The sequence below is a fragment of the Mustela nigripes genome, chromosome 2 (genome assembly GCF_022355385.1).
Source record: "Mustela nigripes isolate SB6536 chromosome 2, MUSNIG.SB6536, whole genome shotgun sequence".
Lineage (NCBI taxonomy): Eukaryota > Metazoa > Chordata > Mammalia > Carnivora > Mustelidae > Mustela > Mustela nigripes.
In genome coordinates, this window is record NC_081558.1 from 107,636,190 (window position 1) to 107,780,368 (window position 144,179).

At 38.2% G+C, this 144,179-nt stretch overlaps 1 protein-coding gene across 2 annotated transcripts; it reads left to right on the plus strand.

Moving 5' to 3' along the window:
• The first annotated feature begins 7,172 nt into the window (after positions 1 to 7,172).
• On the plus strand, positions 7,173 to 91,391 carry CLDN1 (claudin 1). 2 transcript variants are annotated; one of them, XM_059391289.1, is made up of 4 exons: positions 7,173 to 7,873; positions 16,465 to 16,629; positions 18,835 to 18,919; positions 91,195 to 91,391. In XM_059391289.1, the coding sequence occupies exons 1-4, from the start codon at positions 7,651 to 7,653 to the stop codon at positions 91,298 to 91,300; spliced, it is 579 nt and encodes a 192-aa protein (XP_059247272.1). In that variant the 5' UTR covers positions 7,173 to 7,650; the 3' UTR covers positions 91,301 to 91,391. The 2 variants fall into 2 exon arrangements, with proteins under 2 accessions (XP_059247272.1, XP_059247271.1); XM_059391288.1 differs by lacking the exon at positions 91,195 to 91,391 and adding an exon at positions 20,818 to 23,475 and having other exon boundaries at positions 7,188 to 7,873.
• Positions 91,392 to 144,179: the final 52,788 nt, after the last annotated feature.

The following is a 144,179-nucleotide window of genomic DNA, read 5'->3' on the forward strand; positions in this document are numbered from 1 at the left end:
CTAGCCTCCAGCTCCCCGCTCCCCTCTTCCCCTGCCAAGTTTTAGTCACATCCTTCTAGCTGGAGTGCACTATTGTACCAATCCACGATCCCTCTCCACAATCCATTCTTCCCTCTTGAGAACAGTATTATTAAAAACTTTATCAAGTAAGCCTTATTAGATCTTGTCTTTACCTAAAAATTTTTCATGCCTCCCTAATGCCCTCAAGAAAAAAATCCAAATTTCCCTAGGTGGAACTCATCCTTTGCATCTACATATTAGTTGGAAATAATCTCTAACAGTCATTCTTCCTCACCAGCCCTCCTTGTCTTGTCTTATTATTCCTCCATACAATAGAGAAGTGTTGCAATTTACAGACCACAATCATGCCTAGTATAATTGACTTTGACGATTTCATAGTAAGCAGCTACATTAAAGACTGATTGTCCTGTGTAAATCCAAAAAGTCCAGCTTCTCCACCATCTTTGAAATGGTCAAAAGTGAGAGAGAGAGAGAGTCCTGTTTTCCATCCAATGTTCTCCTTCAAGGACATACATGTCTGCCCTGTGCTGGTGGAGAAAGCCATCCAGGATTTTCAAAAATTACTATCACTCTTAGCTCAGCATAAATATGTAAAGTCACCTAAAGGTGTACAAGCTTCCTCTCCACCCATCTCTGGCAGGTCCTCTACTTCTCTGCCTCCAATGCTGCTGGCTTTGACATTGTTCAAACCTTTTCACCAACCTGTTCTTACACAATTAAGACAGCCTTTGTATTAACTGATTTCTCTCTTTGTCTCCTACAGCCCAGAAAAATCTAAAACACAAATCTACTCAAGCCCTTGCTTAAAAGTCTGTGATCACTTCTTATTGCCTAGTGCATGATAAAATCCATATTCCATAACATGGCACGCAAGACCTGTCAGTTCAACTATTTACTCCATGAGCTTCCTATGTGTATATTGGCCCCAAAGACTACAAGATCCAGAGAAGTAACATAAAGGAATAGGAAGAGCAGACACTGTGGAGAAATGGGAAACCAGAGAGTCCATTTAGAGCTGCATGACATATCCATCTGTTTTTGGCCAGAGTATCTAGACAGTTTTAGGAGAAATCTTCCAATATTTTCAAAGTTAAAGCTAATTTAGTGTTTGAAAAATTATTGGGAAGTTCAAACAAAATGCATGTTCAGGCCAAATATGAGATGCAGCTCATAAATTTATACCTTTGTTCTACATTACAGTATAAATTCCACCACCCCATAATGACAATAATACTAGTACCCTTAAATGTTCTCTCCCTTAGTTAGCTGGCCGTTGAGTTCAAATATTGAGGTCAATGTGATGAAATCACACCTTGCTTACTTTTGACCATGGAGCACTCACCCAGGTACTTAGAGTACAACTACCACTGATCAAACACTTTCCATGAAGGGCTCAGCACTTCATAAGCTTTACCTCGATCAATTTTGTTTATTTTTCATAACACTGTGTGTTATGTATATGTATTTTATGTTACAGATGGGGAAAAAGAGACCCAGAGAGATAGTCTTGCATAGTATCTTGACTATGACAGGGAGAAAGCAGAACCTTATCCTCAAGTCTGTCTTCTCCCAAAGACCAAAGGACTAAAAATTATGATCTTTATCATATTGCCATTTCTTTTTGTTGGATCTCCCCACCATGACCACCACCACCACCATGAGATCCAGGATATTCTTCAGCATCAAAACTGTTTTTCCTTTCTGCTGTGCTGTGGGCCTCAGATGCCTTGTCATAAAGAGTGGACACTCCATACATCTGTTCACGCACTCATTCACTTAGTTACCGACCCTTACTGAACACTTACTATTCACTCAGGTATGGCTCTGATTTGGGGACTTGTTGAGGGCTCAACTTGTGATTATGACTGCTCTCTCTGGTTGGTTTGGGGAGTCACAAAGAAGGTGGAAGAGAAACATCTGCTTCAGGTTAGTACTTGGGAGCCAGACCTACTGAGTTTGGGTGTCAACTCTGCCCTTTCCCAACTGTATTACTTCAGTAAACTACTTTACTTACCTAAGCCTTGGTCTCCTTATCTATAGTAATCATTACCTAGTTCACTGTCTTTTTGATTACTAAGTGATGTCATAGAAATTAAGCCCTTAGAATGTAAATAATCGGAAGGCGCTAGTTAGTGTGATGATTAACTTTATATGTCTTGACGTGACTAGGTGACTAGGCCATAGTGTCCATTGTTTAGTCAAACGCTATCTAGATGTTTTGTAAAGATATTTTTTAGACACAATTAGCATAAATCACTAGGCTTTGAGTAAAGAAAATTACCCTCCAAAACGTGTGTGGGCCTCATCCAAATAATTGAAGGCCTTAAGAACAAAGATGAAAGTTTCTGGGAAATAAAAGGAATTTTTCCCAAGACTGCAAGATTTCAGATTCAAAACTATGATATCAACTCTTACCTGAATCTCCAGCCTGCTGGTCGACTCTACCAATTTGAGACTAGACAGCTCTTGTATGAGCCAATTCTTTAAAATTGATCTAGCTCTTTATCTCATTCTATAACTCTGTCTCTGTCTCTGTTTAATGTCATGCCAAACAGCTTATCAAATGCAGAGATATATAGGGAGACAGATGAAGAGAGATATACAGAGATAGATAAAGATACGGATATATACATAGCTCCTATTAGTTCTGTTTCTGTGGAGAAGCCTGACTAATAGAGTTGGATTTACATTACAGAGACTATCAGTAAAATATCATTAGTAATTTGACCTTGATTCTTGATGATGAAATTAGTGGAGTGTTTCTAGTGTCTGTAATGATTACAAAGAAACCTTTCCCCAAATAGAATTAAAACAAAGGGATAAAACAGGGGAAGAATCCTTCCCTTTCTTGAAAATAAATTTCTATAATTCAAAGACCAGATTTCGCAAAAATCCCTCCTTTGTTTTTCCCTTTTCTGAAGAGATAGAACTGCCAGGCTGGGGGCTGAGGAGAGGACGTAAGGGGAGCGGTATATCCACATGATAAGGGAGAGACTTAATAAGGATCTTCAACCAAGGATTTTTTCTGCCTGATCATCTGAAGAGCCACACTGATCTGCAAGAGAGTTCTTTGGCACCACATCTCCATCTTCCCCCTCTTGGCCCACCCCTCCACAGAGCCCCTCAGCCTTCAGTCATCACCATGGAAACTACACAGAGGGAAAAGCTGTCCAGGGCAGGGAGAAGGGGCTTGAAAATCTTGTCTAAAGCCCCCATCCCTTTCCTTGCTGCTTTGTCCATTTATGAATACAAAATTGTATCTGTCTGCTGGAAACCCCATATACCATGTCACCATGATTTAACTGTGACATTAAGTAGGATTCTGATAGAATCCAGGCAAGTAAAAGAGACTTCCTGGACACATGTGAGGATCATTTGCAAATGGCAGCGTTAGCAAATTAGAAATATCTGTTCTGCTTAAAATAATAATAAGGAATAACCCCATTTCCTGTGTTTCTTTTTTTTTTTTTTTTAAGATTTTATGTATTTGTTTGATACAGAGAGATCACAAGCAGGGGGAGCAGCAGGCAGAGGGAGAGGGGGAAGCAGGCTCCCTGATGAGCAGAGAGCTCAATGCCAATGTAGGGCTCGATCTCAGAACCCTGGGATCATGACCCGAGCCAAAGGCAGACACTTTAACCCAAGACCCACCCAGGCGCCCCCATTTCATGTGCTTCTTATGTACTAACTACCTTCTAAGTGATCCACACGTATGAACTTGCTTAACAATCATAACATAATGAAGTAGAGTTTTACTCATTTGAAAGAGAAAAAAATCTAAGGCCCAAGTGTATTGTTACTCAATTAGTAAGTGATAAGACTAAGTTCCAAAAGTTTGTCCCTGTACCAGCTTATACCCCAGTACCCTCTCAAAAACTGCAAGGTGAGTCAAAGGACTATTTCAAGCAGCAATGATAGGTGCTCCCCAGCGGTTTTTAGTATTGGTAACCGTCATGTTCGAACACTAAAATTCATGCTAAATTTTCCCATCTGTACTCTGATCTGTCTCTTGAACCCTGAATAATTATGTAACAGACTGTTTAGTTAGAAATATGTCCATCCATTCTGCTTTTACCTGAGAAGCCTGAAAAGTCAGTGTAAACATGCATTGCCACTGAAGGAAAAATTTACCTCCCGATGTCTTTCTTACTCTTATCACTAGTTTCTGAGAGACTGTCACACCGCCCCTTGGGAGTGTGTTTCTTTGCCTCACTCTATGACCCTTCGTCTCACCTCTACGCTCCTCTCTGGGCATATCTCTCAAACTTATTCCTGGTTCTCGGGATGATGGCTGAGGCCAGGCATCAGCCACAAATGGACATGGAGTAAACCAACGGACTCTTTGCTCTTTTCATCCATGCCTCCTTCCCTGGCAGCAACACTTCCTCTGCAGGATCTGGATTCCCCAGGTGTGGATCTTAGTGGGCAACAGAACAGATGGAGAAAGGACAGGAAGGTGCAGGAGAGCAGTCACAGGATGGAGCGCCTCCCTGAGTGGGAACACATGATTAAGGATGCTTAAGCTCTAAAAACTGATGGTTCTCTGTTGATTTGGTTCACACAGAGAACTGCTATAGGACTGTGCTTAATGGCTTGTGCCCCAGGCCAAGGTGTGCAGTTTGGGATCCCAGAGCTGCCATTTAGCAACCATGACCCCGGGTGAGTGATTTGACATCTCTGTATCTCTGTCTCCTTCACGTAGAGGATAGGGCATATAAAAGTCTGAGCTCAATGCCTGGACATAATAGCATGTTACCCACAAGGGTCAGCTATTATTACTTACAGTCATAAAGCTTTACACTTGGGCGACCGTTTAGAAGTTAATTCCTAATTTTGATTGGTAGGAAAATTGAGAGGAGAAAGGAAGTAATTTGTCTAAGGGGACATAGTAGATCTTCCTACTCAACAGGCCAGGACATTTGCCATGCCATCACCCGTCCTTTTAGAAACTTCTTGGTCACAGTGCTTATTTATGCTATATATATATATATATATATGTATATATATACATATATATATATTTTTTATATTTATTTATGCTTCATATATTAGAGGCCAATGTTTGTCGGTTGTTTTTCCCCTTAAGTTGATAGATTTATGCTGAGCCATTATCTCACCTACCCGTGCTGAGAGAAGGACAGAAAACTAGACAGGATTAGGGATGCCAGAGATGAGCATGGAACAGAGGGGAGTAAACAACATCCACCACAGCCTCACAAACAAGGCTGTGGGCAATGAAGTAATCAGTCTCACACAGCCCTGACATAAAACAAAAACAAAAACACGGGACCATACTGACCACAAAATTCATACTTTCAGCTCCCTGCAAACTGTAGGTTGATAGAAACAGGTCCTACTGCCGATTAAAAGGATCTGAGAATGAGTCTATTTGTTGAACACCAATCTTGCCTTCATTATTCCAATCTGAGCAACCAAGAAAAACAAATTTAAAACAGTTTCAATTCTGAATTGACTTTAACAACACCACCGCCAAAATATTATGACTCACATGGTAGTGCTCGAGCCCTATAGCAAATTCTGAGAAATTCTTTTGAGCTAAATATTCCTGAGGAATAGACAAATCAAATGTGAATGATACCCCTCACCCACACCCACAGGTACTCAGAGAACATCCACCGGGACCTAGAAAGAATTACTAACTTCAGGTTCAGACTCTGGGGACTCAACCTGGATTGGATCCTATCCTTCAAAGCTGAATGGGAGAATTTCTGGGGTCAGAATGATGGTTTTAATCTGGCTTACTCTGAATGAAGCCTCTTTATCGGCTCATGTGTTCCCTCGTCATTGCTAGTCCCCAAATTCCCATGCGGAATTTGGACTTAAGCCTTCCAACACTATCTGGAGATAGCCAGGTAGAAATGAGATTGGTAGGGTGTTAGGGTTTTTTGAGGAGGAGGATGGTTACTTTTATATAGATTTTACTTTAAGGGCAGCTTGGGGTTCACAGCAAAGTTGAGCAAAAGGTACAGAGATTCTCATGCACCACCTGCCTTCCCCGCAACACACACACATATGCATAGCCTACCTGGCCTTTCTCCATCCAGCATCTCCTAGGTGTCAATTGCTTTATTTTTATTTATTTATTTATTTTTGTTCCCCTCACTCGTGCTCCAAACTTTTTCTTTTTTTTTTTTTTTCCAGTTTCTTCCTTGTTACAAATGGACAGTTTTCAGAGTAAATATGAGAACATATCTTGTTTTCTCCTGAGCATGATTATTCTGCCTCCAATGGGCTTCTATCTTTACTAAAATCATAGAAGCTTCTCCTCTCACCACACTCAAACCACACACAAAAAACAGCTGGGAAAACATTTCAATTATTCCAAACCACAAGTTCACTTCTGAGTAACAACCAAACAGGAAGCTTTAGAAACCCATGGAGGGAAACTACAGACTCAGTCAGACTAAAACCTGAGGGGGTGGCTCCAGCCAGTGCCTGCAAAACCTGGAACCAGGACGCTGACTTCCTAAATCCTAGCCCAGTTCTCTTTTCTCTGGGGCAAGACTTTTTAGATGCTCTCACATTTGATGAATGGTTGTCTGATAATTTGTTAATAAAACACCCTCTGGACATGGAGTGTGCCCATTGGCCAAATCCCTCTGAGAAGTGTGTGGAGAAGTGTGTGTGTGTGTGTGTAGGGATGGGGAGGTGGGTTGCATTTGTATAAAAGATGTTCATAGAGCAAGGGTATACATTCAGATCAGTTTGAGATGTAGTGGAAAGCAGAGTAGTCTGAGAACCAAGTACAGATGTGCTACTAACTTGCTGTGTGATCTTATGAAAACTCTGTTTCCCTCTCTGAGTCTGTTTCCTGATCTATAAAGTACAAAGATTTCTTCCAAGCAGCGCAGAAATACACGATTCTAGGAGAGACCATGAAAGCAAGAAGGGGACAGAAGGAGGAAAGAGATGAACAAAAGGAAGAGAAGTGTGTGTGTGTGTGTGTGGGGGGGGTTATCTCGGGAATAGATAGAAAATGCCTTTAATAAGAAAGTGAAATAAAGTTGCAAATGAACCCGTGGGTCTCTTGAGGTCTCTAGTTTTCATCCTTCGGAATTTTTAGTGTTTCCACATTCAGTCATTTTAGATAAATGTAGATTTAATGTATGGAAAGCTTGAGAAACCTCACAAGAAGAAAAAAGAGGAAGAAAGGAAATAAGAAGTCCGGGACAGGAGCACTCCGCAGATATGATCCTGCCCAGGGAGTCCCCACACCGCGGGCCGGTGGGATCTTCCTGCCCAAGACCCCTTAGCCATCACCGGCTCCCGCTCCCCGTCGCTTTCCCAGCGAGTCGCTCTGAAACCGCCAGGGGGCGCTGCGCGGCAGCCGGCGGGTCGGGGGCGGAGCTGCTTTAAATCCCGCGCCCAGACGGTTGGCGTCTCAGTCCCAGAGCCTGGGAACCGCGCAGCTTCTCGCGTCCCGACTCCAGCGCGGACCCACACGGGACCTGGACTCAAAGCTTCTCCGGTGCCAGCTCAGGGAGCAGGGCTCTCCGCACTAACTTCTTCCGCGCGGCTCCGTCACTCCGGGCAGTCCCCGGTGCGCACCTGCCAACTCCGCCTTCTGCACCTGCCACCCCTGAGCCAGCGCGGGCACCCAAGCGAGCCATGGCCAACGCGGGGCTGCAGCTCTTAGGCTTCATCCTGGCCTTCCTGGGCTGGATCGGCTCCATTATCAGCACGGCACTGCCCCAGTGGAAGATTTACTCCTATGCGGGGGACAACATCGTGACGGCCCAGGCCATCTACGAGGGGCTGTGGATGTCCTGCGTGTCGCAGAGCACCGGGCAGATTCAGTGCAAAGTCTTCGACTCCTTGCTGAATCTGAACAGTGAGTGCTTTCCCCATCCCCGTGTCCAGTCCAGGAACCTGAAACCCCAGCCCCCAGCGGTTCCGCTTTGGAGTAGTAGCTACCGATTGATTCTGTGGTGTAATTACGTGGTTGTGAAACTTCAGGTGATCAAGTCTTCTGATCACGTGCTTTTATCGTGAGGAAGCGAGAAAACTGTGGTTTGGGAAAAGAGAAGCCCTGGCCTCAGCTCTGTTTTTTCCTCTAACTCGCCAGGTGACACTTTTCCTCTAGGTGTGGTTTCATCTTAAATTCCCATGAGAGTGAGGTCTGGAGATCGAGTGGGTGAAGGCCAACCTCCCACTTGAGGTCTTAGGGGTTTTTTCTGGACATTGTAAAATTCTCTATAAATTGAAGAGTGGTGGGGTTTGGACAAAAAAACAGGTTGCTTTGAAAAGTTTGGACTCTGGTAGTTTTTTCTGGATTCTGTAATTAATAGGTAATCCTAAAGTTTTAGGTAAATTGGGGGAGGGGCTGTTAAATATATCTTTACTCTGAGTTTTATAGTAAAAGTCACATTTCTATGCAGAATATCCCAAGCTAGTGTCTACTACTAACACTTGAGCTTGAATCTTTTGACTTATTTGCTTTTTAAGATCCAGTAAGTATGGGGAGGCTCCTTTGAATCCCCTCCTATGACTCCTTCAAGAAGCTTCTTGAGATTCCCCTGAAGAGTTTAGCTTTCAAGCCAGTAATCCGCTGGGGCGGCAGATAGTGTAGTGTTATTTTGGAAAATGAAGTTGGGTGGCAGGTGGAAAAGGGTGACAAGGAAGAAAAGTTCTAAGTAGGCTCCAGCATAATACGAAGGAGAGTGAAGGCACTGGAGAAAATAAAGCAGGGGAGACTCAGTTGCTGAAGGCAGAGCTCAGCCCTAGAGGAAGGTAGTGAGAGAAATGGTGGGTCTTTCCAAGCTTCCATCTTCCTTAATTTCTATGTAATGGAATATCCGTTCTTCTGTCAAGCTGAAAAGAATTATGTAGACAGGGCTATTTCTAGGGATTATGGGAAGAGGGATGATAGGATGGCCTTTATACTTCTATTTTTTTTTTTTTTTTTAGGTACAAGGTTATAAATGCTTTTTTAGAAACTCACTAAATTCCCACTCACTGAGGTCATAATAATTCATGGCCAGAGTACCTTCCTGGAGATACTATGTTAGTTGTCCTGCACCTTTGTCTGTCATGCCCTCAAACGAACTTGAAGAAAAGCTTCCTTAGTCTTTGGCTGGATAAACAAGACTGTCCACCAGCCCACCTCGTGTGCTGAGGGTGAGCCATGTTGCCATTGCTCAAGCTTCCTTCAGCTGCCCTGTCCACCTCCGGCCTGTGGTTTGGTCAATACCCACCCAGCTTAGAGTTGTTAAATCTGTTCTGAATCTGTTTAAACAGCTTTCACAACTGTGGGATTTGGTTCGTCAATGCGCATGGTGGTTTGAGCGTTGTCACTTCCACTTTTCAAAGCTCCCATATTAGGATCCCTTTATACCAAATATAAGAAGTATATGAAGCACACACCTCTATATCATCATTGAATCTCCCCGTGAAAAGATAAATGTGTGTAAGGAAATGGAGTCAGGCATTTGGAGCGTCATGTCGAGGACTTGGCAGATGGAGGAGGTTTTTAAAGGCAATTCCAGAAACATCTCTGATTCTTCTGACCAAAGCAGCTTATTTTCAATGTGTTTAAATAGGTTTCCTTTTACTTCCTTAGGTGACCAAATAGAATGCATGACCATATTGATCCATGTTGTAAATGCTCCAACAGGCCATTGTGTTAAAATGTTTTATTTTCATTTATTCCTAGTTTATATAGTTGTTACACTTTTTGAAGTATAGTAGAAGAACTAAACAATACCCTGCTTCCCCATACAGATTTTAGAGATTTAGAGATTTCTTCCCACTGATTTTTTTTTTTTTTAACTCCAGATCTGATTCCTCTTTTTGTTTTGGTTAAAACCAGGGTTTATTCAAGGTGGAGCTGAGGCCTTTCTCTCAAAATTGTTTCCCAGAGGAGGGAGCGTTGACTCACAGGTGCTCTCCCAACCTGCCAATGGCTCCCTGGAGGCCTCTGAACAGAGCCCAGGGAACCCGTTTCCTTTTCTCTGCCTGGGATGTGGTCCTCACTCCCCTCTGATGTAGAGACCTGGGGTGGTGATTCATTGGCTGGTTTTGGTGCAGTTTTGTGATGTCTAGAAGAAAACAGGGTTATTCTGGATGTAAGTATCTTTCCTTGTAAAGGGCTGCATTCCAGGAAGTGCTTTTAGCTTCTAGCTTGGCTAGAAGTTTCCTGAAAGTGTATCTTGCTCTCTGCCAGTGGAGCCCACTTGGCATCTTAGGGTGGAGACACAGAAATTTATCAAGGTTTGTAACACTAGATGTGTATAGTTGTCAGCTATAAAAAAACATGATGTTCATAAAATATCTAAAAGGTTATGGGTTATTTAAACCAATATAGGAAATGAGGTATAACAGTGCTCCTTTTAGGTGGTCCTTGCAGAACAGTTTATGAAAATGTAACCGAGAAACTCCTCTGGGAGGCAAAATATTATACCGTGTGTTGTGGTTTTACTGTGGCTGAGACAACTTCAATTCCATCCCAAGTGTGCGATGTTTATTGACACTGAGGACTCCGACAGCTGAGAGCTGGCGCATACGAAGGGTGGTCCAGGTGCAGCGGCAGTAGACTTTTTCTGGATTAAACTACATCTTGCCTTCTGTTGATCCAGTTCTCAAACTTTTGGCAAGCTTGTGCCTATTTTAGGTCCTTAGTTAATTGTTTCTTCTTGCTTGATTTTAATAGCTAAAGCTGTCCGAAGATTGGGCTGTTCTGGGAGGTTGCATTGTGGGAGGTGTGCAAGCAGAGGAGTAAGCATTTTGGAGGAATGCAGTAGGGAAAATCCAAGCACCAGACAAATGGAAGGTTAGGCTAGACTCTCTCTAAGTCTCATCTAACCTTGAGTTTCTGTAATTTGTTTATAAGCTCCTCTAGCCTGTTCAACTTGCTTTGCATGAATCCACATGTGTGTAGGTGTACTTAATGAGTACTGGTTGTCAGTGAGGTTTCCCAGCACTCTCCCCATGATGTCAGGCTCAGTCAAAGAGACAAAATCACTGACTTGGATTTGAAAGTCTTGAAAGTCCTCAAAGCACAGGCAGAGAGGAAGGCACCCACTTACACGTCCCTAGACTGCATAATGCCTGCCACATACTAAGGGCATTCAAGAAGCCATTGGTGTTCGAATGTGAATTAGTTCCGACACTTGGAATGATGGAACTAGAAAAAGAAAAATCCAAGTTCGAGGTCTGAAGTTCTCAATTCTCACCCTGGTTTTGCACTAACTAGCTATGTATATTATGGTAAGCCTCTTGATTTTTCTGGGGTGAAGAGAAATAAAATAGAGCTTATTTTAGAAACCTTGTAAAACAGTGCAGAGTAAGAGGAATGGGGAGATGAACCCACAATTCACTCATCCACTCAATAAATGGAAGCCGGGCCCTATTCTTGCTCCCAGGGATGCAGCTAAGATGATTTATAAGGTGTCAGTATTGATTCCTCCCAGTGTCAACATTCTTTATTACTAATTGCCATGATGGAAGACAAAGAAGCAAGTGGCATAGTTTAAGTTTCCTTCATTGGAGTGATGAGTAAGTGGTAAAAGAGAAACATAAATTCAATCATGAAGCAGCTTCTCTAAGAAACAAGCAGAAAAGATAGCAAAACTACTAGGATATCCTGAAAAGTGGTAAGTCCTACCTCATCCCAGATCCCTTAAGTTACTGACTGGGGTGGTGTATTGAGGTCATACCCATGGGCCAACAGCTTGTGCACCAAGAAAATAGAAATCCTAACAATGAGAACTCCTAAGAAACTTTGAACTTGAGTCCAAGTGAAAAAGTCATGGGAATATGATTGTGTGATGGCCTGTGATGAGCTCACTGAACTGCAGAGAAGAGACTATGTTCTAATCATAGTCAGTTATGATGGTCAGTTAATTTGCCTGTCTAATACTTATTAAGGAACCACTCGTATAGGGGGACTGCATGAGGATGCAGGTTTAATTAAAATCAGTTTTGTTTGATACATACTATACAGGGTAATAATATAACTATATGGCTAGTAAGTAGCATAAACAACATCAGGTATTTATAGCAGATTCTGCTGCTTATATATTTAGGCTTCTACCAACCTTTAGAAAAAAAATTGACATACTTGTCTGTTCTTGTCTTTCCACACTTACGCTGATTAACCCAACTGTAGTAGATCAGTAACTTCTCACTCATTTCTTGTCTTGTAAGTAGAGATCTTTGTAAGTATTTTTTCAAATTATACTTTCAGGTTGAAAGTGGTGAGAACTCCTTAGGGGGTCTTTAATCTCAAGATTATCGGTCTAGCTAAATGTAATTAAAAGACTGCCTCCTCTCTCTACTGCTGAATAATGATGGGAGACAATAGTGGAACTTTTTGAATGCTTGCAAACGATTTTCTCCACAGACAACTTTAGTCAGTGATGATAATTTTGTAGCGGCATCTCTAAATTTACAGGGCCAGGAAAGGAGCATATTTGCTTCTAGAGTTGATCCAATTAGACTAGCTCAGATTTAATAATTCAAGGCTGTCCTGTATCTCTCTGGTCCAAAATGTTATTGTGTGGCTTTCAAATATTTCTCAACTTCTCTACTCTTCTCATCATCATTCCAATAGGAGAAAAACTTCATCTTGGAAGCTCATTCAATGCAGAATTTTAAGATTTTGAAAATTAAAAGAAAATAATCAAGTTAAATTAAAAAGTATGATTTTTTCCTCCTTGTATAAGTTTCTGGCTTTTAATGATTGAAACTAAGTTTGGCTTTATATTGCAAAATTTTATTATCTCCAGGTTCACTAGAGAGGCATTTCTCAGTAGTATATCAAAGATTAAGCTAATCACAGGAGAGTATTTTTCCCTATAGTATTAGTGCAGTTTTGAAAAATTAAAAACATGTGCTAATTTGAAATAATTGAAAACAGTTTGAATAACCCATGTAGCCTGTCAGGTTTTGTTCTTAGTGTTTTGGATTGAAAAATATCTGGTCCAAGACATCAAGGAGCTCACAATTACATATTTTAGATCTTTGACTTAAAAGGCTTCCATAATACCTTAATTTGAAGGATTCATCTGGTTCCAGCTTAAAACTGTGCAATTTAGATTCTATCTCCACATAAAACCCTCATAACTTGTAACACAACACTTGCTTATTGTGACTCTGTAATCCATTGTTACATATTCCTGACTAGTGAGTTTTCATGTTGTTATGATACTTACCCTGTTTTGTTTTGTTTTGTTTTCTTAACATCCTCCCCACCCCTTCATATAACTATAGTTCAGAATTTATCCAACTGTCTCCAGTGGAGCAAGATGAGATTTTTGTGTTTGATGCCCATTCAGTAATATAAAATACAAAGAAATTTTTAAGTCAATGGATGTTAAGATATAGATGAGAAATATTGCTTTGCAAAATAATGCTCTTGCTTGGGGCACCTGGGTGGCTCAGTCAGTGAAGCAGCTGCCTTTGGCTTGAGTCATGATCCCAGCATCCTGGGATCAAGCCCTGCATTGGGCTCCTTGCTCTAGGGGAGCTTCTTTCTCTGCCTGCTACTCTCCCTGCTTGTGTGCTCTTTCTCTCTGACAAATAAACAAAATCTTAAAAAAAAAAATAATGCTCTTGCTTTATCATACTTTTAGAAATGAAGCATGAATGCTTAGATGACTTATATGATTCCTAAGGACTTTTCCCCCCATTTCCTCCATTATTTTTTGTGCATTACACAAATAAGTCATCATTCTATAAAGAAAACATAGGGAGTTTTGTTAGTGAACAAAACAAGATATCTGCCTCATTCCCCCTTAGAGACTTTGTGAACAAGGTGGGAAGAATAAAATTGGTATGGCATGAATCATGTGTGCTTTCCTGGAGAACTCAAAGGGGAAAAAAATCAGAGATGGAAATTTGAATGTTAGATCATTCTAAGGGAGCACAGAATGGAGCCCTGGACTGGTTTATCTGTGTGTGCTCCCTGCCTGGGTGGTTTTGTGCAAGTCTGACTCATGAGACTGAGAGGCCGCTTAGACTCCTCGTGAAGAATACCTTGTGATCCATGTGCTCAGACCTGCTGGGCTGGTGGCCTGCTGTTTTTACATGAAGTGCAGATCAGAATGATTATTATAGGAGCTGGGTCAGGTTGGGGCCCTTACAACTCAAACAAAGTGGAAAACTTGGAGACAGAGATCAGAGATTAACAATAAAGGTGATTAATAAAGGTTGGAAAACAATGTTTATGAGAAAAACAACAGGAGTGGCTGAGAGATGTGGAAGGCTATGTGTATTTGAAGGGTTAGCATAGGAAGAATATTTACTAATGGGTCTCTCTCTGCTGAAGGTAAAAATCTTGCCACCCATTCTTTAAAACCCTACAATGACTTCTGATTACACTTAGAATAAATGCTGAACACCTTACTCTAGCTCTCTAGCTTGCAAAGCCCTGTAGGATCTAAGCTTTCTGAGCACCACGCTAAATGCACCTCATTTTGTCATATTCTGTTACCTTCCAGTAGAGTGACCAGATGTCCCCATTTGTCCAGGATTCAGGTCCTTCTTAGGAGGCAGGACCTGTAGTTTTAAAACCGAGACAGTGCCAGGCAAACAGACAGCAGTTCAGCCTATCCTCCTGGCATGTGGATTATTTTTGTGATTTTTAGTATTTCTCCTTCCAGCATTCTTTAGCCAGAAATGCCTTTCTTCTGAGGGGTATTTAGGACCCAATCTGAGATGTGTGTTGTGTATTAGAACTTCGTTATTTTACTTTCCAATTTCCTGTCACGTAATGATTGTCTTGGCAAAAACTCTTGGTAAATGAGAAGAAAGGGCATGCCATAACGGTGGATTCCTTGGTACTTTCCTCTTCTTGCCACAGGATTGTTTGTGATCCAAGGAAGTTTTACACTAATCTTGTAAGCAGCTTCAGTTCCTGGGAAACCCACAGTGCATGGAACATGTGTTTTGATTCAGCAGTTTTTACACTCCCCAGGAATCTTATGACAAGTGTGTGGGTAGGGTGCATGTGTGCCCCACATGTTTACAAGGAGCTGGGTATGTGAGGGGAGTGTCTCCATTTTGCTGTTTACTTAAATCAAGTAAAAATGTATCTTGGCTTCCAAAATATCTCTCAAATACAGTAAAAAATACTTTTGATCCCTCTTAGAAAGAGGTTATTGTGATTTTAGCAGAGATTGCCTGGTTATGGCAAGGATATAAATATTAACAAATTAAAATAGAATGTCTTAGAAATCTCTAGAGCTAATAATGATTGGTAATGTAAGTTTGCAATCCTGAACATCGTAAGACTGAGTTTAGATATCAATTTAATTGGGAAATACAGAACCTTTCCACCATGTCAGCCTCTTCTGAAGACCATCAGGAAATTGTTCCAACTTCCTGGTTATAGATATCATCATTCACACTTTACATAATAGAAACATGGTCCCAAAGAATAATAAGTAGCTTACCCAAGATAGCATGGTTTGTTACTTGTTACAATGTAAATACCATTTATACATGGAAAAATAATTGCCACCTGTAAACACTGTCAATAGGATAATGATCTTTACCAGAAGGAGGAAATAAATCTAGAATTAATCAAACTCATTTACTAGAGTAGTTTCAGCTCATTTTTTTTTTTAAATCTGTGCCTTTATACCACAATGATAGCATCATGTTTTTATTCTTTGTTAAACATACTGGCATAATCTCCCAAAGCTGACTATATAGTGATTTAGTACACTAATGACAATAACAGGAAAGCAGAAAATTAGTGTAATCTTGAGAAATACTACATTAAATTATTGTCTTCTATTTTACAATAGGACAGTTTAATAGTTTTGAACACTGGTGATATCTCTGAATATGAAACTGCCACGTTCCAAAGTAACATCTCAAAGGTTATTTTGTTTTGTTCTAAGAAAATGGCATTTATATCCCCCACCCCTAGGCCACTCACTGGAAACACAGATGTTACTTATCCAGCCATGACAATCTTTGAGAAATTCATTACTTATCTTCCAAATTCACCTGTTTTGTTTTTATTTTCTGAGGCTTGACGACTGGAGTATAAAGCTGTTGACTATTACCAAAGTATATTGTAAGCCATTTTAATTATAAATGGTTTAACATTAAGGATCATACATACGATTGTTGTTTCAAAATTAAAATACTGTGTTAGTGAGGATTAAAGATGTATTAGTTCTGCTAAACCTATTCAACCAGATCATTAATTATTTTTCCAGAGGATTTGAAGTTCATATTAAAAACATAAAATGTGAGAGCTGGAGGCTTCTCATTCATCAGCCAGCCAGGCATTTGTTTCTCTGGAGTGGAAATTGTGTTGGTTACCTGTGGAAACATCATTGGAGCTGGGGTCTTGTGTCTCCTAGTTCATTTTTATCTTTCCGTACATGATTGAAATAGACATGCCTTCTCTCACTCTTCTCTGGTTGCCCTAGGCACGATTTTTACATGTTCTAAAATGTTTCCCATCAGGTACATTGCAAGCCACCCGCGCTTTGATGGTGATTGGCATCCTGCTGGGACTGATAGCCATCTTTGTGGCCACAATTGGCATGAAGTGTATGAAGTGCTTGGAAGACGACGAGGTGCAGAAGATGCGGATGGCTGTCATTGGGGGCGTGATCTTTCTTATTGCAGGTAAGAGAGGCCCTGCCCCCTTCACCTTACTAATCTGTCTCTGGCATGGGTAAAGTTCTAGGTATGAGTGTCCTTACATTTTGTTGGATGCATCGCCCTTGGATTGATTGATTTTTTTTTTCAGTTCCTTTAAGACCTTGAAGACATAGAAACCTTGTCTAGTTGACTTGCACATTCTCAAATAGGACTAAATGAAAATCAGAGATCTGTGCTCACGGTGGGCAGCTCTGTTCATTGAGGTTCCGGGTGCCAACTCATTCGCTAGAACCAGTCTCCCAGGTGAAGAGGGATATTTTCTATTTAGCAAGCATTAAGGAACGATTCTATAAAATTCAGAAAATTTCTCGAGTGTCTCCATGAACATTATGTGGCAAAGACAGGGAGTTATGACAGAGAACGTGAAGAATGTGTGAATCACACAGGTCTTCGAGGAGTGGATGGATTCAGGATTCTTGGAGAAAAATGAGGACAGCCTTCCAGATAGGCAGATCTGATTCCAGAATAAACAGGGTGTGCTATAGACAAGTGAAGTGACGGCCAGTTGGAGTGAAGGAAGAGGCTGGAATGGTAGGAAGTTAGGTTAGATGAGTTAAGAAAGAGAAAACCTTGATAAAGGAATGAAGTTATATTTTCCATAGAAAATACATATGTGTTTGTTGTTTTATTCAAGTGTTGATTGAGGAGTTGCATATGTGACCTTTGAAAAATGAGTATCAGGAAAAGACATGGGTAGTTCCATTATAAAACCCTATAATAAGGATTATCTTAAATAAGATAGTATTATGTGTGCAGATAAAATGGTATGTGCATGCAAATACATAAAATGAGTTTACATTACATAAGCATATATACAGTATATATTATATACAGTCTATTGTTTTTGAAAATGAGATCAGTGATATAATCGACCATTGGGAAGAGCTAGAATTAGAATTTATTTTCTCATTTTCTCTTTGGAAAAAGACTTTTTAGGAGCCTTTACCCCAGCATCATATGTGGATTTAATCAATGATAAAGGAAGAGTGCCTATGGCTTTGCTAAAGATTTGGTTAAAGGGATCAGTCTTTCCGTTTTTTCAAATTGGCTTTGGCCAGAAAAAGTATGAGTAGCATTTCATTCCCAATGGTTTGATCCCAAAGGCTGTGAATAAACATACTGCATAGCGCCCTTCCTTTGCTTCCCTTCTTATAACTCCCATAAGTGACTACAGCACCCCCACTTCTGTTTCAGGGACTTCCTACAGAGTAAGGGTGGCAAGTTCCAGAATATTCTCATGGTGTATCTAAGCAGCCCAAAGCAGTAGCGTTTTCTGTCAAGTATTAGAGGCAATTAGATTGGACTTTTTTTTGGGGGGGGGCGTGGAGAGGGAGTAGCATGGAAATATTTAATCTATTTATATTGATGGTTTTTGTATAATTACTCTACGATGAAGTTATTTAGTTTCCTTGGATAAGAAATATTGAGATATTTTTATACTTCTTATAAATGATAGAAGTAATTATGTTGACTAAGTAGTTTCCTGGGTATTACTGAAATATGAAATGCATGGGAAATTGAGAGGATACTGTATAAACTGCTCTGATGTGATACCTCAGCAAATCTCCAGGCAGTACCTGACATGTCTGGCCAGCAGGGCAGTAGGGTTTGGGTGGTCTGGTCCATACTGAGACAGCTCGTGCTTCTCCCTGCTATCTAGGTGTTTACTTTCCTTTTGCTTCTGCAGAACTGTAAATTTTGAATTTTGGTCAAGAAAAATGTAGACAGGTTTTCACCCTCCCTTTTGCAAGTGACTCTGTATACTAATAAGGACATTGGTTTTATCAAAAGTAGTTTAGTATACTAGTGTGTAACAATATCTTTGAAAGAGCTGTTAACTGACATCAACCTGTTGAACTGTTTTGAAAAAAGCATTATAATTGTCCATGGCTTTGTACTGTAAGTGAATTAGGTGACATCGAGAGTATAAACTATGCCCAACTTCAGCCTAATATTTTTGTCTGTCTTAACAGAGTATTTGGAATAAATCGTGTCTGAATCTCTAATCTCCCTAAGTGAAAATTATCTAAATCAAAACTGACTAAATTAAAAATGTCAGCACTATTGATGAGTTTTAATTCTTGTAAAATGCTTATTAATTTCATGGGCTGTATATTTATGCTCATTGTTTCATAGTGACTAACAGTATTTTGTTTTTAATTTCTGTAGGTCTGGCTGTTTTAGTTGCCACAGCATGGTATGGCAATAGAATTGTTCAAGAATTTTATGACCCCATGACCCCAGTCAATGCCAGGTAATGCTATTCATGTGTAAAATAGTTTATTCTCTTAGAAAATACCCTGTTTATGTGCTACAAATTCCAATCAGTGCCATAATTTCTCAGATTTGCTTTCTGGAACTTTGTGAAATTTTTGTCAAACTTGAAAATAATCTGAAAGGCCTGTGACTCATGTTAAAATGAGCTTGGTAATTGCTTTAACAGCTTATATCTATGACAAAATGCACTTAGAAGTAGTAAATTTCCAAGCTCTGTACTTTCCAACTGTATACTGGACCTTTTTTCTGGTTCATTTTTTTAAAATATCAATAAAGATGCTAACATATTTAAAATTTCTTTTTTATGGTATGTCCCAATACTTCCAACACTTAATTGATTAAGTGATTTTTTTTAAATAACTTAACACATGGTTTATGATTGTTTGAAAAGATAGCACTATTGTAGAGGTTAATGAATAATACTTCATTCCCAATAGTTTAATTTTATGTAGGAAAACAAAATTTAATTTATTTATGAAAAAATATGTTGAAATGCCATTTTCAAATTTTATGTTCCATCACAGCTATAAAATTGGCTTTGCAAAAGACATTTTTATTTAAATTGTGATTTGTGGAAGTAAAAGAGCTGATTCTGGGCTCTCCTGTAACAACACTCCTTGATCAGGGCCAAGGCTCTTTGTGTCACTGTGTTCACATCATTAAAGCCTAATGACTTCATTAAGAGTCAGAATGTTAAGGCAGCGTTATTATTTGTTGCATGCTGGGATGAATGGATGCAGAATCCCTGTGGTTAGAGGCAGAAGGTGTGCTTCTCTTCATATAATCACCTACACTGGAGAACGTATACTGCAGTGATCGTGATCATGGTGGAGCCTTAGATCTGTAAGGCTTATAGTATAGGAACTGAAACTGCAAGCGGTCAATAGGCTAAATTTTTACCAGTAATGGATGTGAAAGCACTTTATAAATTGCTTGGCACTTGTCCGTGTGTTATTTACATTGTCTCCCATGATCCTAAAAGCAGTCTAGTGAGGCAGAAGGGATTGTCATGCCTTAAGAGAAGCAGAAATTGGGGCGCCTGGGTGGCTCAGTGGGTCAAAGCCTCTGCCTTCGGCTCAGGTCATGATCTCAGGGTCCTGGGATCAGCAGGGAGCCTGCTTCCTCCTTTCTTTCTGCCTGCCTCTCTGCCTACTTGTGATCTCTGTCTGTCAAATAAATAGATAAAATCTTAAAAAAAAAAAAAAAAAAACAGAGAGAGAGAGAGAAAAGCAGAAATGTAAGGTTGGGAGGTGAAGTTACTAGCCAAGAGTGTAGCATGAGAGAGTTTGCCTGCTCTGCCCTATCGTCTTGCCAACATTCACAGAGTCTCTCCACAGGAGGCCAGCTGCATGCACCCACCTGTATCAGCTAAATCCAGAATGGTCTATGGATTGCTTAGAAGTCTCTTTTGTGATTTCTGATCTCAGGGTATAGAGATACCTCGGATCAACTATTGAAAATTTTGTTGGTCTCCATCACTTGCCAGCAATTTCTTCATAGGATATGGTTGCTACTTGGCTATAGCATAATTGTAAAGTTTTCGCCTGGGAATCATGGTCCAAACTCGACTTCTAAAATACATAAACACACTTCACAAGTCTCCTACATGTGGTGAAGTCTTAGGATATATTGGTGTGCTTACCCTGGTGTTACAGACCGTATTGCCTGAGCTACTATTGCAGGGTGCCTACAATGGCAGTGTGAACATTCTGGTGTGTCCATATTCATGAACCTTAGAGTACCTCCCTCAGGGTACTATGGAGGATTTTTTCCCAGTGGGAAAAAGTATAATGACTATGATGTTGATTTCCTTCCTTAATTATATTACAAAATTCCCAATGATTCATTGACTAAAGTAATGTACTATCTTTTCAGGTATGAATTTGGTCAGGCTCTCTTTACTGGCTGGGCTGCTGCCTCTCTCTGCCTTCTGGGAGGTGCCCTACTTTGCTGCTCCTGTCCCCGAAAAACAACATCTTACCCAACACCGCGGCCCTATCCAAAACCTGCACCTTCCAGTGGGAAAGACTATGTGTGACAGAGAAGCAAAAGGAGACAGCAGCTGTTGAAACAAATAGAAAATGGACATTGAAATACTGTCATTGACATTAGGACTTTAGACTTTTGACTATTGTAGTATGAACTACGGTATTGCAAAAAAACAACAAATGCAAAAAAAAAGTTATTTTTTTTAAAATGCACATTGCTAAAAATGGCTTAGTCTTATTTTACCTCCTTTCCTCAATGCAGGAGGGAAGCCTTTTCCATTTTTATTACTGCTTCCCACTGAGTAATCATCTCAAATGTGGGGAAGGGGAGCTCCTTAAATATATATAGATATGTACATATACATGTGTTTCTATTAAAAGTTAGATAGCAAAAATTCTTATTATGTTGGTACCAGAATACTTAAAATATATCTAAAAAAATAAAAAAGATATTTAATTCTATATTGATTTAAAAAGCAGTTTATCTGTTATATTTTTCTTTTTCTATATGGACACATATATAATAGGTGAAATATTATTTTCCCTCTTTCATCAGCTTTTACCATCTTTGACAAAAGACCTAACCTGCTTTACTAAGTATGGATTTTACTTCTTCACATGTGGCTTTTCATGTGCTTCTTTTATATTATTTTTAATTATGATCTTATAGCATGTGCTTTCATCTTCCTTCATGCCTTTTTTTTTTTTTAAGAGGTTGAGCTTAAATCTTGAATCTGATAACACATTTCATAAGCCTACAATTTAATTCCAAGAGTCAGGAAGAATCTCTTATAGCTCAGAACTTTGGGACCATGTCTTTCTGCAAGACCAAGATGATATGTTCCTATTGACCTTCCACACGATTTCTGGACTCTGACCTACAGGGCTCTTGTTTGCTTTGAAAATATTTGTCTGATTCAGTTGCTGTGTGCTGCTTTCCCAAGTGTTGTAACACAATTTTATTGATTGAATTTTAAGCTACTTATTCACAGTTGTGTATGCCCTCAAACTTTTTCTCCCCCACCCACCTCAACTGTATTGTTTTCTCCGATGTACTTATCGTGTAGTTTACCCCCTTCTAGAGAGAAAATGGCTCATCTGTCTGTTTGGTCTGAATGAAGTACTAGACTTCCTGTGGTGATAATCTGATGACAGATATTCTCTCTCTAACTGTAAGCAAGTCACTTAGTCTTTCTCCTCTTTTCCCACCTGTCAAATTGAGATAATGACACTTAGCCAGCTGGTAGAGGCGGTGTGAGTATTAATTAGTTGATATTATGCTCATTCTTTGAACATGAACCATGCTTAAGTAGTGTTTTTATTTGCTCAGTTGGAGGTTAAGTCACGGAATCAAACCTATGAACACACTTTTATATTGGTTGGCACCTTCCTTTCTTCATTGGCCCATCTCCTTTCTATGAACGGTGTCTAGCATGCTTTTGGTTCTCCGCTCCATTTTAACAATTGCTCTTAGTTTTCCTGACTGAGAAATTGTTACTTCACTCGAGCAAGATGATGTAATGGAAAGGTGTTGGCTTTGGTGACTGGAGTCTTGGTGCTATCAATTACTGTTTGGGTTTCAGCAAGGCACTTGGCTGCCCTAGATTCAGTGCCTCATCTGTAAAAAGGAGATTGAAATTCTTGACCTGCCTACCTCACAGGGCTGTTGTGGGGATCCAGTAAGATGGGATACATGTAAGTGTGGTTTTAAAAGGTAAAAAAAAAAAAAAAAAAAAAATGTGTACTGTTCTGGGGAAAGAATTAAGGATTTAAGTGTATTGCTTTAGGATTGCTTTTCAAATCCCTGAAAGGAGAGAAATTCTAAGAAATGGTTTTCTTGCCTTAATCTCTCATATGATGAGACACTGAAGTGAAATTTGGCTTACTAAATGAAAAAGATTCTAAGGAAGTCTTAGTTTCTTCAGTGGGTGTGGCCTGATGCTTTTTAAGGCTAAGCTTTTCTCCTTTCAGTAATGCAGACTTACACTTAGAATGTAGACGTGTGAGCATCAGCAAAGCCAAGGTACAGAAGACTTTTTTGAATTAAAATAATTTGCAAGGGTATACAAGGTGAGTTTCTGTTAAGTGATGCTATCAGAGGTGTTGCTTAGGCTGGCAGGGAGCACTGCTCAAATAGGTAGTTTGGGAATGGTAATTCATAGTGACACCACATCAGGGGAGTTATCCAAAGGACTGCATCATATGAAGGTATGAACCCATAAAGCTTAGTATGTCTTCCAAACCTGAACCTCTGTGTTCTTAGAAGGTATAATTCAAAAGAGTCTTCGCTACATACAAAGATTCTAATCATGTCTGAGTGTAAATGCATGGTGGTTACTGGTTGCTAAACTCTACAGAGAAATTGATAGTCCAAAATGGCCAACAGAATTTGTACACCAGAATTCATCCAATTTTGATATTTTTGTATTCTGCTTCTATGCCTGGAAACAGACAAATAGATATTTTGGAGTTTTGTAATGGAAATTTGTATAAAGCATTACTCTTTTTCAATAAATTGTGTTTTTTAAATAAAAAAAAAACCTTAGATTTTTTTTTCTAATTATTTATTTCAAGATCACCATGCTTGAAAGCTGCTGTGGTTTGGGATAGGATCTGACTCACTTTATGAACCTGGGAATGCACTCTTGTGCTTCTGGGCCATCTGTCAAGTAACTGAGTGACTCTGCCCACTTGAATGTCCTATTTCTCTCAAACGGAGTTTCTTCCTCATCAAGGCTGGTGGTAATAGAAGAGAATGCCAAGAGAAGTTGCTTTATTTTCCTCATCCACAAACAGGGGATATGCTACAAAGGATGACTAAATGGTAAAAGAGCCAACTGGAAACTATTGTCCAAGCTTAAGGAGGGTGTGTTCCTCAGAAGATAGAAGAGTGACAGACGGTAGGCTAGAAATCCATTATCATTTTGGTAAAGATTATTATCAAAACTACCTCCAAGGAAAGCAAGTGATGAAACACATTCATTCATTATCTGAAAATATCATTAATTGATAAACCCTTAATTGTAACCTCTCCCTGGGCAATTTTCATATTAAAGAGATAGGCTTGTCAACAAATGATTATGGCTCTGTGTGGAATTTCAGGCATCAGCAGGTTGGGTGAGAGACAAAGGTCAGTTTGATCTGAACTAATTAAGCAGTTGCGTCAGAATCCCCCACTCTTTCTGCAGAATTTGAATCTCTGGGGGTGGGGTCCAGGCCCATGACATTTGAGAGGAAATAAAATGCCTAGGTACTCCTGACAAGAACTTGTAAGGGAAAAACCTGGATTGTAAATCTTACCAAGTAGGCATACACTTTCGTGTGAGCTCATCCTTATTGGATGCCATTATTCTACAATCCATACTGTTCCCCCTTTCCTCACGTAGGACTTCCTATGTGGGTGTGTGCCCCAGTTCAGGGAAAAGAAAACTCCATGCCATTTTTATATTTCCCATCTTCAAGCTTGTGGCTAATCCTAATAAAATCTGGTAGTGAATTCTTTCCCTTCTTTTTGCATGTCCCACCCCAGACACATTCCATGTGCCCCCAACCTGCCCTAAAATCTCTACAATTAGCTGGTGCCATGGAAACTGTCAGAAGTCCCTACAGATTCTAGGGTGGTGTGGGGACAGCTCGTTGAGTTCAATAATAATAATAATAATAATAATAATAATAATAATAATAAAAACCTCAATGCTCTGAGCCTCTGCAACCTCATCCATTTTGTATACTGGACTTCCATTGGCAGGTTTTTCCAACATGGCCAGCATTGGCAATTGGACATGAGATAGGAATTTATTCATTTAATATTTACTAAACATCTATGATAGGCCCAGTGCTATTAAACGTAGACAAGGCTAAATGATGTAGGAAACGAGTAGGACCCTCTCCTGGGCCTGCGCAGGGTGAATGATGTTGTGTAGGAAGACAACTAACTGGAATCCACACTGATTCCGCTATGGGTGAGCCACAGTGAGCTGTGGAGATCTCCATCCCTTGTTTTTCAATCTGTAAAATGAGGAATTTGGCCCCATGAGGTGGTTCTTAACCATAACAAAATCAGAATCACCTGTGAACTTTTGAAACTTCCCAATTCCAGGGCATTATCCCAGGTCACAGCAATCAGAACCTCTGAGAGGAAGGTCGTAGGTAGTAGCTTCACAAGAGATTCCAGAATGAATGGTCTGGACTATAACCCCCTGGGCTGTGTCATCCTTCAGCATCAGTGATGCCTCAAAATTGTTCTGGCTAAAGAATATACCCAAGTACTCTATAGATTACACTGTTGTCTACACCCTTCCTCTTATGCTGTGGTTTTATTTTCTGGCTTTTTTGTTGTTGTTGTTAGTTTGTTTTAGTGAGAGGAGAGAAGGAGTTAAAGGGACGTGGTTTTCAGGGATTACTGTTGTCTTTTTTAGTAAATAACCTATTTTCTTGTCATTTTCCATAATTTTAAATTACCCCCCCCAAAATGGGCATTAATACAAGGCAAACTCTTTTTTTAAAATTTTTTAATTTTTATTTATTTGTTTGCAAATTCTTTTTTTAAAAGCTTACTTCTATTTAACAAATAATACTGTCTTAAGAGGATAAATGATTATAAAGCAGAGTCTGAGTTATTTTCCTCTGTTATATGAAATTTTCAGGGAAGTCCTTAGCTAAACCATAATCTTAATACATTTATTTTTAACTGATTAGTGATTTTACTTCCTTTATTTCATCATCTCTATGACATAATTGTTTTGATTCTCTTTCCCAGCCACCCCCCCCAAAAAAGTGAACACACACACACACATATACACACACCTCAGTTTGGGAAAGATAAAATCTGAAAACTGGACAAGTATTTCTTAATTAAGTTGAACTGAAATAAAGCACTTTATTCTCCCAAAGGAGCTTTTATTTTTTTTAAATTTAGCACAAAAATTAATTCCACATGGGTTAAGGACTTTAATAGGAAAACAAAAATTCAAAAAATTTCAGAAGGAAAAAAAAATCTGAGAACCAAGTCTTTATTATGAATTACAGAATTTTTTTCTTTCTTTTTTTTTAAAGATTTTATTTATTCATTTGACAGAGATCACAAGTAGGCAGAGAGGCAGGCAGAGAGATGAAGGAAAGCAGGCTCCCGGCTGAGCAGAGAGTCTGATGTGGGGCTCGATCCCAGAACCCCGAGATCATGATCCGAGCTGAAGGCAGAGGCTTTAACCCATTGAGCTACCCAGGCACCCCCAGAATTTTTTTTTAATGTAAAACACAAAAGGAAGCAATTTTCCAAAAAGGATGTATACAACCCTATCTAAATGAAGAACTTCTGTTCACCAAGAACATAATAGGGAAATACAAAGACAGTCCATAATTAGGAGTCAATATCACCACACAGCATATAATAAACAAAAATTTAATACCCAGAATATATAAAGAACATTGATAAATTAATTTAAAATATACAACTCAATAGAAAAATAAGCAAAGGTCATAAAAAAGGCATTTCATAAAAGATGAATGATGTAAGGTCATTAAAATGCAAAAGTATGTCCAACTTCATTAATAGCTATAATAATAAAACCTTATCAATAAAATTAGTGAAATGTAACTTTAGACAATAGGCATAATTCAAGAGGTCTGATAATATAAATGTGGAAGGGAATGTTGATGAATGATAGTGGGTCCCTCAGTTGGTCTAACAAAGTTGGAAATATTGCTGTACCGTAAATTTAAACAACCTGACATAAAATGCACTACTGGAGAAACTCCTACATATATAACAGGACACATGAGCACAAAAGACCACTCTAGTAACTATAGCAACAAGAAAACCGGAATACTTCCAAATGTCCATTGATGAGAGGAGAGAATAATAAATTGTGGTGCATTCATACTATGGAATATCTCGTAGGAGTGAAAATGAATAAAGTAGAGCTATACATAAAATAAATCATTTTATTCATTCAATGACTATGTTATTTAGAAATGTAATTTTGAGTCATTAAAAAAAAAAAAAACAAGTCCCACAGGGACACAATGAACATAATACCATTTTTATAAAACTCAAAACTAAGTAATACTTGTTAAGGTATATAGACATAAGAGACAAAACTATGGAAAAAGAAAAGCATAGGAATGATCAACACAAAACTCAGAACAATGTCACCCATGAAAGAAGACAAGTGGCAGAGGTGAAGAACTCAGAGGCAGGTGGATGTTGTTGGCTGCGTTCTAGTCCTGGGTTAGGTAGAGGGCTCACAGGTATTCATTATATATAATTATTATTCTTTAAAACTTGCATGTGTTATATATCATTTTGTTTGTATCCAATAGTATGTCAGAAAAGACAAAGAAAAAATATGTAATAAAACAAAGAAATGTCAGTAAGCTTTCACTTTTATGTCTCATTGAATAGAATGGTGTTCCCATGGCCACATTCCATAGCAAGTCAGGAAGTTGAGTTGCACAGATGCGCACACTGCTGCCCATCAATATCAGATTTTGCTTGTCTCGTTAGTTATATCACCTCAGCCAACTTACTAATGGGTCTCAGCCTCAGTAATAATTTGTGTGTGACTTAACCCACAGAGTTTTCGCAGAAATCAAATGACATATACATGTGAATGTCCTTTATAAACCAAAAACACTGAACAAATGTAAGGGATTATGGTTCTCAGGAATAATTCTCTTGGTAAAATGAAAGCCATTACCTTGACAATTTCAAGTGCACTGTTGATTGGATAGGGTCTTTTCTCTGATTTCATATTAACTTACCTCCATATGTGCTTTCCAGAATAATACACAGGCTCAGAATTAAGAGACTCATATTACAGAATTAAAATGCCAGGTTACAATTTCAGGCACATTTCCTGATGATATGACTTTAAAAAAGATGATAAAACATGAAATGTACATATATAAAACTGTCTAGAAGCACCCACTTTACTATTTTACTTCTTCATGAGATGTTGGAAGGGAAGCAATTTTGCTGAAATGTTATCAGTGAAACTATCCTCTCCTCAATTTAGTGCTTACTCTGTGCCAAATCCTGATGCAAACAGGAAGTACAGAGATGAGTAAAACACAGTCTTTGCCTCAGGGTCACCTTTTTTGCAAACACCCAGAATGACACTATTCTTAAGGTGATCTATATGAATGATGTTCCCTAGAGATTGTGCCGTGGATAGTCCAGAAGCCCACACCGAGGACCTCAAAAACAAAAATCTGGAGAAAAATAAAAGTCAATGAGGGTACAAATCAGGTTGTGAGAAATAATCAGAAAAAGATAGTTTCCTATTCTTCAGAGCAATAAAAGTCTTAAGACCTAAAACACCAAGTGTTGGCTAGGATATAAAGAAATGGGTTCTCATCCTCATTTACAAATGTAAACTGGTCCATCACTAACTATAAAGAACCAATATCAAATATCAAAATACTAAGAATATTGATTCTTTCACTGTGATACAGCAATGCTAACTTGAGACGGAAATCCTTGAGTAGCAAATGTACATGCACATCAGTGTGGCAAGTGTGGTAGAAGTGAGACTCTTGGTGCTGAGTGCTAAGGAGCCCAGAGGCAGGGAGCAGGTAAGAGCTTTACAGAGTCTGAGAAAGCTGAGAGGGAAACACCTGACCTAGGCATGGTCAGGAACATACCAAATGGACAGAATTAAAAAAGGCAGTCCCAGTGGAGAACAGGGTAGGCAGACACAGGTTTACACAATGCAGTGAATGAAATGCAGGAGCTAGGCTAAGTGACCCAGAACACTTGAAGCAAAAGCGGAAAAGAAAATGTGATAAAGGGACGCCTGGGTGGCTCAGTGGGTTAAGCCCTGCCTTCGGCTCAGGTCATGATCTCAGGGTCCTGGGATCAAGCCCTACATTGGGCTCTCTGCTCAGCAGGGATCCTGCTTCCTCCTCTCTCTCTCTGCCTCTCTGCCAACTTGTGATCTCTGTCTGTAAAATAAATAAATAAAATATTTTTTAAAAAGAATTAACAGTATTAAAAAAGAGAGGAAAAAATGTGATAAAGATGAGGCATATGCAAAGATTCAAACTTCAGAAGAAGGAATTTGGGTAGGTCTACAAACATTAAATAACTTTTTTAAAAAGTTTTTTTAATTTATTTTCAGCATAACAGTATTCATCATTTTTGTACCACACCCAGTGCTCCATGCAATCCGTGCCGTCTCTAATACCCACCACCTGGTACCCCGACCTCCCACCCCCCGCCCCTTCAAACCCTTCTGATTGTTTTTCAGAGTCCATAGTCTCTCATGGTTCACCTCCCCTTCCAATTCCCCCCTACTCCCTTCTCTTCTCTATCTCCCCATGTCCTCCATGCTATTTGTTATGCTCCAAAAATAACTTTTTTTTTTTTCTGAGAATTAATGGACAGATACAAGCTTTAGAGTTTAAGAAAATTTTACACTAAACATCTTTTGATACTAGTCATCTTTAGTGATTTTTTTTAAGGTCTAGTATTTACTCCCTCCTTTTAACTAAGGGCACTATGGTTTGTTTCAGAGAAATATCCTACATTACTCTCTGTAAGTATGGTTCAGATGGCCTGTCCTACCACCCAGCAGTATAGGAACATTATATATGTGTATAAATATTTACAATTTTTTGGAACACCAGTATATTCGATATTCTTGAGTGGGCTGTAATAATCATGATGAATATTATTATAGAATAAAGAGGATAAATAGCCAAGACTCCCTTAGACATGCATATCTAATTTTCCATCTCCATTTCATCCCTAGGAAGATGGGTATGTCTGGCAGATTCTTCATATAGCCAAGACCAAGAATCATAATATATGATTCTTGGTCTTGGCTATATGAAGAATCATAAGATATGATTCTTGGTCTTTCTCTTGAAGAAAGATATTTAATCCGTTAGTGACCCCTGTCAACTCTACCTTCAAAATTCGTCCCAAATCAGACCATTTCTCTCTATCTGCTACTGCAGCCCAAACCACATCCTCTCCTACCGAGACCAGTGGGGTAACCTCTCAAATGATTCCCTGGTTCCAGTCCCATGCCCTAGAGTCTATTCCCCAAACAGCAAAAAGATTGATCTTTTGAAAATGTAAGTTGGCTAATTCCCTGTCTTTATTCTTCACGATCCTCCAGAATTTCCAACTAATGTAAAATGAAATCTGACACTAGCTGCCTTCCCAACCTCATAACTTACCACTGTTCCCCTAAATCATTCTGCGCCAACCTCTGGTCTCCTAGCCAGCCCTGCAACACAAGCAAGCATCTTCAATTTATTGTTTTGCTCCCAGTTTCTCCCAAAAGAATCACAAATATCACCACATCAGAAAAGTTGTGTCTAATCACCCTATATGAAAAAGAGCCCTATCACTCTCTAGTCTCCTGTCCTACTTCATTTTTCCTAACGTGACAAGAATGGCAGAATGTTATACTGTATATTTATTCATGTGTTAGTGTATTATCTGCCTCTTCCTCTGATTAAATGCTTGATGAAAGCAGGAAATTTATATGTTTATATATTTATATACTTGTTCACCACTATATCACAGAGGTCTAGGACCATAGTGCCTATCCCATAGTAGACCTCAAGTAGTTATTACTATATAAATTAATTAAACAAGTGAGGAATGACTATATTAAGGCAGAACCTATGAACCAAGTTTGACCAATGAGACTTCATTCTTGTTTTATTCTTTATTATAATTATTGGGGGGGGGGAGAAACCTTTATTTTTCTAGAATTTGCTAGATGAAGAAAGAAAAACCTACAGCCAAAAAAGTTAAAAATAATAAATAAGCCCCCCTCTATGAGAAAAGCAACACTGTAGGATGGAGAGGAACAGTGCCTAATAACACAATTTCAGCCCCTAGATGCAGCCAGGCCTGAAGTTAGCTGTGACTCCACTTTTCAGTTATGGGCACTAGTAAATTTCTTATTTTCTTAATTCTTTTGACTTAAATTCTCTTTCTGAAAGAGTCTTGTCTAATATAATCATCAATCTCTTCATATACAAATATATCACGGTGTGGTAGGGGGCACATTCACTAAACTCACAAAATTAATGTTGGAGCTCAGACTTAGGCGAAGAATGTCTGAGTCCAAATCCTGGTCCTTCTCCACTCTCTTGCTTAATTGACTGCACAAATAGATTCAAACCTCCCCCTCCTCATGATCTCAGGTTATTGGACATTTATAAAACAGCCTAGTATTTGGGCCAAGAATCCTAGGAAATTAAGTAGATTGAGATGAAGTTCCTTGTGTTATTTAATCTTTTAAAATTTAAACTGCTCCCTCACCATGGGGGAGTTTAGATCAGAAAAAAGGAAAAAAGAATTCCTTGAAAAAAAAAAAAAAGTAGTAGGATTGATCCTCTCAAACAAACACCTAAGCTATAGGTTCTCTAAAGAAAGGAAAATTGTTTTTATAAAGACTTGTTGTTTCCTCAGAAACTTGTAACATTCATTTTTTTTTTTTTCTTTCCCTGGTTTTATTGCACGTCATAAATCTTTTAATTCCCTGCATCCGGATGAATGTAACTGAATCATTGCTTCTGTGCACTACTGTGGCCCGGCCAACCCCCACAAATTCAACCTCGGGACGGTCAGAGAATCTCAGAAAGTGTCCAGCCCAGTACCTGGCACATAGTAGGCAACTGATAACTTCTGTTCATAAAAAATGAACACGAATGTGTCTTTTCCATAGTAATGAGAAAGTTTGCAGGGCAGTTTTCCTAAATTTTGCAATTTTCGAGCTCTGAAATAATCACTTCTATTGAAGCCCCATGCTTTTAATATATATTAACAGACGATTAAAATAAAGCTAGAAAAAAGCAATCCCCACATTATATTTTGATTTTACTGGAGAAGAGAAAACATGAAATTTTGTAGATTTTATATAGAATTCTTTTGTAGAAATTTGATAGACTTTATGTTTTAATCCTCATTACTTTCTTATTGGATTTTTAAGACATTTTCAAAAACTCTACTTAATTCAATTTTTATAAATAATGGAGTTTCTAGTTTATATTCAAGTATTTAATATAGTAGGAACATCATAAGTAACACCGGAATTTGTCAGAACCAATGACTTGGTTGTTGGGATAAAATTAGGTTAAAGAATGTTGTTCTTTAGATGGACTTTAGAGTTGACTATTTTAAAATAAGGCATAAAAGTAATGTTTATTGAATATATCATTTATATGAATATACCAATTTGTATGAAAATACCAATTTTTTAACTCTCGAAGGAGATTAGTCAGTTGTTTAAACAGGGTATGCTGAAATGTTTTTACTACTCATGGCTTTTTAAACTCTCTTTAAAAAAACATTAGTGAATTAATTCTCATTCTAGATTGAGATTTTGTAGCTCATGTATTCACTTTGTTAATACATTGTGCTTTTATACTAATCAGCCTTTTATTCAACCAAAATTATAAGTTAAGTACCCACAACAAACTGTATATGGTGTACTCTGAACACTTACCTAACACTAATAAAATTATTACCATTTTTTTTAATTGAGCTGTCTCCCTGAAATAGTCATAAAGCCACAACTTCCCTTTATAAAGATTGTGAGACATGGTTTTAAACTACAAGTAGCTTAGAGGGTAGTGTTTTTTGTTAGAACAAAAACAACAAAAAAAATAACGGTGCTCGCTGAAAAATCCTCTAGAGTGGGATAAATCTGAACAGAAAACAACTCTGAAAACTACTCATCTTCTTTTGGTTTCTCCTTCATAATTTGTTGTCAATACTCTCACAACTAAAACCATCTGACATTTAAGACTCCAGACTCAAGTTTCTTCAAAATCTCCAAACTTGATATACAGCTACTTACTCAACATCTCCGCCAGGAGTCTAATAGGAATCTCAAACAAAACATGGACAAAAACAAGTTCTTGATACCAAAGCAATCCAAATGAAAATTTGAGACTGCCACTCCCTCTTCAGTTTAAATGTGACTGCTTCTTCAGTGCTCCGGGCCAAAGTCTTAACTACACCTTTGACTGCGTTCTTTTACTCCCACAGTACATTCAGTCCATCATTGAATCCTGTCAAAATCTGTCTCAAATCTCTCTCTCACCACCCGTTTCCAAGTCCCATCATCTCTCATTTGGATTACAGATGTTTCGTTAGACCTTTCATTGCTCACTGGGCTTCAGTCCTCATGGACTCCCTCGTGGTCTGATTTCTAGGCTGCAGCATGATTATCCTGGAACCCAGTTCATATCATGATATTCTTCTGCTCAAAACCTTCTGCATTTTGTTGATTCTTCTTCTACCCACTTAAGCCCCCATGTTGCATCACCACTTCCTCATATCAGGGAGATCATATGATAGTTGTCTTTCTCTGCTTGACTTATTTCGCTAAGCATGATACGCTCTAGTTCCATCCATGTTGTCGCAAATGGCAAGATTTCATTTCTTTTGATGGCTGCATAGTATTCCATTGTGTATATATACCACATCTTCTTGATCCATTCATCTGTTGATGGACGTCTAGGTTCTTTCCACAGTTTGGCTATTGTGGACATTGCTGCTATAAACATTCGGGTGCACGTGCCCCTTTGGATCACTACGTTTGTATCTTTAGGGTAAATACCCAGTAGAGCAATTGCTGGGTCATAGGGCAGTTCTATTTTCAACATTGGGAGGGAGACAAACCATAAGTGACTCTTAATCTCACAAAACAAACTGAGGGTTGCTGAGGGGAGGGGGGGTTGGGAGAAGGGGGTGGGATTATGGACATTGGGGAAGGTATGTGCTTTGGTGAGTGCTGTGAAGTGTGTAAACCTGGTGATTCACAGACGTGTACCCTTGGGGATAAAAATAAATGTTTATGAAAAATAAAAAATTAAAAAAAATTAAAATTAAAATTAAAATTTAAAATTAAAAAAAAAAAAAAAACCTTCTGCAGCTTTTACATCTTACTCAGAATAAAATTCCAACCGCATACCTTGACCCATTGCCGGTAAATCCCCATGCATTAGATGACCTTTGCTTCCCTTTCTGATACCATTCCCTCCCCCTGCTCACTCTGAATCGCAAATAACCCTCCCATAGAAAAACCATATGCCCAACCTAGGACCTTTGCATTTGTCATATCATCCGATAGCACAGCTCCTCCCTCAGAAAGCAGGGTGGTTCACTCATTCCTCATTACACTCAGGTTTTTGCTCAAATGCCGCCTTGTTTAAGAAGCCTTCCTGACCAACCTAAACACAACATATAACCAAGACCGCCAGCACTGACTGACATCTTACCCGCTTTTTATCCATAATTCTTTTCACAAACAGATATATTACATACATACTCAGGTGCACAGGTGCATATCTTTCATCTCCCCCAACAGAATGCGGGCTACCTAACCGTGGAGGATGTTTCTGCTTTCATCACTGTTCTATTTCTGGCTTCTACAACTCTGCCTGGCCCAGAGCAGGTATTCAATAACTTCTTGATTAATTAGTAATTAACTTTTCTTCTTTTCCTTTAACATTATGTTATAGTTTATTCCATGGATTCTTAACAAAGAGGAACTATAATAATTCTTTATTTCTGATTTTTTTCACACCCCTTTATAAGGTGTGGTATTACATTTCTGTTTTAAGATACTCATTGTGAGATAGCAGAGGTATGGAATAAAAGATGAAATATTCTGCTTAGTTACATGTTTGTAAAATTCCGGGGACAAACTGACTACCTGACTACCAGGAAGGGAGATGAAAATGATAAGGAGGAAGGCAGTGTTTTCTTTGGTCAAAATTCTCCCTTACCTAAGTCTGCTTCGAGTGGTACAATCTAGAAGAGGCTGAATCCTCCCTTCGCGCTCCTACAGGAGCGATCATCCTTTTACCTCCAAAGGCAAGAAACTCACTGAAGTGCAGGGCCATGGATGTCATTAAGTCAGAAACTTCTCAGCTCTACCCTCAGGAGTACCTTTTAGTACATTATGAGGTTATCTTCTATTTGTCACTAGAGATTTTCTTCCTGCTAAGCTCGCCCCAAACTACCTTCCAGATCTGCTGTCAGCCATGATCTTTAATCAAGCGTCAAAGCTGTCAGCATTTTCTGAAGCTCAAAAACAGGCCCTTCTCTCTTCGCCCAGCCTCGAGGCCTTGCGGCAAGGTTGTCAGGCTTTCTGTAACTGTGACTCAGCTCCTAGATCACAGAAAGAGACACTGTCGTCTGAGAAACTCCTGGGAGAGACTCTTTTGTCATGAACATACATGAGGGCTAGATTATGGGAGGCTTGTCAGTGCCAGTGAATAGTAATGCCAGTCACAGTTCAAAGGATGAGGAGCCACCTACTTGGACATGAGCTTTCTTAACTGTCTCTAACCAGTTCTGGAATCTACAATGACACTTACATAGCTTTATGATTAAGTCTCTCCCATTTACTACTCTGTGACCTTGGTGAGGTCATTAATCCTCTCAAAGCCTCAACTTCCTCAGCTTTCATTGGGAATTATGGGTACCTAATTTATTGAGGTGATGTTGGTATTAAATAGTTACACTTCTTGTTTGTAATAGTCACCTTATCTATTATTAGTTATTCTTTCCTTTAAATAGCATGGGGAAAATAGTATAAGGTATATCTTCTAGTATTCTTTGCTATTGGTTCAGTGAAAGTTCCCACTTAGAAGTAACTAAAAGGTAACATTTGTCAGAAATTGTAAAAAAAAAAAATTGGATTATTGATCATTCCAAAAGAATTTTTATATTTTGCAAATATATTGTTCCATTAAAAGGTAATTAGGGGCTTCTGGGTGGCTCCTGGGGGGCACCTTCGGCTCAGGTGGCAAAGGCATATGCCTTCGGCTCAGGTCATCATCACAGGGTCCTAGGATCTAGCCCTTGTCGGGCACCCTATGGGAAGCCTGCTTCTTCCTTTCCCACTCCCCCTGCTTGTGTTTCTTCTCTCTCTTTGTCAAATACATCAATAAAATCTTAAAAAGACAAAAAGACTGCATGGCCCACAGGCCAAAATTAAAAGGTAACCAAGTACTTGAAGACATTCCACTTAATAAGTAGTATCATAATCACGAGACATTTTATTCAATTATTTAAACAGTTTGATAACTTTCATTGACATTTATCTTTTCTTGTCATTATTATCAACATTTACTCTCAATGGTAACTCTGGGTCTCTCATATATAGTGGGTTTGGATTTTTGCACAAATGGTATGGTCCTGTCAAGATGTTGCAGAAAGTCATAAAATTAAATTCCAGTTCTGCAGCACAATCACCCAAATTCGAAGGCTTTCAAAGTTTGATGTTCAATCTTCTGGAGGACCTCGAGACTTGTTCAGGAATTTTCTGAACTCAAAACTAGTGTATCTTTTTTGCCAATGGTGTGAAACTTCCAGTGGATGAGCATGGATCGAGGCTTTGACATTCAACTGTACTCATAGTCACTGTATTTTTCTCTGCCACATCAGTTTCCTCCATTCATTGCAGAATATCCTTTACGAAGTGCTAGGGATTATTGATTTTGTCAAACCTTAACCCTTGGCAACACGCCTAGTTAATATTCTGTGTGATGAAATGAGAAGTATGCATTAGGCACCTCTGTTACATACCAAAGTATGATAGCTGTCTAAAGGAAAAGCATTTGAATGGTTATTTGAGTTGGAAACTGAACTAATTACTTCTTTCATGGAATACCACTTCTACTGGAAAGGATGACTGAAGGTCAAATTATGGTTAATCAAACGTGGATATAAGGCAGCCATTTTTTTTGCAAGTAAGTGAAGCAAGACTATCACTCCACAGAAAACAACTAAGTATTTGTCGCCAATGATAACATTTGCACTTTCAAATAAAATTGTATATCCATTTATAATTGTAAAATGTGCATCTGCACCCAAGAGCTTGACAGCTTACCAATACTTAGACTTTCCTGATGAGACTGGTGGTATCAACCAAGACGAGTTGTCAACATCATGGAATGAAATGTACCCTCCCTGTAGAAGATCTACATAACTTAGTGATCTTAGTTATCTACATAACCACTGTATTTCCCCTCATGACTGTGCCAATTTACATTCCCACTAACAGTGTGTCAGGGTTCCCTTTTCTCCAATTTCTGACCTAATCGCTGGGGTTAAGTCTTCCAGTAGTATGTTAAATGGAAGGGATGAGAGCGGGTGTCCACGCCTTGTTCCTGATTTAAGAGGAAAAGTTTTCAACCTTTTGCAATTGAGTATGATGTTCACTCTGGGTTTATGGTCCTTACTATGTTGAGGTACATTCTTTCTATATATAATTTGTTGAGAGGTTTCTTTTTAATATTATGGAAGGTGGTGAATTTTCTTAAATGTTTTCTTTTTTTCTCCCTCTATGCAGATGATCTAAGATTTTTATCCTTCCTTTTGTTAATGTGGTGGCCACATTGATGGATTTGTATATATTGAGCTATCCTTACATCTCACAGATAAATCTCAGTTGGTGTGCTGTTGAATTTGGTTTGCTAGTATTTTATTGAGGATTTTTGCATTGAGGTCTTTCCTAGTTTTTCTTGAAGGTGGTAGTCATATCACTGTTCTACCTCGACCAGAAAAAAAAAAAAAAAAAAAAAGTCATGTCCCAGTCCTCTGGTATAAATCAAAATATCAGTTTTATGCTATAAAGTTTGATTATAAAATATCTAATCAAGAACATCTTAAGCCCAGAAGAACATCCTGTTTCTAGCCCCATAGAACTGATTTATGCACCTAGTCATAGGCAGAGGAATTGAAAAATGTCAGGAATTCTCTTCAGAGGCAGGGCCTGTCCCCGGATGCTAACCCATAGGAGGATGTTGGAGAAAAGAATGTCTGAAGCCCGAGCATTGGCCAGGACTCAGAAAGGAAAAAAAAGGGCTAGATTTTACATGTGCAATTACACCTTTGGAGACAAGGCAGACATCCCCCCCCCAAAATTCCAACACGAGAGAAGTTCTTTTATGAGCTGCAGCCGCAAGCCAACAGAAAGAAAGATGCTTACCGTAATATCGTCCAGTGTCTGTCCACAGATAGATAATTCTTTTCATTACTATTACCAGAATATACCTTTAATTTAGTGTTCTGTTTATTTCATTCAACACTGATTGTATTAATATTTTTCATGGCTCTGCTTAGTCTCCATAATCATTGTTTTATCACCTAATGTTGTTCCCTAAAAATGAGACATATTTTACTTAAATATTCTCTTAAAACTGTACATTTTATTGTTTCCCATTTTCAGTTTGGTGATGTTCTTCTTGCATATAGCCGTTTTCCTACTTTTAAATTTTCTTTGCTATGCTGACATAAATGAGATTACTGGCTATTTTTACAGTACTTCATAGGTCTTACCAAACTGCTATCTAATGGATGATACACAAATGCCAGATTTTGGCCTAGACATCACAAGGTAGAGGACTCCAAATTTGGAAATGTTGTTTTTTCAAAACTTTCTAAATCCCCCTTTTACCTGGTAAATATTCTACACCTTACTTTCTGTTATCTTTCTCCTCCCATTGACCAGTTTGCCAAAGCTCCAAAACAGATGATATCTTTTAGCCTTTTTTGGAGTTGAATAAAGCTGAAAACCCAGGGCCATAGTCAACGAAATTTTCAGAGAAAGATAACTGGACATTACTCTGAATTTACTCAGAAGCCTCACTTTCATCTTTTCCTCTCCTGCCTTACTGTCCAATAAATCCTTTTGATTTGAGGACCTGCTTCTTGCTTGCTTAGAATGTCAAAATTTCTGACTGGACTCTGATTGTAACTATCAAGTATCTTGGACAAGTCCTGGTACTATCTGTAAATCTTTTAATTATCTCCCAATATAGTTCTATTGGTTTTGTACCTGTAGAATGAGAGTTAGATGTTAACACCATCCACAAATCAAAGATCTCAATCTCAGTAGTTTGGCCAACTTGTTATTCATATATTTTCTATCAAAACATTTGTACCCTGCTCTTCAGGTTCCCAGCACCGATAATTCACCTGATTTCCTAACTGATTTTCAATGATTTTCCTTTGAAGATCATCCATTTTTTAAAAATTATTTTTCCTGGTACAGAAATGTATCTCCAATAATTACCTGTTGGGCTTTAGAGATCCTGTACAGGTCAAGACAGCATTTGGGGGCATTTCTGACATGACAAACTATTTAACATCTCTTTTATCTATCTCAAATTTTTCATTCATTCTAGTCGGATAATATCTATAATATCTATAATATTATAATATCTATAATCATCTATTCAAATCCTGCAACCTAAGTACATACATTAACTTTTTTTGATTCAAAAATTCATAGTCATAGATTTTTTTTCCCCATGAATATAGATGGAAGTTTCAGTATATTTGAGATCTCTATATGTACCAGGAGGGTGAATTTGCTGGGAATTCAGTGTTATTCGAACTAATAAATTATGTTACTAAAGTTAAAAATGAAAGGGTTTTGTTGTAACTGTGTTGAAATTTGTCCTATATCTCTTTGTAGTCCTTTCAGGATTTAGCATATATAAAAAGCTCTACCTAGGGTAAGCACTTAAATATGTCTCCTTAGTGGGCCCTAGAGCTAACTTTATCATCATATGCTTGGATTATTACTAATAAAGTTGCTTCAATTATCTTTTGCTCACATCATTACTAAAGTTAAAAATTTATAGAATAGTAGTAATGGAAGCATCTCGTGTCTGGATTCTGGCTCTCCGCTGAGGATTTCACAGGCAACAGCTGCTGACAGGGAGTCCAGGAACTACTGAGCTCTTCTGTCCACTCCACTTCACAGACCCCCCACCCCTCATATGCAGGGGCAGCTGCAGGGAACAAGTCTGCTGCTATTTGTGTTTTGACTTGCGAATTCCTTAGACACACCTTAGTCTCTACCTTTGTTTTCACACCTTGAATTTAAAACCTTATTTTTGGACAGCCTAATTGGCTCTTTATAGAAATTCTCAAGGTACTTTCAAGTACTTAATACACACACACACACACACACACACACACACACACACACTCCTAGCAATGACCATAACTGCTTGCTATGGTATACTTTTCATTTTTCTAGTGAGCTGGTCTTTGTAACTAGTAAAACAATACAGCTTTTCAGTCTAAAGAGATATCCAGGAGATGTCTTATTCCACAAATCCTCTGTTCCTCAGTTATATAGCTTCTGTGGCTTCTGATAACAATCACCAACGACAATAATCACAGTAACCCTAGCAGTAACCAATCTCCTTCTTTCTCTGTGGTCCAACCAAATGCTGACCACCTTTTCTTCTTGCATGTTAATAATTAAAGGAACAATGTGGTTAAGCATTCAGGGGTTTTTCTGAGTAGGAGCCTTACAGTTCTGCAGAAACTGCAAAACAAACCCAATCAACGAACATTGTTAAAGTCATTCACAACACTTTTTTCCCCCTTAATTTTCAATCTAGTCTGTCACTAAGTCATGCTTTTTTTCCTCATAAATATACCTCAAACATCTATTTTTCTTCAATATCTCTGCCACTACCTTAGTCTAAGCCACTGAACTATTTAAATACCCACAAATATGTGACCCCTCACCCATCTGTTCCCAGCTCCTTTGCCAATCCCCTTAGATCAGTCCCTCCCTTTTCCCATGTACTGCTTGACATTGAAGGAGGCTGACGCTCCACTCGTAGATCATGATAACTAGGCTATGCGTCAGCTGGCTTCCTCCTGGTTCTGCCAATAGGAGATAGTGGCAGGAGATTGGATGACGAAGGAAGGAAGAAACCAGCTATTTCCCTTTTCCTTCCGCACCATGGGCAGCCTCTCTGGCACTGTCTGTCTTCTGTGATCTCGTTCCCATTTTCCATGCTTCCAGCTTCTGCCAGGAGACCCTGGACCCTGGGCACCAGTTTAAATAACATCTCCTTCCTTGGTCCTTTCAGCCTTGGTGTGTTAAAGACTCCTACTGTTGCTAACTCTGGGTTACCTTGTTGTCACTTGCTGACTTTAAAAAAATTTTTTAATTATTATTATTTTTTTTAAGAGAGAAAACACATGAACAGGGAGGAGCAGAAAGAAAGAGTAAATCTTAAGCTGTTTCCATGCCCAGCATGCGTGAGACTCCATCTCACAATCCTAACATCATGACCCGAGCCAAAATCAAGAGCCACATAGATGCTTAACCAACCGAGCCACACAGGTGTCCCATTACCTTTTGACTTTTAAACCAGTTCATCTGCAAACTGTCAGCAGATTCTTCCCAGACTGGACCTGTCAGGAGAGAAATATGACAACTACAACCAAGCAATTTTAGGGTCTAGCACTGTTGTCCTACTTGTTAACTCCAGTGGCACAAAGTAACAAACCTATTTTAATGAGGTGTATCAAGACCCAAGACTACAAACCCACCTTTGAAACTGAATAAAGTCACCAGTTAGAAGGAAAAATCATCAACCACATACCAAGAAAACAACAACAACAACAACAACAACTTGACTTTGAACTGTTTACTCCCCACATAGACCACTAATGATTATTTACCATGTGGATTCTCTCAGGCATTTAACTCTTTCTTTTTGAATATGATGACTGGAGGGAGCTTTTGCATCTGGCTAGACAGACTACACGAAGGCAGATGCAGAGGCAGCAGTATAACAATGGTGCTCAGATGAAAGTCTCTGGTGAGCAGGGTCTTTTTTGTTCTGCAGTTTGCACAATTACTGAGCAAAGAGTACCAGTATGGGCTTATCTTTAATCGCCAGACTCCTATACAGTGCACACAAGCCCCTTTCTGCAGCCTTAGCAGTTTCTCAGCGACGCTGGTGGTCAAAACACTGTGTACTAGGGGTGCCTGGGTGGCTCAGTGGGTTAAGCCTCTGCCTTCAGCTCAGGTCTTGGTCTCAGGGCCCTGGGATCAAGCCCCGCATCGGGCTTTCTGCTCGGCAGGGAGCCTGCCTCCCCCTCTCTCTTTGCCTGCCTCTCTGCCTACTTATGATCTCTGTCAAATAAATAAACAAAATCTTAAAAAAAAAAAAACACCTGTTTATGGTTCCAACACTTTAGACCACTCCATAATTTTAAAATGTACAGGCTTTTAAAAATATATAGGCTTTTATATTTATATCCCATGGAAATCATACATTGAACCTGGCTAGGTCTTATTTCCTCACAGACTTCATTTCCTGTAAACGCATTGCAACAAAATTGGAAAGAAGCAAAAAGGCCTGAAACTGTAGTCAGTCAGATTCAATGTAATGGTTATAGATTGAAAATTATGAGTGGGAAATATCACGGTCTTCCTCCACTGGGGCTCTGACTACATGACTACCTATCTTCAAGCTGAGTGTTTCAGAAAAATGTATGTATAAATATTTGGAAGACACAGTCCAGTCCTTAAGAAGTTCAAGATTAGATGCTTCACAAATGATGAAGCACAATTATTTTTTTGAATAAAACACAAGAAATATAAGAAATGTTTTACATGGTTGCAAATAATTGAATGAGATCACAACTTATTAGAAAATTTAGAAAAGACTTCGTGGAGGAGCCTTGGAAGATAATTATGGTTTCATCATGAAAAGCTAAAAACAGGAACAGCAGACGTCCCAGGAATGTCAGAGGTACTTGTGGGGAGCTGAGAATAGACTATTGTCTAAGGCTTCTCCTGAGTAGAGGTGATCAGTACCCAAAAGTGAAAAAGGGGTTGGGGCCATTTTGTGGAAGGTTTAGAACATCAGAATGAACAACGTGCATCTTATCTGATAGTCAATAAAGGAATTTGTAAGGCAAGATAGCACTGTTTATTATTGCACTTTTGTATCTTGCCATTAACTTTGCTGCCTAGGCTCAGATTCTAGAATGCTTAGACATGAAATACAGCAACACTCGAATTCCAAGAATAAGATCTAGCCAGTTTTTTTACTTAAAATACGAACATCTGGATTAGTGCTTGGAGATTTAAGCAACTGGTATTTTTGTGCTTTCAATTCTTTGGCCACAAGAATAAATATATTCATACCTGTATGTTTGCACATTTCCTTAGTTTCATTACAAGCCATAAGACATGTCAGAATAGCTCAAGTCATATTTTCCTTTCCATTGTAAACATGAAGAGAAATTCAGGTGTTTTAGTTCAATTCACTTGATAGAGAATTGGGAAATTTTCTGTCTTTTTATGGAACGTCAAGGAGGAAAAGAAGATTGTGTTCTGTATTATGGGTTGGAATATCCGGGGAAGATAAAAACCTATTTTTTTAATTTTTTTAATTTAAAAAAAATCATTCATTCATTTGACAGAGAGAGAGGGAGAGCACAAGTAGGGAGAGCCATAGAGGAAGAGAGAGGAGCAAGCTCCCCCACCGTGCAGGGAGCCAGGACCCCGGGATCATGACCAGAGCCAAAGGCAGACACTTAACAACTGAGCCACCCAGGCACCCCAATACCTATTTTTTTAATCAGCAGTTGAAAATGTTATGAAGAGTGTCATAAATCCTGCTGCTACAGTGAATCCCTGTGGAAACAACCCATCACGTATAAACAACTGCTTTGCAAAAACCAGTACAGCATTTGCTAACTTATATTTGCAAAGACTCTGTCGATGATAACAACCTTTTCTTCATTCTACGTTTCCTCCTTCTTTCCAGTCATTAAAGTAAAACAAATCTATTTTCCTTTTTGTCTCTCTCTTCCCTTTCTAATCTTGTCAAGGATTAGCAATTTTATTAATTTTTTCCAGCAACCAACATTTGATTTTTTTTATCCTCTCTACAAGATAATTATTTCTTATTTCATTGATCTCTGTATTTTCTATCTTTTGTTTTATTTCATTTGGACTTAGTTATTAAAAAAAAAAAAAAACTTCTTGAGATAGATGAGTTAGGGTTCATGGATTTCCTGCTTTCCTTTATTTCTAATATATAAATTTAAAGATAAAAATTTCCCTCTAAACATAGCTTTTTCTGGATCATCTAGGCTTTGAAACATAGTACTTTTGTTACCATCCAGTTAAACATATGGTATAACTTCCATTTTTTATTTTACTGCTTTGTGTGTTAATTTGAAGTTTTTTTTTTTCTTTTTTAGACCCATTACAACAGAAGTTTAATTGAGAAAAAAAGTGTATAGGACACTCTCGTGACCTATGGTCACTATGCTGTGCTTTGGCTCTCTAGAAGGTGGTCATCCTATAGAACAGAAACTTTGTGCCCCTGACCAACATCTCCCATTCCCTCTCCACTCGTCCCATTCCTAATAAGTATCATTCTTCTCTTGCTTCCATAAATTGGGCTTTCTTAGATTCCACACATATGTGGGATTATACAGTATTGTCTTTCTGTGTCTGCCTCATTTAACATAATGTACCCAGATCTATCCATGTTGTCGCAAATAGCAAGATTTCCTTCTTTTTTTAAAAAACTAAGCAGTATTTCTTCATATGTATAGTACACATTTTCTTGATCCATTCATCTGTCAATGGGCAATCGGGCTGTTTCCATACCTTGGCTATTGTGAATAGTGCTGCTGCCAGAAAACAAGTATCTCTGTAAGATCCAGATTAATTCTTTTGAATAAAAACTCAAAAGAATTGGGGAACCTGGGTGGCTCAGTGGGTTGAAGCTTCTGCTTTCTGTTCAGGTCATGATCCCAGGGTCCTGGGATTGAGTCCCGTGTTGGGCTCTCTGCTCAGTGGGGAACCTGCTTCCCTTCCTCTCTCTCTGCCTGCCTCTCTGCCTACTTGCGATCCCTGTCTGTCAAATAAATAAATAAAATCTTAAAAAAAAAAAAAAACCCTCAAAAGTAGCATTGCTGGATCATGTGGTAGGTAGTTCTATTTTAATGTTTTGAAATACTGTTTTCCATAATAGCTGTACCATGAAGTTCATTTTTACATTTTAAAAGATGTGACAATTTTTGTTTTAGCTTTATGTCTTTTAAATCATTAATTTTAATTTTAATTTTATTTTGGTCAAAAGATATACACTGTAATGTCAGTCTATTGAAATTTGCTAAAATTTACTTTATGATTTAGAATATAATCAATTATTACTCAGTGATTAAAAAGAATGCATCACTTAAAATTTGGAGTATAGTATTTCATGCATGTTAATTAGATCAAGTTTTTATCTATATTTTTCAAATATTCATAGAGGAATTTTTACTGTTTTGTTAAATAGCTTTTATGTTATCTTATATAACTGGAATCTGTCTGTGCTTTTAGTACAATATGTGTTATTTGCATATGAACTTAAATTTATTATATCTTTGTGAATTAAATATTTAATCATTTTGAAGTCTGATAACACAATAACTACACCAGCTTTCTTTTGGTTAATATTTACATGGCATGTATTTCTATCCTTCAACTTTAATTCTTTCTATATCCTTATGTTTTAATTGTATTTCTTGTGAACAGTGTAAAAGTTTTATTTATCCAGTTTAATAGTCATTCCTTTTAGTTGCAATACTTAAACTCCAATTAGATTTAGTTTAAATTTAACTTTGCTTGTTGTATCTGCCAAAGATTATGAGTCTTTCAATATGTTGTTTTATGTATTTTTAATTTTTTTCCTTTTATGTCATTCTAATGTTATTCTGTTCATAAAGGTTCTATCTATTTAGTGTGGATTAAATATTTTTCAACATAAAATGATGACTTTGATCCAGTATAATTCTTTTTGCCTTGAATCGTCATATGTTTATTATCATTATTGCCACCTCCCTTTTCTCATTTGCCTTTGATTATTTATCATTTCACTATTTTATTTTTAACCTGTGCCTAAGTTTTACTTTAGGTTGGTATCTTATATAGTTAGACTTTATTTTATTTTATTATTTCATTATTTTTTATTTTTTAAAGATTTTATTCATTTATTTGACAGAGAGGGAGATCACAAGTACGCAGAGAGACAGGCAGAGAGGGGAAGCAGGCTCCCTGCTGAGCAGAGAGCCCCATGCGGGGCTCGATCCCAGGACCCTGAGATCATGACCTGAGCTGAAGGCAGAGGCTTAACCCACTGAGCAACCCAGGCACCCTATTTTATTTTTGAGTCTTTGTTTTTTTCCCTAAGGAATCTAATCTACTTACATTTTTTATTCTTGCAAAGGTACAATATCTCTGCATAATGCTAAATTATCAATGGGCTATGGAAAGAAATAAATGTTCTCAAATGTCACCTGCTCCTTTCAATATGGGAAATACTAAATTACTTATTGTATAAGGATAAGTGTTCTCTTATACACAATAATATTTCTATATATTTGTATAGTAATTAATAATTTATAATGTATTTGTATAAGCATTGTATTAATCATTATATAGAAAGCATCCAGCAAAATATTTGTTACATAGTATGTGTTAATACATTCTGTACTAGTTTCTTATAACATTGCTTTAAGTTGTACCATAAGTTCATCCTAAAATCTTGTGAAGTAAGCAGGACAGATCTTCTTACCTGATTATATAGAAGAAACTGGTCACAGAAATGGCATGTTTTGTACAGGAATGCCCATTTTTTAATAAAGAGAACTAAGACTCAAACCCTGTTCCAAAAATTTCGGTACCTTGCTTTGACCTTGAGCTCTAAATTTCAGTTCTATTTTTGTAGTTTTTGTTAATGCATTCTTTCTCATTTAGATGCCATTAACAGTATGCTGATCTAGTGGCTCTGGATGGCTGTCCTTAAGCTCTGCCTTCAGCTCAGGTCATGGTCCCAGAGTCCTGGGATCAGTCCCCACAATGGGGTGGCAGGCTCCCTGCTCAGCAGGAAGCCTGCCTCTCCCTCTCTCACTGTCCCTTCTTGTGTTCCCTCTCTTGCTCTCTCTCACTGTCAAATAAACAAATAAAATCTCTAAAACAAAATGAAACAAAACAATATGCTGATCTAGTGTCATCATTCAAATAAAAACATGATTGTTTCAATAACACTGTCCACAGTTGAGGCCACATATTGTTTGTTAAACTTATTTGAAGATAGATAAAATAAAGTTATATTATTTTCTAGTTTTTATTCCTATCAATTGATTGATTCTACTGTATTCCGGCATGTATGGAAGAGTGGCAATGAGTTCCTAGAAGGCAGATGTCATTTTTTAAATAAAGGACTCTTCTGAGCTGCAGCCTTAGTCAAACCTTTTAAGGGAGAGACTGGCATCAGCCAGCCTATTCCATGCAGTTGGACAGGAGCTGGCCTTGGCTTTTCTGAAAGGATAGTAACAAGGTGACAAGCTTTACTAAGACACAGAAAGACTCTCCTAATTCCACTGACTATAATTTTTATAGATAAGACACACACAAAAAAATCATTTTCTAAAAGTGATGAGGTATAGAAAACTCTCAGTGCTATGGATTTCAGCTAACTTCAGTACTATTCCATTTTGAACATATAAATAAGCAGATGTTTTAGTTGGAATATTTGAAGACTTAAAAGCATTGAAAGCCTCTTCCTTTTTAGTTTAGTGTTATTTTAAAAAACCCAACTTCTTTGTGACAACTGGTCAGATATACAGAAAATGAAATCTTAGCTATAAAAAGTATGGCAGAGCTGGAAAATTTCAGTGCATCATAATTGTTGCTAATTCTGAGTGCATGTTGTCTATAGTTCTATTCTAATAATATTTTCTCGAAGGTCCTTGATGAGAGAAATATCTTCCTTTTATAAAATTTTAACACCATATTAAAAGATAATTTGTATGCTTTTTTTTTTTTTTTAGAAAGAGTGGGAGAGCACAAGTGGGGGTGGGGCAGAGACAGAAGGAGAGGGAGAGAGAGAATCTTAGGGAGACTGTCTCTGGGCTCAGTCTCAGGACCCTGAGATCATGGCGGACATCAAGAGTCAGATGCTCAACCAACTGAGCCACCCAGGTGCTCCTGTATCTTTTTATTATTAGAAAATACAATGTATTTTATGTTTATCTTGAATACTTATGTTATACACAAGTAGATTCTGTGGCTAAGAGGAGAAATCTTTAAAAAAAGCTTGAGGTTTTCAAACTGTAACCAAATGGAGTAAGCAAAAATCAGATTTCCCCAGATTCAAATTAAGCTACTAGAGACTTTGTTTTAAAAAAAAAAAGAAGAAGAAAAAAAAAAGTATGATGCCCCAGGTGGTGGGAGGGTGGGGAAAGATGGTGGAGATAGTGATAATCTTTACAAGATATAAGTACTAACCATGCTTGAAAAGGCTTAATACAAATCTATCAGCCTTTTTCTTTTTAAGTTTATTTATTTATTTATTTATTTGACAGGCAGAGATCACAAGTAGGCAGAGAGAGAGAGCAGAGGAAGCAGGTTCTTTGCTGAGCAGATATCCCAATGCAGGGTTCTATCCCAGGACCCTGGGGTCATGACCCAAGCCAAATGCAGAGGCTTTAAACCACTGAGCCACCCAGGCACCCCCAAATCTATCTGCTTATTGTTAAGTACTTCATTTTCTTCTTTTTACTATGATGGATATCTATAAAATAGGACATTCATATTGAGTGGTACTCAAATAAATATAAAATAATATGAATTCTCATTTTCCTTTGTTATAAAGTTGAAGGGAACACATTGGAAAATAAATTCTTATCATTTATTCCAATAATTCTGTTGTGAAATCATTTTTAGTGTTTTTAGTATTTATTACACCTCATGATTCTCTGATGGGTTTCTATCATTATGTTATAACATTAAAAGTATTTCTGTGGTCTGATACATTAGGAAAATGTACCTAAAATATTGGAAAGCATTTATATAGAAAAGAAAGAAAAAAAAAGTATATACATGTTTACGTATGTACACACACACACACACACACACACACATACACTTTGGGATGAGAGTCCTAGACTTTAATTTTAGTTTTGCTATCTGTATGACCTTGGGCAAATATATATACTTACCCAAGAACCTTTATTTGTATAAGGAACACAAAGATGCAATGAGTGGAAGCACTGCCATTGGATTGGAAGGAACATCAAGATAACTTTCGATACTTTGATACTGGAATTTTTTTTTTATAACATCTATACTTCAAGCACTGTTGCTTGAAGTTCACTGATAGGCTAAGGATCTATAAATTAAAAGAGGTATAAAGAAAAAAATATCTATATGTGTCACATTGTAAGATAGTTATTCAATGTATTATCATATTATTCAAATTTCACAAAAGTGATAATATATGATGATGATGATGATGATGCCTTTAGGCCCAAGAGCATAGATGACCTAAATCATGAAAGTGAGAGAGTAAATATATAGATGGACAATATCTAGACCATATGTAAAAACAGCCTCCTGATCCACAACCTGCAGGAACTTGCCCAGGAAATCAACTCCTTATCTACAATAAACAGCCCAGAAGCCAACCTGCTACAATGGAGACTTGTAGGAAGCCAGACTGTTACCCCTAGTAATAATCTAGGAAGCTAAAGAATAACTTCTGTAATAATGGGTCCCAAGTGACCAAAATTCCATTATTAATTGACAGCTTCTTTAATTTTTTCTATTTCCACTTTACAGTCAGCCAGAGAGTCAAATATGCACCCTTAACCAATAACATATGATGGCTTGCCTCTAGTTAGACCACTTATAGCTTCCCTAGGCCAAAACTTATTTACAATCATGATACACCTGAAACCTTCCATTTTTTCCGCTATAAAGTTTTCCCACTCTGTATGTCTTTGAGTCTCTATCATGATGCAAGTGATGGTCACTGACTCCCTTCCTATAGCAAACTATCAGTAAATAGGTTACACTTTTCTTATTTAGTTGGTCTTCATTTATTTGCACAAAAGTTAATAAAAAGTAGGATTTAAGAAATGATTGCATGTGTACTATAGGCTACATGTGTAAGAGCATTCATTGTGACATAGTTTGCAATAGACAAATGTCCATCAATAAAAGACAAATACATTGTGGTATGGTTGTATATTGGAAAACCTTACAGTAATGAACAATGAACAAACTACAACTAGAGACAGCAACCTGGAGGACTCTTCCTTTCAGGGAATAGGTATTTGTGATTACTAGGAAGATACATATGGGGGGATTGCAGCATGCCAACATCTGTAATTTATTGACCTGCCTGGAGGGTTCGTGAGACTTCCTGCATTCACAATCCAGACTCCTTGACTAGAATATATTCCGTTCCTAGGATAAATTCACAATTACTTATTGGACTTGCAGTTTGGGTACAAAATGTGTGGGATATTCCAGCTACAGGGAGATAGGTTCTTGTTTTATGCTGACAAAAATTCTTTCCTGGTGGCACCAACTCCCCTTAAACTCTACTCCTAAATTCCTGTCTCATGCCAGATTTGTGCATTTCCCATAGCCAGAGTTTTCTGCTCCACAGCTGCTGGGAAAGACTGGTCATATAATAAAATTGCTCTGGAACTCATCTGGATTCTTAACGGAATTCTAACCCATTTATGCAGCAGGCATACTTTTCGTAGACTGTGACTAGGTTTCTCTTTCTTATGTGGGCTCCTTCTTAACTCATCCCATAAGGAGTGAGAAAAATAGCCCTGAAATTATACCATAGAATTTCAAAACTCTGTTATATAATTTTCCCCATAAAGACTTACGGTTAAAAGGACAGATGGCTCCTGGTAGGGTTTTGGTGAAGGTTTCATGGAGATGTCATGCGGTCTTAGGCCTTCAAGTCATAGAAAGTGCCTTTGTTTAATCTTTTTAATATATCATACGACCTTTTCTAGCCTTTTTATTTTCCATTTTCCTTTTCTGCTTTTGAAATAATTTTGGACTTACAGGAAGGTTGCAAAAATAAGGTGGAGATTTCCCACATATCTTCACCCAGCATCCCCTAATGTTAACATCTTAGAACTATATATATGTATATATATATGTATATATATATATACATATATAGAGAGAGAGAGAGAGAGAGGCCAAGCATGTGCATACCTCTATGTTTACATTTCTGTATCTGTGTGTGTGTGTGTGTGTGTGCATGTGTGTGTGTATGAACACCAGGAGTCCATGCTAATATCTCTGATCCTATTTCTTTTTTTTTTTATTTTTTTTTATTTTTTTTTTTTAAAGATTTTATTTATTTATTTGACAGACAGAGATCACAAGTAGGCAGAGAGGCAGGCAGAGAGAGAGGAGGAAGCAGGCTCCCTGCTGAGCAGAGAGCCCGATGCGGGGCTCGATCCCAGGACCCCGAGATCATGACCTGAGCCGAAGGCAGCGGCTTAACCCACTGAGCCACCCAGGCGCCCATCTGATCCTATTTCAACACCACAAATTTCATTCTAATCTGAAATGGTAAGATTTTGACAGCACAGGATCTTTCTATATGAATGCAAACAAAAACATAAAGGTTCAAAACCCTTAACTCTGCTGAAAGCATGGCCAGGTTTTACATGGACCAGGTGGCAAGAGGAGAGTCTTGCTGTGAAAAGTGCTGACAATAGACGGGGAAGGGAATGGAAGAGTGAGGCTGATACATGTACTGATATAAGGCAGATCCACACAATAAAGCCCACATAAAACATCTGTTTCATTTATTATTGAACATAGGACTCCAACATAAATCTACATTTTAATGAGTACTTCTTGCCTTTTTAAGAATTCTGTCTCCATCATGAAGAAATTCTCTCCTCCTTATGTATTTTTCTCATGTCCCAAGTCTACAGTCTCTGAACACTCAGAAATGCATGCTCTTGCTTCCTGAAAGTTAGAATCAGCTATGTTAAGATCTATTTCCTCGCTCATGATCTTGGCAGCACCTAGGATGTTCTCTGCCAAAATTCCAGACAGCTGTGTAAAACATGGTGCCTGGGAATGAATAGCCATGTGGATTAAGTGTGTGGGTGCTATTGTTTGGTGAAATTTTATAGATTTCCCTTTTGAGTTTTAGATTTATAAGCAGCATGAATAATAATGTACTTGGTATAAGGTTGTAATTTTATTCAAAAATGCACATCTAACACTGCAAAATATTATTATGCTTTTGTATTATATAAGTGTCTTCTATGACTTATCCAATTATTACATTTCGGAATATTCACTGATTCTGGTGATTAACTTAATTATACCAGTTTCTTGATGTGTGGCATGGTTTGTCCTTTTCTATTGACTCAACACTAATACTTTACAATCTTGTGAGCTTCCACTCTTTTTGGGGCATTAGCTAAATAAAAAGTTCAGTAAGGTATAGCAGATATACCTTTTTCATAAAGACACTCATTCTACATCCAGCAACTTCTGGCTTCAGCTCTGACAATGTAAAGCCCTTAGAAATAATCACTCCTGTCCTTACAACAACAAAAAAGATGGACAAATTGAGAATCAATTATTTTTCTTGGACTCATCAGTAAAGTGAGATCACCAGGAAAGCTACCATCCGGGAAAGGACAGATAAATTCAGAGAGAAGCAGCAGAGCCATTTACCTGAAGTGAAACATACTAAACTAGTAGGAACACTTAAAGGATGATTTAAATGAATTGCTAGAGGCTGAGTATAAACTAGCATAAGAATAAGAAAATCCTGGGGGCTGCACTCTTAGGGAGATTCCCACTTTTTTTTGTAGGTTTTACTTCCAGGTACCACACCAGCTTCTTAAGTTGAAGAGCCAGGAAAGATGCTCTTATGTCTCTGTCAGGAAGAGAAGAAGTATAATCATTGTGAAATATACAAACATTCCCCAGTAACAAAGGCCTACTCTCAAGGGAAGAAGACTACCAGAACCTTATTCTAGTTGAGGGAAGTCATTCTTCCCACTTTAGTCTCCTCTAGCCTTCTTGTATCACCTGAGTGGGGGAAAGCTTTATCACTGAAGACACTCTCATGAAGGTCATGGCCAGAAACAAAGACCCATTAAAAGACTGAGATTTAATCATAGGATTACAGAATGTTTCCCTTCCCCCACACTTTACCACCAACAAACTCTAGCACAGTAATAGTGGCTTAGAGATGAAATAGCTACAAGATATAGACTTTCTATGGGGAAGATTACTTGGGGAAAACCCAAAGTCAGGACAGGAGACAAAACAAGGACAGGACAGGAATTGGAAGCCTCTGGCACTAACAACTACAATAGGCATTAAAAATGGTCTAATTCTTGGGGCGCCTGGGTGGCTCAGTGGGTTAAGCCACTGCCTTCGGCTCGGGTCATGATCTCAGGGTCCTGGGATCGAGTCCCACATCAGGCTCTCTGCTCGGCGGGGAGCCTGCTTCCCTTCCTCTCTCTCTTTGCCTGCCTCTCTGTCTACTTGTGATCTCTCTCTGTCAAATAAATAAATAAACATCTTTAAAAAGAAAAATGGTCTAATTCTTGAGCAAGTTAACATAAATCCTTACATGAAGGTATTATTTACCTTACTTCCTAGTACATGATACATGATATTTGGCTTTAAGCAAAAAAATTATAAGATATGCCAAAAGGCAAAAAAATGTATAGGCTAAAGAGGCAAAACAACTATCAAAACAAGACTCAGACATAACCCAGATGTTGAAAGTATCAAAGAATTTAAAATAACTATGATTAATATGTTAGACTTCAATGGAAAAAGTGGACAACATAGAAAAACAGATAGGTAATATAATCAGAAATATGGAAATTCTTCAACAGAATCAAAAGTAAATAATAGAAGTAAAAAATCTCTTTAAGAAATTAAGAATGCCCTTGATGATTCTACCAGAGACTGAACATGGATGAGGAAAGAATCACTTGAGTTTGGAGATAGATCAATAGAAACTCCCCACTCTGAAAAGGAAAGAGAAAATAATAATAATGGTAATAATAATAATAATAATAATAATAAATAAAACAAAAACTCCAGAACATTCAAGAACTGAGAACAATTTCAAACAGTAAAACATGCTTAACTGCAGTACCTCAAGGAGAAGTAAGAGAGATAATGACTAATTTATGTCTGAGGAAAGATGTCAAGATCCATTCTGAAGGCATGAGGAAAGCACAGAGCCATAATGAGACAGAAACATAATATAACAGATCAGAAACAGGATAAACAGATGTGACAAGAATTTCTTTGCTTTTCAATCCATTCCAGAATTTGCATTTTTTTTTTCCAGCTGGGTGACTGTAGGGGCTGCTACAGTAAGCATCAGATCTCATCCTAATATTTAAGGGTCAGCCCAGGTAGGTTGGGTCAAAGCTTTACAGCTTTGTTTGTGAAAACACCTGCCATCTATAGCATTCTGTTCTGCTTCCCCTTGTTTTTCCCTATCAAACTAACCTTCTCCAGAGACAGAATCATAGCAGGGATGAGGAATAAAAGAAGTTACACCAACAAAAGCCTTGTTTGGCCCATTCTCAAGCACTTTTGATATTCTTCGCATATACAATACGATCCTTAGTTATAGAGTTGAGAAGAAAGCACAAGTTTTTCCAATATTATTATATCCCACATTAAAAAAAAAAAAAATTCCTTATCCAGATCCCTGGTCTGGCTTTCAAGGCCCATGAGGCTAACTTACTGTCTAGCATAAATTAAAGGTTTTGTACCAGCCTTGTTGAGAGTGTCTTTTCGGGAGATAAGCCCGGCAGCAGAGCAAGCAGGAAATATAGAGGAATTTCCTGTGAAGGTGAACAGGGTCTGAACTGACAGTGGTGATCTTGGGAAAGAGTAGACTGATGAGGAAGAGATGCCATGGAACAGAGTGAGCGGTGGGCAGAGATAGAAAGAGAAGCTTATGTTTGAGGACTTTGTAAACAAAATGTATTCCCTAACAAAGACACATTAGTAGTATTGTTTATAGGAAACAAGACTTACAAACATGAGTGGAACAATGATGAAGTAAGCCTAATGGGAATCAAGTCTATATTTTAAAGAGTCAGAGAAAAGTTTGCCAAATGTAAGGGCAGCAGGTTATGAAAAGCCACACAGGTTTGATGTATTTGAACCTGAGGCCACAGACAGGAAGGAGCCAATGGAGATGCTTGAATGACATCAGACAGCAATTTGAGATGAGTAAGAGGAGGGGAGGTTGGAAGTAGCGGGGGAAAAAAAACAAAAACCAAAAAACAGCCTTTGCAGGGTCCCAGGCTTGGAGGGAACAGCGCCAAAACCAGGCAGAGGGAAAAGAGAAGTTGGAGAAGACTCCAGAGTGATCAAAGGTATTTGGCATATACCTGTAGACCTGTTTCTCATCTCTAAAGGATGAGTGAGTGGCAATCTGACGGTCACTTCATCACTGCAAGGCTCAGAGCAGCTGTGCAGCCAAATAGATGAGAGTACACAGTAGAAACCAGACTTTGTGGGTTAAAATCCCTTCTCTGCTACTTACTGGATGAATATCCCTGTACAAGTTGTTGACCCACATGTGCCTCCACTTCCGCCTTTGTAGAATGGAACTTAAAACAATACCTACTCCAGAGACTTGTGTGAAAGTTTATGGAATGCATATACACAAAGAACACCATTCAGTGCACAGTAAATGCTATGTTAAGTGTTGGCTATAATTATATATAGAGAGAGTATGTTGCCCAGTACCTAATGCACTGCTCAATAAATTATATAGCTTATATTTTAAAACTATAATAGTTGGGAGAAAATATAATAAGTGAGGACATAAAGGACACTAGTTCAATTCCACCTGAGACTCTGTCTCTAAGACTCCCCTTACAGCATCCTTGTCTCACACTTGTTCAACCTCTGCTTGAACAATTCCAATAGCAAGGAGCTCAGAGAGTCATTTCATGAAATGTGCCCAAACTGCAGGGTAAGATTTACTCTTTGCCTCAACCTCTCTCCAGCTTCTGGCTAATAACCGTGAGTCATTGCCCTGTTACTCTCATCAGGGATCATTAAACCAACACAGAACACAAAAAGACCCTGCCCTTCCACCAATGGTTGCAGCCTGATTTTCTTTATTCTATGCTTCTCATACAAGCTATAAGGATTCACCTCTTTTTTTCTTTTTTCTTTTCTTTTTCTTTTTTTTTTCTTTTTTTTTTTTTTGCCCTGTGCAAGTCTCTTGGACATTGAGTTTGATCCTAAGTCTTCTATCACAACCCTATGAAAAGTATAGACTTCCATATCCTTGTCTAATTAAGCAACTTCCTGCTGTACTAACTGGGGATGATATATGTAAAGAAACCTAAAACTTGATAATTAAAATAATTCAACAAATACTTACTGAGCATACACCAAATATTAGGCACTGAGTTAGAAGATGAGACTAATGAGTTAAATCAACTGTCAATCTTTCCCTCTAGGACTTCAACTTTTATTGGAAAGACCGACTCCTATGAATAAATAAACTTCAGGGCAGAGTTCGAAATCAATTTGATAATAACAGACCCTAGACTTTCTATTCTGAGACTCTTGATGTTCACTTCTCTTGCCTTATACCAACAATGGCCACTCAAATCCTGGAATAGGTAAAAATAATAGATTTTTTTAAGAATTTGAATATTGACAAGGATATCCATTGTGGTTCTTAACTTGGAGCACAAAAATACAATTATAAAAATGATAGAAAATATATGGTTGCAGTTACATTAGAAAGAATTATGATTATCTTTTGGTGAAATGCTTACCATGAATTTGAAAGCTGCACTGAACACATAAAAATATTTCTTCTACTATCTTATATAACTTGTGAGAAAGTTGAAACCAAGACCAATGAAGAGACTCACCCAAATGTGTGTAGGTGGTATGTCAAAGCAAGAAGAGGTAATGAGTTGATGATGGGGTATCTACAAAAAGATGTATTATAAACATTTGGAAATCTGCAACTAGTTATAGGTCAGAGCCAGACAAAGGTTAGGATGGCATCTCTTGAGCACCAAGGTAGCTCAAGTTCTGCCAGTGAGTTAGAATTCTACAGGATAATTGTTTATAGAGAGAAGATGAGAGCCAAAGGCTGAGTTGCATAGCAAATAATCATGGCTTGGTGAAAGAAGGAAGAAAAACTTGCAGAGTAGAAAAATCAACTTGCCTGTAAAATAAGGGAAAATGGGAAGAGAATAGTTTCATAGAACTTCAAAGATATCATATCTCAGGGTTTCAGAAAGAAATGAATGATCACAGGTGGGATTCATCCCTGGGTTACAAGGATGGTTCAACATTCACAAATCAATCAATGTGATAGAACAAATCAATAAGAGAAGAGAGAAGAACCACATGGTCCTCTCAATTGATGCAGAAAAAGCATTTGATAAAATCCAGCATTCGATCCTGATTAAAACGCTTCAAAGTATAGGGATAGAGGGAACATTCCTGAACTTCATAAAATCTATCTACGAAAGACCCACAGCAAATATCATCCTCAATGGGAAAAAGCTTGCAGCCTCTCTGTTGAGATGAGGAACATGACAAGGATGTCCACTTTCAACACTCTTGTTCAACATAGTATTAGAAGTCCTAGCAACAGCAATCAGACAACAAAGAGAAATAAAAGGTATCCAAATTGGCAATGAAGAAGTCAAACTCTCTCTCTTCACAGATGACATGATACTTTATATGGAAAACCCAAAAGACTCCACCCCCAAACTACTAGAACTTATACAGCAATTCAGTAACATGGCAGGATACAAAGTCAATGTACAGAAATCAGCGGCTTTCTTATACACTAACAATGAAAATACAGAAAGGGAAATTAGAGAATCAATTCCATTTACTATAGCACCAAGAACCATAAGATACCTGGGACTAAACCTAACCAAAGAGGTAAAGGATCTGTACTCGAAGAACTAGAGAACACTCATGAAAGAAATTGAAGAAGACACAAAAAGATGGAAGACCATTCCATGCCCTTGGATCCAAAGAATAAACATTGTTAAAATGTCTATACTGCCTAGAGCAATCTATACTTTTAATACGATTCTGATCAAAATTCCACTGGCATTTTTAAAAGAGCTGGAGCAAATAATCCTAAAATTTGTATGGAATCAGAAGAGACCCCGAATTGCTAAGGAAATGTTGGGAAAAACAAAAATAAAACTGGTGGCATCACATTACCTGATTTCAAGCTTTACTACAAAGCTGTGATCACCAAGACAGCATGGTACTGGCATAAAAACAGACACATAGACCAATGGAACAGAGTAGAGAGCCCAGATATGGACTCTCAACTCTGTGGTCAAATCATCTTCGACAAAACAGGGGAAAATATACAGTGGAAAAAACACAGTCTCTTCAATAAATGATGCTGGGAAAACTGGAAAGCTATATGTAGAAGAATGAAACTCAACCATTCTCTTACACCATACACAAAGATAAACTCGAAATGGATAAAAGACCTCAACGTGAGACAGGAATCCATCAGAATCCTAAAGGAGAACATAAGCAGGGACCTCTTTGATATCAGCCACAGCAACTTCTTTCAAGATATGTCTCCAAAGGCAAAGGAAACAAATGAACTTTTGGGACTTCATCAAGATCAAAAGCTTCTGCTCAGCAAAGGAAAGAGTCAACAAAACAAAGAGACAACCCACGGAATGGGAGAACATATTTGTAAATGACAGTACAGATAAAAGGTTGATATCCAGGATCTATAAAGAACTCCTCAAACTCAACACACACAAAACAGATAATCATGTCAAAAAATCGGCAGAAGACATGAACAGACACTTCTCTGAAGAAGACATACAAATGGCTAACAGACACATGAAAAAATGTTCATCATCACTAGCCATCAGGGAGATTCAAATCAAAACCACATTGAGATACCACCTTACACCAGTTAGAATGGCCAAAATTAGAAAGACAGGAAACAACATGTGTTGGAGAGGATGTGGAGAAAGGGTAACCCTCTTCCACTGTTGGTGGGAATGCAAGTTGGTGCAACCACTTTGGAGAACAGTGTGGAGATTCCTCAAGAAATTAAAAATAGAGCTTTCTTATGACTCTGAAATTGAACTACTGGGTATTTACCCCAAAGATACAGATATCGTGAAAAGAAGGGCCATCTGTACCCCAATGTTTATAGCAGCAATGGCCACGGTCGCCAAACTGTGGAAAGAACCAAGATGCCCTTCAATGGACGAATGGATAAGGAAGATGTGGTCCATATACACTATGGAGTATTATGCCTCCATCAGAAAGGAGGAATACCCAACTTTTGTAGCAACATGGATAGGACTGGAAGAGATTATGCTGAGTGAAATAAGTCAAGCAGAGAGAGTCAATTATCATATGGCTTCACTTATTTGTGGAGCTTAACAAATAACATGGAGGACATGGGAAGATGAAGAGGAGAAGGGAGTTGAGGGAAATTGGAAGGGGAGGTGAACCACAAGAGACTATGGACTCTGAAAAACAATCTGAGGATCTTGAAGGGGCGGGGGGTGGGAGGTTGGGGGAACAAGGTGGTGGGTATTAGGGAGGGCACGTATTGCATGGAGCACTCAGTGTGGTGCAAAAACAATACTGTTACACTGAAAAGAAATTTAAAAAAAGAAATAAAAATAAGGAGTGATGAGGAGGATGAGAATTAAAAAAAAAAGAAATGAATGGTCAACAAATCCAATCATCGGAAGAGGTCAGGGAAATTGACCAAACGAGTTCCCTAATAACGTTTGGAAGTCATTTCAGAAGAACAGTGACTGCAGATGCCAGAATTCAGGGTAGTAAATTAGGGATTGAGGCTTGCTTTTCATATTAGCAAGTGCTATCACTCATCTCTTTGACAGGGTAACTGGGAAGACTGCAGCAGGACCCTTGACCTGCTGCCAGCATGGAATGACTCCTCTTCACCTCAAAGGAAGTTTATAGAGCTTCAGAGTTTATAGAGCTTGATGCTTCTCTCTGCTACCAGATTGCATGGCCCCTTTATTTTAAAAGATCCTTGGCTATACCTGAAGTTAATGTGTATTCTTTTTTCTGGAAGTTTCCAACTAGACCCACATGTTCTACCACTGACTGGTAGTATTTTCTAGACCCTGGTTACTTCTTAATTCATGCTATTATATTCAGTTAATAAATAGCCTTAGGCTGAGCTCTGTGTGTTAGGCCCAAGGCCATGTGTGCCACTAAAAATATAGAATTCAATAAGGCATAACCCCTGACTTGTGGGGAAAAGATGACAACAAATATCCAATGAGTTTGTGCAGATGAATGTGAAGTATTGAGAGAACACAGTAGACAGAAATGAATTGTCTGAAGGCTGTCAACAGAAATTTTATTTTCTTCAGACAAGCTCCCAGTCCTGGGTCTCTTGCTCCCTTTCCCCTCTGCCTTCCTGTCCACATTAAGCTATAGCAGGTCGTGGGTAGCAAGTGTTCCTATACAGGTGGAAAGACGTCATTTTAGGAGTATGTTCCTGATTTTCTTGACTTGCCAGTTAATGTACCATCTGACTCACGGCGCCACAGGTATTTATTGCTCAACAAGCCAGGTGTGATAGCTCTGGCAGATCCAAATCCCACAGCCATAATAAAGGCTAGAATTTTCATTTAGTAAACAACTTGGTCTGTAATTTTGGTTTTGTTTTCTTACTTAATTGAGCTGTTACCTAAAAATACAGGCTTTTCAAAGCACATTTTTTACTATAAATTTATTTCTAGAAAGTCTGCCAGCTTAACTGCAAAACTTAGAATATGTTTTCCTTCTCTATTTTCTTGAATGTCTAATTAGATTCAGAATTTCTTAGAATCTTGTAATATCTGCATAGGAGTGAACCTTAAAATGAGCTAATCTGGGCCTCCTATCTGATTCTTGAATCAGCTCGTCATCATTTCTACCACGTGGACATCTGGCCTTCCAGTCACTCAACAGTGGGTGGTATGTAACTAGACTTAGGATCGGTCCTTAATACTGGGCTCTCTTTATAGAATGGCCTATTAAATATTTTGTGTGTTATGTTTTCTGGGTTTTAGAGCAGACACCTCATCATAACAATCTTATTATCTTAATGTTGCACAATTTTCAAATTGCTTTCACTTGCATTTCCTCCTATGGTTCTTACATTGCTGTAAAGAGGACAAAACTAGTATTATCACCATATCACCAGGAAAACAGCCACCTAAGTCCCATTCCTTCTTTATGTGTACTACCTCATACTATGATGACTGTCAAAATCTTTTTCAAAATACCCACATGACTATCTCAAGAACCTTTACCAGCCCTCAGTTTATGCTATTACAGATTCCTCAGGGCCAAATGTATCATTTCCTTATGTTCAAATTAACTTGATGCCCCTCAGTGTGGTTGTATGGAGTTGGCTAGTGGGGGAAGAAGTTATATGTTCATGCTATTATGCTTCATCATCATTGTGAGAGAAAGAACACTATTAATTTTTCACTTGGAAATACATGTGGATCCTTCAAGAGGCCAAACCTCATAAAGACTAGCCAGAGTTTAGGCCAGGAGTCATATCAAACAATAGCCACTGTTGCATTAGTGCCTACTACGTGGCAGTTGCTGTGCCAAATTCTCTGTACACATGATTTCCCTTCAAGGTGAGCGAATGACCACTCTGAATTAAGTGTCATTAATCCTATTTTATAGTTGAGAAAACTAAAGCTTAAACAGTTTGAATAACTCACTCAATGGTGGATAGCAAGGTACTTCAGGTTCTGGGATTTAAATCTAGACTATTTTAACCTGAAATCCTGAACTCCTAGTTGCTGTGTTAGCATTTCTTCCAATGTGCTGTTGAGACTATGTGCCTTGGATTTCCTGAGGTATCTGTCAATAAATCAAAGCTACCCTATGGGAATTTCTGGAGATATGACCCAGCCATCTTCACTTGGAACACTAAGGTTTGGGAATCATTACATTCTGCTATCCTCCCTCTCAAACACTTTCGTAAAGGGGAGGAAAGGGTGTGGAGAAGCTTTGGCTTCGTTGTACACATGAGTGCTGCCACATTGTAATGATTGTGGCCAGTGTTTACCAGATTTATAGCCACCAAAGGGTTGGTACTTGGCTATTTTGACACTGCACAGGATACCATGAATGAAATATTTGGAATTGGAAAGCAGAAAGTTTTTGCTGCTTTCCACCTTTATGTTTAGAGACAATGAGGATAGATGAAAACCTAAAATCTCAGAACTTTTCTGTTTTGTAGAAAGTCTGCACACATTTTTAAATAGGATCTCTTCTTCCTGTTCCAAAGTCTCTACAAGAAAGCATGTGTTCTCATCTTCTTGGGCTATTCCTGCCACAGAGCTTTCTCCAAAAATGGTGGAAAGAATGAGTATACCTCACTGAACCACTGAGGAGTGTTTATTGAAGAAAGAAATGCCAGGAAGAAAATCGTCATTTGCATTTGTCAGGAAGGTGGTGTCATGTAGAGAACACAGCTCCTCAGAACTTTATGAAATGTACTAAAGAAGATGTCTATGGGCTGAGACATAGGATGTCGCAGTGTCTTCAGGGTTTAGAGATCCATCCAATATTGTACATGAGGAGACTTCATGATTAAATTATCAGTATGAGTTTGCACATCAAGATTGCTCCTTCCTGCCTTACTCTTATGTGTAGGTTCTGTTTCTTTTTTTTTTTTTTTTTAAAGAACTTTAAAAAAGATATTTTATTTATTTGAGAGAGAGACAGAGAGAGGGAGAGAGAGGGAGAGAGCATGTCCAACCAGGGTGAGGGGCAAAGGAAGAAGCAGACTCCCTCCTGAGCAGGGAGTCTGACACCAAGGCTCAATCCTGGGACTAGATCCCAGGATTCCAGCATCATGACCTGGGCCAAAGGCAGACACTTGACCAACTGAGCCACCCAGGTGCCCCTGCAGGTTCTGCTTCTCCAGGGAGCACATCTGCCATACTTCTTTGTGATTCCACCAAGCCCTAATGCAGCGAAATACATTCATTTGGTGTTTTGTTAATCTGATTATGAAAACCCAGTTGTAATTTGGGTATAGTGCACTTACTTTTTTTTATTACGTTCAATTAGCCAATATATAGTACATCATTAGTTTTCAATATAAAGTGAAGAATCTTGATTATCAAAAGTTGGAGCAGAGTGAGATATTAGTCCTCTGTATGTATGCATGGATCCATCTATCTATCTGATTATCCAGTCAGAAGTGCTGCCTTGTATAGGCAATATATACCTCATTTTTAATGGAAAACATGGTTGTGAGAAATAAAGGTAGCTCCCCAAAGTGACAGAGCTAATGCCAGAGTCAAAATAGTAATTTAAGTCACTCCAAACTGAAGGCATTTTTGTCTTCAAGAAACTTCCATGGGGAAAAAAATCATTCTTCAAAGTGGGATGGAAAGTATAAATTACCATTGTTATTGCTGTACTCTATTGATATTATTATGTCCCATGTTGACTTGGCTTCACTCCCTCTCAAAAGCTGATGCCTGTGCCAGGGACTTCATGATAATAAACTGTAAAAGATTTCCTGCTTCTGAATGTTTTGAGATTAAAAGTGCAGAACCTACTTGCGGGGCTAGGTATTGTTTTCTTTTCTTTTCCATGTGGGTGGTCTGCTGTGATTCCCAAGACCACCACTACTGCAGAGCTGAAACTAGCTGATGGTGCACTAGGGAATTAGGAACTGTTGTTTTGTCTTCCAAAACAACAGCTGAGCTAGCCAAGCCCAGGTCAACATGCACACACATACACACACACTGGCACATAAACACACACACCTGCATAGAGATTAGCCTCCAGCTTCAACTCCACCCACTCAGTCCCTTCATCAAAACGAGCTTCTCCCGGCTTTCCAAGGCTCCCACTCCTGTCCATAGACATCTAGAAATGTTTGTGTGCTGATACCAAGACACCAGGGACAGGTTTACAAAAGGAACCTACAATTCAGTGACCCAGGTTTCTCAAACAGCAGCCAGAGCATAGGATCAGAAAATTTACATTTCTCAGGTAGTTAGTTCTGCTCTCTTGAATATGCAGTCATCCCAGAACTGCATCTACCCCAACTTCTGCCTTTCTGTCCTGAGACTCCTTGTATGCACTGAGCCCATAAAACCATTCTGCCACTCATCATGATATGCTGACATCTGGCTATTTGACAGGCATTAAGTATACTCAACAAATCAGGCAGGCCTGGGAACTATCTGCCCAGCTTCTGAACTCTTAATTTTCAAATTTCAATTTATTGTCTATGCAGCTCTTTGGAGAAAGGCTCTACCAGTAACTACCCATAGGGCTTTTACGGTGTGCTGCTTTAAAGAAATGCTCTTGGTAAATAATGTGCAGTCCCCAGAGGAGATGCCAGGTTGCTGTGGGAGTCAGCCATATTTCAGCATTCCAAGTGAGGAAAAACTAAGCAAAGACCGGTGAAAGTACCTCTGACACACTGGTTTTAGACAAACTTGGACTGAAAAAAATGCAGTTGTATTTTCCCTTCTTTTGTTTGCCCCAGTGAACTTTTGTTCAATTAGAACTGTTCTTTCTTCAGAATCTGGCATCTGCTGTTCAAACCACCCCCTCATGCTCAGACATGTTTATGAACTTTTCTCAGAAAGTTCTGACATTACCTCTCTGGGAAATTTTGTCAGAAGCTTTTCCATGCAGCCAGACTTGAATAAATTCACGACTCTTCTGGCCACTAAGGCCTCTCTCAGAAGCTGCGGTGATTGGGGTGAGGTGGTCAATTTCCACCTTTTACAAAGAGAAATGGAGGAACGATAATGATCTTGAAAGATCAGTCTCAGGCTCATTCCTAGGATATTCTCCCATGAAAGGTGCAGCTTAGGATCTGCATAACTTCACCCTAGGCTCAGAAATTCCCCTGAGAATGGGGAGAAGAGGTGAATAGCCTCAAAAGGTCATAAAAGAGGCTAAGGGAAAAGGTAAAAATAGAAAGGATCATAGAAGAGCACCTGGGTGGCTTAGTTAAGTGTCTGACTCTTGATTTCAGCTCAGGTCTTGATTTCAGGGTTGTGAGATGGAGCCCAGCCTTGGGTTCCATTCTGGGCATGGAGCCTGCTTAAGATTCTCTCTTTCCCTTAGAAAAAAAAAAAAGATCATAGCAAAGAATAACAGAAGGGAGTGTTTTGGGAGAAGAGTCAACAATAGGGGTAGCATTGTACACAAGGAAGAAAACTCATGCCTGCTAAATAGCTATTATGACTTAGGTCCTTGGGAAAGCACTTTAAGCATCAAATAAATAATTTTCAAGGAAGATTGAATTGTTTCATATCACCCATCCCCCAAGTTCATATCTTAAAGTCCTAACCCCCAGTACCTCAGAATGGGACCTTACTTGGAAACAGGGTTATTGCAGATGTAATTAGTTAAGATGAAGTCATTTGGGTATATCCTGATCTACTATGACTGGTGTTCTTCTATAAAGGAGAAAGTTGGTCCCAGACTCCCCAGGAAGAAAGACAACGTGAAGTGACACACAGAGAGGACAACCATCTACAAGCAGAAGAGAGAGACTTGGAACTAATCATTTCCTCACAGCCCTCAGAAGAAACCAACCCTCCTAATAACCTGATTGTAGACTTCTTGTCTCCAGAATTATGAGGCGGTATATCTCTGTTGTTAAGGCTACTATTTGTGGTACTTTGTTTTTGCGAGCCTGGCAAACTAATACAGGAGGTGTAGAGGACAAGGTCAGGCCACCCCAAGATGAGCCACTTCGGCGTAAAGTTTATTTTGAGTTAAAAACAGTCAAAACCCAGCAGATTTGGGGAAAGCTCTGCATCTACCCCACAAACTGCCTGAAAGGAATTAAGATAGAGGACCTGCTCATTTTTCCTGACTGTTTTTGGGATTTCCACATCTGTGTGGATTCCTTGTTTGTACAAAAGTAAATTTTATTTTCTCCTGTTAATCTACTTCATGTCAATTTGATTCATATTCCAACTAGAAGGAACTTGAAGTGCAGAGAAAATTATTCCTCCTTTCCTCCCAGTTATCATTTCACATAAGAGGAAACTAAAGCTTGAAGAGGTACTCAGGCTCACTCCTAACAAGTGGGTTGGAGCTTGAACACAGACCTGCTTGAAGCCAAAGTCCAGTACTTTTCCCTGCCACCCAGTTAGAGCTTCTTGCTTGAATAAAATATGGCCCTCTTTGAAAAGAACATCATAATCCTGTGGTTTTCAAACATTTTGTCTGGAGACGCCTTTGTTCACAGTGTAATGAAGAAGTTCTGTGCACTAAAATTGCAGTGGGTGACTGATGTCAGCCTCCTGTGACCATCCCCAGTGACCTCAAGGAGGAAAATAAAACCAGAAAGAAACAGAAAACCAGTTAAGCAGAAGCAGAAGCAATATTTTTAAATAATCAGAAGTGATAGAAACATAATGCTATGTTCAGATGACATAAGGGTCTTTCTCCTGTCTACGTGGTGGAACAAATTATTACAACTGCAACAAATTAGATCCTCTTATGATATGCAAGTATTTGGAGAACTGCTTGTAAACACCTGTATCCCTTTCCCTTTTCCTGTGTGTCATCCCCTGTACCTAACAAGATTTGAAGCAGTTCTTCCAAGCAATCAGAAAGACTGTCTCCTGGGCTAGCCTCCTCAGTAAGACAACAAAGAAAGTGTTTACTAACCTACTTTGGGATTGGTTTCCCTTCAGAGGGCAGTACACTGTATAAAGGAGATAATGGCAAAGATGTTCCAGTTGGAGTGGGTGGTGCTTGTGGTCTGATATATTCATCCCTCTCTCCATCCCCACACTGTGATGATCCTTCAGAGGCCCATTAAACCCACTGTTCAAGAACACTGCTTGAAAACCACTGTATATAAAGGGATACCAGATGGGTACTAACATAGTACCGACGTTAGGCATACTAGAGGGAGAAGAAGGGGTCATTATTAAATGTTATTAAGTGCTTCATATAAAAGCAGATACTGTACCCCCTCTTCCAGCATACAAATAGGATGTAAAGCCTTAAAAACATCTCCATGTCAGGTAGATGGACTATGTCAGAGAAGAAAGAGCACTAAATTGGAGGAAATGTGCCACTTACTAGCAATGTGATGCAGGGCAAGCTCGTTCCTCTCTGACTCTGTTTCCCCATCTGTAAGGACTAGTTTACTGTGTATGACCCATGTACCTCACACGTTCAAAGAAATGACTAATGACAGAAGAGCCTTGCAAAGCATGGAGTAAAGTACCCCAGCATGATGAGGACTGTTCTTTCGGTGAATTCTCTAAGCCTAAAGAAATTCTGTTAAGAAAGATGGATACCTGGTTAAACACCCTGAGGGGTCAGAGAGTGACCTTGGAGTGAAGGTTCCTGATTCCCAAGCTAAGCCAGTATGAGTTGGGCTGAACACCATGTCTGGGAGAGTCAGCACACCGTGAAATTATGAAGTGTGATCGTTAACCAGACCATTCTGCACCGGCCTTCCTCTCTGCATTCACCATTCTCTTTGAAGTCCATGACCTCGTATGTGTCACTGAACTGCTGAATGACTACTCCAAACAGAATCGAGCATCCCAGCCCACCCCGCTGATGCAGTCAGACAAGGTTCACCCCGCACAGCCTGAGTCCTGAGTCTGCTTTCAGCCTCACAATTCAAGTGGAGCGCGTCGGGGCGATTAAAATGTGTAAGACCTGCATTCAGGCATAAGCCACCGACTTCGGGAATAAGAATGATGAGCCTATGGTACATTTTTGTTCTCCTAGTCTCCTGGAAACTCTTGGACATTCATTGATTTTTCATGGGGAGTTCAACTAATAGTCAGCTCGTAATAATGAAAGGGTACCATTTCACTTTATAGCTAGATTTCAAAAATTCCAGAATTTAAGAGGAAAGGAACTTAGAGGTCACTTAGCCTAACTCTCTCATTATAGAGCTGGATGAACTAAGTTCCCTCAGTGGGTAAGCAGGAGAGCAAGTTTAGGACTCAAGTCAACGATCTCCCAATATCACATTGTATTTACGAACAGCAAAATGTTAGCATTACAGGGCTGCTGGGGAGATTGAGAGGTGAGATCTCATTTGTACAACGTGTTTGGAGCCTCAGCAACACAAAGTGCATAAGGTTCTAAGTGTGTGGCTCTGTGCTGGGCATAGAAATTGTAGGTTGTGTTAGGTCACAGTACTTGTGAAATAATGGTTTGAATATACATTTCAAGTGGATGCATATATCAATAAGCTTTAAGTAAAATATTACACAGCTCAATATCAGCACGTATATTTTCATAAATTGCCACCTGGTGACTTAGTTTGTGATAATTTTGATAAATCTCATAAGAACAGCATCTAAGCGGTGCCTGGGTGGCTCAGTGGGTTAAAACCTCTGCCTTTGGCTCAGGTCATGATCTCAGGGTCCTGGGATTGAAGCGTGCTTCGGGCTCTCTGCTCAGCAAGGAGCCTACTTGCCCCCTCTTTCTCTCTCTGCCTGCCTCTCTGCCTGCTTGTGATGATCTCTGTCAAATAAATAAATAAATACAATCTTTAAAAAAAAAAAAAAAAAAGAACTTCTAAGACATCACTGGCAATCAATGAATTAAACAAAAATGAAGTTCCTTACTGGAATGGATAATAGCTTCTCTATGCAAGTATGTATTCTGTATGTATGTATCCAGATATCTATAGAATATACCTCAGTAGTACTTTAGGAAAATCCTTATAAAATAAAGTTTCACTTCTTCACATTTTATTCCAAGAACCTGAGAAGGGAAATGATGCATCCAGTTCTCACACTTGCTTGCTACACAGCTATGGGCAGATGCCTGAACTAATCTGTGTCTTAATTTCCTCCTGTGTAAAATGCCTCACAGATTGTGCTAAGTGAAATAATGTGTGTAGAGCACTCTTTAGGGATGAGTTCCTTTTATCACTAAGCATCCAAGTTCACACAGAGTAGAAGTGGTGCAGCTAAAACAAGAATCTGTGGTTTCTTTCTTGTTTTTTTTTTTTTTTTAAGATTTTATTTATTTATTTGACAGAGATCACAAGTAGACAGAGGCAGGCAGAGAGAGGGGGGCAGCAGGCTCCCTGCTGATTGGAGAGACAGACGTGGGGCTTGATCCCAGAACCCTGGGATCATAGCCTGAGCCGAGGGCAGAGGCTTAACCCACTGAGCCACCCAGGTGCCTCAACCTGTGTGTGTGTGTGTTTTTTTAAGATTTTATTTATTTATTTGAGAGAGAGATGCAGTGGGAGAAAGAACACAAGCAGGAAGAGCGGGAGAGGGAAAAGCAGGCTTCCTGCTGAGCAGGGAGCCCAATGCAAGGCTCAATCCCAGGAACCTGGGACCATGACATGAGCCAAAGGCAGACGCTTAATGACTGAGTTACCCAGGCACCTCAGAATCTTCGGTTTTTTACTCCAGTTTCTCTTCCCTTCCATTCTGCTTGTCCTTTTCATCTTTGTTCCACTGAAATGTTTTGGATTCTCAGTAGTGTGTGGGTATGTCTTCCCTCAAAGAGTTTCTTCCCTCAATTTGGGGCACCCAATACCCCCCATTTCCATTTTATTTTAAAAGTAGACTTTATTTTAGAAGTAATTTAAACTTTTCTAAATATCTAAATAATGAAACCTAGGTATTGCCAGCTTTCATTGCACCATTATAAATTGATAATCTGAACTTTTTTTTTTGAAGAGAATAATATTCTGCTGTTTTAGAATACATTACAAGATACGATGCATTCATATCCATTATGTAATGTGATTTTCAAAAGAACCTTGTGAACTTCATACAGCACACATATGATGGTTGAGGACCTGAGGTCCAGAAAAGCTAAACAACGGCAAAGTCTCAAACCACCGTAAGTGGCAGAGTGAAGACTGGAATCTAGTTCGAGGGCCAAGAACTAAAATTCCCATGAAATCTGGACGGGAGCAATACAACTGGGAATAGTGAAGTCTGTGGAAAAGCAGGGAGCTCCAAACACAGGACTGTTGGCTCAATATTCCCTGGCCTTCCAATTTTTAAAGAGAAGCCAGAATATTTTTATGTGAGATCCAATTTTTACAACATTTTGAATTCCAAATAAAACATATCCTTGGGCCACCTGAATGCAAATCTTGATGTAGACTTACAAATTCCTGGCCACATATGCCTCTTTCTCCTGCCCAGACTGAATTTATTTCAGAAGAGATTATGCTTATCAAAATGTTTCTTTTTCTCTCAGGCTAGAACAAGCTAAGTCAACTTTTTCTAAACTCAAATCCTAGACTCAGATGTCTAACAACCAATTCAAACTGAACATAGCCCTTTGTAGTCCTCTGAATGATCCTACCGTCCACCCAGTTCCTCACATGAAGACCCCAAGAATCGTTCCTTATTTCTGTCCTACCCTCACGTCCCACATGCAACGTATCAGAATGTTCTGTGACTGGTCTCTGGAGCTAAGGCCTGGTCCAATTCTGTCTTGTCATGATACCACTGTGAACTACACTCCAGCTACACCTAGTTCCACCTGTCCTGTGACAGCAACATTCTAACAGCTCACCCTGCCTCACTTGCCCCCAAGATTCCATCCTCTGCACAGCAAAGCCACCATTTAAAAACGAAAAGCCAATAATATCACACCCATCTTTGCTCAAAACCTCTTCAAGGCTTCCTATCGCAAGCAGAATAAAGTCTTACCTTATGCAGACCTACTTCACCAGGTTCCAGCCTAGCTCTTCTTTTTTAAGACATTATTTTATTTATTTGACAGAGCACAGGCAGGCAGAGGGAGAGGGAGAAGCAGACTCCCCACTGAACAGGAAGCTCCATGCGGGTCTCAATCCCCAGACCCTGGGATCATGACCTGAGCTGAAGGCAGACACTTAAGTGGCTGAACCACCCAGGCGCCCCGACCCTAGCTCCTTTGCTGCTTCTTCTCTCCCCTTTGATTGCTCCCCACCAGCCACTCTGACGTTCTTTTGGTCTCTCAAACACACTACACTCACTGTCTTTGAAGACCTTCGCTACTTTTTTCTTCTTTCTAGAACATACTACTGGCCCAGCTTACTGAGCGGTGCTATAGCAGAAAAGTAGAGGCTCTGAGGCTAGGCTCCCTAGCTCACATTCCAGCTCTGTCACATCTGGCCAGTGTTTCATGTCTCTGTGCTTCAGTATGTTCATGTGAGTAATATGGAGATAATAAATCATAGTACCTCCCTTGTAAGGACTGCCATGAAGCTTAAGTTAGCCAATAAAAGTGAAGTGCTCACAGTCCTAGCACACAGCGGGCAGCAGGCTTATCTTCAGATGTTATCTCTGCATCACTCACTGACTTCCTCTTACTCAGGTCTCAATGAAAATAACACCTCCTCAAAGAAGCCTTCCCCGATTGCCTCCTAAAAGAGCCCCCTCCCATCTCTTTCACATTAGTCTTTTTTTAAATAACACTTCTTAGTAGCTAGAATTTTCTTATTTACTTAGGTATCTGCATGTTTATAGAATATCTCTCCCCATTAGAATGTGTGTATGCTCCAAGAGAACAGGGGTTCTTTTTTTTTTATTTTATTTTTATGTAATTTCTACACCCTATATGAGGCTCAAACTCAAAACCCCGAAATCAAGAGCTGCATCCAGAGACATAGCTAGCCAGGTACCCAGGGATTCTATTTTGATAAGCACCTGGAACACCTGAATTTGAAATGCCGCCATATTAACAAGAATGCCTGACACATGGTGGGTGCCGGCGAAGATATGTTGTGGTGCCCCCCAGCATCACTGACATGCAAGGGTGCTTAATAAGGATTTGCTGAAATGAATGGCACTGAAATACTTCTTAGCATGCTTTGCCACTTAGGAAACTGACACCTTCAGAACTTTAGAACAGCCTGTTCTTGATTTTCTAATAAAGCACCATCACCCCACTAGAATTTTATCCCTCTTTCCATAGTCAAGTCTGGAACAAAACAAATGCTAAGCTTTTTCACACATTAGACACAATTGCACTACAAGTATTTAATGCTATGAATTTCTACATAAGAAATTTGTTCTTGGGCTTTCCCATTTTAGGTTACGGAACTCTAGTTTTCCATAGAGTTCAAAGAGAAATGCTATATGATTCTTCATTAAAATATTAGCAATAGAAAATCTTCATGAAATAAAACCTCTCCATCCATAATTGCCACTACCCAGAGATGTTTTAAATTGTATTCGAGGGCAGTATCTTGCTTTTAAAAGTGACAGTTACTGTATCTGGTTCTAATAATGTGTATGAGGAGAGTCAGCACAGGATTACAACAGGAAGGATGTTGATCTAAAACCTTATTTAGCATAGGTGCAAATGAGGCCCGGAGAGGATACTACTCAGAGTCAAGACCAGACTCAAGTGGTTTTGTTCCCATTCCAGAAGTTTCTCCACTATCTAAACTGAATGTACATATTCTTTTTTTTTTCCTTTTGACTCCCCGTTTTTTAGTATAAAAAATTTCAAGCAAATGAAAAAAGGAACAAGAACAGTATAATGAATATTTTTATGTCCATAATCTAGACTGGACAATTGTTAATATTTTGCTATATATACATCATCAATTTTTTTTTTGACTGAAGTGGTTTAAAGTAAATTATCCATAGCATAACATTTTGTCTCTGTGACACGTTTCTAAAAATCAGGAAGTTTTCTTATGTAACCACAATATCATTGTCCTACCAAACAAAATTCAGGATAATTCCTTAACATCATCTAATACCCAAATGATATTCAAATTCTTCCAAGTGCTGCCATAGCTTCATTTATAACTGGTTTGTCTAACTGGGATCCAAACAAGGCATTGTCTCTGATAGCTGTTTCTCAACTCTTTTATAGTTTAAAATAGTCTCCCTCTTAAATGTCATATGATTTCATTTTATTATTTTGATTTTCAAAAATACTGACTTGTTGAAAAGACAGAAAAATTACTCTATAAAATGTCCACCCTCAAGTGGCTCAGTCTGTTAAGCATCAGTTTTTGGCTCAGGTCATGATCTTGGGGTCCTGGGATTGATCCCACATGGGCTCCTTCCTCAGCACGGAACCTGCTTCTCTCTCTCCCTCTGCACCTCCTCTCTGCTCATGCTCTTCTTTCACTTGCTCTCTCTTTCAAGTAAATAAAAAATCTTCTAAAAATTAAAAAAAAATTTTTAAATGTCCACCCTCTCAGTTGATATAAATTCTCCCTTATTGGTGTTTGATTTGTTCTTCTGTCCTCCATATTTCTAATGAATTGGAACGCTCATCTAAAGACTTCATTACATTAACATCAAAGTGCCTCTATTTTTGAAGATACACATTAGCTGTCACTTCTCTATTATAATCATTTGAACAAAACCCTGAAATTGACTTACAGAGAATAACAGGAAAAGCCAGCAGGTGGTGAGGGAAGGAGGAGAATATCCCAGTTATACATACACTGCATTCCAGGATTTGGCATTTAGCTGTGGTCCTCAGAACTTGAATGGATTTAAAGAGACACACAAAGGGAATGAAATGCAAACCAGAATGTTACCTTTATGATTTATACTGAGATGTGTAAGCATGAAACCTCCTGGAATATTACCACCGGTAAGACTAGTGCATTTCCCCCTCTTGGTAGTGGTTTCAGAGCCTACTTGCATATCGGAATCATCAGGACTCTTCAAAAAATACTACCACCATAGATTCGGATTTAACTGGACTTGGAAGACGGGGCATTGATATTTTTTAAAACCTCCCAAGGTAGTTCAACAATGTTACCAGTGCTGGGAAACACTGCTGTAGGTAGGTCTAAGCAGAAGCCAAATTGTTATCAGAAAGTTGTTTTGGAAACATTAAGGTAGAATTTGGGATGTTAGGGATATGAATAAAGAAAGTCTGAAAAGACAATACCAGTCAGTGGTACTTCAACATCTGTGCCCATGAGAGCCATTGGAATATGCTTACATTAAAAACAATCAAACAAACAAAAAACCCAGGAAAACTGGATCCTTGCTTTCCACATCACTCTCATCTTCCCCATTCATTAGGGTGGGTCCCCAGATGCTACTCTGGCACACAATAAAGGTGATTCTGATGGAGGTAATCCATGGTCCACGCACTAAGGAATACTAGTCTGTATCATCTGGGATACACTTGCTTGGAAGAGTATAGGTAAGACCAGTGTTGTTCTCAAACTTAAGCTGCCTCAGAAGGAATTGTAAGGCATGTTGAAACACACCCCTCTCCCCTACCCTCTCCCCTAGCTGCTGCTGCTGCTTCTTCTTTTTTTTTTTTTTTTAATACTACAATTTTTTAAACATTTTTTTTCAGTATAACAGAATTCATTGTTTTTGCACCACACCCAGTGCTCCATGCAATCTGTGCCCTCCTTAATACCCACCACCTGGCTTCCCCAACCTCCCACCCCCCACCCCTTCAAAACCCTCAGATTGTTTTTCAGAGTCCATAGTCTTTCATGGTTCATCTCGTCTAGCTTCTGATTCAGTAGATCTTGGGTGGAGCCCACAGTCTGCATTTCTAACAAATTTAAGGAAGTGGTTCCCAGCCAGGTTTTTGCTTTCCAGGGGGACATCTGGCAGTAACTGAAGCCATTTTTTTTTTTTTTAGGACTTAATTTTTTTGAGCAGTTTTAGGTTCACAACAAAACTGCATAGAAGGTAGAGATTTTTCTCAGTACTCGTGCCCCTCACATGCATACCCCTCCATTATCAGCTACTCCACCAACAATATTTTGTCATTTCCCACAAAATTTTGTCATTTCCTGGCAATATTTTGTCACTTCAAGCTCCCCCTTCTAATTTTTTTCATCTACCCTGTAAGTCTCAGGCTATTGGAGACCTCTTCAAAGAACACTCCTCCACTACTTCCTTTTTGGAATCCTTTACAGAGCTCTTATGTGTGAACATAAGTGTTTTCTTGAAAGCCATCTCTCCCTTATAAGTCCTGGTCATGAAATAATTGTTAGTTTTGCTCAGAAGTGTTTGGAATGCTTTCATCTATATAGCAGTATAAAAAAGAACTTAAAATATAGTTATTTGGAGACAATAAATTGTATTTATAATTGTATTTTTTTTTACTTTAATTTTCTTTTTTTTTTTCATATACCACTAAGGCCAAAATACTGATTTCTTAAAGATAAAGAATCTTCTTAAAGTCTGATGCACATATGTATGTTAGGTTAGAGCATGATATTAGGTTTCATAAAATGAGAAAGGGTGGAACCTCTTTTTGAAGTGAAGAGCTCTTTTCACAGAGGCGGGAGAACCAGTCTTGCAGGTTTGAGGACAGCCTCTGGGGTGTACAGGTAACCTCAAAGGACCACAGGGCTTGAGGGTTATAATCATGATCTGCCTACTCCAAAGTGCAGGAGTGAGGCCTGACATTCCTTATTTTAACCTTGATTTATTATGATGATTCATTATTGTTTACTATTGTTCTGATTTACTGTTAATGCTGATTTATTTTGCACTTTTCAGAATGAGGAAAAGTAGGTATTATAAGAGCTTGTAAAATCACACCAAGAAAAACACCATCCGGTGAAGCAGACCTACAGGTGCCCAGTAGGAGAGACTGACCATTATACAAACAACTCTGAAACAGACAGAAAAACCAAGGACTCATGTAGACGCAGGCTATGACCTGTGGTTATATTTTATTTGAGTAATCAGAGGAGGCTTCACGAAGGAATTGCCTTAATGGTGCTGGGATTTGAAAAGGTAGAGCTGGTGACGGACACTGAGGCTGAATGAACACTCTTGAGCAAAGATCTTTGGGTATCTGAAGACTGTGCAGGCGTTAAATGCATCTTGAACAGCTGCTGGGGCTCCAGTGACAGATACAGAGGCTTAGTGGATATTCCCACTGACATGAACTGAACAGAAGTAGTCATCTGGCTATTAGCACTCATTTTAAGAACAGCTCAGAGTCTGGCTACATAATAAGGATCTTGGTGGGTATGTTGGTTTAAGCGTCTCTAGAAACTGTTGTGCTGCTTCCCTAGGGTAGACAGGAAGGGGGTGAGATATGGCAGGGCTGGGTCTCTCCGCCCTGGAAACCGAGGAACAGAGTTCCTTAAGAGGAAACTCTTAAGGAACACAGTTAAAGCCTCATCTCTGGGTAGGACTGCATTTTGCATACTTGTAAGGCCAAGAAGTGTCAAAGCACAGCCGTAACTGTCTTCATTATTCTCTGGATTTTTCCCTTGGTGATTGTTTTCTTCTTTAAATCTTTTGCTCCCATATGCATATTACATTAAGTGGAATATAGCTAATCCCTGGGTTCTCAGCTGTAAATAAATCCCCCATTGCTGAAACTTTTCAAACCGCTGCCTATTGCCTTCTATCCCAAGTGTGTTTTCTGTGACAGGACTGGGAATCTGATCAGAAAGATAAAAGATAAAGCAGGAGGACATCCGGTCATATTTTTCAAGAACCTTTAGTAAGCAATTGAATTAGGCCTTCAACGTAAGCAGACTCTGCTGCGTTCCACGTAGCCACCCTGAGGTAACCGAAAGTGAGCCTAGTCAGCCCCAGCTTTGAGCAATCCCAGGGGAGGAGTCCTCTAACCGAGGTATTCTGATGATGGAATCAGCCCAGAATGAACTCCCTGAAAGATCCCAGAAAGTCTGATGTCATTTAAGATCTCAATTATCCAAGTAAAAGAAGAAGAATGTGAAGTGGGAATTTCCCCCGTCAGCTCCTTGGCACAGACCCCAAAGATCTGAATGTGCCACAAAAGGAAGCAGCTCTTCCTCTAATTCTGTAATGCTTCCCTCATCAGGCAGGGTTCTGTGAGTGGGGCACTTTAGATTTATTAGTAGGTCTTTGAGTCAGAAAGGATTGCCAGAGGTCAGATCAGGTTTCACCATAGGTCTTCATACAAAATATTCAGGAACCCTCAGATGGAACAGAGGAGGTCTGTGACAGAAGCAGCACAGGCTTTAGAATCAGAAAGTTGATGTTGAAATCCCTCAGCCACCACACCTAGTTGTGTGATTCTGGCTTAACTTCTCAAGGGTTTCACTGGAAAATGGAGTTTGGGAAGGGCAAGGTATTGACGAGAATTATGATGAGGACAAAAACATTTTTTTTTAAAGATTTTATTTATTTATTTGGCAGACAGAGATCACAAGTAGGCAGAGAGGCAGGCAGACAAGAGGGGCTCCCCGCTGAGCAGAGAGCCCAATGCAGGGCTCGATCCCAGGACCCTGAGACCATGACTTGAGCCAAAGGCAGAGGCTTTAACACATTGAGCCACCCAGGCACCCTGACAAAAACACTTTTTAACAAGTACTTGCTAAGTTGCTAAGGAGACTTAGAGGGGATTTTATGAAAAGGATCCCTTAGAAATCATTCTGTATTATTTGTATATCATGTATATTTGTACAGTCTATACATTTGTAAAATTGTAAAATTTTGTAATTGTATAATTTAGTAACTGTAAAAGTATAAAATTTTACCATTTTCAGGACTCCTTCTCATATGTGGCCTCCTGTATTCTTCACAAAATGGTAAGATAGGAGGGTATCATTAGGCCCATTTTACAGATGACGAAACTAGAAGTCAGAGAAATGAAGTGCTTTGTTCAAGGTTATACTCAGTTGCTCCAACACTAGGACAAAGTTCCATTCTTCTGATCCTGAATCCACACCTCTCTCCTTTGTGTCCCTGTCCACAGCACTTAGCGCCCTGACCCAGGAAAGTTATAGCTTGGTTTGTTGAACCCTGTTTATGAGTCAGGCTCTGGGGAGGGAACATGAAAGATGCGGGACATCACAGATTTGGTTACCGCATGTACACCTTCAGCAGGGAGCCCGGGAACATGGATATCTTGCATGCAAATCACATGAGAATCTATTCCAACCCTGCATTTTCAGATGATTCATTTGCTTGTTTCATTTCCAGCCAAGAATGCAATGTCCTTTTCGTTTTGGAATGTTTACAGATGAGAGTTAGAGCCTGGGGGTGGAGGACAGCTTGATTATTACAATCATCTCAAATGGTGCCTGGTTTTCTACTCTTCCAGAATATTCTTCTTACCTCCTCTATGATATGGCCCTGACCACTCCAGCTCATAGTGATCTCAAACTCTTTTTCCCTGTTCATATGAACTCTGGGGTGAGTAACACCTACAGGGCACTTGGCATCATATGCTGGTATTCTGCCTGTGGTGATATTTTACTCATGGGTGTGTGTGTGTTTCTATTTCCTTGCCAAATGAAACTGGGAGTTCTTTAAGAGCGGGGACAGATGTTTTCACGTTCATCTTATACTGAATAATGGAAATAAGAAATGGAGATACATCGTGAAAACTGTATTGGATGTGGAGTCAGATCATCTAGGTCAACTGCTCATTAACTATGAAATGCTGAAAGAGACACCAAAATCTGAGCTTTTGCTGCCTCTTGTAGAATATGAGAATATTAGTACCTATTTCATACTACTGTCATGAAAAGTAAGTGAAATTATCTGTGCGAAAGTACTTCATAATCTCATTAGGAACTGTACAAATGTAAAGAATGTGTTTGTGGGGCACCTGGGTGGCTCAGTGGGTTAAACCTCTGCCTTCGGCTCAGGTCATGATCTCAGGGTCATGGGATCGAGCCCCACACTGGGCTCTCTGCTCAGCAGGGAGTCTGCTTCCCCCTGTCCCTCGGCCTGCCTCCTCTCTGCCTAGTTGTGATTTCTCTCTGTGTCAAATAAATAAATAAAATCTTAAAAAAAAAAAAAAAGAATGTGTTTGTGCTTACCTTTAGAAAAATGTGCATTAAATAGAAGCAGTCTGCTGGCACCGGCAGTCATGCACGGTGTACGTTTGTTTCCTCCCAGAGGACTTTACATTTTTATGTCCTGCTATGTAAAGAAACACAGCCACATGGAAACAATACCATTAATTTGCTTTTGCAAAAGTGAGAAAGATAAAAGATCTATGATTCAAAGAAAGCTGATACCATCCAGATACCAAGAATTTCATTAAGAGCTGTCAACATTGTCGCTTCATGGAACCCAGATCCTAGAAGTTCAGCTTTCACTTAGGAAATTCCATTTTATTTTATTTTATTTTTTAAAGATTTATTTATTTATTAGAGAGAGAGAGTTCATGAGTGAGGGGAGGGGCAGTAGGAGAGGGAGAGAGAGAACCTCAAGCAGATACCCCGATAAGCATGGTGCCTGATGTGGGGCTCAATCTCAGGCCCATGAAATCATGACCTGAGCCAAATCGAGAGTCAGACACTTAACCGACTAAGCCACCCAAAGGCCCCTGGAAATTCCCTTTTAGATTCCTAGTGTTCTGTGGGGATATTAAGAGAAATGGCATAACTGTGAAAACCTCTAAGGGGATAAAAATGATTCACTTTCAGAATGAGGATGTTAATATAAGCATATTATATATAATATAATATATGCTAATATAAACATATACATATACCTGCCAGCCACTCTGAAGTGATTCTAAAAACCCAAACCCGACCTTCCCTTCCTACTTATGCACTTACTGTTAGTATCAAAATGGTTCCTGTTTCTGGGGCCGAGATCATTCCATAGCATTCCCTCTCCTCTCTTATCCCACCTCTCATGTAGTAACAGTTGCTGCCTACTGAATACCTACTAGATGTCATGAGTTACATTGATACCTTCATATCTGAAATCGTCCAATAAATCTTGCAATAAGGTTTTCATTGTTCCAGTCTTGTAGAAATCGAGGTCCCAAGAACCAAGTACCTCATTTGTAGTCCTTCATGGATCAGGTAGGACCAGATCCCTGTGATACTTTGTCCTTGTTCTAATTTTCACTATATCCATGAATTCACAAATTTAGGGCCATTTTTTTCCCTAATACTCATGAAACTTACAATATAACTTAAACATGCTTATCCCCATACCCCAAATTTTATGTATCATCAACTGTTTACAAATCACACTTTGAGAAACACATTTTCCAAAGACTGTTGGTGCCCTACGAGCACACCTGTCCTTATAAACAAGAAGACATAGGCAACCTGTGAGGGAAAGTCCAGGGAGGATGAAGCCCACGCCCTGTCTGTCTTCACTCTCCACCTTCTGATTTCCTTTCAACACCTCTCCAACTCATCAGCTCCAACCATCTACTCCACTCTGGAAATTTCCGCCACCATCTAGCCTCACCTTTCAGAATCCTTTTCTGTGTTCTGTGTGTGGACAATTCCCTTTCATGCCCAAACACATCAAAGACAGAAAATCACATGAAGTAGTAACTTTATTTATTTTGGGTTTTTTTTTAATTTTTTATTTTTTATAAACATATATTTTTATCCCCAGGGGTACAGGTCTGTGAATCACCAGGTTTACACACTTCACAGCACTCACCAAAGCACATACCCTCCCCAATGTCCATAATCCCACCCCCTTCTCCCAAACCCCCTTCCCCCAGCAACCCTCAGTTTGTTTTGTGAGATTAAGAGTCATTTATGGTTTGTCTCCCTCCCAATCCCATCTTGGTTCATTTATTCTTCTCCTACCCACTTAAGCCCCCATGTTGCATCACCACTTCCTCATATCAGGGAGATCATATGATAGTTGTCTTTCTCTGCTTGACTTATTTCGCTAAGCATGATATGCTCTAGTTCCATCCATGTTGTCGCAAATGGCAAGATTTCATTTCTTTTGATGGCTGCATAGTATTCTATTGTGTATATATACCACATCTTCTTGATCCATTCATCTGTTGATGGACATCTAGGTTCTTTCCACAGTTTGGCTATTGTGGACATTGCTGCTATAAACATTCGGGTGCACGTGCCCCTTTGGATCACTACGTTTGTATCTTTAGGGTAAATACCCAATAGTGCAATTGCTGGGTCATAGGGCAGTTCTATTTTCAACATTTTGAGGAACCTCCATGCTGTTTTCCAGAGTGGCTGCACCAGCTTGCATTCCCACAAACAGTGTAGGAGGGTTCCCCTTTCTCTGCATCCTTGCCAGCATCTGTCATTTCCTGACTTGTTGATTTTAGCCATTCTAACTGGTGTGAGGTGATATCTCATTGTGGTTTTGATTTGTATTTCCCTGATGCCGAGTGATATGGAGCACTTTTTCATGTGTCTGTTGGCCATCTGGATGTCTTCTTTGCAGAAATGTCTGTTCATGTCCTCTGCCCACTTCTTGATTGGATTATTTGTTCTTTGGGTGTTGAGTTTGCTAAGTTCTTTATAGATTCTGGACACTAGTCCTTTATCTGATATGTCGTTTGCAAATATCTTCTCCCATTCTGTCAGTTGTCTTTTGATTTTGTTAACTGTTTCCTTTGCTGTGCAAAAGCTTTTGATCTTGATGAAATCCCAATAGTTCATTTTTGCCCTTGCTTCCCTTGCCTTTGGCGTTGTTCCTAGGAAGATGTTGCTGCAGCTGAGGTCGAAGAGGTTGCTGCCTGTGTTCTCCTCAAGGATTTTGATGGATTCCTTTCATCCATTGAGGTCCTTCATCCATTTTGAGTCTATTTTCTTGTGTGGTGTAAGGAAATGGTCCAATTTCACTTTTCTGCATGTGGCTGTCCAATTTTCCCAGCACCATTGATTGAAGAGGCTGTCTTTTTTCCATTGGACATTCTTTCCTGCTTTGTCGAAGATTAGTTGACCATAGATTTGAGGGTCTATTTCTGGGCTCTCTATTCTGTTCCATTGATCTATGTGTCTGTTTTTGTGCCAGTACCATGCTGTCTTGATGATGACAGCTTTGTAATAGAGCTTGAAGTCCGGAATTGTGATGCCACCAATGTTGGCTTTCTTTTTCAATATCCCTTTGGCTATTCGAGGTCTTTTCTGGTTCCATATAAATTTCAGAATTATTTGTTCCACTTCTTTGAAAAAGATGGATGGTACTTTGATAGGAATTCCATTAAATGTGTAGATTGCTTTAGGTAGCATAGACATTTTCACAATATTTATTCTTCCAATCCAGGAGCATGGAACATTTTTCCATTTCTTTGTGTCTTCCTCAATTTCTTTCATGAGTACTTTATAGTTTTCTGAGTATAGATTCTGTGCCTCTTTGGTTAGGTTTATTCTTAGGTATCTTATGGTTTTGGGTGCAATTGTAAATGGGATTGACTCCTTAATTTCTCTTTCTTCTGTCTTGCTGTTGGTGTAGAGAAATGCAACTGATTTCTGTGCATTGATTTTATATCCTGACACTTTACTGAATTCCTGTATAAGTTCTAGCAGTTTTGGAGTGGAGTCTTTTGGGTTTTCCACATATAGTATCATATCATCTGCGAAGAGTGATAATTTGACTTCTTCTTTGCCGATTTGGATGCCTTTAATTTCCTTTTGTTGTCTGATTGCTGAGGCTAGGACCTCTAGTACTATGTTGAATAGCAGTGGTGATAATGGACATCCCTGCCATGTTCCTGACCTTAGCGGAAAAGCTTTCAGTTTTTCTCCATTGAGAATGATATTTGCGGTGGGTTTTTCATAGATGGCTTTGATGATATTGAGGTATGTGCCCTCTATCCCTACACTTTGAAGAGTTTTGATTATTTTGGGTTTTTATTTTGGGGGGGTAGTAACTTCTAAAAGCATAAGGGTTTAGTTGGCCATAGTCTACTTGAAGGAGATATTTTCTTTTCTTTCTTTTTCTTTTTTTTTTTTTAAGATTTATTTATTAGACAGAGGGAGAGAACACGATTAGGTAGAGTGGCAGAAAAAGGGAGAGGCAGGCTCCCTACTGAGCAGAGAGCCCACCAGTGCTGGGTTCAACGCCAGGATTCCAGGATCATGACCTGAGCCAAAGGTAGATGCTTAACCAACTGAGCCACTCAGAGGCTCCAAGAAGATACTTTCTTAAGTGGACTACATAGTCTTCTCGGGGATGTCAGAACACCCTAAATGGTTCACTCTCAGAAGTCACTGACGTCATTCTGGCCTTGGGTCTCTAGGCAGACCTCATTTCCTCTTTCTGGTTGTTTGGTTGTGAGGGAACAAATACTGAGCTGGCTGCAGTTCTAGTCCTACCACTAAGTGGTCTTGTGTCACAAACAAGTGATTTCACAGCTCTATGCCCTAGTTAATTACAGGTAAAATGGGGAAACAATTTTTGCAAAAGGTGTTTGTGATATTTAAATGGAATAACATGGGTAAGACACCTTCCATAGCATTTGGTTGAGTTTTTTATCAAATGTCATTTCCACTTTGAGTATATGAAACATAGTTACTCTCTGCCTATGGTTGCTGGTTCCATGCTTCAAGAATGCTTGTCTTCTTTGGTTACATTTAAACTGTATTTCTTTCTATGCTCCTGGAGAGGCACTGTTCCCATGAAGACCTCTCTACATTATATTAGCTTCCTTGGCCAGACCTTCATGCTAAATCCCTAACTTCTGAAGGACTTGTCATTTTTTCCCTGTTTTTTGGTCTGTAGGCAGCTAATTTAAAAGGAGAATTTATTACCATGAATGTTTTAGCCCTTTCTGGCTTAAAAATCCATAATTCCCTTCTGATAACCTATTCAAGTGCATACCACAACTCACAGGAGATAAAATAATTTACATGTCCAGTAGTGATAACATCCATTCAGTATAACAACATTTGGCAAAATGTGAATATTTATCAGCAAGAATACAATAGGTGCACAGAAAGCATGATATCAGTGTACTCTGATGGAGGTTTCAAAATTTCCCTAGTAACATGTAAAAGAATGATTTTCTGTTATAGAATTCTAAATTACCACTTGAATCCTCTAAAAACGCAAGTGTTTCTCAAGCCTCTTACCTCCAACTATCTCCAAAAGAGCTTGCTTTGCTCCAACTCCTATCCTTTATTCTGACCAGAAAACTTATTTACCTTCCTACGCAGATGAAGCAGTTGATTTGTCTCTAGAGCATACACATAGTCTTTCTCTCTTGTGTGGCACTCTGCCCACATTCTTGGCCGATGAGTGGAATCACTTTTCTTCTGAAGACTGCTAAAGACTGTGTCTTCCGTGAAGGGTTTCCAAGGCATACTATGGGCTGCGCCTGTCTCCGTGTGGTCAGGATGCGTAAGGATGTGCATCATGTTTCTATGACAACTTCTCACCTTCTTTGTTTTTCCAAAGGGGTCAGTTCCACCTTCATGTTAGTTTCAAATTCTGCAAGAACAAAAATGATGCTTCCCACTTCCTTAAGACTCAAATGCAGCATATTTTGCAGTGTGAGCCCTCAGGAGGTATAAATTCAGAAATGTTTATTTTCCTCTTTGGAGATCTGAAGAAATCTATGACTTCTCCAGGAAACCTAAGTGACAAATTTCCATGTAATTAAGACAACAGGGTAGAAGGGAAGTTGGGGGTTTGATGTCTGGACAGTTTCTATGGGAAAGGTCATTTTCTTACTTTATCTCTTTTTTTACTTTAAATGTGGAAATTTATTTGATCCTATCTCATTACTTCAGTCCCCTTTGTTCCTTTTTTCCCCTTCCTACTGGTTTAGTAGCTGTTAGTGGCGAAAATAGGAGAAGTATTTAATCAAAATAATAGTACCTTGAAGGTGCTTGGGAAGTATTTGCTGAGCAAAGAACTGAATTGCCATCACCAGCACCCCACCCAAAACAACCCCCTTCAACATTTTTTGAGGAAAGGTGAGCCTTGTGTAATGGCATTGAGAGGTAAACTAGGTTTAGGATATTGAATATAAAGAGAAAAGCACTCTCTCTTGAGAGGGCAAGAAGCAGGAAAGCTATAACGGAAAGAAATGAACTTTTTTCTCAGGCTCCTGTTACATGCCTAGTCAACTGGGATAGTAAGATTTCTGATGAACCCTGAAATCCCTAACACTTCAGTCCTCAAAATCCAGGCAGGAGAGACCAGAGTAGACTATCACAAGGATCCCTTCAAATTTGTATTTTAACATAAGAAATATATTTCAGTAATTTCTTTTATTATTATGAAGGAAGAAGGGAGAAAGAAGGAACATTTGGAAAAAGAAACAAGGAAAGAAACAAACTGAAAGAAAGAAATAACCAAAGATTGGTGAAGAAAAATTGGCCTCTCTGTTAAAAAAAAAAAGAATCAGGGACACCTGGGTGGCTCAGTGGGTTAAAGCCTCTGCCTTTAGGCTCAGGTCATGATCCCAGGGTCCTGGAATCGAGCCCTGCATCAGACTCTCTTTCCAGCGGGGAGCCTGCTTCCTCCTCTCTCTGCCTCCCTCTCTGCCTACTCATGATCTCCATCTGTCAAACAGATAAATAAAATCTTAAGAAAAAAAGAAAGTGAGAGAGAGAAAAAAGAATGAGAGGGAGAGAGGGGGAGAGAGAAATGTATCTGCCTGGGGATGATTTAAAGTTAAATAAATAATTAAATCAAGTAATTCTAGAAGTTATGTTCACGTGGCTCCACCTATAGGCGTGAAGATTGTCTTTCCCATCCTTAGTCACTGTGGCCTTTCAAGTGACAGTTGATTGCTGTCAGTTTAAGCCTTGAAGCGGAGCTGAGGGGGTTCTGTTGTCCCAGGAAAATGTGTTGCACAGGGCTCTGAATAATGAGATGAACTACTCAGCTTATAAATATTGGAGATCTGTGAAATCACTACTGATTTTATTTTTAATAGCTACATTAAGAGACCTTGTATTACTGAGACATTGTAATAAAAATGTAACAAGACCACACACTCTAGAGGCCGTATTAAAATACAATTCTTGTTATGATTTCTTTGGAGTCCATTTTCAGCTGTGCTGGAAATAACCAATAACCATAAATATTTATAACAAAATAACATCTTTTATAGAATGAATATTTTTATGAAGTCATTTTTTTATTAGTTAATCCTTTGAATAGGGCAGAATTACAACATTGCCATGCTTTCAAATGAATAAATGTCAACACCCTGACACAAGGAGAGACCATTACACTAATTTGGATGCAAATTAGTGGCTGAGGTTCAAGTATTAACGTGACACAGAGCTGAAGAACTCACTGCTGAAGAATCAGTCCCCTTAGCTACAGGAAAGTAGCGTAAAGGTCCTCCTCCCATTTCTGTCTCTGAAAATTACAATGATACGTCAAGGGTCAGATCAATTACAGCCTTTCCATCATATGCCCCTGATTTTCAGACTCAGGAAGTAACACTTTTTTTTTTTTTAATTCTTTATTTCTACCACGTTTTCCTTCTACCTCTTTTATTATCCATTTAATATTTATATGTGATGGTTATTGACTTTATATTTATTCTGTGATTACCTAGTGGGCAAGGGGCACACATTCTTATTTGTCAGCTGCCCCAAATTTTCACTGGGATGAAAAGGAGTATCATTAATTATAGGTTAATTACTTCATTTACAAAGCACTGCATAGTAGCTGTCTCTCCTCTGTTTCATCTTTCAAGTCTTTGTTACATGGTTAACCAACTTGATAATAAACTCACATTTTACATTTTTTTCCTATCTACTGTATCAGTGTTCTCGAGAGAAACACAGCCAATGAAATGTGTGTGTGTGTGTGTGTGTGTGTGTGTACATAGTGGAGTTGGAGGAGGATAAGGGGAAAGGAGTAGAGATTTAAAGGATTCACTTATGTAATTGTTCGGGTTGGGAAATTTGAAATTTGTAGAACAGTCCAGAAGGCTGGAAACTTAGGCGGGATTTCTACGTTATATACGCTCAGGCAGAATTCTTCAGAAATCTCAGCTTTTGCTCCCAAGGCCTTCGACTGATTGGATCAGACCCACCCACAGGTCAACTGACCATAAAATTAACCACATCAACAAAATACCTTAAGAGCAATATCCATGGGGTGCCTGGGTGGCTCAGTGGGTTAAGTCTCTGCCTTTGGCTCAGGTAGTGATCTCAGGGTCCTGGGATGGAGCCCCATGTGAGGCTCTCTGCTCGGCAGGGAAGTCTGCTTCCCCCCTCTCTCTGCCTGCCTCTCTGCCTACTTGTGATCTCTGCCTATCAAATAAATAAATGAACTCTTAAAAAAAAAAAAAAGCAACATCCACACAAGTTTTTGACCAAATAATCGGCACAACAGCCTAGCCTAATTGGCACATAAAATTAGCCATCATATCTACCTTTTCTCAGGGTCCTTTGAGAAGGACCCAGGCTCAGAATGTGGAAATTAATATAAAAAGAAACCCATTATCTTGAGTTAACATGGGTTTTCTCCAGTAATAGAAGGTCAAAGAACTGGCAGATGAGAGCTTCTGAATATCTCCTTGGACATTGAAGGCCTCGAGAATAAATCTTTATATCGAGGACAGGATGCACAGTGTAGAGCATAGGCTCTGGAGCTGGACTACCAGAGCTCAGATGCCAGTGTGCCTCTTACACGCTATGAGACTTAAAGCAAGTGGTTACCTTCGATCTGAATTTTTTTTTTTTCCTTTTCAAAATGGGGATGTTAACGATGTCTGCCTCACTGGGTTTTGTGGGAACTGCATTAAAATATGTAAAATGCTTACAACAGTGTCTGCTATGTACTAAGTGTTACAGGTGTTATCTGTGGCAGTAATGATAAAAATGAGCATGATGCGATGGTGGTGATGACCATCAGCAGGGGGAGAGAGTAATTCTGTAGATGGAGTTTTGTGTGAGTAAGGCCAGGAGATGATAGTTTTGTGGAGGACTTGTGAAAGACACAGACAGATGGTATGAGCCTGAGAGGAGCTGAACTCCTAAAGAAAGAAGAAAAATCTTTCAGTTAGGGTTCTTAGGAGGAGGCAGGGAAAACACTTGTCTTCACCTGAGTTTCCTAGAAGACATACCCAGGAAACACTTAAGAGTTGAGAACGTGAGATACATTGGAATTAGTCCAGATTATTTTTCAGAAAAAGAGAGATTAGATCAAGTGTGTACCATTCGGAAAACTTCAGAACGATTGCTCTTATTTAGAGCTTTCTCAGGGAGATGCCTGGGTGGCTCAGTCATTAAGCTTCTGCTTTTGGCTCAGGTCATGATCCCAGGGTCTTGGGATGGAGCCCCACATTGGGCTCTCTGCTCAGCATGGAGCCTGCTTTCCTTTCTCTCTGCTCAGTGGGAGCCTACTTCCCCCTCTCCCTGCTGCTCTCCCTGCTTGTATACTCTCTCTCTGTGTCAAATAAATAAATAAAATCTTTACAAAAAAAAAAAAAAAAAAAAGCTTTCTCTGTGGTTGGGGTGCCTGGGTGGCTCAGTCAGTTACAGGACTGACTCTTGATTTCCATTTAGGTCATGGTCTCAAGGTCATGAGATTGAGTGAGATTGATAAAAATGACCTTTTTGTGTGTTGATTATATGGACATTTCACCTGTCATATGTATTTCAAATATTTATTCCTCACCTGTGTTTTTCTTTTTTAATGTCATCTATGAAGTTTTGCTACCAGTCTTTCAATTGTCTGTCCAAATTATCTGTCATACTTTTACATGGCGATACAATGTATTACTTTCATATTTAGTAGAACCTCCTCTATCCTGTAAGAGTAAAGGCAGAAGTAATTGTGAAAGAGGAGTAAAGATAATTTTTAAGATGCATTTTAAGGTTACAGTGATTAGAGTAGTATGATGTTTTTATAAGACCTTAATATATCACTTAGTCTGAAGATCTGACTGATGTGGAAGGAGGTATAATTTCTGGTTTGGAATTATCATTTATCAAGTTTTTTTCCCCAAATTTTCTGGCTTCTTCTGTTGTGTCATTTCCATTTGTGCAGTGGATATATATTCCTGGAAAATGTGAAATTAATTATGCTTCAGTTGAGTAAGGCAGTCTCCTTTTAAGAAAAACTATAATACTGCTTTTGAGCTGGACCACACCTGTTAGTTCAGAGGTTCTATACTGTAGTTATAACAATCTACCTTCTATTCATTTCTGTCTCTGAAAATACTACATTTCTATTTGGGTCAGCTTGAAATAAATGTGGAAAACACGGTACCAATTAGGGGCCTGGAACACTGTCCTAACACTGCACCTCACAGAACTTTGTAGCGATTTCTTTATAACCAGAAGCAACTTTATTGCTTTTAAGCCACAGAAGTTCTCTATCTCCAGGGACGCAAGGAGAAAGGTACTGAAATTTCTTACCATTTTCTTCCTTGACTTTGTTATTTTGTTTTATTGACATTGTTTTAATTGCTGCTGCTCTTAATATTCAATACCAAAAGCACTACAGAATTCAAACACAAATAAAAATTTACTGTTTTTGTAAATTTCCATCTTGCTTTGTACTTTGATAAATGTGCACACACAAATAGATATCGTATCATAAAAATAGCCATTCTCCTTTGCCCTTTGACAAATAATATCTGTTGGGATATTTATTTATCTACTTGGCGGGGGGGGTGGCAGTGAAGGGCAGAGGGAACTGCCAAGGGAGAAAGAGAAAAAGAATCCCAAGAAGACTCCCAGCTGAGCACAGAGCCTAATGTGGGGCTGATCTCACAATGTTGAGATCATGACCTGACTGAAATAAAGAGTCTGATGCTTAACGGACTGAGCCACCCAGGCTCCCATCTCTTCGGTATTAAAAAAAAAAAAAAAAAAAAAAGATTTCAAAAACTAGCTATGGGTATCTTTTTTTTTTTTTTTTTTAATTTATTTGTCAGACAGAGATCACAAGTAGGCAGAGAGGCAGGCAGAGAGAGAGAAGAGGAAGCAGGCTCCCTGCTGAGCAGAGAGCCATATACAGGGCTTGAGTCCAGAACCCTGGGATCATGACCTGAGCCAAAGGCAGAAGCTTAACCCACTGAGCCACTGAGGCACCCCAGGTATGGGTTTTTTTGTGTAATCTTTAAGAAACTTTCTAACATATGATTTAATAAATGACATCTAAGTTACTAAAGAAGGAATGGCCAGTGTCAGACTTATTTTAGAATAACTATGAAATACCAAATATCATGATATTCTATTAAAAGAGCTATTGGTCATGTAGTAAAGTCACCCATGGCTCTTCATGTTGCCAGATCAACACTTATAACCTAATGGTCACAGTGGCTGTGGCAGTGCATTTAGAAAGATACTTTCAGTCTGTGGGATTCTACTTCTCTGTGTGTAAGCTGAGTCTAGGTCTACCCATGGCTCTTCACCACAAAAGGGGAAGAAAAATGAGATAATGTCTGTAAGTGTGTTAAATGTCTAGAACTCACTGTCCAATAAGTATAGAAGATCATTAGGCATGCAAGATAAAATTTCAAAAAAATTGGTTTTTAATCAATGAGACAAAGGGGAGAACAAGAGAACAGATCATTTACTTCCATTCATTTATTCATTTATTAATTTATTCAAAAATGTCACTGAGAGCCTACTCTATCCCAGGCAGTGTGTAAGGATTGCAAAGTTGAAAATGGCATAGTCTTTTATGGAACCATCTAGTGGGAGGAACTGATATAGGTACAAAGAGCTGTAACAAAACTCATGACATGATGAGATTGAAAGTGACTATCAGCAGTATGGGGTAGGAAAATAGCAGCTGTAAAAGAGAAAAGGGAAGTAGGAGTTTGTTGCAACTGGTTTTTATTATGTAAAGCTATTGGGAATATTCTATAATATTTTTAAACTGCTCTAAGAAAAAAAATTAAAAGATGATACCAGCACTACAATATCAGGGTCTCCTAGTATTTCTCTTAATTTTTATTAATTTCAATTAGTTTTCCTTAACTCATGTATGAAATTTAACCAATATTTTAAGAATGTAAAACTGGCTGAGCAGAGTGTGAATCTTATTCCATGGCCCCCAGCCACTACTCCACCATCCCCCCCTCACAGGTACCCACTATGGATAGCTTTGTGCAAATTCTGTGGTCCCCCTCTATAAATTGATGTGCATATACAAATATGTCAAATACATTTTTAAAAGATCAATGAGAAGCATTGCTAAGTAACTTGAGTGTGTCTGTGTGTGTGTGTGTGTTTAATTATGATGATTTCTTGGAAATTTCTGAATATGTTCATCATTTTTTAAAATAACTATTGCATAGAATTCCACAATATGATTTATCTTTAGAATAATATGGGTGTCTGAGTACCCAGGGTTGCACACAGATTTTCCAAGAACGGATGGGAATGGAGAAAGTAAACTATTTCCAGATCTTTGACTTTCAAATGAACTTTTCCCTAAAATTGATTTGCCTGAGAATGATTCTATTGTCTGAAAGTCTTCCTCTTCTGTCTGCACTTTTGTGATCAATCAATCAATCACCATTCACCTGTTTAACAGCAGAGAATCACACTCTCACCAATCCTTATCATTCACTATGATGCAATTGCCTCAAGATAGAAATGATTTGGGGTACAAATCAAAAGACAGTTGGAGAATGCTTAGCTTCTGGGGGGAAGGGGTCAGGAGGAACAAGGAACAAAATGTTTTACCATATTGGGAGATAATATCAATTTTATCATGCAATTGGAAGAGCTTAGAATTGGAAATGAGATTGTTGTCCCAGGTTTTATATACTGTTTGAATTGAAAATGAAACAAAATATTTGTGACACAAATATAAGAACTGTCATTGCTATTTGGATTATATGGCAGATATTTTTCATAAGTTGAATGAGTAAATTTTTAGCACCTAGATTTTGATGAAAATATATTTAAAGCATGTACATCACTTTGAAAACATCAGAAATCATATATTTTGCAATAAAACATTATTTTTAAAGATTTTATGTATTTGTTCATTTGTTTTTAGACCATTCTTCATTCATTTAGATGGAGAGGAAAAAAGAATCACCAGCAGACTCTACTCTGAGCACCAACCAGGGACTCAGCCTCAGGACCCTGAGATCATGACCTGAGATGAAACCAAGAGTCAGATGCTTACCCGACTGAGCTACCCAGGTGCCCCACAATAAAACATCATTATTAAAATAAAGTCAATGTCATTGTTTCTCAAAGGCCGTTTGAGGAACAGATGACAAATTTTAAAGATCAGTGTCTTATGATACTCTCCTATCGGTAGACGTCCATAATTCCTTCAATCAGCAGATCCTTATGGAACACCTACTGCGTGCCCAACAACTATTTTAAGATCTGGAGGTATATGAGTGAATAATAATAAACAGAATTATCCAAGGAACCAAACAACAACAACAACAAACAGTTAAAAACAATATTGGAGGAGACAGAAAATAAATACACAAATTTGTAAAGCATAAAATATACGCTACGTCAGATGGTAAAAACCGAAGTGTGCAATTTTAAATAGGGTGGTCAGGAGAGGCTCAGTGAGAACGTGATATTTGAGTAAAGGCTAAAATAGGTCAGGGACTAAGTAAAGAAATACAGGCAGAGGGAACAGGAAGTGGGTGGGCCCTATGCCAAGGTTACATCTGGAGTTGAAAGATTGGGAAGGAGGGCAGAGTGTCTTGAGTAGGGTGAATCAGGAAACAGTGTTGGTGGGGGTTCACAGAGAGGGGAAAAAGTCAAGGAAGGGGTGTGCTGGGAGGAGAGGAAGTGATGTTGAGGTAAGGTTAGTAAGACTTGGCAAAAATGCTGGCTTTTACTGTGAGTGAGGTGGGAAGCCAGTGGAGACTTCTAATCAGAAGAGAAACAGGATCTGCTTTTCATTTAAAAATCATGCTATCTGCTCTGTTAAAAGTAGACCACAGCGAGGCATGGTACTCTGGAGACCAGTTCAGAGGCTCTTTCTGTCATTCAGGTGGGAGATGGTAGTGGCTCAAACCGGAGTCTTCAGAATGGAACTGGTGAGCAGTGTTTGGAATCTTCGTATATCTTTAGACTACAAAGTCAGGCTATATGAATTTCTGGCAAACTGAATATGAAGAAAGTGTTTCAAATATGGCTTCTAGAATTTTGGCCTGAGCTCCTGGAATGATGAAATTTCTATTTATTGAGATCTAGGAGATGGAGGCAAGAAGAGGTTTGGAAGAGAAGATCAAGAGTTTGTTTTTCAAGTTATGTGTGGGATACATACAAGATACAGAAAGGGAGATGTGAGCAGGCATCTGGAGGTCAGAGAAGTATACGGGATAGAAGCATAAATTGCCAAGTAGAGAGTAGCAGATATTGAATCAGAACCAAGAGGCCAGAGGAGGTCACCAAGGAAATGAAGATAGATGGAAGGGAAGACTTAGAACACAATCCTGGGAACTGTGACCCAAGGAGGGGGAGGAGATGAAAAGGATGAAATCTCAGGGGCAAGGAGGAAGGAAGACATTCAGGAGAGCAACAGGTTTTGGAAAACAAAAGAAATGCGTTTGATTTGCCATGTTTCCCATTTGTCATTACTATTTTTAAAAAAATGAAGCAATGAACATAAATCTTTGCGAACATATGTGACTATTTCCTGAGGATTCATTCCAGAAGTAGAACTGCTATGTCAAAAATATGGACATTTAGAAATTCTATAGATTCTGCCAAACTGCCTTCCAAATCGGCTTCACCAGTTGCTTACTCTTCCCGAGTGTTTGAGAGCGCTCATTTCCGCATGTTATTACACGTTCTTAGTCTTTCCAGACTTTAAAAAGAAGTAAAAATACCTGATTTTGATTTGCTGTTTTCTGATCCATTTCAAGCATGAGCATCTTTTTACCAGTCTATTGTCCCTTTGTATTTCTTCAGTGAATCCCGGTCCAAATCATGTGAGCCTTTTTTTATTGGCTTGTTTTCTTATTGATGTGTACATGTAGAAGCACTTTTATATCCCGAATGTAATTTCCAGTCTGTCACTTGTTGTTTAACTTTGTTTATGGTGTCTGTCATCACAGAGAAATTGAAAATTTTTATGTAGTTAAGTGTGTCAAACCTTTTCTTATGGCTCCAGGGTAGTGTTTTGCTTGGATTTCCCCCCACCATCTGGTTATAAAAATTACCCTGCATTTTCTCCCTAACACTTTTATAGTTTTGCTTTTTACATTTACCTCTCTAAGCCATAAGGAATTTATGCCGATATATGGGTTGAAGTTGAAAATAACTACTTTCTTTTTCCAAATGCACAACACATTTTGGCAACACCATTCATTGAACACTTGCTCTCTTTTTCCCTCCGATTCAAAATGTCACTTTAATCATCAGTTTCATTTCAATATTTTTCATGATTCTGTTTCTGGCCTCTGTGTGCTCTTCAATTGGCCTATAGATCTATTTCTGCATAATTTTATATCTTTTAATAACTATTATTTTATGATACTTTTTGTGATCGTTTAAAATTTTTATTTTTTAATTTAAATTCAATTAATTAACATATAGTGTCTTTACATTTTAAACAAGTTCTTTACCTTTTGGGGTTATTGTTTCACATTTTCCCTTTCATTTAAACATTAGAACCAATTCGGAACATTCCAATATACAAACAAATAAAAATCTTTTGGGATTTTTCTGGGATTTTGTTTGATTTGTAGCTAAATTTGGGAAAAGCGTGCCTATTTATAATAATGGATCTTCCTTCAATAAGCACAGCATACCTTTTCATTCTTCCGTGTCCCATGTCTAGGGTTCTAGAATTTTCTTCATGAATGTCTTATTTATTGAATGTTAGGCTTATTCTTAGTGTGTAGGTTCTCCTGGAATTTTATGAGGAAGAATATTTTGAAAAGGTGCCCAATACCCACTGTAAGAGGAAAGTCACCTCAGGTTTTCATATGTCAAGCCCTGTTGTTTGGCCGTCAATATTCACTTAGCATTTACAACAATTAAAATGTGTCTTAGGGTAAATTTTCTGGTTTGTCTAGTCCCGTTGTCAATTTACAGCCGACAGGAAGAAAAGAGACCACTAGATGGCAGAATAAGCCGTCTTTCCCGGATTTGTGTAAATCTTTTAGACAAGAAATGGATTCACAATTCCACTGAGTATAAATTACTTCACATTCCACAATGCACCAACATACACTAGTGATTTATTAAAAACCCAATATAAAATAGATCAATGATCCTGGACTCCAAAACAATTGCCGTAAATTATACTTTATTAAAGTCCTCAAATCAACATTGTGTGGCGGTGTGGTTTTTTTAATCATTGAATTCATCTTCCTCACTCCACTGCAGAATTGTGGGTATTTTGTAGAGTTTAGTTTTTTTTTTACTTTCTGCTTCATTGTGGTGTTTTTTCTCCTCCAAATAACTACTGCGGAGTCTCAACCATCATCTCTGTACCCAGAACTCCCAAACTGCGTTCATGACATTGGATGCACTTCCATCCTCACGTGTCATAGTTTTAATAATGGACCAACATGTATTCTAGGCTACCTGGGCTTTTCTCCTCCTGTAAGGCAGATAGGTTGCTACTATTTCTCTTTCCCCAGTCATCACTTGGCTAATACTTTTTAGGCAGTAGGTTGTATCCCATTAGTAGGTTGGGAAATTAATTAAGTTAACTGTATCTAACAATACAAAAAAATGAAATATAGTGGAAAAATATTAGATTGTAATGACCATAGTAAGGGAAAATGTTCCTTCTATCAGATCAGATACTTGTGTCAGCTGAGTTCATGTTATATGAGTTATGTGTACGGGGTGATGATAAAAAATGCATTTTTTTACTGTGGGTCATGGTCAAAAATGTTTGAAGAAAAAAAAAAAAAGAAAGAAACCCTACTATAATTTCTCAGACTTTACCTTACCTGATGAGGAAGTCAAGGATCCAGTTTCTGGATTTTAACAGGACGCTTCATGTCTAGCCACTCAGTCTTGGCACAAATATTAAACTCCTATACTATGCCTCCAGGTGCCCCAAACCATGAAATCTACCTAGAAGTCCTTCTAAAAGTCTTAAATGTCCTCCCCTTTCCATAGGTGCTCAGGTCTGTCAAGTTCCCCCATCTGTCCTGCCATAATTAGCTTCAGAGCACTCCCAGGCTGTCCTTTAAGTGCTGCCCTAGGTTATCTCCTTGCCTGACTATTTTGCAAAGGTCTAAATCCTATTCATGCTGCAATTCCATTAGACATCCACTTGTCTGTCCTGTCACTTAAAAATGAACACAATTGAATCTTCATTCATTTTATTGTCCCATATCAGCTCTTATCTTGATTTTCACAGTATTAATAGCTTCATCTATCTGGTGCTCTCTTAGGCTTGAGATCTTAAAATGACTATTCGGTTAGATGGTAAGAACATTACCTGAGGACTCAGAAGAATCTGTCTTTGGGGCACCTGACTGGCTCAGCCAGCTCAGCGATTGGTCATGATTGATTTCAGCTCAGGTCATGCTCTCTTTCAGGTGGTGGGATCCAGCCCTGCCTCCGGCTTAGTGCTCTGATCTCCAAATGGAGTCCTCTTGAGATTATCTCTGCCTTCCTCAGCCCCCTCCAAATAAATAAATCTTTAAAGAATCTGCCTTTGGATATCAGCTTACCACTTTTTCCTCTGCGTGTCTGTATGCAAGTTTTTCAGCATCCCGAATTCTCCCACACCCTCATTGATGCACTGGCGACGATGATGTTGTTTGTTATAGGGGTGTTGAAAAGACCAATGTTATAATGCATTCAAAGCTCTTAACACTGTGTCTGGCAAATAGTGAGAACAGAGTAAATGTGAATTATTGTTTCTAATAGTAGTAGTAATGACAGTAGCAGCAGCAATCCTGAAAAATCTAAACAGACTCTTTCATTTGCTTTGGTATGATCTGAATTCCCTTTTTTTAAAAATCTGAATTCTTTTGAGTTTTTGATCCTGCGTAGTATGTAGCTTAATGTCTACTACATGGAATGCATTCAGTAATAAGGTGTGCCCATGATGCATTTTTTATTTTAATAATCTCTATTTATTTTAACTAATCTTTTAATAGTATCTTTCTCAAGTACATATTTGTGCCTTTTATATTGGAGAATGATTTTTTTCTAAAAGTGCTGTTTATATTCCACAATTTTGTAGTAAAACTTGTGAGGTAGTGGTGTTGTTCCTTTTAAAAGAAGGGGGGAAATACATATCTGCCTTGTGTTTATAAAGATGAGATTAATAAAATCCACTATTTCTCACGATGAAGTTCATGTTTTAAATGTAAAATGAGACGTGTCAGAGCCTAAATGTTGGAAAACTATTCTCAAGTGACTTAGAAGTCTTTTTTTTCTCCAAATACTTGATGTATTATGAAAAATTTAAATCATCTGGTTCCTTGACATTCTCAGGATATTCTGACAAGAATACGTCTTCATTGTCATAAAAAAAGAAATAAAATCTTTGGAGACACTTTGTTCCCTATGACATTCCTACATCTAAAGCAGCTCCTGGCATGGTGCTCAACAATATTTACTGAAGGAATGAGTTAATAAATAAAAGTAATCACATCCTAAACTTGCTAGTTAATATCCTGACAGCAGTCAAGTTATTAACCTCTAGAATGTAATTCCACTTCTCTTAAAATGGGGAAAGACTACCTTACAGGTCTAGCATCACGTAGATAGTAACTACCTTACTATCTAGCATCATGACAGATAGTAAACGTATCATTAGTCTCCTCCTCCTTTTATTGATGGAATGATCAAATTAATGGCCAGGTTAGTCTTATTAATAGAGGTTTTATTGTTTGGGTAAGACTATAAATGTGTAGGATCAACTGCAGTTTAAACACTGAATATGACTGCTAGCTCTAGAAAGGATTTCAGGCCATCTAATCCTACTGCTTATTTCATAGATGAGGGAACTGAGGCACAGATCGGTGAGGGTATGTATCTCTTTCCCAAAATCCCACAGTAAGTTAAGAACTTCGAGGGAACGACATTCCAGATACCTTGATTCCAGGACAACACAAGATAATCTTCCCTCAATCTCTCTCTCCCTCTCTCCGTCCCTCCCTCTCCCTCTCTCCCCCACTCTTTTCTTTCTTTCTCTGTTTCTGTCTCTCTTTCATTGCCCATCCCTCCCTTCACCAGAAGGCTTTCCAGTGTTGGTGTCAGATGATCATCGCCCAAGAGGGACCCACCAGAAAAGCAGGCAAAGTTAAGACACAGCATCTGTTAATGTTTTATTCTCATGTTAAACATCAGCTAGAAATTCAGGAAGAGCTCTCTGGGGTGGCCGGAATTCCGCAGCTCACGTGCAACATCTGCCATCCACCCTGGCCTTTGAGACTCTGGAGCACTGATGGGAAACTACGGGAAGATGCAATGGCAAACGGTTAATCAAAGGGTTTCTCCGTATGTTGCTGGCACCTGTGTTCAATCAATCTTTAGTCCTTGCATGCATGAAGTGTTTAGATATTTCATTAGCTGGGTTTCTTTTTCAAAATATTTATTGACTTGTATTTATGTCCATTATTTTAACTACAGCTTCCTATATTATGTGTTAAAAATATTTTGAGTCCTAAAATTATTTTCTAAGAAGCAAAGATTTCTGATCATTTAAAACTTTATCTTTGTATAATTGCATTGATCTTTTAACTGAAATATGCTTTGCTTATTCAACCATCTCCCTTCTTCAGATTTTTTAAAAAATCATGGGCTTCTGTAAAAGAGGTGTTTGTAAAAAAATATAGGTGATATCATCTTTAAATTTTAACTTTTCTATTTAAAAAATCAATAAATTATCATTAACTTTAGTAGCTAATAAGTAGGTAAAATCAGTATCATCATTTGAGAATTTTTAATTTCTGTAGACACTGAAATTTGACTACAAAAGTGGAATCAATTATATTTTAACATGTCAATCATTTAATCACTCTACTGTTTATTGAGCATTTCCTATTTTCCAGGCCCATGCTAGTGCATCTGTTACTGTACCACTTGTTAATAAAAGGCTTCATAGAGGTGGCTCAGTGTGTTAAAGCCTCTGCCTTCGGCTCAGGTCATGATCTCAGGGTCCTGGGATGGAGCCCTGCATCAGGCTCTCTGCTTTCAGGGAGTCTGCTTCCTCATCTCTCTCTGCCTGCCTCTCTGCCTATTTGTGATCTCCGTCTGTCAAGTAAATAAATAAAATCTTAAAAAAAAAAAAAAGGCTTCATAGTAGGTATTTTTGGCTCCATATTCCAGATGAGTAAACTGTAAGAGGCCCAAATCACATGATTAATGAGAGGCAGGGTAAGATTCAAATCCAGGGTATTTGGGGCTTTTTTCATTGTTCCATGAAGTCTCAAGCAACTAAAAACTTTCAGCCCTTTTTAAATCAGTGGCTGTGTGCTAGATATCATTGTAGGTATCCTCTGTCTTTGTCACACCACCTCCGCAGAGCTAGGCATTGTAACAATCTGAAATAAGATCTCAAAAAGCTCAAATTTCCTTTCCATAGAGAGATGTTAATCATTTGAATCTCAGTCTGATTCTAAATACTCAGAACTTTCTAGTTCTTAGGGATGTGAGACAAAATTCAAAAGGTTCATTAATTGTCACCATTTTCATACTAATATTTAATAAAATTTAATAGTGTCATCAACTATAAGTGATGACCAAAAATAAATAAATAAATAAATAAATAAATAAATCATGGTATTATTGGATGTCCAAGGTAGCCAAAGGTGTCTACATGTAAAAATGATTAAGATTCAACAATTTCCATCCTGGCTTTTAAAAAAGCCATTATAGGGGCACCTGGGTGCCTCAGTTGGTTAAAGCCTCTGCCTTCAGCTCAGATCATGATCCCAGGGTCCTGGGATCAAGTCCCAAATTGGGCTCTCTGCTCAGCAGGAAGCCTGATTTCCACCCTCTCTCTGTCTGCCTCTCTGCCTACTTGTGATCTCTATCAAATAAATAAAATCTTTAATTTTTTTTAAAGTAATTATGCCTAGCATTGGGTTTCATGAATCAGCAGAAAAACTCATCCCAGTGAGCTCAGCAACTTGTGAAGGACATAGTTGTGTGAACATTAAACATACACAGAGTACTTAGGAGTTTTAATGGAGGTGGTCAAAGACAAAATCACCAACTTTACCTCAGACAGTTTCTCAGGAATAGAGGCAACCAGAAGTCATTTTCTTTTCTTTTCTTATTATTTTTTTTTTAAGATTTTATTTATCTATTTATTTGAGGGATTGAGAGAGAGAGAACACCAGCTGGCAGGCAGCAGGGGGAGCCGGAGCAGAGAGAGAGGGAGAAGCAGACTCCCTACTGAACGCTGAGCGGTGTTTGATCTAAGGACCCTGAAATGATTTCCTAAGCCAAAGGCAAATGCTTAACCAACTAAGCCACCCAGCTGCCCTCCAGGAGGCATTTCTTAAAAGAAAGTTTTCTTGGGGTGCCTGCTCTCAGTGGGTTAAAGCCTCTGCCTTCAGCTCAGGTCATGATCTCTGGGTCCAGGGATTGAGCCCCGCATCAGGCTCTCTGCTCAGCGGGGAACCTGCTTCCTCCTCTCTCTCTGCCTGCCTCTCTGCCTACTTGTGAACTCGGTCTGTCAAATAAATTAATAAAATCTTAAAAAAAAAAAAAAAAAGATTTCCTGAGCTACATCTTTGAGAATAATAGCAACTCACGTTGCAGCGACAATTCAGGCAATGACTGAGAAATCTTGGTAAAAAGATCAACTTGGATGCCTGGGTGGCTCAGTTGGTTAAGGGTCTGCCTGCAGCTCGAGTCATGATCTCAGGGTCCTGGAATCGAGTCCCACATCAGGCCTCTTGCTCATTGGGGAGCCTGCTTCTCCCTCTGTCTGCTGCTCCCCCTGTTTGTGCTCTCTCCCTCTCTCTCTCTAAAAAATTAATTAACTAATTTTTTTTTTTTTTTTAAAAAGAACAACTTGTGCCAAAGCACTGAATGTGAGTGGCAAGATGTGATTGGGGAACTGAACACAGCGCTGGGCTGGGGGCGGCAAGATGCACGTGAACCTGTAAAGTCAGGCTGGGACCAGTCATGCTAATCACTCTGCCTTAATACAGTACTAAGCTTCTGGAAGAGGGAGAAGCTTTGAGAAATACCTGTTTCCAATGAGAATTATCAATATGTTGAACAAATAAGTGATCAGGGCTGATCTCTATAAGTCTTCATTATTTCCTGACAGTAAGCACTGTTTTTCTTCAAACCTGTCTTGAGTTTCAGGTGATTTCTTGGAGGCACAGGCAACCGAGACAGCTGAGGTTGATGAGATGTCCCTGAGAGAGAGAGAGAGAGAGAGAGAGAGAGTGTGTGTGTGAGAGAGAGAGAGAGAGAGAGAGCAGGGTCCTCTTAGTGTGGGGTCTTGGGCTCTGGAATGTTAACCAGATGTTCCGACAGAGCTCTGGTTTGTTTTCCTTCTGACCATAGTTCTCACTTTATCTGGGAACAGAGGCTGGAAGTGAAGGGGCTTGCAGGAGTTCTAGGAGCCATGAAACGAGGGAGATGAAAACGTTGGCTCTTTAAATCTTGACTTCCGTTCCAGATACCAGTGCTGATCTTCCTTCACTGCTCCGAAAGCAGTCCACAGCTTCAGTTGGAAAAATAACATTTTCCAAAGCTTTTGAGCAGCACTGGTGGGGCTACATTTGGGACAGAATGGGCTTGTACACAGGCAAGAGCCAGAGATAAAATTTATTGCAGTAACAGCCCTTTCTATGTGTTAAGCGCTACGCTAAACATTTTACAAACATGAGGTCATTTTTTTTTTCCCTCACAGTAATTCCATAAGGTAGGTATTACTTTTCCTAGTTTGCTGATTAGGGAGCTGTGCTTTGAGAAGTTAAGTGGTTTCTCAGGCTTCACCCTACAGTCTGCCTGTGTAAGAGCAAGGATTTAGACTTGAGTCTGGCTGATTCCAAAGCCCGGCCTCTGTAAATAAAGAGGCAGTTTTACATTAGTGGAAAGAGCACTTTTTACGGAGTCAGTGTGGATCTAACCTCTCCTTCTGACAGTTAATTTGCTGTGAAATCTGGGTTAAGCCATTTACTCTGTCTCTTGGCTTCCCTACATGCAAAATGGGATTAATAATAATTTTATTTACCCAGATGCTTCTTATGGAAATCAATGGAATTCATTTATATAGAAGAGATTTGATGTTTCTTGTCAAGTGCTATGTAAAAAAATTCATACATCTTAAATTTCTTTCAAAGCCTGTCTTCTTACCTATAAATTTGGGATAATACCGGTGCTGCATATCTCACATGGACATTGGAAGAAACAACCAAGATGAACTATGAGGAAGTACTTTATAAGCTGTAAAGTATTATACAAATGAGGTAATGTGCAAGCAATCACCTTATAATTCTAATAGGCTGTAAAGGATTATAGTGATTACTGTCAGTTCCTCTGAGACTAATAACATGCATCACTAGTTAATATTCTCTCACTTTTATTAAGTTCCTTCGATTGCTGTGGCATATATATGTTTCAAGTAACTTGGCGTGAAACTTCCTCCTATCCAATTCTCCCCCTCCCAGCCGCTCTGCCTCTATAAAACAAGATGACGCCATTATGAAAGCAGCAGCCTGTTCTTTGAATGACCTGCCCAAGTCAGGGCTTCATGTATTACATATCCTAAGATCTGTACATGCATTAATACTATAAAAGAGGTTTTGTGTGAGAGACAAATACAAACACCATGAGGTCACTTCTTCCAGAATATAACAGGATGCAGACTCTTGGAAGAAAATAGTATAAATGTCCTTTCGGAAAATTTTGTCTCTGAGCTCAGAACACATTATAAATTTTTCCAGAACCCTCCGACATACAGTGCATCAAACAGAGTGCCTTTTCTTTTCTTCCCTTTATTGCTTTCTCTTTTTAAGCACTACTTTCAGAGAAAGGAGGACTAGCTGGGAGGGGTTCTGGTGGCTAATGATTTCCAATGTCAAATTCTGCTCTTAGGGCCCCACACTTTGCAGAGGGATCATTGTAGTGGGTCCAGAATCAAGGCCCCTGGCCCACTTTCCCAGCTGGGTGAATAGTTCAATTTTTCAGCCCTCTTCATCTGCCAAGAAGGTCAGTATGACATGCCGTTAAGTAAATACGGAAGTAAAAATCAGGAGAGCTGGCTTTATTGCATAATTCTACAAACAACTATAGTATGACAAAATAACTACTTTTAATGAGGTCTGATAAGTGCCTGACACCTCTTCACAGAAGCTTAACAAGCAGTGTTGAATGATGAAAAAATACATTTAATAATGTAAAATACTCAGTAACCAGTGAACAAAATTTCAATGCAAGCATTCTGATCTCTATACTTCTAAATTTCTGGTAGCTCTGGCTGTAGTATATGACTTGTTTTTGAAATAAGGGGAGGACTCCAGAGAAGGCATAAGAGCCACGAGTTGATTTCCAGCTGGTTACCTCCACGATGCTGTGCTGCCCCTGTGGTGAGTGAATTACCCTCTCTGAACTTCAAAGTCCCCATCTATAAATGAATCTAGGTAACCTATTCTGTATCCAGCTCTGAAGATCACTTGTAGCTCTGTGATTCTACTCCTCCACTGCAACACATAACGTTCAACCCTAGACCTTGAGTATTCAGTAAACGCTCAAAGCTAAGTCCCCACTCCAGGAAGAGACATCAAACACACAAGAAGTTGTAGAGTGTCGCCTGACAGATAATACTGTTATCATTTCCTTTGGTGTCTTATTCAAGCATTTGGTTAACTATTGACTCCTTATCCAGAAACTCTTTAAGTAGCAGGTTGACGTCTTTTGCTTTCATTTCACACCCTGAGTAATCAATTTTGTTAATTAGCATTAATAACTAATTATTATTATTTTCAATGGATAATTAATTATTAAATTTTATTAGAAGACTCAAAGACTGTGATTGTTGATCTTCAGACCTTTCTCTCTAGACTAGTGGTTTTCACTCATGATTGCACATTAATGTTATACAGCTTTAAAAACAGAAGGATTTAGCGGGTATGGGGGGCATCTGGGTGGTTCAGTTGTTTGAGACTCCTGATTTTGGCTTAGGTCATGGTGTCAGGGTCCTGAGATCAAGCCCTGCGTCAGGCTCCTTGCTCATCACAGAGTCTGCTTGGGATTCTCTCTCCCTCTTCCTCTACTCTCCTTATTCTGCCCCCTATCATGTATGTGCTATCTCTCTCTCTCTTTCTCAAATAAAAATATTTAAACAAAAGAAGAAGGATTTGTGGCCTATTCTGTGAGACTAGATTTAATTGGTCTGATTTAATCAGAGTAGAGTCCAGGCATTTAAAAAAAATTATTCAAGTGATTCTACTATATAGTTGAGTCCTACACTAGAACAGAGTCTCTTAAATTTTAATGTACAAATAAATTATGTAGGAACCTTGGTCAAGTGAAGATTCTGATTCTATAGGTATGAGGCAGTGCCTGGAATTCTAGATTTCATTTTTTTAAAAGATTTTATTTATTTATTTGACAGACGGAGATTACAAGTATGCAGAGAGGCAGTCAGAGAGAGGAGGAAGCAGGCTCCCTGCTGAGCAGAGAGCCTGATGTGGGGCTCAATCCCGGGACCTTGGGATCATGACCTGAGCTGAAGGCAGAGGCTTTACCCACTGAGCCACCCAGGTACCCCTGGGATTCTATATTTCTAATAAATTCCCAGGTTATGTTGATGCTTTGACCCTTACCACTAGAAGTGTGGTCCATGGACCAGTAGCATTAGCATTATCTAGAAGATGTTAGAATGCACAATCTCAGGACCCATCCCAGATCGACTGTATTAGCATTAACCAAAGAAACAGAACCAACAGGAGAAATATACAGATAAAGAGATTTCTTTGTAAGAAATTAGCTCATGTGATTTCAGAGGCTGAGAGTTCCCAAGACCTAGGGGAGCAAATGATGTTCCAGTCTGGGTCTGAAGGTCTAAGAACAGGAAGGCTAATGGTACAGTTCTAGTCTAAAGACCAGCATTCCAAGTATTGGAGGAAAATGTTTCAGTTCGACTCCGAAGACAGGAAAAACCAATGTCCCAGCTCAAGGCAGTCAAGACTGGAAGAATTCCCTCTTATTTTAGGGATGATCAGTCTTTTGGATCTATTCAAACTTTAAAATGATTGGATGAGGGCCACCCACATTAAGGGAGAGCAATCTGCTTTACCTAGTCTAGGAATTCCAGTGCTAGTTATATCCAGAAACACCTCATAGAAACCCCTAATATTATATTTGATCAAATACCTGTCCACCCCTTGACCCCATCAAGTTGCCACATAAAATTAACCATCACATCTACTGAATCAGAATGTGTTTTTTTAACAGATTATGCATATGCATACATATAATGCACAAATGAAATATGTGAAACACTGCACTGTAATAACAATTCTCAATTTTTTCCATTGACTGCTTTACACTCTTAAAAATTATTGTAGAACTCAAAGTACTTTTGTTTATATAGTTATGTCTATTGATATTTCCTATACTAGAAATGAATACTGAGTATTTTTGAAATTACCTACTTATTCATGAGTTTTAAATAAAAACCTATTATATGTTAACATAAACAACACATTTTAATGAAAACTAACCATATTTTTTGAAAATCAAAAACTTGTGAGTAGAGTAGCATTGTTATACATCTTTGCAAATCTCTAATGCCTGGTTTAATAGAAAACAGCTGGATACTTGTACTGGCTACTTGCTTCTGAATTTATTATGTGGCAATATTGTACATTATGTAGACTCTGAAAAACTGTACTCTACTCCCATAGAATAATGAATGAGAAAAGACAAATAACACCTTAATATTATTGTAAAAATGGTTTTAATCTTGAACACTCCCTGAAAATGTCTTTGAGATTTCCAGAGTTCCCGGGATGACACTATGAGATATCTCTTGTAGAGACAATCTGTATAACTACTTCCAAAACAGTCAACTTGGATCTCATCAGCAAACTTGCCACAATTCTACTGAAATCTGGGGCAATTACAGTATTCTCTGGAGGAAGCCAGCCCTTTTTTCCACCAGCAAATTACACAGTACTGCCAGCAGTCTCAAAGACCAATGATTAGAATGTCAGTTTTGCAACCGTACTAATCCTTCATTGTACAGAAAGTTTTCTCAACTCCAGTGCTGTTGATATTTTGAGTCAAAAAATTATTCGTTGTTGGGGGCTGCCCTATGTATTATGGAATGTTTAGCAGCATCCTTGGCCTCACCCATCATTTCCCTATTGTGATAACAAAAAATGTCTCCAGACATCACCGTATGTCCCCTGGATGTCAATATTATGCCTAACTAAGAAGCACTGCATAGACTAAGAAAAACAATGTGGTGGGGTTGGGGGCGGGTAAGGGTAGGAGTCAAGGCTCTGGGCTCTGATGTTGTCATCTATGTGAATGGTAGAACCTTGAACTGAAATAGGGAATAAAAGGGGAAGAAATGTCTTGAGAGGAAAAACAACAAATTCAAGTTCATGGTACTGGTTTTGAAATATCTAAGGGCTCTCTCCGCATGGTTAGAATGTGAAAAGAATTATCAAAGGAAGTGCTCCCAAAAGACTAGGAACAGAGGTTCTCCAGAGTCACAATGTAACTTTCAGAGAACATCCTGTGATTGGGTATAAAAAAGAAATTCTTTTCATTTGTTTCTTATGTTCCAGGCACTTTGTAAGACCTCTTATAAATAAGAGGTCTAGCTAGTGTGGCCCTTCTACTGATGAGAAACTGTGATTAAGAGAAATTGAGTAACTATTTAAGTAAAAAACTCGTAAGTCTGACTCTGGAATCGTAAGACTCTCTATAACCTCTTTCTTTCCTCACTCTCTTCTTTCTTTTATTCACCAAATAAAAATGGCGGCCATGTTCCAGAAGATATGTATGCTTCTGGTATACACTAGGATAATGGAAAGATACAGTCTTTGTCCTTTATGGAGTTTTCAGTCTAACAGCAAAGGTAGAAAATTAAACAAGAGATACTAAAGTGTGTTAATTGCCATTGAGAAATCATAGGGCCATAGGAATGTGTGGTAAGACCACTTCGTCCAGTCTCCAAAGGGAACATGGTCAGCAAAGCTTCCGTATAGGAAGTGATGTTTAAGATAAAATCTTAATGATGAGTAAAAGTCAGAAAAAGGGGAGGGGAATTAATATTTGAATCTGACTGAATATTGCATCTCTATTTTTGCTATTCTTTTTAAGTCTCAATTCTTCTATTTTCTTTAACCTTTTAACTAATGACATTAATTGCATTTTGTTAATATATAACATAAATACGTGGTTGTATTTATTGAAAGTACCTTCCTCTGAATTTCCTTTAAATTATAACAGGAAAAGCAGTACAGCGTGATGAAGCTTTGAAGCCTAGATTAAAATCTCAGAATTTGTAACATCGAGGCATTCAGTAAGACATTTGCCTCAGAAATTTTCACTTATAAAATGACAACAGGCTATAGTAAAGACCATATAAAATAATATACATGGAAATACTTTTGCAAATGTAGGCTTTTATTAATAACTGGACTATTATTCTACCAGGTCGAAGGATCAACATGAGGAAAGTCATGAAATTGAAACACAAAAGTTATGCTTGAGTAAAAGCAAATAATTCATATTAGCTGGAACCTTGAGATTTGATGCAAGAAAAGACTGAAAAGCAAGTTTAGTCAGGCTGGTTGTGGGTCTTAAATATCAGAGGGCTTACTAAATTTAATGGGCAATTTATCCCATGTAGATGATTACCCTTTATTGCTTTGACACCGAAGCAAGAGCCAATGTTCTCTGGGGAACTTTACTGCGTCTAGCAGTATCTATAAAGCTTTTATAAATAACAATATATAATATGCTGTCATTTTTCACAGCTGATTCAGAAGCAGTATAAATATTTCTTCAGTTTCCAAGTATGCTTAATTGGAAGTTGGGCTCTAGAAAACTATCAGATGAAATCATATTTCTAAGGTGCAGGAAGAGAAATATAAATGATAGGTTAATTGAGAAATATTTTAAGATTTTCCAGACTGTGACATGTAGTTGTCCAGCTAAGCCACTTGTGTGCACTTCGGTGCGGGGGGTTGGGGGTGAGAAGGTCATAACAACCAGAGACTCAAGGACCAAGGATGTGGCCTCAATGAATTTGCACTGATATAATGGAGGATGCTGAGGTGAGCATAGGTGAAGATATGGAGAAAGCAGTTGTGAATCAAGAGTCCCCAGAGAGGGGACACCTAGAGGCTATAGAATGTTCTGGTCTCAGACACAGACAGAGGATCTGATTGGAAAACCTCTTAAAAAAATGTATAGTCCAGGAGAGAGGCATTGTCACACATTCTGGGGGTAGTTTTGAGAAGTCACAGGAGACCAGAAATGCATCTAGTGTTGTATAAAGAACCTGGGTCTTGGGGTGCCTGGGTGGCACAGTGGGTTAAAGCCTCTGTCTTTGGCCAGGGTCCTGAGATCAAGCCCCACATCAGGCTGTCTGCTTGGCAGGGAGACTGCTTCCCCCTCTCTCTCTGCCTGCTTCTCTGCTTATTTGTGATCTTTGTCTGTCAAATAAATAAATGAAAACTTTAAAAAAAAAAAAAAAAAAAAAAAGAACCTTGGTCCTACAGGCAGAACACATACTTCTGAGGCCCAGCTAGTAACTATGAGCTAAAGTTTTCCACAAGTCATTTCACCACCCTGGGACTTATTTTCACCATCTTTAAAATGGAACAAAATTAGAGTTTTATCCACAATCTTGTTGTGAGAGAGAATAATATTACATCCTCAAAGACTTCTGTGTATTTGAGGTATTATATAAAATATAAGTTGCAGACCAGAGAACTCAATAAACAATGTTATTAGAAACAGGAAATGACTGATTTCATTTTAACTTTTTAAATAGTATATATGTATTTTTGGTATTTGGAGCACATTAACTTCTTAGGCTCTAAGCTACCCAAATTTTATTATAAACACCTATAATTTCTTCCCAATAAAATTAAAAGAAAATTGCCATTTGAACAGTATAATAAATCTCAAATAAAAATGTAATTTAGTAATTAAAAAAAGAGGAGCATGAATTGATGGCTCACACTACATATTAAGGCAAATGCAGGGTTAAAAATACCCAACGTATGGTCCTTGCACAAAGTGTTGTTTGGATTTAGAATCCTTTTTCTAATAAGAGAGAGAGGAAGAGCCTAAAGTTCAGAAAGTATTTAAAACTATCTCTAAAAGACATTTCAATTTCAGGGATGTACATTCAGTGTACCTCCTTCACTGTGAAATAGGTTTCTGGGATAAGCAGAACCTCGGCCCATAATATTTTCCATCAAGAAGCTAGATGTCTGGAAGTGAATCTTCTGAGACATATGGTATGAGACATTTATTAGAGTTTTACATGCATAGTCATAGTGCTCACTAGAAAGCCTTGACTATTTTAAAAAGTCTTTTGAGTCCTAGAGAATGTCCATTTCTTCACTGCCTTCCCAACACGGAACATTACAAGTCTTTTCTTAAACTTTAAAATTCTATGAGAAGGTAAACTATTCTTACTATTGTATTTCCCATTTCTTTGAAAATTAGTGGAGTTTTATTCTTAAGAATTTTGCTCAATGTTGTGAATAAAACTACTTGGTCAGTAGGTATTCACATTGTTTACCTCTAAGATATTTACAAATCTTTTCTCATTCTTTTGCAAATAATGTGAAAATGTCTGTTTTCATGCAACCTGAGTATTATGTTTTCCAATATTCACCTCAAATGTTAAAGAGAAAATCTTATAAGAAAAAAAATGGTTTGTGAACACTGGGCAGGGTATGTGCTATGGTGAATGCTGTGGAATGTGTAAGCCTGATGATTCACAGACCTGGACCCCTTGGGCACATAATACATTATATGTTAATAAAAATAATTTAAAAAAAGATTCAGTTTCTTTCCTTAGTAGGAAAGAAATTATTTGAATGAAATTGAGATAAACATTTCTAAAGGTTAACTTATGAGAAATAAAAAGGGAAAGGATTCGCCTATCTGCAGAATGAATTCATTCCTGGGAGAGTAGAACGAAGGTAAATCAAGACAGGAATTTGGAGTGAATTTAAAAGTCAGATTTTTTTTTATTATTATTATTCTACATTTTTAATATTCTTAGAGTAAACTTTTTTGTTGCTTTTTTATTATTATGTTCAATTAAACCAAGATATAGATCATACAGATGATAAAGTAATACAAGAAGCAGAATTAAGGAAATACAAAAGTAGAATTAGGAAAAACTCTCAAATGAACTGTCTATAATTTGTTCCATGTACCCGATGACCAATAAAAGAAAGGTACTATATTCCAGTACTAGATTCCAGGACCTTTTCTCCTTTCATGATCTGGTGTTCTGCCACTTTCCATTCTGCACTTAACCCTTGATTTTGTTTCCATCTTGTGACCTCTCTTCTGCCCTTTGGACTTGGCATGGGAACTTGGATTCCTTGGCTTTGAACTTTGTTGAACACTGAAGACTTTGACTCATACCCACCTTTCCAATTCCCTGCTCTTGGATTCCTTGGGTAATATTCTTTGGGTCATAATAACTTTGCCTTTATTTTAGACCACCAAGTTCATGGGCAGCAGTCACACTGGGCTGCTGCAAGGGTATATCTGGATAGTTCGGGCAAAGGAGGTAGTGACAGGTAAAGGTATAGGCCTTGCTGATGGAAAAGATTACCTGAGCCTTGCATTTTTTCTTCATCGGTACACAAATATATAGCTCACAATGACTTTTAGTAGTAGTAATTATCTCTCATAATCCCTAAGCATGACTCTGTAACTTCATCACACGGGATTCCAAATGCCAACAAAGGCCTTCAACTCCACGTTTACTCACCTAGGTCCTTCAAGGTATAGCTAGAATACTACCTCCTTAATGAAGGCTTCCTCGATTCACTCAGGCTGTTAGTTACTCTCCTCTTTGCCCTTCTACAGTTGTTTAAAGAAGTGAATAGTTAGTGCCGTGTTAGTTTGTAATGTTTCCAATTAAATATGCCTCCCCACAGCAATACTACGAATTCCTTCTGCTTCACCAAACCTAGCCAACTGCCCTGCATATCATAAGCCCTAGGTAAATCCTTCCTACATAAATGCTGGGCGATGCTGGTGACGAAAACAAAACAAGAACTATCACCTTAATTCCACAAAGTGGATGAAGTATTAACATGTAAGAGACACAGAGGGCTGCCCAAGGGCAACATCAAATCTTAGACTCAAGTCCAGAGTCTCTGAAACTCATCTTGGCAACCTTTTTCCCTTCACAATACAATCTTCAAATTGAAATGGAATAGTAGAATGCTTAAACAGCGAAGCCCTAAAGATACAACATGGAGGCTTAAGTGGGTAGAAGAAGAATAAATGAAACAAGATGGGATTGGGAGGGAGACAAACCATAAGTGACTCTTAATCTCACAAAACAAACTGAGGGTTGCCGGGGGGAGGGGGTTTGGGAGAAGGGGGTGGGATTATGGACATTGGGGAGGGTATGTGATTTGGTGAGTGCTGTGAAGTGTGTAAACCTGTTGATTCACAGACCTGTACCCCTGGGGATAAAAATATATGTTTATCAAAACTAAAAAATTAAAAAAAAAAAAAAAAAAAAAGAACTAGTGGTCAAAAGCTTAGACATGCCGAACCAGGGCATGAACAGAAACACTGTGTTTCTGTTCCCAAAGCAAATGTTTCTTTTCTTTTTTCTTTTCTTTTCTTTTCTTTTCTTTTCTTTTCTTTTCTTTTTAATTTAATTTTATTTATTTATTTGACAGACAGAGATCACAAGTAGGCAGAGAGAGGAAGAGAAGCAGGCTCCCTGCTCCCTGCTGAGCAGAGAGCCCAATGCAGGGCTCCATCCCAGGACCCTGAGACCGTGACCTGAGCCAAAGGCAGAGGCTTAACCCTCTGAGCCACCCAGGTCCCCCCCACCCCCCCGCAAAGCAAATGTTTCTAAGGTTAACATTTTACTTCCTTTTATTTACATATGAGGACAGAGTATATTCTCCCCTGAGCTTGTGCTGAGGGATGAGGTAGTAAACACTCAGTTTGTAAAACTCAGGACTTGTGGCTTCAAAGAAGTTCCAGACTAGTGAAAAGATTCACAGATTAGGAATCTGGTTGTTGTTGTTAAGTTTTGCAAGTCTATTGGTATGCATTTATGGCTATGTTCAGTGTGTATAGTATTTTGTCTGTATTTTAAATGGAAATTCCTTAGGGAAGTTGTACAAAGAAGGTTAATCTAATATTTCTCCCCCTTCACAAATTAAGGAAAAAATGCAGAGGTTATAGAGCAACTCAGGGACAGAGTCCTCATGTTCCGACCTTTTCTTGGCTCACTGAACTGGATAATGGGACAAAGAGCTGTTTTATGACTCCGCCTCCTCTTTACTCCACAGTGCTTTGCAGGCTCTTATTCTGTGCAATGGAGCATATTCATTTAGAAATGTCTGTGCAACATTCAGAGTGGAGCTGGTGCTCTCAAGGCATGCCTTTGAAGAGCGACAGACCCCAGCCTTCAAACACCACACCCTCATGGAGATTAAAGCTCTGTCACTGATCTCTCACCTACCACTGTCCACTCCTGACCCCCCACAGCCATGCTCTAAACCTCTTCAGCTCTTTCTGGCTGGCACTCACCTCTTCTCCTTCTACCTCACTGGAATTTCTTTCACCTGTCCTCCAGGATAAATTTCAGACACCTTAATGTGGCTCAGGAGGCCTCGATGATTTGTCCTTGTGTCTCACCACCTTCATTTTTCCTCAGTCCTTTGTGTATTCTGTCCTTCATCCAGACCGAACAACTTACAGTCCCATGCAAGCAACTTGCCTCTCTCCAGTCCTGTTCTCTGACCCGCGTAAGAGCAACATCCTCTACTAGGAACACCCTTTTATTTTACTCCCCACCCCATCCCTTCTCCTTGTACCTTTAGCCTGAATGACTCCTACTTGTGCTTCTGCCCTTAGCTAATGTACCAATTTCTTCAGAAAGCCTGCTACGCCCTGGAAGCTGAGTTAGGGCTCAAGTGCTGGGCTGGTTGACAACTGATGTTTATTCCTAATTAATACAAATGGCATGGTCTTAAAGTTGTACGTTGTTTCTTCTATTATACTCTCAGCAATTTGAGTCCAAAGATTGTGCCTTTTCTTTGGGTAAGTCCACAATAGTTAGCATGATTGTACATAGTACACCTTCAATATATATTAGCTGAAAAAATAAAGGATCTAACCCATGAGTAAAGGATTGATCTCAAAGAGGTCTCAGTAAATTGAAGTTATATTAAAGTTATGTATATCATCTATGAGAATTCACATACCTAGAAAGACTAACACCTCCCTACCTCTCACCTGGGACATACAAGTATCACAGGATAGGGGAATTTGACCACATCATTATAGAACCTTTGCAAATGTTTGTTTCTGCTGTTTATCATTGGGAGTAGAGCTGAAGACCACAGTGGAACTCTGAAGAACAAAGCAGCTTAAAAATAATTCTTAGGGCGCCTGGGTGGCTCAATGGGTTAAGCCTCTGCCTTCGGCTCAGGTCATGGTCTCAGGGTTCTGGGATCGAGCCCCGCATCAGGCTCTCTGCTCAGCAGGGAGACTGCTTCCCCCTCCCTCTCTGCCTGCTGCTCTGTCTGCTTGTGCTCTCTCTCTCTCTGTGTCAAATAAATAAATAAAATAAAAATCTTAAAAAAATAATAATAATTCTTAGCATTTTCTCAATTTTACCAATGCTCAGGTTTTACTCTGACTTTGTCTTTAGATGTTATCAACCAGTGGAACCCAAGGCCAAAGTGTTTTGGCATTAGTTAAATAACCACATTTTTATTATATGAAAAATGAGTCAGAGGCTATAAATAAGTTTCTGGTAATGGTTTAGGGACATGCTTCTCCAACTTTATCAGGCATGAGAATTCTGGAGAAGCCTAGAGATTCCCTAGACCACACACTCAAAGGTACTTGGATTATGTCTTATGAATTTTTATTTCTAACAAGCTCTCAAGGGGAGCAGATGCTAGCAATTCACAGATCATTGCCTAGAACTGGTTAGGCAACAATCAACAATTATTTATTGAGGGTTTACAGTGTGAGAGACACATCTAGTAGGACAAGATCCTGCCAAAGGTGTATGCAATCAATTCCATAAACATTTATTTTCTACCGTGCCACCAAGTACTGGCTTACACACTGGGATTCAGACATAAATAAGAAGCCATCTCTGCTCTCCAAGGCCTTCAAGGTAGCAAGAGAAACTGATACAGGTTAATGAGAGTCTGATACAGGCTATGGCTGTTGAGATATGTAGTTTGCCTTCAGTAGAGCACGGGCTAATGTATATGATGTATATGATGAGCTAATGTATATGACGGGCTAATGTTTATGATGAGCAAAAATAGAAAAGGGAGTTTCAGACCAGAGCAGGAAGGGCTTCAAATCTCGTCTTAAGGAACATGTTCATGATTTTGTTTGCCATGGAGGAAACAAGATCTTTTTTTTTTTTTTAAAGATGAATAATATTAATAGCTTCCTGGGACACTGACAGTAATTTCTAATAGCAATCTATCTGCATGGTTATATGGACGAACTGAGGATAAAGGCAGAGACTAGTGAGGAAAGGATTGCTATTACTCCAGCAAGAAGTAATAAAAACATAAAGTGGGGAATGGTTGTAAAATGGCCATCTGAATACAAATATATAGCCCCCTTCAGGCCAGTGGTAGAAATCCTGGAGTTTTCTCATTCCTTAAGAATATTTCAGGCCCTACGAAGGCCTTATAAACCAATCTGTTGGCTCTTTCTTCTAGCTGAAATAAAGGGAGACATCAAATCCATTTTGTTTATTAACATATCCCCAGTACATAATAAAGATCCTGGAGGGACGCCTGGGTGGCTCAGTTGATTAAGCCACTGCCTTCGGCTCAGGTCATGATCCCAGAGTCCTGGAATGGAGCCCCGCATCGGGCTCCTTGCTCAGCAGGGAGCCTGCTTCTGTCACTGCCTCTGCCTGCCTCTCTGCCTGTTGTATGTACTCTCTTTCTCTCTCTCTGGCAAATAAATAAAATCTTAAAAAAAATAAAGTTCCTGGAGCATACTACTGCTAAATATATGCTGACTTATCGCCAAGCTGGAAAAGGTCCTGGTGTCACCTAAACTCACCCATGTATTAGTTGTTCACAAAGAGCAAAACTGAGACCAAAAAAGAGGGATCGACTGAAATCAAACATCTGGTTGCCAGTAAAAGCAGGACTAGAACCCACATGTCTTGACTTCTAGTCCAGTGATTTTACGTATCACACCACGCATCAATCGGGCTTCTATTAAAATTGATACTGTATCCGGGATAATGAGTTACTCCTGCATGACCTCATTGTTTTCTGTTTGTCTGCCCCATGCTGTGGTCTGGCAGACAGCAACTCATTTAAGTCATCTGCTTCCAGCCAATGGCGCTCGTGACTAAAACAATAAAATGTGTTTTTCTCCAATCTGTATCCCACTTTGAGTGGTTTGTTTTTCTCTGCCCTGTATTTCACTACAAGTCACTTCAACTTAATTCCACAAGCACTTCAAACGGAGAAAATAAAGTGGTTTAACGAGCAAAAACTGCTGAGGGATATTAAATTCTCAAGCCACATCTTCAGTGCAAATATGTGTCACATGGAGAATGCGCTGGAGTCTCTTGGCCAAGCCTTGTAAAACGCCTCTGTTGTGAATGTCGCCGTCCACATCCCCAGTCAAGCCCCTCAGTAAATGTACCGCCCTCCCTCTCCATTTAGGTTCCGGGGAGAATAAAGAGGAAGGGAACAGTAGTCCTGGAATTCCCGAGGAGAAATTTTCCAGGTTCCTACCATTTGCAGTTCTCCATCTGTGCAATGCTGTGCTTATGTATATGCTTCACAGTAATACAGAGCTTCTTATATCTAAGAGAAGAAAAAACACTGGTTTATAATTCCAAAGTCAGAGACGTTGGTCACTACTCACAGAATGTGTGGCCTCAAAAATACTCTGAGTTCATTTTTTCATATGTTAAAGGAAACAGTAATATCTCAGTGATTCACTATGAACATTTTGGAAGAAATGTATGTATGTGCTACACTTGGGAAGTTTTGAAACTGTCATGTATTTAAACATTTACTAAGAAAAGTCAATGTCTGGGATGACTGGGTGGCTCAGTAGGTTAAGCGTCTGCCTTCGGCTTAGGTCATGATCCCAGGGTCATGGGATCGAGTCCCGCATCAGACTCCTTGCTCAGCAGGAGTTTGCTTCTTCTTGCTGCTCTCCCTGCTTGTGTGTGTTCTCTCTCTCTCTGACAAATAAATAAATAAAATCTTAAAAATTTTAAAAAGAAAAATCAATGTCCACCTAGATGATTTCAATGTGGTCTTCTCATTGCTGATGGTGTATGAAGGTAGGCGATCTTTTTAGTAATTTGTCCAAGGCTGTCTAGTATCACTAACTTATATGTTTATATATCCTTTTAACTAGATGTTTAGTGCTATAAAATTCCCTTCTTAAATACTGCTTTAGTGGCATCCTACAAATGTTGAGGATGTTTTCATTTTTATTCAATTCAAAATACTTCCTAATTTCCTTTTTGAAATCTTTGACTCCTATAGACTATTTAGAAGTATAGAATTTGGTTTCTAAATACAAGAGACTTTTGCGGATATCTTTTGCTGATCAATATCTAATTTAATTCCATATTAAATTTAATTTTATTCCATATTAATATATACTGTAAGTATATGTATATATATACACATATATATATGCATATATGTGTATATACATATATACATATATGAATTTGTATATACATGTATATACATATATGAATTTGTTCATATTTGTTTTATGACCCAGAATATAGTCTATCTTGTCAAGTTTTTTATGTACAACACTTAAAGCATTCTTCCCTTTTTAGTAGAGTGTTCTGTAAATGTCAGATTAAGTTGGTTAATAGTGTTCTTTGAGTTTTATATACGTTTACTGAATTTGTGTCTACTTATTCCATCAATTATTGAAAGAGGAGAAATAAAATCTTCTACTAAATATGAAATTTGTTGATTTCTCCTTACCTTTGTATCAGCTTTTTTTCTTCTTTCCTTTTAAAGCCATATTTTTAGGCACAGAAAAGTATAGGATGATTACGTCTGTTTGATTAATTAAACCCTTTGTCATTATGAAATGGCCTTCATTTTCCCTGGTAATATTCTTTGCTCTAAAATCTTCGTCTGGTGTTAATATAGAAATTACAACTTTCTTCAGATTTGGTATTAGCTAGTTATATATATATATATATATATCTCTGTCATTTTGTCTTCATATTAAAATTAGTTTCTTTTAAGCAGCATATAGGTGGCACTTATTTTTTATACAATTTGACAATCTCTGCCTTTTAGTTGATGTGCTTAGACTATTTACACTTAATGAGATTGTTAATATTTTTAGGCTTCAGTTTTCATCTCGCTTTTTGTTCTCTGTCACCTCTTCAACAGTTTCTTTACCTTAGCACAATCTATACCTCCCAGTGATATTATACCATTTTGTAGATGAGCACTTTATAAACATATACTTCCATTTCTCCTGACATTTATGTTATTGCTGTCATACACATTGTTTATATACATATTATAAACAGCAGTCTACATTGATGATATTTTTGTTTAAACAGCTAATTATCTTTTAACTAGAATTAAGAGATAATTTCACAAAATCACATGTATTTAACTCAAATAGTTACCATTTCCAGGCTTCTTAATTCCTTTCTTTTTATCTAGTATCTTTTTTTTCTTCTTAAGAACTTACTTTAACATTTCTTGTCCAAGTCTACTGACAATAAATTCTTTAAGGTTTTGTATGTTTCAAAAAGTCTTAATTTTGCCTTAATTTTGAAGGATATTTTCATTAGTTATAAAATTTTAGGTTCACAGATTTTTCTCTGAATACATTCAAGATGCTACCACATTGTTGTCCTCTTTACATTGTTTCCTACAAGAAATCTTCTGTTATCCTTCTTCTTTTCCTTTGTACATAACCTGTCCTTTTCCTCTGGATTTTTAAAAAAGTTTTACTTATTTGTCAGAGGGAGAAACAGAGCACAAGCAGGGGGGCAGCAGGCAGAAGGAAATGCCAGATCCCTCCCGAGCAAGGACCCCCATGTGAGACTCTATCCCAAGACCCCAGGATCATGACCTATGTCAAAAGCAGATGCTAAACCAACTGAGCCACCCAAGTGTCCCTTTTCCTCTGGATTTTAAGATTTTCTTTTGTTATTGGTTTGAAGCAATTTGATTATTATGTGTCTTGGTGTAGCTATCTTTATGATTCTTATATTTGAGGTTTACTGAGCTTATTGAATATGTAAATTTATAGCTTTCATCGAATTTGAAAAAGTTTGGTTATTATGTCTGCAAATATTCTTTTTTGTCCAACCTTTTCCCTCTTTCAGGGCCTTGAGTTATATGTAAATTCAGTAGCCTGACATTCTCTTACAGACCCCTGATGTTGTGTCTTTAATTTTTTTTTCTTTTTTATATTTCATTTTGATAGTGTCCATTCTTAGGAGTTGGATTCACTATTATTTCGTCTGTTTTGTCTAATCTGTCATTAATCTGTATAATGTATTTTTCATCTCAAAAATTTTAATTTTATCTCTAGAAATTCAATTTGGGTCTTTTACAAATAAGTTGCATGACTCTACCTAATAAAACCAGGATTTCCTCTAGGTTTAGAACACATAAAACACAATTATAATTATCGTAATGTCCTTTTTAATAATTTTATAACCTGTGTCAGTTCTTGTTTGGTTTTGACTGGTGAGTTTTTCTCTTCTTTACAGATCATATCTTTTTTATCTTATTTTGTTTTGTTTTGCATGTCAGGTAATTTTTTATTGGATCACAACATAAATTTTATAATTTTACACTGTTGAGTATGTGTTATGAGTTTGTATTCCTCTAAAAAGATACCTTTATGTTCTAATCCCCAGTAACTCAGGTTGTGATTTTATTAGAAAAATATTTAAGAGGCATCAAATTAAAATGAGATCTTTGGGATGAAACTTAATACAGTATGACTGATGTCCTTAGAAAAAGAAGAATTGAACACAGAGACAGAGATATACAGAAAGAATGTGAAGACATGCAGGGAGAACACTATGAAGACAATGATCTGAAGTGATGCATCTTCAAGCCAAAGAACACCCAAGGCTACCAGAAGTGAAAAGAGAGGCAGAGAATAATTTCTTCTCCATCACCTTCAGAGAGTGCACAATCCTGCTGGTACCTTGATTTCAGCTTCTAGCTCCTAGAAATGTGAGACAATGAACTTCTATTGTTTTAAGCCACACACTTTGGCACTTTGTTATGGAAGCTCTAGGAATGAATATAGTGCTCAATATTTTGTGTCTCTTGAGCTTTGTTCCAGTATGCTAAGTTACTTGGAAATAGTTAAACCTTTTTTTTTGAGTCTTGCTTTTAAGCTTTTCTGAGAGTAGAGTAGTATTTATTTGAGAGCTAATTTTACCCTACTACTGAGATAAGACCTGTCTTCTGAGCACTCCACCCAGTGCCCCATAAATTAGGAGTTTTCTTAGTCTGGCTATGTGGAAAATGGCACTCTTCTTGCCTTCTGTGTGCTCCAAGTACTATTATTGCTAATCCTTTCAGGTGGCTGCTTCCCTGGCCTCAGGCCATTTCACATAACCATTCATTAGTACTCTGCTGAATACTTGAGGGAGACTCTTTGCAGATCTCTGGGGTTATCTCTGTGTATAGCTGTCAGCTTTCTGGCTCTCTGCCCTGCAAACTCTACTGACAATGTCTTCCCAGACTTTCAGCTTGGTCTTCCCAGTTATTGAGTCTGTGGGTTCCTGTGTCAGGAAAGCCACTCTCTCAAAGCAGTAAGCTAGGGCAATTGTAATACTTATTTGCTTCCCTCTCAATGATTGCTGCTCCTTGTTGCCTAAAGTCCAGGGTGTTGAACGCAATCATTTCACTTTTTTTTTTTTTTTTTTTTTTGTCATTTTGTCCAGATGTTTAGTTAATTCAGATGTATGTGGTAGAGGGAAGAAAAGAAATTTTAGTCTTTGTAACTACAATTGCCAGAGGCAGAATGCAAGCTTTGCTCTAGTGTGATTGATCAAACTTTGTTTTAATTAATTGGGTTTTAAGAAATTTCTTTCAACTTTATAACACAGTATTGGATACTTCAATACAGAAGAACAATTCAAGGACATATCAGGCATTTGAAATTGCTTGATATGTTGCACTAGGTTACATAATTGTGTGATCAAATAAGTACTATATTAATATACTGATTTACTGATGGAAAAATGTAGATTTGTCAGAGGAACACTTTTTGCTTCAAGCCATTTTTCTGGGTCAAAGACAATTTTGCATTCTGTTTCATCTGGAAGCTCCAGACTTGTCAGGGCAAAGTGAACCAGAAATGCTAAGACATGATCCCATATGTTGGGATATATCACATGAATATTCACTCACAGATGTACTCACTAATGTGTTACTGTTAGAGATTTACCCCACCGTACACAGATATTATATGACACATTCTATTTTTGCACAGTTCCTAACCAAATTTTTAAAGAAAGATGGTGTATATAATCACATATCCTCTAATATTAGATATATTTATATATATTATTATATTAGGTATATTTCTGTAAGGAGAAATTTCCTTTTGTTCCAGTGTTAATGAGAACTTAAATATCTGTTTCATTTTACATATATGATGTCTGGAAGAATTTTCTACTCACTCTCTTCTGGGTCAATGCATTCCAAACTTTGTTTTGCCTTCCACTAACCTATATGTCATGTGCTGGGCATTACAGGATGGATTTTTATGACAATATGAGTTCTGGTTCTGCATCTTTATTCTTCATTGTTGGATGGGTGGACATAGTGGTTGTAGGAGTATGCCTGAAAATAATTCCAAGGGAAATATTAGCACTTGCTTACTTTTTCTTTTAAAACTTTTAATTTGGAAACAACTTTAAATTTACAGAAAAGTTTCAAAAATGAAATTTGTAAAAGACCAAATGTATTTACCCTATTCCCAAATTCCCTTATTGTTAATATCTTACCTCTGTTACTTTGTTTTTCAGGTTTTCTCTCTTTTTCCCCAATTATTTACTTATTTATTATCATGTGAACTCATGAATTTTTTTGATTCCACATTCCTGTGTCCTTGTATATGCCCCTATGCTTTTTTTAGCACTTTATTTTCAGGACTAGCAAATTGTTCATCCAGTTCACTTTGACTTGCCCCAAGACTGGTCCATCCATAATTTTGACAGCCCCTATTCCTACCAGTGGAAATGGTTATTAAAGGCCAAGGTCTGTGTGGTGGGTGTGCTCATTGCTAATGGTGTGTAGCACTTAAACACTTTAACTGAAGTAATTGCATGATACCTAAGTATATTCCATGGAACCCAATCTAAATGTATCTCCAACTCAAATTCAACTCTAACGCCACACTTCATGAATGGATGTGTACTAGAAGGAAATAGAGTGAAAATAAAATTTTGCAAACTTTATAGCATCGTAAGACCATAGGGTTACAATGCATGGCCTCCTCCCAAGCTTCAGAAAGAGTCTATAGAAAGTTTACCTTCATAAGTTTCATGGTAAATCTGTCTTGATCTGCTGAAAAGTTGATTTTGTCCCTTATTACATAGGGAAGGAAGGTGTCAAAATAAGAAGTCTTGAAAAATCCATAAAATTAGATTCACCAATGGAGTTTTGTGAAGAATTTTTATTCCACATCTGTTGATTGCTCTAAGCTCTTGAGCAGCTTCTTACTGTTCACCATCTTATCTTTTTCTAATGGATTACTTTTCATCCAGTGCTTTATTGACTCTTGCATTGACTCTTCAAAATTGCTAAGAGAAAATAAAAATCTTGATATTATTTCATATCAACTCTATTATGAAAAATATTTTATGATGTTTATAATGTCAAGAGCATAGGCTTTGGGACCAAGCAGAGCTTTGAACAATTGTTAAATAACTATAGCTAATTGGAATTAAGTAGTTTAAGACCTAGGGTGCCTGGCTAAGATGTCTATCTCTTTGCTGTCTACAGCCTTCAGAATTGTGGGTTTTGCTATTGTTATTTTGTCAAAATGCTGTACAATGAATACAAGAATTGAGAGCAAATGTTTAAAGGCATTGCATAGCATTTTGCCTGAGTATTTCATTTCTTCTGGAAGTATGATAAAGCATGGAACCTATATTTTTAATTTTTTTTTCTGGAAATTCATTTTGATTTTGTTTTCTAAAAGTATCAGTGTTTGACAAATGGGTGGTAGGTTGAAACAACCAAAAATATGGTTCTTTCCATAGAAACACAGGGCCAAATAGTCCCCCCAAAAGTCATTTTTGTTCTAACATATTCTACCACTTTGTGATTCTAAGAAGCTTCATTATAAAAACAGCAATTGTCCAACTCTCACTTCCCTCTCAATGAAGCAATTTTTAGGTGCACAGGAAAACATAACTTTTGCCAAAGCTCTTGCCGTTTGCCAGCCAATTTTGATTATGAAAAGCTGTCTGGGCTCTAGTCATGTAGTAGCTAATTTGGACCTGTCCAGACAAAATCATAAAAGGAATTATGAAGCTGGTTTTAGTACGAAGCAATGAATAGAGCACATGCTATGTTTCCAGTTATTTCAGGAGAAAACTTTCTTTAATTCTAATTCAAGAAGCAATGCCAAATTTCCAAAGGGATCTGCTCGTTAGTGTTTAATGCAAAAATTGTGAAAAGATATTCTTGACTCAACGTAAGAGACCAAGTTGCTCACATGCTCTAGCATTCAAGAAATTAAAAATGTATGGATATTTATACCTTTATGGTGCCTACGCTGAATTCCATACAAAACAATCTTATTCTAGTGTGTAAATAATGTGTAGACTTCTAGTTGGCATAGGTATTACTTAACAGAAAAAACACCAGACTGAAATTTAGAAAACCAATTCAGGCTCCATTTATGTCAATGGATACTTAATCATTTACCTCTCTAGGATATAGAGGAAACATATGTTAAATGGGGAATTAAACAGGTCAATCTAAAATGCCTCCATTTCTAATGATCTGTGTTCCAAAATTCTTATTTTCTATTTCTCAAAGGGGACATTTTATCCTAACTTTTTAGTAGGAATTAACAAGTAATTGACCCATGCCATTTGAAAATAAGCAATTAATGCCACAACAAATAATAGCTTAATCATTCTATTTTTAATTGTTTCTGAACTGAAGCCCCAAATAAAAATAAAGCAGACCATTTTTTGTAATTAATGATGATGTTACTATTGCTCATGGGTTGCAGGCTCTTATTCTTTTTTTTTTTTTTAAGATTTATTGATTTATTTTTAGAGAGAGAAAGAACAAGAGTGAGTGTGTGACTAGAGGGAGGGGCAGAGGGAAAGAAAGAAGCAGGCTCCCCACTGAGCAGGGAGCCAGACATGGGGCTTGATCCCACAACCTGACATCACGACCTGAGCTAAAATCACGTATCACTCAACCAGCTGAGCCACCCAGATGCCCCTGAGTGCCCATTCTTGTAGGAGAAATACATTCAAACAGATGTCAGAACAGATGACAGCAAAGCACATAACTTGTCCCTGGAATATTCCAGGAGGACTGAAAACGCCAGAGAGTCCACCACACACTGCTGGCATCATGCTCTCAGATCCACCGGCATCAGTCTAGCTGCAACCATCTTCATCTAATGGGGCCTTGAATGACTGCTCTCTGCTAATTCCTGTAAAGATGGGAGACCACATTTTGATCGTCATTCCCCTCAAAGGCTAGAAGGCATACAGGAATGTTTTTGAGACCACCTCAAAAACATGGAACTCCCTTCGCTTGAATTAAAGGAAGGGATTTGAAGGACACTGAGTCAATAAGTTGAGCCAAGCTGCTAAGAAATAGGTTTACCATAATCCCTGCTCCCAGACCAAGTTACAATTAGAGAAATAAAACTTATTTTTAGATGAGGGCCCCAGAATCCAGAGAGGTGAAACACGTTTATAAATAATTCATGGGATTAAAAAATGTCACTAAGGCAAGTTCAAAGACCCCTACACCCAGAGTAGTGTTCTTTCTACAGTGTGGGGAGAGTAGGGTAGGGGCCAAAGAAAAAAATCTGTCTTAGCCAAAATGTCACTCCAACAAGTACTAATATCACTCAAACAAGTGCTTTCAGGGTCCTTGATTGTTTATTGCAAATCCTCAGTTTTCCTGTGAAGGAGCCAATCTGTGTTCCTACTCCAGCCAAGGTGACCCGCCCTTTGGCAGGTTCACCAGAATCCTAAGGGTGCAGTTACAAAGGGCTCCTGTTTATAGTAGAACCATTCAAGAAATCTGGTTTTACTTTCACAAACAAATAAAACTCTTTTCCCGAGAGAGTGTGGATTAAATATTTATTTATTTATTCGTTATAAATTAGAAATAGTCAACAGAAAGTTTTCTCTACTGAGTGAAGAGCAACTTTGTGCTCTAATTTTCTGGTCATTTTAAGCCTCTATCTTGACCTCTCTCTGGGGTTGCCATGAGCAGGCGGATCTTCCTATTTCTGACCTTCAGTTCACCTTTTAAATTTTGAGGCTATATTTATAGTGTCTGACATGGCAGTGGATATATCTAAATACTGTCCATCATCCAGTAGTGTATAGTGAGTATCTATTATTTGGATTCTTACAATCCTTCCTCCAGATTAACGTCAGTTCAATCTACCTTTCATATCACCAATATTATTTTACTGAAATGTATCCTTGTGCCCCACAATTCTTAGTAAGGTATTCTGGACTCTTTACTAAGTAACCCTAATTTCTAGGTCTACTTCCTGCCTTTTCTTTCTGCAAGCTATATGATTCAATAACACAATACTAAGCATTGTTACTAAAAATGACTTCATGTTTTAGACCCCTATGTCTTTTGATTCACACATTTCTTCTTTTGCCTGCTATAAAAACTACTTTACTTAGTGGCCAATCTAGAATGTTCTATCTAGGGGCGCCTGGGTGGCTCAGCGGTTTAAGCCTCTGCCTTCAGCTTGGGTCATGATCTTGGGGTTCTGGGATTAAGACCCACATCAGGCTCCCTGCTCAGCAGGGAGCCTCCTTCCCCCTCTCTTTCTGCCTGCCTCTCTGCCTACTTGTGATCCCTGTCTGCCAAATAAATAAATAAAATCTTTAAAAAAATAAAATGTTCTATCTATATAGTAGTATTTTTACTCCTTTTCCTTAGCAAAATTAGTATTTCTTTCATATGTGTTTCCGTAAGTGTTTATGGTTACCTTTATAAGTATGAATGTGTGTGTTCTTTAGATACTGTGGATTCCTTGGGACCATGAACTAAATCTTGTTGTTTTTGATATCCTCAATGTCCTATATGGTATTAGATAAAATGAATTAATAGAATTCACCAACTATTGTGAAGAGAACCTTGTGGTTGATCTTTTTGTTTGCGTATTTATTTTTGGTTGGTTTAAGATCAGTAAAGCAGAAGAAAAAATAAACAACACCATGAGCCTACCAAACTGATAATAATGTATCCTATATGCTTAGGATTTTTAAAAATAAAATATTACACATCAAGTTGTAATACCATCCCAAACCTCAAGTCTCTCTCCAGAGGCAGTTGTCTTATGGATTTGGTGCACACGTAATTTACTTTTTCATATCTTTTCTAAATACATACTTGTATCATGAATGAAATATATTACTCTTCTGCATGTTTTTAGAAACATATATAAATACTACCATATTGCATATATCGTCTTTCAACTTGATTTTTCAATTACCTGTAAATGCCTTCTTAGAGTCTAAGTTGTTTATTTTTGACGTACAGTATTTCATCACACAAATGTACCATAATTAATTTGGTAGTTCTTGAGACATTGGGACTAGTTCTAACTTTTTGCTTTTACAATCAACATTTTAATGAACATCCTTATAAATGTCTTCTTGTGGACTTATGTAAGGATTTCTCTAGGAGTTTTACCTGGAAATGGAATTCTTAGGTCATTTCTGATGCCCATTTGCTCCTCAAGGGAATTTTATGAACTAGCAATTTGTTATGGCATAGTCATATTGCTATAATTTTCCACATCAGTATTTTCTTTATTGTTGTTTTGTTTATTTTTGGTCAGTATTATTGCTTATCTTCCCTTCAGACTTTCCTGGCTCCTAAGCAGTAACTCCATGGATCTGATGCCATCAGATCCCTCCCTGAGAACAGTGACTCTCTGAGGTATTCTTTATTCACTTGGTTTCAACAAGTTTTGTTTTTGTTTTTGTTTTTTCATCTTGGTAACTCTGAAGAATTATCCTTTCCCATTTGCTGCTATTACTCCTCTGTTCCAGGCTAGTCATGGTTGGTCATCATATATAACCCTTATAGTTCTACTTCCATCGAGTAGTCCAAGATCAAACATCACCCACAGCTATCCTTGGACTGAATTCTTTTTCTTCCCTGCTAAAATGTGACCAGATTCTATCAGATGCTCTCCCTGGTGCCTCATCTCCAGCTCCTGCTCTGCTTGCTCTCCCCACAAGAGTACCATTGGATACCTATCTACATTCCTGTCATACTTCTTCTGTGCCCTAACAGGTTGCTAGCCATTCTCTCACTTCTCCATTCCCCTGATGTTTCCCATAGCCTCTTCCTGACCATAATCTGGCACTCCCACAATGACTAGCTGATTCATAATCTTTTCAGTGTCTGTTTTTTGGAGCCTCTGGGCCATGGCCCAGGAACAACAAGCTTTCCTCTGCTGCCTCCACCCACTTTTAGTCATCAACAGCAACCATGGCTCTTGGTGTATCCAGCCTACACGGGCTCCTGACACTCATGTCTTGCCAGTTTAACCCCCTATGACTTCCAGGGGTGTTGGCCTTTTAACACCTGGATAAAAAATGTAATGTGGGTGGAGTGCACACACTGTGGTTCATCTCAGACCAGGCACTCCCTAGGGATGACAAATACTTCTAGAAGACTCCATTTACCTGACCCACCCACAGTCTCTAGAAGGAGCAGTCTTCCATTTCACATATCCCAGCTTCTTCCCCCTCTCTTCCTTTCACCCCCCACCCCCAGTGACCAGATACATGTAATTTCTGTGGCCTGGTTTCAAAAGATTATCTAGATCATTGGTTTGTTATCCTGGCTGAACATTAGAATCATCTGGGAAACTTTATAAATTTACCAGTGCTCCAGGGCGCCTGGGTGGCTCAGTGGGTTAGAGCCTCTGCCTTCAGCTCAGGTCATGATCCCAGGATCCTGGGATGGAGCCCCGCATCAGGCTCCCTGCTTGGCAGGAAACCTGCTCCCCTCCCCCCCATCGCCTGCCTCTCTGCCTATTTGTGATCTCTGTCTGTCAAATAAATAAATAAAATCTTTAAGAAAAATTTACCAATGCCCCAATACCATTCCTAAAGATCAATGTTTAATGTCCCAATGTGGAATAAAGTATATATATTTAATAATGTCCCTCTTCCAAGTGATTCTAAAAGCAACCAGTACTGAGAACTGAGAACAAAAAATTGAACACACACTTTAACATCTAAATTAACATAACTTTAGAGAAGTTCAGCCCAGGAAGATGAAGTTCTAGATTATTTTATTGTTTGTTTTAAGAACTATCCCCCAAATCCATTTATTTGAACAGCAGATTACTCAACTAGCTCTCCTTACTCCTTAAGACAATAGGTAACATCATCAAAAGTATGAGAAGATTGTTTATTCAAGACTCTTAGAAACCCTTGCCCCTCTATGTCTACAAACCCTAAACTGTTATGTCACAAACTCAACCAGTCTCAAGTTAGCTCCATCATTGAAAGACTTACCTTAAACTAGACCTCTAAATCCTCATATATATCCCACCCTTGCCTTCTTTCTCTATGAGATGCTACTGAGACTGCCAAAATATGGGGTCCCCCTTACGTGTTAAGCAATAAACACTGATTTCTTTTTTCAAGAGGTTACTTCGGTGGTCAACAGATTGTCTTGGTGGTATTTCCAGGCAGTGGACAGTAGATAGGTCACTTTCTCCAGTCTAAGAGATCCAGAGGATCTGGTCAGCTGCAGGTAGGTGCTAGACCTAGGAGGTATAGCCAAGGATCATGGTCACAACAGATTATGTGTAAGATGAATATGCCAAGGAAGTTGGTCATAAAGAGGAGTACTGAATGAAAATATGCAGATAGCAAAAGCAATGGGAAGAAGAGTGTGGCCCCTGAGGCGTGGTCTTCTCAGTATCTGGCATGCTGCTATATGCGAGGCATGACTATAGCACTTCAGTTCCTCACTTGGAAATCTAGTTAAGTGCTTGTGGTATAATGGCAAGACAGTTAACTACTCATGCATGTATTTACTGATTTTTCCTGCTTTACCAAGAAGCCCTAATTGTCAGTTATTGATGTAACAAAAAGGAAAAAAAATATCCCTCTCTCTTCCTCACAGATGACAAAGAGTTACAAGTTTTCGTGTATCAACCAAGTGTGCCTATATCTGCTGAGTCAATGGGTAAGTACCTCTGAGCTGGCCTGAATACATTAGTATATCCCTTGCTTAGAAAGGGAAGAAAGGAACCAACCCTTCCACCATGAAAACTATTGCCCACCTACCACTTGATTTGAACTAGTTTTTGTTCCTTGCAATCAAAATCTATTATTAGTATTATAATCTCATTGTTATGGGGTATGCAGAAATTTCTAAGGCACTTAATAAAGATTGATCTTAAGCTTAAAAATAACCTTAGAAAGTAAATGTAATTGTCTCTAATTTACCAATAACTAAATGGATGTCCCATTTTATAGCTTGAATAACTTGCTTGAAGTCAGATAGCAAGGTGAAGGTACAGTAACTCTAACCAGTTCCCCAGTCCCCATGTTATCATTCACACCTTCGTAGCTTTGCTCATTTCACTAGACTGAGGTGGGCAGAATAGCATTTCCACAAAAGGTTATATCCAAAGTTCCATCATGCTTTCCAGAGTAGTTTGTAAAGCTGTGCTATGGAAAGGAATTCACAGAGAATTATGAGGGTTAATAGAACTTTATTTTTCATGGCTTAAAACATCCTGAAAGTTTCAGATCTGATGAAACTAAATAAATGGAATATTTGGCTTAAAAAGAAAAAAATAAAATAAAAAAGCAAAAAACTTCTTCACTATTACTTTCTCTTAATGATTACTAATGTTTTTAGCAGCTGTCTCTACAACTGCAGAAAGTCTCCATTTGAAAAAATAATTCCGTTATTTTTGAATGTCAAGGAAAGCAATTTTTTTTTTCTGTTAGGGTGCCTTTCAGTCCCAGTTAACTATGTTAATATAATGAATTACCTTCTTTTAAAAGAATTAATGTAATACTAAGACTTCTTTATGAATCAAAAGAAAAAAATGTAATTACACTACATTCAACTCTATTATAGTCTTTTACCCATAGTCATTATAAGTACTAAAAGGTAACTATAATTAGAGACTATATCTAATTTTTTACTTTTCAATGTTAATACTCAACTGTTTCATCATCTAGCTAATATGATCCATAGTGAATTTCCATTTTCTTTCTTTGAGGTTTAAACCATAATGATTGGCTAGAATTATCTAACAGCAATGGGGGCCCTGGTTACCTCCATTTTCTACACTGATATTGTTTCAATAAATTACCCACATGGAATGATTATAAAGATATTTGCTTTTCTTTCTGAACACAGCCTGGTATCATTAAACATCTAGTAGAATCCAATGTTTCCTTAGTCTGTTTTTGTTACAAATTCTTATGGCTTTAATAGGAAAATATTGGCACAGTCATGTGTAAACTGTGCATATTTCTTTCCTCTTAGAACTCTCAGAGACTTCTTTACTATTCAGGCTTTATCCATCCATTCATCTACCTCAGCAAAGTTGATCATCTACTGACATTATTTATTTTTGAGTGTCTAGCCATCCTATCTGTCCTGGCCACTTGTTCATCCATCAAATGTGCTTGGGAAACAAGAATAAATACAGCAAAGTCCCTGGCTTGAAGAATTAAAGGGGAAGACATGCACATAAACAGCTATTTATAGGAACATGATACATGAATTTGAGAACACAAAGAGACAGAATTCACCTACAGTATTTTGGAAATACTGGGGAAGACATACTTAATACTATCAGGATAAATCAATAAAAACTTATTAGGGGAATGTTAGTCAAGTTGAATTTTTGTTTTATTTTCTAGTGTCTTCCTTTTTTTTTACTGAGGTATAATTAGCATGTAACATTGTATTAGTTTCATGTTTACAACCTAATGATTTGATGTTTGTATATATTGCAAAATGATCACCAGAGTAAGTCTTGCAAATATCTATCACCATGCTATACATTATTTTCCCATGACTTATTTATTTTCTAGCTGGAACTTGGAAAGAGCAATAATAGGTAACATTTACCGAGTTCTTAGGACAAGCCAGATATGTTTTAAGAGTTAACATGTACTGGGCACCTTGGTGGTTCAGTTGGTTAAGTGCAACTGCCTGTTGTCCAGGTGATGATCCTGGTGTCCCGGGTTCAAGTCTAACATTGGGCTCCCTGCTTAGCAGGGGGTCTGCTTCTCCCTCTGAACCTCCCCCCTCTCGTGCTCTCTTTCTCATTCGGTCTCTTTCAAATAGATAAATAAAGTCTTTAAAAAAGAAAAAGACTTAACATACACTAACTCATTTAATTACCTCAACAACCCTATGATTTAAGTAGTAGTATTGTCCCATTACCTAATGTACTCTTTATTTTAAATGTAGGGAGATCACACAGTAGTTAAACAATTAGCCTCGTGTCACTTGGTCAGTCAGCATAGGAAATTAGAATGGGGTTTTCCCTACTTCATTTTGACAGAGGGGCCAATAAGACATATTAGTTACTGAAGTACAAAACAAGCCCCTTCCTATCAATTCATTTTATTTGTACGTGAAATGATACCTAGGCTCTGAAATCTTGTGGACAGAACAAAAATAAAAATACTGGAAGAGAAGGTGTGGTCCTGGGATTTGCAGAGAATTTTCTTTGGAAATATGTTGATATGCTCTAAATCTTTATCCCATCTGTTTTGTGTAGGGAGGCTTTGAGAGTCTTACTGAAAACCTAAGGAGAGGGATTTCAAGACAATAACTAAAAGAGCTTTAGAATGTGTTCTCAGAAAATGGGCATTACAAAGCACTGTGACTGTCTCTCTCCTGAGAAAGCTTAATTAGGCTGTAAACTAGGAGTTCTATAGAACAAAAACAGGCCTGGCTTTGGGGCTAGGGCCTGGAGAGGTCTTCTGCACTGTGATCCATCACTGCCCAATGGCTAAGGGATGCTTGAATGTTTCCAAGGGTCAGATAAGGGTCATGTGAAAGAAAGCCAGCAAAGAGTCTGTCCAAAAGATCCTGTCCAAAAAGATTGCCTGTGTGACCCTGGATAACCAGGTGCAGAAAAAAGAATTACAGACAACCACCTGGAATGAAGATGTCCAGGGAATTTAGGAGAGCAATCCAGCAAAGAATCACAACAGAACTCACACAAACTTCATCAACGGATTTGAATCTTATCATTCATACCCAGAGAGCAGGAAAACACCCAACTAAGTAAAGGAAGAAAAAAAAAAAAAAGTCCTACTTGTCACTTTTCCTTTTTTTCTGGCTTAGACTCCAGTAGGAAACAAAACCTGAAAACAGCTAGTAAGAGAAGAAGCCAGAGCAGAAGGACCTTGTCACCCTCATCCCCTTTCCCACTACAAAACTCCAGACCTCTGAAGTAGACCAGAACTTGGCCAGGAGAGCAATCAGCTGCTCTATCAGGTGCAAGAATTTGGCTAGTACCTCGGACCGACATTGTAGTGTCTGAAGTCAGACTGTGTTTATACTGAAAATAACCATAAAATTATAACCTAAGAATTAAAGCCATGGGGCCTATGGACATTTATCCAAGATCTGGGAAGACTTACTCCACTGATTTTAATTTAAAAACTCGTGGGAGACACACATGTAGTTACAGTTCATTGATGTCATGAGCTCGACAAACAAGAGATACTAGTAAAAGTTAAAGTTATTGTTTCCAACTGTCCTGGTCCCTGAAAAAGAGACAGATCTCCAGATGTTTATAAGGGCAAGATCAAATGGCAACTTTTGATTAATTTCCATATTTCTGTGAATCTGGCTTTTCTATCTAAAAATTATTTTTATCAGAGAAGGAATACTGAACACTGAACAAGGATTATAGGAATTTCAGTTAAGCCTCGTTGTACATCTTGGTAACTCACTTAACATTTCATCTGTAAAGTCGGCCAAAAATTGCTGTCTTGCCTACCTCAGAGGGTTATTTTTAACAGAAAATGACAAAATTCTGTATTTACACAATGCAATGATGTGTGTGTACACCCATGTGGATAAAACTTAAAACAGAATTTGAAATATATATAAAGAGTAGAACAATATGTAGAATATAAAATTGTAAATAAATTTAAATACCCCCTGACACAAAGAACACTGTCTATATATTGTTCATGGAGAGATATGTGCATATACATAAATGTGTATTCATGGTACATGAACATGTATTCAAGGTACATGGGCAGATGTGGATAGGGAAAATAGTCAGAGAGGACTTAATTTTAGCAAGAGGCTATTCATTTCATTTTATAAAAATGACAAAAGGTTAATAGTTATTAATACCAGGCTGCAAGAACTCAGAAATTTCTGTTTCCCTTTGTACTTTTTTTACATTTTTTGGAAACTTTTTTTTTTTTAAATAAAATCCACAAAAATACACATGAAGAATGAATTAGGAAGCAGATGTGACATGGTGGGCAAACTATAAAAAGCTTTAAAAGCCTAAAGTAATGTTCCAAATATATTGCAACTTAAAAAAAAAAAATTTGTTGTTTATGTAAGTATAGTTGACACACAATGTTATATTAGTTTCAGGTGCACAGTACTGTGATCCCATAATTCTTTATGGTACACAGTGATACACACATGGTAGGTACAATCATGATAAGTATAGTCACCATCTGTCATCATGTAATGTTATTACAATATCATTGACTGTATTCCTTGTACTGTGCTTTTCATCTCCATATCATAAGTTTTAATTTTGAGAATTAAATGGTGTCTAAGGCTCTTTTTACATTCCATTATAAGAAATAACAAAGAAGAGGAAAAACCCTGAAATACATGCTTAAGGAACAAGTTGACAATTTGAGTGAAAAGTATTTTCTTTTAATTGCAAAGCTAATATAGCATCTGTAATTTAATCAAGTCTGGGAGTCTGTGCCATGCAAATATTAGTCCAAATGTCTAAGCATGGACCTCTATTTTTGAAGGCTCTTCTGAGCTCAAATCATGAAAAAAATTTCAAGTGTTATAATTAAATAGCATGCCCTTTCTTCTGTTAGTAAAAGTAACACACGATTTGTGGATGATTCATAAAATACAAGAGTAAAGTTTTAAAAAATTAAAACAACCCATAATTCACTTTTCAGAGATATTCAAGTATTTTTTCTGTAAACATACAGTTGGTATTAGTGTTTCAGACACGTTTATGTGTTTTGTTCTTGCCTCAGCTCTGATACCTCTCATTGCATTTCCTTGAAAGCATGCTCTTACTATAATATTCCTGTGAATGTTGCCACCGTCATTTATCTAACATTCTCTTGATGAACAGACAGGTTATTTTCAATTTCTTAATATTAGATATAACGTTCCAATGAATATCCTTACTTATAAATAGTTTTGCATGTTATTGGCCACTTTTTCTTCGAATAAGCTCATAAGTGTATTATCATTAAGGAAATGTAAAACCTTTCTAAGATTGTGGAAATATCTGACAAATTGTTCTTCTCCCAAAAATTAAAGCCCAGGTCCATAACACTTATCCATAGAGTTTTATATGTTTTGGAATTTAGAAATTTGGGGATTTTAGAATGCTTTAACCATATGTTAGGTAACATCCTTCCTCAGGTATAGATAACAATATCCAGTCAAGCAAAATGCATTTATTCTCATTAAGTTGAAAAAATAAAAACTATAAGTAGCCTCTTATCAGTTCCATCTGCTCTGCTAATGAAAAGCTATGAAAACTTTCAAACTTTGGAAGTGTAAACGATTGCAGATCCATACCAATTTATACTCCTTTTCAATGTTAATGAGAAGAGTAAGTAACATAATTTTTAGTGACTATTATATTTAAATTTACAATTTGATAAGCAAAACAGAATATTTTAAACACTTCAACACTTTTTAAAATGCTATTCATTTGCGTTGTCTTTCTTTTGGTATCCCTATTATGTCTTTTGTTCTTTTACAGTTGAAGCATTCATCTTATTGATTTACAAGAACTCTTTACATTAAAGATATTTGTATGTGATAGACATTGAAATTTTTTCACAGTTGATTATTTATATTTAATTTTAATATTTAAAAGTATGTAATTAAATCTACTAATCTCTTACTTTGTAACTTAGTTGCTTTTATGTTTCTGAAATTCATCCCCACTTATAGATCAAATATTGACTTTTATTTTTGCTTGTTTCCCTGATGGCTATAGATTTTATTTTTAACTTTGGTTCTGTTGAAATTTTATTTGGTATATGTTTGATAAAAGGGAAGGATTTTATATTCTTATTAAAAGTAGAGCTATTTCAGAAGATCTTTGGAATTCAATCTCAGGCTGCATTGGTATGTGTGTAAACCAGAGTCTTCAGGTATTTGATTTTTAATCTGTTAAATGGAAAAAGAATGTTCAACAACAAAACCTGAATGCACAGATATAAAATATTTGCAGATACAAAATTCTTACAATTTGGTATTATTTACAAATATTTGTGTGTCTTAATTTAAATTGTACTTTATGTTTTACATGGATTTGATTCAACTAAGTATGGATAATAATACAAATTCTAAGTCCACACAAAATGTCAAAAATCAGTGTTGAGCCTTTCCTTCCAGTTCCTACCCTCAGCTTGCCCTAATTTTTGCGTTTTCTATTATTATTAATATCATCTGACTTAGATTGATTTTTTTTCCAAAAGTAGTCTCTGAGTCAAAGATGTGAGTACAAGGAGCATATTTGAGAGGTGACTCCAGGAAGAACTGGAAGGGAAGTCAGGAAGGGAAATAGTAAAGGGAAGGAAGCCAGTGAAGGATGTGTTCTGGGGCACATTACTTTGGTGGCCAGTTGAGGCTCAGTTCTTCTGAAGATATCTCACAGAATGGAGAATGTACCTGAGTTTTAGCACAACCAAGAGCTAATTTTGCTCTTCTTTCCTTCCCTTCACCACATTCTACTGTAGTACCATTTTCTAAGCAATTGCAGTCACTGTCTCAGTAATATCTCCTCTTCCAGGGGTCAAGGGTCTCCCTACTTAATACAGTTGTTTTTCATGCTCCAGTCTAATCTTTTAAATGAACAACTGCAATGTGCAAGGGCTTCAGTTAATGGCCATTCTCTATAAATAGAATATAAACCCTGAGAATCAATGGCCTCCAAAAACTACTGTTGTCTCTTTTTTGGCTTTATCTTAATGCTTTTTATAACATATGGTCCAAGAAAACTGGGCTACTTTCTATTTCCAAAGTATACTCCATGTTTTCTAAAAATGTACATCTTGTCATATTCTTTTATCTCTCTAAAAACGCTGTTATCTCTCCCTCACAATCCTAATCTATCCTACACGGTTCAGCTCAAACATTCCCTCTTTCCAAAAGTTCTCTGGCACTCCTAAGCTAGAAATAATAATATTCTTTGGAATTTATAAAAACACAAGTCATCTTTTGCTTTAAGTTGTTTGCTTTTATGCTCATAGGTTGTCTTTTGCGGGGGACAGGGTCTATTATTTATTCTTTCATTCTCCATTAAGTCAAGAAAGCCCCTTGAGCACAATAGACACATAAGAGGTATGTATTAAACCCATGTAATTACTATGACTCTTACTAAAGACAAAAGGACACAGAAACAATGAGAACTGTTTTCAAATATCATCAGAGATGTCAAGCAAATGGATTTAACTTTTTTCTTTAGTCATAAGGATGATTTAAAAAAAATGATGGAAGTTGCAGGGGTCATGGATATTGAAAAAGGGGCTTTTTAAAAAAAATTGTGTTATTTCTTGGGGCACCTGGGTGGCTCAGTGGGATAAGCCTCTGCCTTAGGCTCAGGTCATGATCTCAGCATCCTGGGATCAAGCCCTGCATTGGGCTCTCTGCTCAGCGGGGACACTGCTACCCTCCTCCCCTGCTGTCTGCCTCTCTGTCTACTGTGATCTCTCTGTCAAATAAAGAAATAAAATCTTTTTTAAAATTGTGTTATTTTTATCACCATAGAATACATCATTAGTTTTCAATGCAATGTTCCAAGATTCATTGTTTATGTACAATACCCAGTGTTCCATGCACTACATGCCACCACCAGGCTCACCCTTCCCCCAACATCCCTCAGAGTCCACAATCTCTCATGGTTTGTCTCCCCCTCAGATTTTCCACAATTCACTTTTCCTTTCCTTCTCCTAATGTCTTTCATATTATACCTTATGTTCCACAAGTAAATGAAACCATATAACAATAGACTTTCTCTGCTTCACCTTTTTCACTCAGCGTAATCTCCTCCAGTCCCATCCATGTTGATGCAAAAGTTGGGTGTTCATCCAACCACTTTGGAAAAGTGTGGAGATTTCTCAAAAAATTAAAAATAAAGCTACCCTTTGATCTGGCAATTGCTCTACTGGGTATATACCCCAAAGATATAGATGTAGTGAAAAAAAGGGCCATATGCACCCCAGTCTTCATAGCAGCAACGTCCACAATAACCAGACAGTAGAAAGAGCCAAGATGCCCTTCAACAGACAAATGGATAAAGAAGATGTGTTCATATATACAATGGAATAATAATGTACTCAGCCATCAGAAAGGATGAATACCCAATTCATGATGATGGGCACTGAGGAGAGCACATAATGTGATAAGCACTGGATATTGTGCCCAACTGATAAACCATTGAACACTACACCAAACACTAATGATGTGCTATAGGTTGACTAATTTAATTTAAATTAAAAAAATAATTAAGATAAATTTTATTGTGAAGAAAAAAGAATACATTCAGGCAATGGGGGAAAAAGGAAGCAAAAATCCATCTAAGAATGAAACATTTAAGTTAATAACTTAGGAATGGAGGAGAATTTGAAAGAGAGAATTATAGGGAAGACATCTGAAATCTGGAGAGAGTTAAGAAAGTAAAACGTGTTCTGTAAAAATAGAACAATAAGTAGGAAAAAAATTGCGAGCATTAGGGTTAAGTTTGGGGTTGGCTAGATCATGCATTGATCTGTAGAAAAATCAAGGATTTTGTATTTTATCTCAACTACAGTGGGACATCATTGAAGAATATTAAGCTGGGTAATGCCATGATCATATTTACATTATTTTAATAGATCATTTTAGCTGTTGTATGAAGAACAAATTGGTAGTGTACGATCATGAAAGCTGGAGACCAGAAAGAAGACCACTGCAATTTACCAAATGAGAGATGATGGTGGTTTGCTCTTGAGTGGTGACCTGGACTAAAGAGCAAAGGGGTGAATTAAAGACACATTTTTAATTTTGAATAGACCAAGAAAAGTAGATCTCAAGAATAATTTTAAGTTTTTTGGTTTGAGCAATTAGGTGGATATTGGTGGATTTAATGATAGAAGATGAGAGAAGTCAAAGGAGATTGAGAGGAGAGGCTTGAGATAAAGAGATACTTCCTCTTATCTCTGGGGTTTCAAAAACAATTCAGTCAGATCTATCCAGTGGCTCTGTCTTTGTTGTCTCAAGTTTCTCCAATTTGCCATCTGGGTATAAAACTATTGTTCAGAGTCCATCCCTGAACCTTTTTTGAATTTCCATTGTGTTTAGTTTGTATATGCATGGAAGTGGGAGGCTGTGTGATTTGGTTCACAACATCAGAAAGCTAAGCACTGAATCTCATTCATTGACTTAGTTCCGGGTTAACTGTGGGATTGAGGATAAGGAAAATCCTTGGCTCTGATCTGTTTCATTATCAGTATAATTTGAGAAGATTTGATCTACATTCATGGGGAAAAGAACAGAGATTATGGGTAAATACATAATTTGTCCTCATTTTTCTGTCCTTACAATGTCAGATAAGAAGCCCTCCTAAGAAGATGCCACTGTAGAAAAAAAATTAACCCTGGCCCTTAGTATCTTCAAGACTTGTCAGAAAGCTTTTGTATTATATGATATAATTTCCCAGGAAAGGGATGTAGGTTTTACCAATTAAATGAGGCAGCAAATGTAATACAAGGATTAACTCCTGTTTTCATCTGTTAGCCTACAATGATACAGAAGCAGATCTCTAGAGAATTTCAAATTTTGTGTGATAGAATCTGAGGTCTGGCAGTCTTTTCCACGGAGAGTGTAGAAGTTTGCTGGTATTGCTTTCCTGTGGGTATATGAGGAATGAAATGAGGGGGAAAATAGAGGAAAGGTACATTCAACAGAAATTATTTCATATATCCTGAAATTTGAGAAATGTTTTGGTTAAGTTTATTTCTCAATGTGCAACAATACTTCTAGAAAGTTAAATGCATTGCTTTAATCAGATTGTTTCCTTCCTAGCTAAAGTTTTCAATATGGAGGGATATCAGATGGAATTGTGGAAAAGGGGTAAGGACCAGTAAGTTTGAAATATCTAGTCTCTGGGTATGGGTGAGCAAGTTGTTGTTGGTTTGCCAAAATCTGTTCTGTGGATGAATGAGATCTTGAATCTTCCACTTGGCAGTATAAGCCAAAGTCCTTATACAGGGAATACCCAGGAGTCTAGACCAGGTGGGGAGATAATATCTGTCATCCTAGATGTGTGGAAGGGCTTTTAAAATGATGAAGTGCTACAAAAATTGAAGTGATGTTATTTTCTGAAAAACAGTGATTATTATTGTCTATGAAATGACCGCTTTTTTAAGGACTTTTTTTAAAGATTTATTTGTCAGAGAGAGAGAGCACAAGTAGGGGGAATGGCAGGCAGAGGGAGAAGCAGACTCCCCACTGAGCAAGGAGAAAGATGTGGGACTCATCTCAGTGATGAAGTTCTAGAACATAGGTGAGGTTCGGTGGGGTGAAGTCTGGAGCCAATGGCCAAGAAAGAATTCTTGAGATATCTTTGGTGCAAAATGGTGGTTTATTAAAGCATGAGGACAGGACCCATGGGCAGGAAGAGCTGCTGCCCCATTACCCTGAGGAGTGGCTGATTATATACACAGGAGTTGGGTAGGTGAGAACAAGGGGGGGTGATGTTAGTCTCTAAGGAATTTTGGAAGCAAGGTCTCCAGGACCTTGAGGGGCTAGCTATTGTTGAGAGAAAGGTTATTTATTACTAGTAGTAAACATCTTCTTGTGAGACCCTTTAGATTTATATCAGTAGGCCATATGCTTGGGAATGATTCTGGACACTATCTTGGAGATCTAGAGATAAAGTTTCATATTTCTCCTATCAAGTGTCCTTGTTAGTGAGATTTGGGTTTAAAAGAAATTTAACCTTATTTAGGCCTTGAGGAACTGAGTTATTTGCCTCTGGAAATTGAGCTATTGTTAAGATAGCTTCTTTGTTATAAATCTCTAGGACATTGGTAAACCAAGGGAGACTCCTGTCTTGCAGGATTGTGATCTCTGCAAGTTAACTATTTGTTTTTCTTTTAGGGCAGTCAGGGGTGCCTGAGGAATGTCACACATATTACCAAGAGGAGCAGGTGGAGGGGGGTGCAGGTGCCAGCTTTTGCTTTTTCCTCAGCCAGCCTCCTGCTCCCTCATCATCAGCACCCTGGGATCATGACCTGAGCCAAAGGCAGACGTTTAGCTGACTGAGCCACACAGACAGCCCTGAAATGATCACTTTTTTTTTTTTTTAAGATTTTATTTATTTATTTGTCAGAGAGAGAGAGAGAGAATGAGAAAGCGAACGCACAAGCAGGCCCAGTGGCAGAGACAGAAAGAGAAGCAGGCTCCCTGCTGAGCAAGGGACCCAATGTGGGACTGGATGTCAGTGGGATCATGACCTGAGCCAAAGGCAGCCACTTAACTGACTGAGCCACCCAGGCAATCCTGAAATGAGCACTCTTGAATCAAAAGTAACACCTCTGCCTCCTTAGAAGATCGACTTCAGTCACAGCAATATTTTTAATGAGGGGAATTCTTTATCTTTTGAGTGTACACTTGACTTCAGGAAACATCTATGCCACGTGAAGTTGATTCTGGGAAATAGGTTAAGGAAGGTTCTTTTTTGTTAAAAATTATTATAAAATAATTTGCAAAATATCTTTACAAGTTCTTCCCAAAACACTGGTGTCAAAATGGATCAGTGTGTGCCATCCCAACTTCCTCCTTTGAAGGAAGTTGACTATACAATTTCTTTCATGTTTATTTTAACAAATCAGCCTAGGATTACAGTTTGTGTGGTAGAGCCTAAGGTCTGGCAGTCTTTCAGATGCCAAATGCAAGTTAGCAATCCATGTTTTCTTGTGGGTATATTGAGATTGAAGTGGGAGGAAAATGGAGATTTTATTTATAAATTTTTATATTTATATAAAATTTTATATATTTATAAAATAAATAAATTTTATATATTTATAAAATAAATAGGTCTTATTTATTTATTTATTTATAGATTTTATTTATTTTATTTATACAATTTCCATCATCAAGTAAGAGGAGAGAGTTATCCAAAAAGTTTTCTTGTGGGTATATTGAGATTGAAGTGGAGGGGGAATGGAGATTTTATTTATAAATTTTTATATTTATATAAAATTTTGTATATTTATAAAATAAATAGATTTTATTTATACAACTTCCATCATTAAGTAAGAGGGGAGAGTTATCCAAAAAGTTTTTAAGCATAGATGTGTGTTTTTTTACTGTACCTTAAAAGTAATTATTAAAAGTTTGAAAGTGGTTTGAAGATAATGTTAATTTTTAAATATAAATTGTCCTGTCCTCTGCTGAAAATAAATCATAAACCCAGGTCACTTAACTGCTTATATTCTGAACTCTGCGCCATGGTAAAGGAGTCAGATTCAGTGGAAAAGATGATTTAAGATATCAATTTGACTAATTATTTATTGTTTTGTTCTGTTTTGTTTTTTTTTTTCCACTTGAGCCACTTTATCGCTGCATCTATTTCTTACCTTCTGCATTTACCAAGTGTGGTGGGAATGCAAGGTAGCTCTCCCTCTACTCCTTATTTTTCCTCAATCCTCTTCATGATTCCTCCCTATGGGTGAAAACAGAGGGCAGAAGGGGAATACACGTGCGAGACAGACGGAGCGGGAGGTTGCGCAGGAGGCTGGGGCATATGGATCAACTCTGCAGTGCCTGGAGTTGTTACTATGCTACGGGTTGTCTCAAAACAATAACGCCAGTCTCCTGCTCTACTGGCTGAGGCTGGCTGATATTTCTAGGCAAAATCAACAAGCTCTCAGTAAGCTGAGACTTTTAATGACCCCCAGGGAGCTTGGAAATTTGCTTGGGAACCGAAGTTTAAGTTTCTCTCAGAAATAGATGTGGGGAGATGGGAAGGAATGCTTTGAGGGACTATGAGAAATGTGATGACATTGTATTTTTACAATAAGAAGCAGAGCGTACTTAGAGCTCTGGGATTTCATAGCTCTCGCTCTATACTTTCCTTCACTGATGGGGGTTAAAGAGGCCCACAATAGCACAATTAGTTGATGGCAGAGTCATAAGGAGATGGAGGATATTCTGATTTCCTGTGCCAGCTTATTTTATGTGCATGTCTGTTTTGAAATTCAAGTTCATTCATTTTGTTCACTCATCCAAATAGCATTTTCTAAAACACAGACTTGGTGTTGAGATCTAGTAAATCTCTTTCTTCCCAGGAGACTAAGAGAATGATGATCATGAGATATCTCTTTGAGTACGTTTCCATTTGGACAATCTGAACATGGTCAGCTACTGCAAATGAAAGGTAATTTGGAAGTGAACACAGCGGGAGTGGGCTGGAGATAGGACAGCATGGTGAAAGAAACCACAGGCAGGAACTCAGCCAGGCTGGTGAGGAGGAACAGGTGGTCAGGTAATCAGGAAGCTGGAATCTATTTTCAAGGGAGTTAAAATGAGTAGTGAAGTCAGAATCTAAAGTATTCAGGCATTATGAGTGACATGTTCTCCAGCAGAGACACATTGTTGATTTTATAAGGGTACTGCCAATGTTTTTGAAGGAACCCCTTAAAATCATGATGATAAGCAAAAAAAAAAAAAAATCAATTTTAAGATATACTTTTGGTATTTCAGCTTTGATAATTTTATTTTGACTACCAAGTATTTTTTGGACCAGTTTGAAAATTTCTGTGAAGAACAGTTTCTTTATCCAAAAATAAAGAAAAACGATTTTTCTTTCTTTCCAACCTTCTTGTCATATACATATATATATGAGAAAATATACACATATGCACATATATACATATATATGTTTGTGTGTGTGTGTGTGTGTGTGTGTGTGTATGCAGTTTTCTTTCCATCTAATTTCCTTTTACTCTATAGTTGATAATGAATCAGATGGGTTGTTAATCTCTGTGTCTATAAAAGAGATTTTGGTAAAAGATGAGGCACTGATTTTAATACACACACACACACACACACACACACACTAAAAAATGTATATATGATATCTTTTATTATCTCACAAGCAATTTATCCTAGATGTGCCACGGCAAGGCTGTTAATGAGGTGCTGAGATTTCTGGGCCTAAGGCAGGGAGGAACTATATGTCTTCTTGAGATTTGGAGAGGCCTTATCCTACAGCAGGTCAGATGAGCTGCTTGTACTTAACCAGATAACCAGATACTAGAGAACAGAACAGAAGAGGCTCAACAGTCCTTGCAGAGGCACATCTAGATGCTATCCAGAGAAGTGGGGATGCTAGCATGCAAGGTACCACAGGTCTGACCAGTCATAATGGTTAGACCAGTTAGAAATGTCCTAAAGGAAGTAAATGGTCGTATAGATAAAACAGACTAAAATAATGAGAGAGGCAGGCACCTAACTCTAGAATTAGGGGCTCTATATAGCTCAGGCTTTATTGCCTTAATATTTGGCTCTTTTTTTTTTTTTTTTCCCTGTGATCCCAGTAGAAGATGATCCAGAGGCTACCATAAGGTTGGAGAAGTTGGCTTATCATTGTTCTAATTAGGTAAGTAGAATGTTAGAGGTGAGTCCCTATTTTCCTCACCTGTCTTGTAGCAGACACTTTTAGGGTATGCTTCAGAAGTTCCCTAGCTGGGGGTAGGCAGGTAAATTTGATTTAAGGGTGTGGTGGCAAAAGTAATAGACCATTTGTTGCATATTAAACCCATATTCTCCAAACCTGCATTTCAGCGATCAAGGTAATATTTGGATATTTTTTTGCTTCCATTTCTGCATCTACTCAAGTGGTTCTAAAACTGAAGTTGGAGAATTGACTAATCATCAATCCTAATATCCCAACAGCAGAAGACAAAGATTCAGTTTCTAAACTAGATTTCAAGGGCACAGCAGGACAGTAGGAGAAAGTGGAGCTGACTTTTCGTTGGAGAAGAAAACCTCCCCTGGATTAGGCATGACTGGGCCCAGACTTAGTCTCAAGAGTTTACAGCAGACCAGAGCCTGAAATGAGGAATCAAGGAGCCCCTTCTATGGAGAACTCAGAGAAGGAGATGGTAAGAGGTTCTCAAAGATAGGCAAGACATGAGGATAATCTCAGAATAATGGATCACCCATACATACAGAGTAATCTCTCCCAGAATTTCTCATGAGTAGGATTTTCTTGGAGTGCCACACAGTGATCTGGGAACCCTTCCATAGGAATGAATTATGACCTATTTACTTTAACAGTCATGACTATTACTAGATGCATTGTGTCATCAGGGTCATACTCGGCCTCTGTCTAATATATTAGATTTTACACAAACACACACATCTATGTCCATATTTATTTTGCAAAAAAAAAAAAAAAATTGTATGAGTCTGTGACTCTAGGTGAATGAGTAACACAACAAAGTTGGTGACTAAAGAAAAAATGTGCTTTGTACAAGTTTAACCAAAGCAGATTTTTGACAGGAACTATGAAGATTTTTGAGGAGTAGGGAGAGGCAACACTATATACAGCAGGAAAGACAGTAAATGGGCTTCGGTCCTGGTGCTGTAACTTGTGAGCTGGCAGTCTTTGGCAAGCCATTCTTCTTTTATAAGTCTTATTTTTCTCACTGGTAAAATTATAATACTAATGTCTTACTCAAAAAGAGCCTTGAAAGTGACATGTCAAAATGTTTGTGAAAAGAACTGGCCTAACACCCAGCACACGGGATATACCCAACTCTCTGGATTTCAGTCTGAATTGTGTTTTTAGCTTAAATTATTTTGAGAATAATTAGCATTCTTATTTCCCTTTTTTCTTGTTCAACTAAAATGCTAGACTCCAGAGGAAGGAATTTAGAACGCCTCCATGACAGCAGTGTGGGGACTGAGTGTTTGCAGTGTTTTGTTTGATTTGGAATTGCAGAGCTCAATTAGGAATTAAGGTAAGCATAGGGACAGAGCTATTAAGGGAATTGGAAGGGAACAGACAGTCCTGGAATGTGGCAACTCCTGTTTGATTTTAAATGTAAGTTAAATATTAATTTTTCTAAAAAAAAGTCCCACAGAGCACCCCCTTCTTTTTTTTTTTTTTTTTAAAGATTTTATTTATTTGACAGACAGAGATCACAAGTAGGCAGAGAGAGAGGAAGGGAAGGAAGTAGGTTCCCTGCTGAGCAGAGAGCCCCATGCAGGCTCCATCCCAGGACCCTGGGATCATGACCTGAGCTGAAGGCAGAGGCTTTAACCCACTGAGCCACCCAGGCGTACCCCCTCCCCTTTTTTTTCTTACACTGATAGATTGTTGGTG

What these genes read in the sequence shown, in the direction of transcription:
- CLDN1 (XM_059391288.1), top strand. Translation starts at nt 7,651, where the DNA reads ATGGCCAACGCGGGGCTGCAGCTCTTAGGCTTCATCCTGGCCTTCCTG. An exon ending in CTCCTTGCTGAATCTGAACA is followed by an intron (nt 7,874 to 16,464) that starts GTGAGTGCTTTC and finishes GTTTCCCATCAG; the next exon opens with GTACATTGCAAGCCACCCGC. An exon ending in CGTGATCTTTCTTATTGCAG is followed by an intron (nt 16,630 to 18,834) that starts GTAAGAGAGGCC and finishes TAATTTCTGTAG; the next exon opens with GTCTGGCTGTTTTAGTTGCC.